Genomic DNA, 144,179 nt, shown 5'->3' with positions numbered 1-144,179 from the left:
ATGCTAGAACTTGGAGGGAAAACTGGCTTGGGAAACCATGTGGAAACATAACTGTAATGGCGGCGCCGGCCACAGAGGACAGGAGACGCCAGACTGACAAATGTATGCTGAGACTCGTGGATGACAACGGAGGCCGCGGCAGGCATGGAACACCACACTGACAACCTGCACCTATAACACAGGAGCGGCGGCGGAGGCCGCGGAGAACGGGAGACGCCATGCAGGATTAAAACATGGCGCAGCTGTGACAGCATCTCAGCGTGACAGGAGGAATGTGCAGTATGTGGACACAGATGAGATCCGGCCTTGGAACGCTGAGCGAGCCTCAGTAGACATCTGAAAGGCAGGTAATGGCGTCCAGATACCCGGATCGTGACAGCACCCCCCCTTTAGGAGTGTCCCCAGGACGCTTCTTAGGCTTTAGAGGAAACTTCGAGTGGAAATTCCGGACCAAGGCAGGAGCATGGACATCAGACGCATTGGTCCAAGAGCGTTCTTCAGGACCATAGCCCTTCCAGTCAATAAGATACTGCAACTGACCGTAACGGAAACGTGAGTCCAGAATCTTGGCCACCTCATACTCGATTCCCCGTTGAGTCTGAACTTTAGGAGTTGGAGGAAGTGCAGAATGAAACCGATTCAGGATCAGCGGTTTCAACAGGGAAACATGGAATGTCCTGGGTATTTTCAAGAAGGGAGGTAACTGGAGTCTGTAAGCAACAGGATTGATGACTTGTTCAATTTTAAAAGGACCGATGTAACGAGGAGCAAATTTCATGCTGGGAACTCTCAACCTCAAATTCTTCGTGGACAACCATACTCGATCACCCACCTTGAGAGCAGGAACCGCTCTACGCTTCCTATCGGCAAACTTCTTGTACCTCAATGAGGCTTTAAGCAGGGCTGCGCGGACATTCTTCCAGTTGTTTGAAAACTGACGCAAGGTGACATCCACTGCTGGAACAGAAGTTGCTGGAAGCGGTTGGAATTACTGGAACCTTAGGGTGAAATCCATAGTTGATGAAGAATGGTGTTGAGGAGGATGAGGAATGGTATTGATTGTTGTGGCTAAACTCGGCCCAAGGAAGGAGTTGAACCCAGTCATCTTGGGAGGAAGACACATAAATGCGGAGGAAGGCCTCCAAGTCCTGATTCACCCTCTCGGTTTGACCATTGGTCTGAGGATGGTAAGCTGTAGAAAACTTTAACTTGACTTGGAGGGCTTGACACAAACTTCGCCAAAATTTGGCTACAAATTGTACTCCACGATCGGAGATGATCTCTTCAGGAAGACCGTGAAGTCGGAAGATCTCTTGGATAAACACTTGAGCCAACTTGGAAGCTGACGGAAGACCGGTGAGGGGTATGAAATGTGCCATCTTGGTGAACCGGTCAACTACCACCCAGATGGTATTAAACTTGTTGCATATAGGCAGATCTGTAACAAAGTCCATCGACAAATGGGTCCACGGTCGACTGGGAACAGATATTGGAACCAGTTGCCCCGCAGGCGACTGGCGGGGGACTTTGTGTTGGGCACACTTTGAGCAAGAGGCAATAAACTCCTTGACGTCCTTCTTCAGAGTTGGCCACCAGTAGGACCTAGAGATAAACTCGAGGGTTTTCTGAATGCCTGTATGTCCGGCAAAACGGGAAACATGGGCCCAATGCATGAGCTTCTTCCTCAACACCGGCTTCACAAAACTTTTCCCTGGTGGGGGCGTAGAGTCCATCCCTACCGTGGAGAATGCCAACGGATTAATAATAGGATGCTTGCCTGAAGACTCTGACTCGTTTTCTTGCTCCCAAGAGCGGGAAAGGGCATCGGCCTTGCTATTCTGAGAGCCCGGACAGAACTGGAGTTTAAAGGCGAACCTGGAAAAGAAAAGTGGCCATCTGGCCTGACGAGGGTTAAGACATTGTGCGCCTTTCAGGTATAAAAGATTCTTGTGGTCGGTAAGTATCGTAATTGAATGAGAAGCTCCCTCCAACAGATATCTCCACTCCTCTAGAGCGAGCTTGATGGCTAGCAACTCCTGGTCGCCAATGGCATAGTTGCGCTCAGCTGGGGAGAACTTACGGGAGAAGAAACTGCAAGGATGTAGATGGCCATCTTTAGCCCTCTGGGATAACACCGCTCCTACTCCAACGGAGGAGGCATCCACCTCTAAGATGAAAGCAGAGTCGGTGTCGGGCTGTTTCAGAACTGGTGCAGAGATGAAACGTTGTTTTAGAAGATGAAAAGCTTGCGTAGCTTCTTCAGACCACTTGGACGGGTTAGCTCCCTTCTTGGTTAATGCAGTGATAGGCGCCACAATGGTGGAAAAGTCTCGTATGAACTTTCTGTAATAATTGGCGAACCCTAAGAACCTCTGGACCCCTTTGAGGGTTAAGGGTATCGGCCAATTCTGGATTGCTTGTAGTTTCTCAGGATCCATCTCTAGTCCGGAACCGGACACGATGTAACCTAGGAACGGAATGGATTTAACTTCAAAGACACATTTCTCTAATTTGCAATAGAGATGATTGACACGGAGACGGGACAGAACCTCCTTTACCCAGAAACGATGTTCCTCCAGATTATTGGCAAAGATGAGGATATCATCTAGATAAACCACGACATGGCGGTATAAAATGTCCCTGAAGATCTCATTCACGAAATGTTGGAAGACAGCTGGAGCGTTGCTCAATCCGAAGGGCATGACGAGGTACTCATAATGTCCATCACGGGTGTTAAAAGCGGTCTTCCACTCGTCGCCCTCACGGATCCGGATGAGATTGTAGGCACCCCTCAAATCCAACTTTGTAAAGATGGTTGCTCCGCTGACTCTATCGAAGAGCTCTGTAATCAAAGGTAAAGGATACCGGTTCTTGACGGTAATGTCGTTCAGACCTCGGTAATCGATGCACGGTCGCAGACCACCGTCCTTCTTCTTAACGAAGAAGAAGCCTGCGCCAGCTGGAGAAGAAGAAGGTCGGATAAAACCTTTCGCCAGGTTCTCTTTGATGTACTCCTCCATGGAGTGCATCTCAGGCAGAGACAACGGGTAAGTTCGGCCAACGAGGTGGAACCTTCCCTGGAATGAGATCAATTGGGCAGTCCCATTCTCTATGAGGAGGAAGGATATCAGCAGAAGCCTTACTGAACACGTCCGTGTAGTCTTGATATGGAGGAGGTGGAACATCAGACGACCTGGGGAAAGAAGAACAAACAGGAAGCACTTTGGATAAACAAGTCTTAGCACAGGAGGGACCCCATGCTAGTATTTGCGTAGTCGTCCAGTCAATCGACGGATTGTGGAGACGGAGCCATGGAAGGCCCAAAACCACTGGATGTGTGGCTCTTGGAATCACTAGGAAGGAAATAAATTCTGCATGAAGAACTCCCACTCTCAGACGAACTGGTAGAGTCCTTAGAGAAATAACTGCGTCGAAAATCTTGCTGCCATCTACTGCAGTTAAGGAGATGGACGAAGGAAGTCTCTCGGTGGGTAGGGACCACCGTTTAACATAAGCATCGGTTATGAAATTCCCAGCTGCTCCGGAATCAAGGAGGGCAATGACGTTCCTGTAACATTGAGCAATTTGGAGCGAGACTGGGAGATTACAATCATGAGGAGATGGAGAGGAGATCATTACTCCTAGCCGGCCCTCTCCTTGGCGAGCTAGGATTTGGAGTTTCCCGGACGTTTGGGACAAGCATTGATAATGTGAGACGGAGCAGCACAATAGAGACAGAGAGACTCAGAGAGACGTCTTCGGCGCTCAGCGGAAGATAGACGGGAACGGCCAATTTGCATGGGCTCATCCTTGGATGGAGACGGTTGACGAAGAGGAGGAGCAGAAGATTTTGGAGCAGACGATCTTCCTCGCTTGGTTGCTCTCTCTCTGAAACGTAGATCAACCTTTGTGCAAAGAGAAATTAGCTCATCCAACTTAGAAGGCAAGTCTCTGGTAGCTAACTCATCCTTGATGCGTTCTGATAAGCCATGCCAGAATGCAGCATACAGGGCCTCGTCGTTCCATGCCAGTTCGGATGCCAGGATTTTGAACTGTATGAGATACTGTCCCACAGTACGTGTTCCCTGGCGTAAACAGAGAATCTCAGATGAAGCAGAGGTTACCCGGCCTGGCTCGTCGAAAATGCGCCTGAATGTTGCCACAAAGTCCGTATAAGAGGACAGCAGGGGATCAGACTTCTCCCATAAAGGTGATGCCCAGTCAAGGGCTGAGCCGCTGAGAAGGGAAATGATATAGGCAATTCTAGTTCGGTCGCTGGGAAAATTGCCAGGCTGAAGCTCAAAGTGGATTTCGCATTGGTTAAGAAATCCCCTGCAGAACCTTGGAGATCCGTCAAACTTTGCTGGCGTTGGGAGATGAAGACGTGGAATGGAAATGGGTAAGGAGGGTGGGGTTACAACTGGTGTCACTGTAGTGGATGCACTGGACGTGCCAGGTCCACGAAGGGTCGTTTGAATCCCATCCAGCCGCGTAGAGAGATCCTGGAGACAGCGGATGATGTGGCCTTGTGCAGCCTCCTGATGTTCGAGTCTGGCTGCCAGTTCTTGCATCGGCCTAGCCGCTTGATCCTGGTCTCCGGCTGGATTCATATGGTCAGTGCTTACTGTCATAACTGAGGGTTTTGGCTGACAGGAGAAAGCCTCAGTTGTAGGGGCTGAGAGGAACTTAAACCGGGGAGGTTTAATCAGACCCCTGGACATGTAAGTGTTAAAAGGAAACCTGAAGGTGTGACCATGACAACCAGGTAAAAGTCAAAATAAAAGTTTATTAACAGACTCCGTGTAAACAAACAGCATTCAAGGTAAATAATGGCAATGATAAATAATATGATTCCTGGAGCACTCTGACCATGAAATGGTTACACAGGACACTGGTAGGTTAAGAACAGTTGTTAAAGTCCTTAGATGGAATAACCTTACCAGGCCTGGCTGTAGTAGTGAAGATATCCAACGAACATGCCAGTAGATGGAACAGATGAAGCTGGTAACTTGAATCAGCTGTTGTAATTGCTGGATGGAACCAGCCAGGTGGTAAGACACGGAGTGGATGCGGAATGGAATCAGCCAGATGATAAAGTCACTGAATGAATGCTGGGTGGAACCAGCCAGGTGATGAAACACGGAGTGAATGTAGTAAGATGCTAGGGAGCGTGGAAACAGAGGAGTTGAAGGATGATTACCGGTGGTAGTGGATACTGCTGGAAGCAGATGAAATAGCTGGAAGCTGGAAACTGGATCAGCCACGGAGGACTGCAGAGTCAGGCTGCACCGCAGGATGGTAGGCAGGTGCGGGTCTCTTTAGTGGATGCTGGAGACAGGAGCTGGAACCTGGAAACACAACCACAGGAGAGAGACTGGAACAAGGTATGACAAACAAAGCACTGACCATTTCCTGGCCCAGGCACAGGATACTTATACCTGCAGCAATGCAGGCATTGGCTGGGCAATTATGCAGATTTCCAGAGGCAGTGGATTGGAGGAACTGAGACATGTGATTAGATCCAACATGGCTGCGCCCATGCTAGAACTTGGAGGGAAAACTGGCTTGGGAAACCATGTGGAAACATAACTGTAATGGCGGCGCCGGCCACAGAGGACAGGAGACGCCAGACTGACGAATGTATGCTGAGACTCGTGGATGACAACGGAGGCCGCGGCAGGCATGGAACACCACACTGACAACCTGCACCTATAACACAGGAGCGGCGGCGGAGGCCGCGGAGAACGGGAGACGCCATGCAGGATTCAAACATGGCGCCGCTGTGACAGCATCTCAGCGTGACAGGAGGAATGTGCAGTATGTGGACACAGATGAGATCCGGCCTTGGAACGCTGAGCGAGCCTCAGGAGACATCTGAAAGGCAGGTAATGGCGTCCAGATACCCGGGTCGTGACAAAAGGTAAAACAGGAAAGGGTACAGGTGCTTGTAACACCACCAGACTAACCCTAACAGGGGACACAGACATTTGCAGGATGACTGTAGATCCATTGTGGTGCCTTCCTCAATGATGGGACAGTTTTACCATCAGGATTGGTGCCACTGTCTTTAACTGTATATGAATGGTAGATGATTCACAGCTGTGATTCACCAGGCTTTCATTGTCATATTCTCCCATGTTGGTGAGGCCTTGTTGGCTGAGCAGCTGTGTCGGACAGATAAGTGGTCTGCAGTCCATGCACTGGCGTATTTTTAATAGGTGCAGTCTGTACAGATCTCACAGGTCCCAGGGGTCCAGGGGGGCCCAAACCGAACACCCTGTACCTATTTCTTTCAATACTTAACTTCCGGAGTACAGCAACAGCGCTGCAGAAATCATCAGAAAAATGGCTTGGCGGTAATTTTTCCTGCATTTTGACCATGTGCAATGAGAAAATTACTGGGAAAATAATTGCTGCGCCATTTTCCCAGAGACATGTGCAGGTGCTCTAGACTCTGGGACAGCGCTAGACACCCCTGGTGACCCTAGAGCCTACAGCGCTGCTGGATAGAGAGGAGGGGGCCCAGGTGGAGTCTGCACATGGGTCTCCTCCTCTCTTGATGCGCTCATGTGTCCATACTTTCACCAAATGTCACAAATTCTACATACATACTGTATGTACATATGTAGGGCTAAGGACGCCATGGGGTCTAGAGTCGTGCAATAGGAAAACAGAGAAAATTGGATTTTTATACTTACATTAAATCCTTTTCTCCGAATCACTATGTCTGAGACATCAATCTGAATATGTTTATTGTATCTAGTATGTAGTGAAATAGCTACATTGTAAATTATACAATAAAATAACAATGAGATGAAAATATCTCTTGTGGATTACTACAATAAAAAGGTGAGAGTGCAATAACTCACTACATTCAAGCAACCCCTCCCCCTTACATCTAGAGATCACTGATAGTGTCTTTTAGGAATTGTGGGCCACAATAGACCTTATTATACAAACTGAATAATGTACTGTACTACTACTGTCTGCTGAATCTTACTGCTTTGTATAAGAACTTATAATAATCTTTACCTAATCTTTGAAGCTGTATCACTATTGCTGGAGAACCCTAGTAATTATTATAGGTGGTTGCCTCCAGCGAGAAGCTTTTGATAAGGAAAATCGATAAAAAAATAAACTTTATCTCCATTTGATAAATAGACTTAACAGCCTGTAATCACAAGCAGGAATTGTGGTGCATCAGAGCAATGAATGGCTATGAACGGATTAGGAAGTGATGAGTGCTGTGCATTATTATTATTCTTGTTAGCATTAATAATTTGAAAGTCAACTAAACAAGAGGTAAAACTAGGTAGGCAATATAAATGCAAACTTGAAAAAAAGGGTATGGAGGAATCAGCTCATCAGAGAGCTAACATGAGCACAGAGGACACGTGGTCACTCGCTTAGGTTAGAGGAGAGGAGTTTCCGCACATTGAGGCAAAAAGGTTTTTTCACAGTAAGGACAATGGCCCTCATTCCGAGTTGTTCGCTCGGTATTTGTCATCGCATCGCAGTGAAAATCCGCTTAATACGCATGCGCAATGTTCGCACTGCGACAGCGCCAAGTAACTTTACTATGAAGAAAGTATTTTTACTCACGGCTTTTTCTTCGCTCCGGCGATCGTAATGTGATTGACAGGAAATGGGTGTTACTGGGCGGAAACACAGCGTTTCAGGGGCGTGTGGCTGAAAACGCTACCGTTTCCGGAAAAAACGCAGGAGTGGCCGGGGAAACGGTGGGAGTGCCTGGGCGAACGCTGGGTGTGTTTGTGACGTCAACCAGGAACGACAAGCACTGAAATGATCGCACAGGCAGAGTAAGTCTGAAGCTACTCTGAAACTGCTAAGTAGTTAGTAATCGCAATATTGCGAATACATCGGTCGCAATTTTAAGAAGCTAAGATTCACTCCCAGTAGGCGGCGGCTTAGCGTGTGTAACTCTGCTAAATTCGCCTTGCGACCGATCAACTCGGAATGAGGGCCAATATGTGTTTGGAATTCCCTGCCTGAGAGAGTAGTAATGGCGGACTCAGTCAACACCTTTAAGAATGGGTTAGATAAATTCCTATTGGATAAAGGTATTCAGGGTCATGGTGTGTAGGCACGCATTATAGTTAATATAACTAGTCCTAACATAAAAATAACTAGTCCCATAATAAGACTGCATAGGAGACCACAAATAGGTTGAACTCGATGGGCAATTGTCTTTTTTCAACCTTAGTTACTAAGTTACTATGTTACTATGTTAACATTGTAATTGAAAGATGGCACAGCTAAGACAAGAGGAGCTTATGTAGCTCAGAGTGATGAATGAGACAGTAATGAGCATGCCTTAGTGTAGACAGTATAGATGGGAGTGGGCTGAGCTTTAATAAAATATACATTTTTCAGAGAGCAAGATTTGAAGCCTATGGGAGAGTCTGGTTGTGAGCGTCAGGGAATTCCTTAAGTGTGTAGCAGCACAGCAGAGGAGAAGTCTTGTAGGCAGGAGTGAGCTGTGGCATAATTAGAACTCTGTGGGCCCCATAGCAAAATCTTCCGTTGTCACTATAATGCCCCTTAGGAGTGCAGAAGAGAGAGGGGTGTGAGAGACAAATAGGGTGTAAGGGGAAGAGAAGGAGAGAGGAGCAAGAAAGAGAGGGTTACATGAAAAAAGAGGGAATGAGAGAATGAAAGAGAGAAACGAGGCGAGGGTGTCAGGGAGAAAGAGAGAGAAAGGGATGAGAGTGGAGTGAGAGAGGGCATCAGAGAGACAGAGAGTGGGTGTTAGAGAGAGAACGCAGGGAGTGCGAGCGGGAGTGAGAGACAGAGTGTCAGGGATGAAGGGAGGGAGAGAGAATGGGGGGAGCAATAGAGAGTGAGTTTCAGGGAGAGAGAGACAGTGTCAGGGAGGGAGGAAGAGAGTGTGTCAGGGCGAGAGAGAGAGACGGTGTCAGAGAGAGAGAGTATCAGGAAGAAAGTCCCCACACATCACTCAGTGTCTACCTAATCATGTATCTTGCCCCCTGTTCACACCTTTATCCTTCCCCCTAGTCTCCTACACCTCCTCCTCTCCCCTCCTCTGCCTCCCCTCCATCCCTCTGTTTCCTTTCCCCTCCTTTCCTGTTACCTTACTTTCACTCACCTCTGCCCCATGGTCCTGCTACCCCACAACTCAGCCCTGCTCCCTCACCTTCCCACACCCCCATCCACATCACAATGAACTCCCTCCCTGCCCACCTCCTGCAGTTTCCACTCCTAGCTCAGGCACCCGCACCATCACTACTCTCTCATCATCCCTGCCCTCAAAGTTAATCTCACCTCATCGCTACAGCAACCCTCATAATCTCATTCACATCTCTCCCACAAACTCATACCCCCTATCCTGTGCCCTCTGGAATGCCAGATCTGTTTGTAACAAACTGGTCCCCACTCATGACCTTTTCATTTCCAACTCCCTGCACCTACTAGCCATTACTAAAACTTGGATTACTCCCTCTGACACTACTTCTCCTGCTGCTCTCTCTGCTGGGGTCCTCGCATTCACACACACACACACACACACACACACACACACACACACACACACACACACACACCCCGACCTGGGGATTGCCGTGGGGGTGGTGTTGGGGTCCTTTTACCTTCTAGTTACTCATACCACCAGAACCATCCCTTACATTCTCTACATTTGAGGTCCATGCCATACGCCTCTTCCAACCAGTCCATCTTAGAGTAGCTGTCATTTAGCGCTCCCCTGGCATTGCTTCCAAATTAACCGACAACTTTGCTTCCTGGCTTCCTCACTTCCTCTCTTCTGACATTCACTCCATTATCCTAGGCGATTTCAACATCCCTATTGATATCCCCAAACAATCCCCTGCCTCTAAACTCCTTAACCTCACCTCTTCACTTGGTCTCTCCCAGTGGACCTCCTCACCCTCCCATGTGAATGGGAGCTCACTGGATCTGGTCTTCACTCACCGTTGTGATATTTCTGATTTTTCCAACTCCCCATTTCCCCTCTCTGAACACCACCTGCTCTCCTTTAACCTATCTCTCTCTGCTTCCCCATCTCTACCTCCTAAGGCTACCATCACTAATAGTAACATTGAGGCTATTGACACCACATTCTTTTCGTCCCTGTTTGACTCACTTCTCTCTCCTATTCTCTCTCTCTCATGCCCTGAACAAGCCACTTCCATATACTGTACAATGTATTCCTTACTTCTGCTCTCGACTCTGTTGCTCCACCAACCACTATTCACCCTCAGAAATTAACACCTCAACCCTGGCACACCAAATGCACCAGATATCTGCAAAAATGCTCACATACTACTGAGCGACACTGGAGGAAATCACGCTCTAAGGCAGACTTCCTCCATTTCAAACTTATGCTCTTATTCTTCAGTGCTGCCCTTTCTCTTGGTAAACAGTCATACTTCAAGAACCTCATCTCCTCCCAGTCCTCCAACCCCCGGCGCCTCTTTGCCACTCTCAACTCACTCCTCTGCTCACCTCCACCTCGTCTCCCTTCCTCACTATCTGTTCTTGACTTTGCAACTTATTTCACATCCAAAATTGACTCCATACATCAGGACATCACATCACACCAGACCATCAGCAAACAAACTTACCATCCCTCCCCATCCCTCTCACCAACTCTGACATCTTTCTCCCATGCATCTGGTTAAGAAGTCATGGCCTTCATTCGTTACTGTCCTCTCACCACCTCCCCACTTGACCCTATCCCCTCCCACCTCCTCCGCTACCTCTCTCCCTCTGCCTGTTCCCATCTTTCCGACCTTCTCAATCTCTCCCTCTCATCAGGCACTGTCCCATCTGCCTTCAAGTATGCACTCATCTCTCCTATTCTTAAAAAACCTACCCTTGATCCAAACACTCTCTCCAACTACTGACCCATCTCTCTCCCCCCTTTTGCCTCCAATCTCCTTGAGCGTATTATCTACAACCGCCTTACTTCCTTTCTTTCCTCACACTCACTTCTTGACCCATTCCAGTCTGGCTTCCGTCCTCTCCACTCCACTGAAACTGCCCTTACAAAAGTATGCAATGACCTCCATGCTGCTAAATCTAAGGGACACTACTCTCTACTTATTCTTCTTGATCTCTCTGCTGCTTTTGACACTGTGGACTACCCTCTCCTACTGCAAATCCTTCACTCCATTGGTCTGTGTGATATTGCCCTCTCTTGGCTGTCTTCCTACCTCTCTGACCGTTCATTCTCTGTTTCCTCTCATGACTCCACCTCCCCCTCACTTCCACTAACTGTAGGTAACATAGTAACATACTGTAGTAACTAAGGTTGAAAAATGACAATTGTCCATCGAGTTCAACCTATTTGTGGTCTCCTATGCAGTCTTATTATAGGACTAGTTATTTTTATGTTAGGGCTAGTTAAATTATCTATAATGCGTGCCTACGCACCATAACCCTGAATATCTTTATCCAATAGGAATTTTTCTAACCCATTCTTAAAGGTGTTGGCTGAGTCCGCAGTTACTACTCTCTCAGGCAGGGAATTCCAAACACGTATTGTCCTTACTGTGAAAAAACCTTTTCGCCTCAATGTGCGGAAACTCCTCTCCTCTAACCTAAGCAAGTGACCACGTGTTCTCTGTGCTTATCTTATAGAAAACAGGTCCATCCCAAGCTCTGTGTATTGACCCCTTATATATTTGTAGATGTTGATCATGTCCCCTCTTAGTTTCCTCTTTTCCAATGTAAACATGCCTAGCCTTGCAAGCCTTTCCTCGTATTCCAGCGTCTCCATGCCCTTGATTAGTTTGGTCGCCCGCCTCTGAACCTTTTGTAGCTCCAGGACATCCTTTTTGTAATATGGTGCCCAAAATTGCACACAGTATTCAAGATGTGGCCTCACTAGTGATTTATATAATGGGAGTATAATACTCTCGTCGCTTGCATCAATTCCCCGTTTTATGTATGCTAATATCTTATTAGCCTTCTTTGCTGCACTCCTACTTTGTGTACTGCTGCATAATTTGTTATCTATGTGAACCCCTAAGTCTTTTTCCAGTACAGAATCCCCTAATATTACCCTATTAAGTATGTAGGTGTACCCCAAGGTTCTGTCCTTGGTCCTCTTCTTTTCTCTCTCTATATGTCCTCACTAGGTAAGCTCATTAGTTCTTTTGGTTTCCAATATCATCTCTATGCCGCTGACACTCAACTCTATCTTTCCTCTCCAGACCTCTCCCCTGCACTCCTCACTCGTATCTCCAACTGTCTCTCTGCTGTCTCTATTTGGATGTCCCAGCGCTTTCTTAAACTTAACATGTCTAAGACCGAGCTGATCATCTTCCCTCCCTCCCGCATAACCTCACCTCCTACAATCTTATTATCTATTGATGGCACTACTATCTCCTCTAGCCCCCAAGTGCACTGTCTTGGAGTAATCCTTGACTCCTCCCTCTCCTTCAAACCACACATTCAGCACCTCTCGCAAACCTGTTGTTTTCATCTAAAAAATATTTCCAGGATCAGACCCTTTTTGACCCAGGATGCTACTAAGACTCTTATCCACTCACTGGTCATCTCCAGACTGGACTAATGTAATCTCCTCCTGACTAGCATTCCTGACAAATACCTCTCTCCACTCCAATCTATCCTCAATGCGGCTGCCTGTCTCTTACAAGACCTTCACTGGCTACCCTTCCCTTTCAGAATCCATTTCAAGCTTCTCACACTCACTTACAAAGCCCTCACCCACTCCTCTCCCTTCTACATCTCTGACCTTATCTCCCTTTACACTCCCACCCATCCTTTTCGCTCTGCTAATGCACGCCGATTCTCCTGCCTACTGATTACTTCCTCCCACCCCTACCTCCAAGATTTTTCACGTGCTGCTCTATTTCTCTGGAATTCCCTACCTCTCCACCTCTCTACAAAACTTCAAATGGGCTCTCAAAGCCCACTTCTTCACCAAGCCCAGCCAAATTTCATCCTAACCCTCTGTTCCACGCTCTCTATGTACCCCGTCTGTGTCCCCCCTGTCTGTCTACCCGTCCCCTTTAGAATGTAAGCTCTCACGAGCAGGGCCCTCTTCCCTCATGTGCTTATCCTTTTTCTTACTTTAATAATCTTCAACTGCACCAAATCCAGCAGTCTTCTGCCACCTGATACTTGTTCCAGTGTCATCTGCTGATATAGCTATGTTTATTTACCGTGTACTTGTCCTATCTTGTCGTCAACTGTAAGTTGCTGTTTTCCTGTTTTGATTATTTGTTTATGTACTCTGTGATTGGGCGCTGCGGAACCCTTGTGGTGCCATATAAATAAAGGATAATAATAAAGTAAGGGAAAGAGAGACAGTCAGGGAGAGAGAGAGAGTGTGTGCCAGGGAGAAAGAGAGGGAGAAAGAGGAAGAGAGACAGTGCCAGAGAGAGTGAGAGACAGTGTCAGCGACAGAGAAAGAGACAGTGGGCCTAATTCAGACCTGATCGCTGCTGTGCGTTTTATGCACAACAGCCGATCAGGTCTGAACTGCGCCGGCACCAGAGTGTGCCAACGCATGCCAGACAGCCGTGGGCAGTCTCAGCCCTGCAATTGCCTCTGCCTGATTAACAGGCAGAGGCGGTCGCGGGTGGGAGGGGGCGGGCCGGCGGCATTTGCCTGCTGTTTAGGGGGTGCAGTCCAGGCAATGCAGGCGTGCCCGGACCATTGGGGGGGGGGGGGCCGCGGCGGCTGCGTGACATCACATGCAGCCGCTGTGACCCTCACAGCGATGAGTAGCTCCTGCCAGTGCGCAGGAGCTGCACTGGCAGGGAGATACTCCTAAAGTACAAAAGCATTGCCGCTGTGCGGTGCTTTTGCACTTGTGCGGGTGCCTGATATGTGGGGCTGACTAGCTCTGTGCTGGGCGTCCCCGCGCATGTCTGTGTGACTGATTGTAGATGTGCTAAGTTTAGCACATCTATCATCAGGTCTGACTTAGGCCTAGTGTTAGGGAGAGAGAGAGACAGGTTGAGACTTGAGAGAGAGACTGTGCCAGGGAGGCAGAGTGTGCCAGAAAGAGAGAGAGCACCATAGGCTGACAAACGGACAGATGAGGGGGCATAGACGGATGGATGAGGGTGCCTAGACAGACGGACGGACAGAGTACCATATGGGGGCATAGATGGATAGACAGATGGGGGGCGTAGACGGACAGACGGATGGACAGAGCACCTTGTGGGACATAGACGCCTCCTATCTACCTCCCTCCCAGGAAGTAAACAGCTGAGCCCTGAACCAGGCACGTGGCAGTACTAATTTAAAATATATATTTTTTTAATTAAAAAGGTGCAGTGTGATTCCTTGCTGGTCCTTGGGGCCCCCCAAGCAGCCGCACCCCATAGCAGTTGTATCCCCTGCACTCTGTGTAATTACGCCACTGAGTGAGAGGTGGTTATCAGAGATGAGGCGAGGTGCAGGTCACACACAGATGTAAGTGGGTGGGAGGCAGAGTATTTTGTGATGAAATCTGGGGTATAGTATATGTTGAATTATGTTGTAGGATAGCATTGTGCATCATTTTTATTGGAGTCTGGAGGACATAGGGAGCTAGTGTAGGGATTTTCAGAAAAATATTTGAACATATGTATTTGGGGGGGCATTCAGTATCTTTAGCAAAATGTCCGCCACAAAATATTATTTGCAATTTACCACAGCTCTCTTGTAGGCACAGTGGCCCTAATAAGCGTTTATAAGAGCTAATGCTGTCACTTTACTGCTGGCTTTACTGCTGGCTTAAATTCTGCAATTATAGGCCTCTGGGGAGGTATGTGAAGATCTATCTTGGGCTAAACATATTTGATACTGTAACCTATATGCCACATTGGCTAACACCATCTAAAGATGGCATTAGTTTCCGGGAGCCAGCTCTGATAAGCTTAGCTGTCCCCATAGAAAGCTACAAGGACCGGTTCTGCAATCAAAAATACATGGTAAATGGCCTCAATACTCAATAATGAATATACTGTAGTTGTTATAATAATAATAATAATAATAATAATAATAATAATAACAATAATAATAATGTGTTACTAGTAGAGATGAGCGGGTTCGGTTCCTCGGAATCCGAACCCGCCCGAACTTCAGCTTTTTTTACACGGATCCGAGCGACTCGGATCTTCCCGCCTTGCTCGGTTAACCCGAGCGCGCCCGAACGTCATCATGACGCTGTCGGATTCTCGCGAGGCTCGGATTCTATCGCGAGACTCGGATTCTATATAAGGAGCCGCGCGTCGCCGCCATTTTCACACGTGCATTGAGATTGATAGGGAGAGGACGTGGCTGGCGTCCTCTCCATTTAGATTAGAAGAGAGAGAGTGAGATTGAGACAGAGACACTTGATTTACTGGAGCTTAGGAGTACTAGAGAGAGAGTGCAGAGTTTACTAGTGACTGACCACTGACCAGTGACCACCAGTGCAGTTTTATTTAATATAATCCGTTCTCTGCCTGAAAAAAACGATACACAGTGACTCAGTCACATACCATATCTGTGCTCAGCCCAGTGTGCTGCATCATCTATGTATAATATCTGACTGTGCTCACACAGCTTAATTGTGGGGGAGACTGGGGAGCAGTTATAGGTTATAGCAGGAGCCAGGAGTACATACATATTATTAAAATTAAACAGTGCACACTTTTGCTGCAGGAGTGCCACTGCCAGTGTGACTGACCAGTGACCTGACCACACTGACCACCAGTATAGTATACTATATTGTGATTGCCTGAAAAAGTTAAACACTCGTCGTGTGACTTGTGTGGTGTTTTTTTATTCTATAAAAAACTCATTCTGCTGACAGACAGTGTCCAGCAGGTCCGTCATTATATAATATATACCTGTCCGGCTGCAGTAGTGATATATATATATATTTTTTATATCATTATTTATCATCCAGTCGCAGCAGACACAGTACGGTAGTTCACGGCTGTAGCTACCTCTGTTTCGGCACTCGGCAGTCCATCCATAATTGTATACCACCTACCCGTGGTTTTTTTTTTCTTTCTTCTTTATACATACTACATCTCATTATCATCCAGTCTATATTAGCAGCAGACACAGTACAGTACGGTAGTCCACGGCTGTAGCTACCTCTGTGTCGGCACTCGGCAGTCCATCCATAATTGTATACCACCTACCCGTGGTTTTTTTTTCTTCTTTACACATACTACATCTCATTATCATCCAGTCTATATTAGCAGCAGACACAGTACAGTACGGTAGTCCACGGCTGTAGCTACCTCTGTGTCGGCACTCGGCAGTCCATCCATAATTGTATACCACCTACCCGTGGTTTTTTTTTCTTTCTTCTTTATACATACTACATCTCATTATCAACCAGTCTATATTAGCAGCAGACACAATACAGTACGGTAGTCCACGGCTGTAGCTACCTCTGTGTCGGCACTCGGCAGTCCGTCCATAATTGTATACCACCTACCCGTCATTTTTTTTTCTTTCTTCTTTATACATACTACATCTCATTATCATCCAGTCTATATTAGCAGCAGACACAGTACAGTACGGTAGTCCACGGCTGTAGCTACCTCTGTGTCGGCACTCGGCAGTCCGTCCATAATTGTATACCACCTACCCGTGGTTTTTTTTTCTTTCTTCTTTATACATACTACATCTCATTATCATCCAGTCTATATTAGCAGCAGACACAGTACAGTACGGTAGTCCACGGCTGTAGCTACCTCTGTGTCGGCACTCGGCAGTCCATCCATAATTGTATACCACCTACCCGTGGTTTTTTTTTCTTTCTTCTTTATACATACTACATCTCATTATCATCCAGTCTATATTAGCAGCAGACACAGTACAGTACGGTAGTCCACGGCTGTAGCTACCTCTGTGTCGGCACTCGGCAGTCCATCCATAATTGTATACCACCTACCCGTGGTTTTTTTTTCTTTCTTCTTTATACATACTACATCTCATTATCAACCAGTCTATATTAGCAGCAGACACAGTACAGTACGGTAGTCCACGGCTGTAGCTACCTCTGTGTCGGCACTCGGCAGTCCGTCCATAATTGTATACCACCTACCCGTGGTTTTTTTTTCTTTCTTCTTTATACATACTACATCTCATTATCATCCAGTCTATATTAGCAGCAGACACAGTACAGTACGGTAGTCCACGGCTGTAGCTACCTCTGTGTCGGCACTCGGCAGTCCATCCATAATTGTATACCACCTACCCGTGGTTTTTTTTTCCTTCTTTATACATACTACATCTCATTATCATCCAGTCTATATTAGCAGCAGACACAGTACAGTACGGTAGTCCACGGCTGTAGCTACCTCTGTGTTGGCACTCGGCAGTCCATCCATAATTGTATACCACCTACCCGTGGTTTTTTTTTCTTTCTTCTTTATACATACTACATCTCATTATCAACCAGTCTATATTAGCAGCAGACACAGTACAGTACGGTAGTCCACGGCTGTAGCTACCTCTGTGTCGGCACTCGGCAGTCCGTCCATAATTGTATACCACCTACCCGTGGTTTTTTTTTCTTTCTTCTTTATACATACTACATCTCATTATCATCCAGTCTATATTAGCAGCAGACACAGTACAGTACGGTAGTCCACGGCTGTAGCTACCTCTGTGTCGGCACTCGGCAGTCCATCCATAATTGTATACCACCTACCCGTGGTTTTTTTCTCTTTCTTCTTTATACATACTACATCTCATTATCAACCAGTCTATATTAGCAGCAGACACAGTACAGTACGGTAGTCCACGGCTGTAGCTACCTCTGTGTCGGCACTCGGCAGTCCATCCATAATTGTATACTAGTATCCATCCATCTCCATTGTTTACCTGAGGTGCCTTTTAGTTGTGCCTATTAAAATATGGAGAACAAAAATGTTGAGGTTCCAAAATTAGGGAAAGATCAAGATCCACTTCCACCTCGTGCTGAAGCTGCTGCCACTAGTCATGGCCGAGACGATGAAATGCCAGCAACGTCGTCTGCCAAGGCCGATGCCCAATGTCATAGTACAGAGCATGTCAAATCCAAAACACCAAATATCAGTAAAAAAAGGACTCCAAAACCTAAAATAAAATTGTCGGAGGAGAAGCGTAAACTTGCCAATATGCCATTTACCACACGGAGTGGCAAGGAACGGCTGAGGCCCTGGCCTATGTTCATGGCTAGTGGTTCAGCTTCACATGAGGATGGAAGCACTCAGCCTCTCGCTAGAAAACTGAAAAGACTCAAGCTGGCAAAAGCACCGCAAAGAACTGTGCGTTCTTCGAAATCCCAAATCCACAAGGAGAGTCCAATTGTGTCGGTTGCGATGCCTGACCTTCCCAACACTGGACGTGAAGAGCATGCGCCTTCCACCATTTGCACGCCCCCTGCAAGTGCTGGAAGGAGCACCCGCAGTCCAGTTCCTGATAGTCAGATTGAAGATGTCAGTGTTGAAGTACACCAGGATGAGGAGGATATGGGTGTTGCTGGCGCTGGGGAGGAAATTGACAAGGAGGATTCTGATGGTGAGGTGGTTTGTTTAAGTCAGGCACCCGGGGAGACACCTGTTGTCCGTGGGAGGAATATGGCCGTTGACATGCCTGGTGAAAATACCAAAAAAATCAGCTCTTCGGTGTGGAAGTATTTCACCAGAAATGCGGACAACATTTGTCAAGCCGTGTGTTCCCTTTGTCAAGCTGTAATAAGTAGGGGTAAGGACGTTAACCACCTCGGAACATCCTCCCTTATACGTCACCTGCAGCGCATTCATAATAAGTCAGTGACAAGTTCAAAAACTTTGGCCGACAGCGGAAGCAGTCCACTGACCAGTAAATCCCTTCCTCTTGTAACCAAGCTCACGCAAACCACCCCACCAACTCCCTCAGTGTCAATTTCCTCCTTCCCCAGGAATGCCAATAGTCCTGCAGGCCATGTCACTGGCAATTCTGACGAGTCCTCTCCTGCCTGGGATTCCTCCGATGCATCCTTGCGTGTAACGCCTACTGCTGCTGGCGCTGCTGTTGTTGCTGCTGGGAGTCGATGGTCATCCCAGAGGGGAAGTCGTAAGCCCACTTGTACTACTTCCAGTAAGCAATTGACTGTCCAACAGTCCTTTGCGAGGAAGATGAAATATCACAGCAGTCATCCTGCTGCAAAGCGGATAACTGAGGCCTTGACAACTATGTTGGTGTTAGACGTGCGTCCGGTATCCGCCGTTAGTTCACAGAGAACTAGACAATTTATTGAGGCAGTGTGCCCCCGTTACCAAATACCATCTAGGTTCCACTTCTCTAGGCAGGCGATACCGAGAATGTACACGGACGTCAGAAAAAGACTCACCAGTGTCCTAAAAAATGCAGTTGTACCCAATGTCCACTTAACCACGGACATGTGGACAAGTGGAGCAGGGCAGGGTCAGGACTATATGACTGTGACAGCCCACTGGGTAGATGTATGGACTCCCGCCGCAAGAACAGCAGCGGCGGCACCAGTAGCAGCATCTCGCAAACGCCAACTCTTTCCTAGGCAGGCTACGCTTTGTATCACCGCTTTCCAGAATACGCACACAGCTGAAAACCTCTTACGGCAACTGAGGAAGATCATCGCGGAATGGCTTACCCCAATTGGACTCTCCTGTGGATTTGTGGCATCGGACAACGCCAGCAATATTGTGTGTGCATTAAATATGGGCAAATTCCAGCACGTCCCATGTTTTGCACATACCTTGAATTTGGTGGTGCAGAATTTTTTAAAAAACGACAGGGGCGTGCAAGAGATGCTGTCGGTGGCCAGAAGAATTGCGGGACACTTTCGGCGTACAGGCACCACGTACAGAAGACTGGAGCACCACCAAAAACTACTGAACCTGCCCTGCCATCATCTGAAGCAAGAAGTGGTAACGAGATGGAATTCAACCCTCTATATGCTTCAGAGGTTGGAGGAGCAGCAAAAGGCCATTCAAGCCTATACAATTGAGCATGATATAGGAGGTGGAATGCACCTGTCTCAAGTGCAGTGGAGAATGATTTCAACGTTGTGCAAGGTTCTGATGCCCTTTGAACTTGCCACACGTGAAGTCAGTTCAGACACTGCCAGCCTGAGTCAGGTCATTCCCCTCATCAGGCTTTTGCAGAAGAAGCTGGAGACATTGAAGGAGGAGCTAACACGGAGCGATTCCGCTAGGCATGTGGGACTTGTGGATGGAGCCCTTAATTCGCTTAACAAGGATTCACGGGTGGTCAATCTGTTGAAATCAGAGCACTACATTTTGGCCACCGTGCTCGATCCTAGATTTAAAACCTACCTTGGATCTCTCTTTCCGGCAGACACAAGTCTGCTGGGGTTGAAAGACCTGCTGGTGAGAAAATTGTCAAGTCAAGCGGAACGCGACCTGTCAACATCTCCTCCTTCACATTCTCCCGCAACTGTGGGTGCGAGGAAAAGGCTCAGAATTCCGAGCCCACCCGCTGGCGGTGATGCAGGGCAGTCTGGAGCGACTGCTGATGCTGACATCTGGTCCGGACTGAAGGACCTGACAACGATTACGGACATGTCGTCTACTGTCACTGCATATGATTCTCTCAACATTGAAAGAATGGTGGAGGATTATATGAGTGACCGCATCCAAGTAGGCACGTCACACAGTCCGTACTTATACTGGCAGGAAAAAGAGGCAATTTGGAGGCCCTTGCACAAACTGGCTTTATTCTACCTAAGTTGCCCTCCCACAAGTGTGTACTCCGAAAGAGTGTTTAGTGCCGCCGCTCACCTTGTCAGCAATCGGCGTACGGGGTTACATCCAGAAAATGTGGAGAAGATGATGTTCATTAAAATGAATTATAATCAATTCCTCCGCGGAGACATTGACCAGCAGCAATTGCCTCCACAAAGTACACAGGGAGCTGAGATGGTGGATTCCAGTGGGGACGAATTGATAATCTGTGAGGAGGGGGATGTACACGGTGATATATCGGAGGATGATGATGAGGTGGACATCTTGCCTCTGTAGAGCCAGTTTGTGCAAGGAGAGATTAATTGCTTCTTTTTTGGGGGGGTCCAAACCAACCCGTCATATCAGTCACAGTCGTGTGGCAGACCCTGTCACTGAAATGATGGGTTGGTTAAAGTGTGCATGTCCTGTTTTGTTTATACAACATAAGGGTGGGTGGGAGGGCCCAAGGACAATTCCATCTTGCACCTCTTTTTTCTTTTATTTTTCTTTGCGTCATGTGCTGTTTGGGGAGGGTTTTTTGGAAGGGACATCCTGCGTGACACTGCAGTGCCACTCCTAGATGGGCCCGGTGTTTGTGTCGGCCACTAGGGTCGCTTATCTTACTCACACAGTCAGCTACCTCATTGCGCCTCTTTTTTTCTTTGCGTCATGTGCTGTTTGGGGAGGGTTTTTTGGAAGGGACATCCTGCGTGACACTGCAGTGCCACTCCTAGATGGGCCCGGTGTTTGTGTCGGCCACTAGGGTCGCTTATCTTACTCACACAGCTACCTCATTGCGCCTCTTTTTTTCTTTGCGTCATGTGCTGTTTGGGGAGGGTTTTTTGGAAGGGACATCCTGCGTGACACTGCAGTGCCACTCCTAGATGGGCCCGGTGTTTGTGTCGGCCACTAGGGTCACTTATCTTACTCACACAGCTACCTCATTGCGCCTCTTTTTTTCTTTGCGTCATGTGCTGTTTGGGGAGGGTTTTTTGGAAGGGACATCCTGCGTGACACTGCAGTGCCACTCCTAGATGTGCCCGGTGTTTGTGTCGGCCACTAGGGTCGCTTATCTTACTCACACATTCAGCTACCTCATTGCGCCTCTTTTTTTCTTTGCGTCATGTGCTGTTTGGGGAGGGTTTTTTGGAAGGGACATCCTGCGTGACACTGCAGTGCCACTCCTAGATGGGCCCGGTGTTTGTGTCGGCCACTAGGGTCGCTTATCTTACTCACACAGCTACCTCATTGCGCCTCTTTTTTTCTTTGCGTCATGTGCTGTTTGGGGAGGGTTTTTTGGAAGGGACATCCTGCGTGACACTGCAGTGCCACTCCTAGATGGGCCCGGTGTTTGTGTCGGCCACTAGGGTCGCTTATCTTACTCACACAGCTACCTCATTGCGCCTCTTTTTTTCTTTGCGTCATGTGCTGTTTGGGGAGGGTTTTTTGGAAGGGACATCCTGCGTGACACTGCAGTGCCACTCCTAGATGGGCCCGGTGTTTGTGTCGGCCACTAGGGTCGCTTATCTTACTCACACAGCGACCTCGGTGCAAATTTTAGGACTAAAAATAATATTGTGAGGTGTGAGGTATTCAGAATAGACTGAAAATGAGTGGAAATTATGGTTTTTGAGGTTAATAATACTTTGGGATCAAAATGACCCCCAAATTCTATGATTTAAGCTGTTTTTTAGGGTTTTTTGAAAAAAACACCCGAATCCAAAACACACCCGAATCCGACAAAAAAAATTCGGTGAGGTTTTGCCAAAACGCGGTCGAACCCAAAACACGGCCGCGGAACCGAACCCAAAACCAAAACACAAAACCCGAAAAATTTCCGGCGCTCATCTCTAGTTACTAGTAGTAACACCTTAGTATTGCTCTTTCGGAAATATAATGTTATACAAGAAATGAACAGAGAGAAACAGAAATTAAATTTGCATTAAGTTGCTTGGCTTTGATTTCAGCAATAGTCAGTCAAACAGATTGCAGTCTGGGAAGCCTCATTGTCGTCAGACACCGTGTCAATAGTCAATTGGGGCTTGATATGGTCACATCTCATTGGTTTCAAGTGGGCTACTATGTATCTTTGTTAGCCAAGTTTTATACACACAATGGGTGGTGGCTTCTGGGTATTAATACAACACAGAGTTACACAGAGTAATATATCAATTCTTTATCAAGTTGCACAAGCACAAACACCAAGGCCATAAGCAGCTTGTTTATGAATAAAAGTAAGTTAGCAGATGCAATGATTCTTACAGTATCATCTTTCCAAGGGGTGGTATTCATGTGACCGCCGGTCAGCTGACCGACAGTCACATGACCTCCTCCGTGAGCCCAACGGCTCACTATCCTGATGGTCGGCATGCCGACCAACAGGGACTATTTCCACTCATGGGTGTCCACGACACCCATAGAGTGGGAATAGAACCCGTGGCGACCGCAGGTCGCCACCGAGCCCGCAGCGTGGCGAGCGCAGCGAGCTCGCAAGGGGCTTGCTGCACTCACCCCTCCCCGCCGGGATCCCGGCGTCGGTATGCTGCCGGGATCCCGGCGTCGGTAAGGTGACCGGCGGTCAGGAGACCGCCGGTCACCAGTACTACACCCCTTTCCAAGGCCTTCCCGGCAACACTGTTATTTGTCAGAGAAATAGGAAAATTAGTCTATTAACCCTATCCATGATATAATACAGCAATCCTCCAAAATGCCTAGTTTTGGAAGATTAACTGCAATTCTTAAGGCCCCCATACACTACAGCAAGGTATCGCATGCAATTCCCCTTCAACTCCCCACCAGCTACCGGCAGCTCCTGGACTCGTGAGTCCAGGGCATCTTTATATTGCATGCGATATAACGTTAAGCACCCTCATCGTAAGCGACAGGGCCAGATCTTACTACTTCTTACGACCCCCGGGAGTGCGCCTCAGATCGTAATCGTAAGTGGATCACACACCATGTGGTCCACTTACTCGCAATACGTCGGCCCAGTGCATTGATATTGTGCCAAAAGGCACAACATCCCTCTAGTGTATCGGGGCCTTTACTTTAATAAATATGCACCTTAGTATTCAAGTTTACACAAATTTTTAGAAAATAAAGACAATCCAGTGGTTTACTTACTATATTGAGATTATCAACACCTTAATTAGCTACAAGTCAGCAGTTATTTGCCGGACGTCAGTAAGCGGTTCCTGGTGTGGAACATGCAGTTAGGAAAAACAATACTTGGACCAACTTTAATAGTAGTACAGCACTATTGTTGGGTGCAAACAATGGCACAATGGTGGTCAATGTGGTGCAAAATTTTGTACTTTGCATCTTTATCACAGATGATCCGCACTGTGTTTGAGAGCACTTTGCTTAATACATTACAGCTTTACAGTACAGAGATAATAAAAAACTAAAACATAATTCAGAAATTACAACTACAGGTTGAGTATCCCATATCCAAATATTCCGAAATACGGAATATTCCGAAATACGGACTTTTTTGAGTGAGAGTGAGATAGTGAAACCTTTGTTTTTTGATGGCTCAATGTACACAAACTTTGTTTAATACACAAAGTTATTAAAAATATTGTATTAAATGACCTTTAGGCTGTGTGTATAAGGTGTATATGAAACATAAATGAATTGTGTGAATGTAGACACACTTTGTTTAATGCACAAAGTTATAAAAAATATTGGCTAAAATGACCTTCAGGCTGTGTGTATAAGGTGTATATGAAACATAAATGCATTCTGTGCTTATATTTAGGTCCCATCACCATGATATCTCACTATGGTATGCAATTATTCCAAAATACGGAAAAATCCCATATCCAAAATACCTCTGGTCCCAAGCATTTTGGATAAGGGATACTCAACCTGTATTTAATTTACTACTTGTTCTCTTACCTGTTACATGGTTATCTGTTTGGAGATAAACAGCTGCACAGTACCAAGACAATATACTAATAATCTCTTTCCATTTCTATGCCTCATTAATTTAACTTTTCTGTCCTTTAGGCTCTGCAACAACTGGATACAATTTTCTTGTTCTTAAAATATGCATAAAATAGGAGCTTTATGTGCCATATCCAAACCATAGAGATAATTAAAATTGCTCAGTGAACCATGGCAGCGACAGTATAGATTTCACATAGCTTACTGTTAATTTAAATCTTTTATATAACCTTATGTGGCATTCTCATTAGCATAAATTAATAGCAAAATGCCTTCTCTTGACTTGTTGACTGTTGGTATCTCTCCTTTTTGGTCTTTTCCGACCTGCAGCTCTCAGTAAGCTGCTTGTTTGTAGCTTTATGGAATCTTAGCTTGACCTTTTTGTTCAAGACTTTTTTCTTTTTTATGTATGCAATAAATTCCTTTTCATCCTCCTAGCAGAAGCGCGGCACAACCATGACTAAAGGGCCCTACAGACTGGGCGATCCGCCGCCGAGCTGCCCGACCGCCGATACGGCAGACGGGCGACCCGGCAGCGGGGGGGAGATGACGGGGGGCGTGAGGTTTCTTCACTCCCCCCGTCACCCGGTGCCATAGCAATGCATGCTAATATGGACAATCTCGTCCATATTGGCCTGCATGCATAAGCGACGGGCACCAACGGTGAAAGAGCACAGGGCCACGCATCGTTGGTGCCTACACACTGCACGATATGAACGAGTTCTCGTGCAGTGTTATCTGCCAGTGTGTAGGGCCCTTAAGACAGGGCAATCTCACCCCTGGCAATGCCTGGACACCAAATCTACAGCTTGGATTGGGACTGAAAGTTCCTACTGATGGCATGTCAAATCAGCAAAAGTAATCAAAATAATGAAAAAATAAACGGGAGGCACACGCAGGAAGTTATTTAATTGGAGACTTGTTAAATGGGAAATGCAGAGAAAATTATATTAGTACTATAATAATGTTACTGGTTTTCCAGTATACATCTTAGGCACTTTTAAAGCAGCTGGTGACTCTTAAATGCACAGTACATGTGGTTCTCCTAGAAGAGCCAAATTCAGTGACATTACAAATATTGCAGATATACTGTACATCATCAACCCAGTGGCATGGGTGGTATTCATGTGACCGGCGGTTGGGAGACCGACGGTCACATGACCTCCACCGACATCCTGCCCCCTCACTATCCCAATGTTCGGCATGCCGACCAACAGGGACTATTTCCACTCGTGGGTGTCCACGACACCCATAGAGTGGTGAGCCCGCAGCGTGGCGAGTGCAGCGGGGATCCTGGCGTCGGTATGCTGCCGGGATCCCGGCATCGGTATGCTGACCGGCAGTCTCCTGACCGCCAGTCAGACATACTACACCCCAGTGGCATATCTATAATGGGTGCAATGTGTACAGTGCACATGGGCCTCTGAGAACAGGGGGTTCCTCACTGCGCATCTTGCACACATGGTCTTCAATATGTAAATTCCTGGTGTTGGCAGCGTCAGTGTTTGCAAATCACGGAATAAGACTGTGCATAAGGTACTGTATGTCCCTTCCACTCTTAAAAGAGCATCTCTCGCAGACCTTCCATTTTCATCTAAAAAATATTTCCAGGATCAGACCCTTTCTGACCCAGGATGCTACTAAAACTCTTACCCACTCACTGGTCATCTCCAGACTGGACTACTGTAATCTCCTGCTGACTGGCATTCCTGATAAATACCTCTCTCCACTCCAATCTATCCTCAATGCTGCTGCCCAGCTCATTTTCCTCACCAAACACACTACGTCCACCTCTCCTCTCTTACAAGACCTTCACTGGCTCCCTTTCCCTTTCAGAATCCATTTGAAGCTTCTCACACTTACTTACAAAGCCCTCACCCACTCCTCTCCCATCTACATCTCTGACCTTATCTCCCTTTACACTCCCACCCGTCCTCTTCGCTCTGCTAATGCACGCCGACTCTCCTGCCTACTGATTACTTCCTCCCACTCCTACCTCCAAGATTGTTCATGTGCTGCTCCATTTCTCTGGAATTCCCTACCTCTCCCCCTCAGACTCTCTACCTCTCTACAAAACTTCAAATGGGCTCTCAAGACCCACTTCTTCACCAAACCCAGCCAAATCTCACCCTGACTCTCTGTTCCACGATCTCTATGTACCCTTTCTGTCTATCTACCCCTCCCCTTTAGAATGTAAACTCTCACGAGTAGGGCCCTCTTCCCTCATGTGCTTACCCTTTTCTTACTTTAAAAATCTTCAACTGCACCAAATCCAACAGTCTTCTGCCACCTGATACTTATTCCAGTGTCATCTGCTGATGTAGCTATGTTTATGTACCCTGTACTTGTCCTATATTGTCGTCAACTGTAAGTTGCTGTTTTCCTGTTTTGATTATTTGTTTATGTACTCTGTAATTAGGCGCCGCGGAACCCTTGTGGCGCCATATAAATAAAGGATAATAATAATAAATAATATGCCCCGGAATCAACTTGTACCTGATATATAGTTAATACTGATGGTGGTTATTTTGAAATAAAAATACAGTACCCCAATAGCAGCTAGCCCACCTCCTGAACTGAAGGGGCTCCCTTTACACCTGCTGTTGGCGCTTGCTGCTGGCAACGCCATGGACGTCAGATAAGACATCATTAAGTTTGCATGCAGCTGCCTGTTGGAACCTGTGCTGGCTGGAGAGAGCATGTGGAGTGGATTAACTGGAGGAGCCACCGAGCTGCAACACGACTCGAGGACAACTCGAGAAGATCTCAGGAAAGTTAATTCCCTGCAGGGTAGGGAACAGAGAAAAGAAAATACTCAGATGGGGAGGGGGAAAAGTGATGGGTATAATGATACAGATGGGGAGAGGGCCACAATAATGATTATACAGATGGGGAGGGGGGCACAATAATGAGTACACAGATGGGAAGTGGGCCAGTAAAGGATATACACAGAAGGGAGCGGACACAATAATGGGTATACAGATGAGGAAGGGGGTTGTAGATTTTTTGTACTATATATATATATATATATATATATACATGCACACATACACATGATGCCCATTTTTCCATCACAGGCTGTTTTTTTTTTCTATAGAATGCCAGAGGCTACTTGCTTGTGTTTCCCCCAAGGCTGAAAGTTGGCAGACAACCCCTGTGTAGATGTATAGATATGTCCCAGCTCATCTATCCTGCCACCTGTTCACAGGAACGTATGCATCCATGCATTTCTATGGATCTTGGGTGTTTGCGCATTGCACGTACACATCCGCGGGCATGTTAACCATGGAAAACATCCCTCTTGTGCAGCGATTAGCGGGTAAGATGAGATAGGACTCATCTGTATGCTGTATGTGGTGGAAGTTGCATTATTGGCACTTGTTATACAGGAAGTGTTTGTTATACAGGAATTGTGTGTTATACAGGAAGTGCCTCTGCAGCCTTTGTTCAGCATTACTGCAGCTAGAAAAGACCCACTTCTTCACCTCTCCATAATCCTGTGGTGATTTGCACAAAGACCACTTTATAACATTGGGGGTCATTCCGAGTTGTTCGCTCGTTGCCGATTTTCGCAACGGAGCGATTAAGGCAAAAATGCGCATGCGCATGGTACGCAGTGCGCATGCGATAAGTATTTTAGCACAAAACTTAGTAGATTTACTCACGTCCGAACGAAGAATTTTCATTGTTGAAGTGATCGGAGTGTGATTGACAGGAAGTGGGTGTTTCTGGGCGGAAACTGGACGTTTTCTGGGAGTGAGCGGAAAAACGCAGGCGTGCCAGGATAAAACGCGGGAGTGTCTGGAGAAACGGGGGAGTGGCTGGCCGAACGCAGGGCGTGTTTGTGACGTCAAACCAGGAACGAAACGGGTTGAGCTGATCGCAGTATAGGAGTAAGTCTCGCAAACAGAAAAAAGGTTTTTAGGCGCTGAACAGGGTCGTGCAAATATAGCACTGGTAATGGCAGCCACTTGGTAAGGAGGTAGCCGGCCTCCTGAAAGTGAAACAACTAAAACAAAATCACCAAGTAGGCGCACGGTACCAGTGATGTTGATAAAAACACAATTTAATAACATAAAACCAATAACAAACTGATTGAAAGACACAACACTACACAGAGCATATAACTGAGGTATTATACCTTATAGTTCACACATAAAGTGTATAAATAAGTGAAAGGGACACTAATATGCAGGAGAACCCGTCTTTGTAAGATAGGGTTAATCTCTCACATTAATTCCATATCAGACAGTTTAAATGAAAAGGAAGTCCTGTAAACTGATGTAATTAGCGTTTGTGACCATAAAGGTGTCCAGATTTAAATAGTGTTTCCATGGAGCAAAATAAACCAGCCGATTAATGTTACTCACTGAGACGTAATGATCTCTTGCTGTACGGGATAAATGGTTAAGAAACCGCTTGTTATCACCCTGTGCATGGGTGAGACATCCGTCAGCGGTATATTCAGATGAAAGCCACTTCTTTCTGTGCAGCACCAGTTGCCTGTATTAGATCACCATACAGATCCTCCAGCTTGCTGAGCGACGCCCGGTCGGGCAGGAGGTAACAATGTTCCAAATGCAAGGAGAGTTAGAGTGGAGTGATTGAATCACAGGCTGGATCATTCACCGGTAACTTGTAACAAACGGCTGAAAGTGATGGATGTCGTGCTCCGTGGGACACTTAATGGTCAAGTGTGGCCCTTACTTCTGTACCCTCGGAGTAAGTCTCGAGCTACTCAGAAACTGCTAAGAATTTTCTATTCGCAATTCTGCTAATCTTTTGTTCGTTATTCTGCTATGCTAAAATACACTCCCAGACGGCGGCGGCCTAGCGTGTGCAATGCTGCTAAAAGCAGCTAGCGAGCGAACAACTACGGAATGAGGGCCATAATTCACACATTCTGCATGGAACACATCCTTACATACACATGCTGCAAGGTCCACCCATCATCTTGAACAAATATTGGGCCTAATTCAGACCTGATCGCAGCAGCAAAATTGTTCTCTAATGGTCAGAAACCATGTGCACTGCAGGTGGGCAGATATAACATGTGCAGAAAGAGTTAGATTTAGGTGGGGTGTGTTCAGACTGAAATATAAATTTCCAGTATTTACCCTGCACAGAAACAATATAACACATCTAAATCTAAATCTCTCTGCGCATGTTATATTTGCTCCACCTGCAGTGCACATGGTTTTGCCCATTAGAGAACAATTTTGCTACTGCGATCAGGTCTGAATTAGGTCCATTGTTTATCCCATAGTGAATGCAATTGTGTAGGAGGACACACAGCCAAAATAGATGTCTAAAGTCACAAGTTGAAACCAACATACTTTTCTCAAGTATTTTTCTGCATTTATTATCTAAACTGGCCACACATCTAAAGATTATCCTACCAAACAGCCAACTAGTTGGATAGCAGAATGCCTATCCATCTAGTTGTCCTGAAAGTGCTGAAGTTCTACTAGGTTAGTGAAAAGGGATCTATTGCATACATTCAGAGGCGGATTGGCCATAGGGCTCACAGGGAAAATTCCCGGTGGGCCGACGCACTCGTGGGGCCTGTTTTGCTTGAGGACATGTGGTCCTTTTTATAGACATAATGAATAAGAAGCAAAATAATTTGCATATATGAAAATGACTGCCACTTAGCCTGTGATTGCAGATGATCTAGTGTATGCTCTGTCTGCCTGCTTGGCTGACATATAAGATTGAGTGAATAGTGATTGGGATACGGTTGGTGTAATAAGCAAGAAAATACTGTATATCTTTCTAAAGAATGATATCGTTTCCTAAATTCTGAAGGTGTATCATATAATGTGCTCATAATATTTAGTTTTATTTCTTTTTAACTTCCCCCTTGATGCTAGACATGCCCACTATCTGGAAAGTCTTGGGGGGAGGGTGCTGCTGCCATGGCCCATGGCTAGACCTTACACCTCTGGTGCTGCCCATGTGGGGCCACTAGTACTAATTTTTCCAGGACCGCTTTTTGTTCCCAATCCGCCCTGCATACATTGATTAAGAAAATAGTCTTGAATAAAAAAGGTCAAGATTCAATGAAGCAGTACAACATGCAAACAGACATTATACTGAGAGCTGCAGGTTGGAAAATCCCCCCCCCCCCCAAAAAAAAACAACAACAAAAAAAAACACAAAAGACAAAAAAAAGAGATCCCAACAGTCAACTCGTTGACCACTTCTTGTAGATTATGCTTGTACTCTGTAGCATCTTAATTGTAGTTATTATTTTATTAACATTTATTTATACAGTGCCAGCATATTTTAAACATTAGGGAGCAAATACAGTAATAAAACAATACTGGGCATTAACAGATAGACAATGAGGTAAGAGAGACGTCTACGCAGGCTTACAATCTCCACACTATTTACAAAAGTCTTGATGGCCATCTCATCACAACACTCAAGATAGGTGCAATTATGGGACGTCTACAATAGCAGCGTATTGAAGATCTAAAGTGTCATGTCCACTACATATGGCTGTCAGCATAGGTAAAGTAAGAAACATATTGCTTCGGTATGGCACCCTGGCTGTCGGGATGCTGGTGTCGGTCATGTGACAGCCAGCATCCTGACAGCCAGGGTGTCATTGCTAAGCCATAAGGTGTTATATCTGTAGCAAACCTTACCTATTGCTATTCCAGTCTCATTTTTCAAAGAGTTACAGGACTTAGTGGGTCGTTTTGTTTGGGGATCATGCCGACCTCGAATATCACAGGCTACTTTGATTCAAAATCGCACTAGAGGTGGCCTTCAGCTTCCCCATTTTCTCACATACTATCACATCCATCTTGCTAGAATTGTTGAGATGTCTAGTTTGCCAGTCTTGGCCACTAATTGTGAGTCACGCAGCTCCTGTACCATCCAATGTTCCCCTATGAGTTACCAAATGTTCTCTTTTAACACACCCCACTCTGGGGCCAACACTTTGGTGTTGGAGAAACTATAAGAACCTCCCCTCCTTTAGCTTTGGGGTCTCACTACCCACACCCCTAATGAACAATCCAGATTTTCCTCCAGATATGTCAACGCTAGGCTTAATCTGTTGGTTATCTGTAGTTGTATCGCGTATATATAATTTAGTTACAGAATGTGGTTTGCGTTCATTCACGGATCTCCAGCAGGAACATCATCTTCTGCCTCAATCATTTTGGTTCGTTCTTTAAGCTAGACATTATATTATCTCCTTCAAAATGGACAGCCTTAGGTGGACCCCAACTACAGTAAGTTTGAATCTTTTTGTATGGCAGATAACCCTCCCTGGCATTTAATTTCTCACTTACCGCTTATATCTTGTCAGTTCGACTACTAAATTGCATTCCTATGTGTCAGCTTGGCAGGAAGAGATTTGACCAAAGTTCAATGGCCCAGCATATTTTCTTATCATTTTGCTAGTTCTTCTTCACTTCAGGTATTTGCAACTTAGTATAACATCCTGGTTCGATGATATAGGTGTCTGCTACAAATAACTGTATATTCCCAAACCTTCCTGCCATGTGTTGGTGTTGTGAGCAGGCGATAGTAACTCCCCCTCACATCTGGTGGGCCTGCCTGGTTTTGGTTAACTTTTGGTGGACAGTGCAGAAAGTGTCTAGCATGATCACTGGTCTTACGCTGCCAGATACACCTAAGTTTTGGCTATTTAATCTAATGGACATACCTGTTTCGATATATAAAAAATCCCTACTTCAGCATCTGATGAATGCCACAAAAGCACTATACCATGTTACTGGAGAGCTCTGACTTCTTCTCCTATCTCTCAGTGGTTCCAGAGGATAGATCATTATATGCTCATGGCCGACCTAACCTCTTTTATGAAGTTACCTTCTTCTGATTTTACAGCTACCTGGCATAACTGGTTAACCTTTAAAGAAACCCCTTAATACGGTGAACACATTTTCTTTTCCTCCTCTATAGCAACATGACTAGCACAGATTACTCTCTTCTCCCTTTCTACTTCTCCCCTTTTCTTCCCCCTTTTCCCATCACCTTTCTTTTGTAATTTCTTCCTTTTCATTTCCTTTTCTTTTCCTTATTTTCCTATTTACTATTGTTACCCTAGTAGTGCACTGTAATACTATGTGGCATACTTATAATTATTTGGTTGCGCTATTTTGGAATATTAACTCTTTATTTTGTATTTTTTTGGTCCTTATTGTTACTCACTTACTTATTGTTACTCACTCTATTTTCTAAGCCTTGGATGGAGATAAAGTCGCTGGAGATAAAGTACCAGCCAATCGGCTCCTAACTGCTATGCCACAGGCTGTGTTTGAAAAATGATAGGAGCCAATTGGCTGGTACTTTATCTCCAGCGACTTTATCTCTATCCAAGGCTTAGTAAATAGACCCCTAAATATACTGTACATCTACTAATAAATTGCATTATTATCTTAGCATTTTCTACATCTTGCCATTATATCGGGTTCGGTATGATATACCGCTGGATGGGATGCCGGTGGTCAGATGACCGACATTGAAGATCCTGGAGGGGTTAAATATATTTACCCCCTCCCCTTACCCTCCGGGGTGGAGGCTATGGCTAATCCCCTCAGGGGTGGCGGCTAGGACTAACCCTCAGTGGGTGGTGTCTAACGCTTATCCCCCCTCCTCTGGGCTCTAACCTGTACCCAATGCTCACCTTAGGGATATATATATATATATATAAAATTTATTTTCTCACTATAATAGTTAAAAATCTAGCAATCAATTTCAACAATTCAAATAATATATATACATATGTTAAGACAGGCTTTAACAAAGAGGCCACCTGTATCTTTTTATAAATGAAACAATAGTATCCAATAATACCTTTAAATTGTAGATCTAATTGTTTGTTACATAGAAGTAAAACAAATAAAATATTGTTTATAATTAGAATGAATGAAGCGCTAGAAGCTTACAGCTACAATAAGCGTGATGCTCTCCCACTGGCAAAGGGTGTCCTCTGTGGCTTACATGTCTCTGATCAGGACGCTCGACAACAGAGGCACTACCGCTCACAGCCACAGACAGTGTGATGCTCTCCAGACAATGTGATGCTCTACCACCAGCTGAATGAACTACTTAGCAAATGTAGTATAGCCCAGCGCTTCATGTTAAAATCTTCACTTGGTCCCAGCAGGTGCAATTGGATGATATGCAGGTCCTCTCTAATGCATTTCGCTCCACATGGGGCTTTTTCAAAGACTACCTTGTTGCAGGATGAGTGTCCTTAAATACCTGTCATCACCATTTCTCCATTTTTGTCATTGGTCTAGGTTAACCATATACGGGTGTGTTTAATCTTAATTAACACATAGTGCATGTCTATAAGCAATATTCACTAAATAAATTAGGGCACCCACAAAACAAATGAATTCCCCCTAAGTATCCATTAATCAATTCACCCTTACAGCACCCATTAACACTTTCATCCACATTGTCAGCACCCCTTAATCTCCCCCCACCCAGCACCTATTAATGAATTCACTTTAAGGACTCCTTAACTCCCTCACAGCACAAATTATCCCCCATTCCCACCCATCACCTATTAATTAATTCACTCTCAGCATCCAAAAGCCTCCTGCCACCTAGCACCTATTACTCCATTAACCTCCCTCTCTGTACCCATTAACCTCCCCACACCCAGCACCTATTAATCCATTCACCCCCTGCACCCGTTACCTCCCCCCACCTCCCTTCATAGATCCCCATTAACCTCAATCACATACCGATTAGCCATTGGGGGGCGTGGCTTGACTGGTGAGTAAGGTGGCTACATGTCTTTAGAGCTCCTGCACTTATGCCCTGACACTTACCCTCTCTCAGTGCCCCAGCGAGGTCTGTGGTCCCCTCTCAGCAGCCTTATCATCCCCTGCCTGTCCAGGACACGTGAGGGCAACCTACGGAGCCGGGAGCCGGCATGTGCTGCCTCCGCAGATTGAGGCCTTCCCACCCACGTGACACAGAGACCTTGAGCTACAGGAAGTGTCGGGCTGCATCGGCGGTGTCGGAGGAGGAGCGCTGTCTCACGGCACTTAGCCAGTGCTCGATACTCTCTGCGACTGGCTCCCGCACACTCTAGGCTCTCTGATTGCCTGGCCATATCAGCCGCTGTCAGCAACCCCAGAGCTCTGGAATACCATCAACTTGGGCCCTCCATTCTGGGTTCCCTACCCGGCGGCCATCTTACTTGTGGGCACGGCAGACATGGACAGCATATAGCCCTGTATTACAGGGTGAAGGTAACAGGGAGAGTAGTAAGCTCACTTCTCCACATTATACATATGCAAACACACAACTGCTCACTCTCAGTATAATCTCTGCAGCTGCTCAGAGGTGGAATATTATATTTTATTGTCTATGCTACACCACATTGTGAAATCCATTACCGGAGAGCTGTTTGTTTTAACACCTTTCTCACTGCAGCACTTTGCTAGTTACTACCTATACACCAGAAGCAGGAGCTAATATTTTTGTTTCATGCTATAAAGACTCCTGCGACCAGAGGCTCAGCCAGCTATTTGCCACTTGATATTCCACACTATTCAACCCCCACCCTATCCCATTAGTGAGAGGACGGCCGTGTTCTCCACAGGTGGGCTTACTTATAGGAGCTGGTAATGATTTTGATGGTGCTGCTGGACAAATAATCAAAGGTAACCCATAGTGCTACAATATATTTGGAAGTGCTGACCCTGCTCGTTACCTGTTATCATACCCCTACGTTCCTAACCCTCCCATCTGATGGTGATATTGATTCACTCTGTTCACCTTTATCCAACGTCTTTTGCAACAGCTTCTAAAAGTGACTCTTATTTCTTCAACTTAATACGATGTGGCTGATGTGAAGTATGCTAAATAGAGACTGTGATACCTGAATCTGGTGACTTCGACGCTGGATGGCTATTGATTTAACTATCCGTTCCTTTTTGTGCCCAACAAAAGTGTTATGGACAAATTCCTCAACGTACTAAAAGCAGGGGAAAACTTCCTGATTTGCTTGTTCCTCAATCGCCTTCATCATTGTTGGCAGGCATGTCTGCCTTTGAACCTGAGTCTGCTAACACAATGCCTCCAAAAGCTCCTCCTGCACCCCCCTCTTACAAGGAAATTGTTAAAGCTATCAAGGAGACTGTTGAACCGATATTGCAGGCTCAAGCGGATAAACTCATGTCGGTAGTAACAGATATGAAGTCGGAGCTCGGTTCCATGTCCCGTCATATTTCAACTAATGAAAACCGAATTGGTTCTAACTTCCAAGAAATAGAAGATCTGAAACAGCAAGTAGCCTCGTTGTCCTCTTCTCGTCAACACGTTATCTAAACTGGATGACCTTGAGAATAGGTCGACACAAAACAATCTGAAGATTGTGGGCCTCAAGGAATCTATAGAAGGCACGCATCTTCTTCAGTTTCTCCTGTCCGACTTGCCTGGCTTGCTTGGAATACCAGAAAAACTGTCTTCAATGGAAATTGAAAGAGCGCATAGATTGTGACCCCCGCGAGACTCCAAGCAATCTCTCCCAAGACCGGTTATATTCAAGTGTTTAAACTTTCGTCATAAAGAAATGATATGGTCAGCAGCTAAAGCAAAAGGCACTCTTCAATGGGATGGTCAAACACTCTTTGTATTTCAAGACTATTCTGTGGAAGTTTCCAGGGCTAGACGCGAGATGTCTACTGTTTGTTCCCAACTGGTAAAATATGGGATCAAATTCGCTCTCCTCTACGCTGCATGACTATGCATCTTTTCAGCACAAGCTCCTAAAGACTTTACTAATATAGATGATGCCAGAGCTTTCCTTAAAGAAGGGACAGAATCTCCTTCTTCTGACTCCATGGATCGGAACGACTAAATAAGCAAGTTATACCTACGGGCTATTGAATGTCCATGTTGTCTTACGTTCTCTTATTCCTTATTCATAGCTAGCTTAGTTTCCTCATTGAGACAAGAAGTCCTTTTACAGATTTGAATTGACTGTCTCATACCGGTATAGTATATTGTTGATGTGGGTATGTATAGCTATGTATATTTATATGTATATAACTATATATATATATATATATATATATATATATTATTTTCTTTTTACCACAAATGGGACACTAGTCTCTGTTGTCCGGCGTTGGGAGATCTTCAACTCCTCTTGCCCTCATAAGTTGATTTACTCCACAGTTGCTATACATTGTTGTAATGTGGTTGATATCACTTTCAATTTATTTTTTCTGTTTTTGTTTTGTTTACTTATGCCTCTCTTTATATTCCTTGTTTCTTCTTTCTCTTTCCTTTGCTACGTTCCCCCTGAGGGACTGAGAGAAAAGTCTATTTCTCAAACTGTTTCTGTCAAGTCTGCTGTCCTTTCGACAAATGTTGATTTGTCTTCTTGTTCTTTATCGGATGGTGAATGTCAGGGGCATATGCACTCCAAATTTCTACTTTATCTATGGCTTCCCAACTTAAACTATACTCTTGGAATGTCAGAGGTATAAATTCCCCAATTAAACGTCGGCGTATCCTTACTTATTTGAATAAAAAGAAAGCGGATGTTACTCTGCTACAAGAAACACATTTGACGCCTGACGAGCACGCTAATGTTATTATGCTTCGTCACCGACTCATAGCTTCCTCCTCTTTCACCTCAAAAGCAAGAGGAGTGGCCATTCTTATTCGAAAAGGCCTTTCCTGTGACATTCCCCATCAAATTATTGATGACGCAGTTAGATATATTATTTTGGATGTAACTCTTGATGGTTTTAGATATACTTTGTGTAATGTCTATGCTACTACGATATACGACAAATCGTTCTGTTTAAAGATTACAAATCTTCTTCTGAGACCATATTTGAATACGCCGATTATCATGGGAAGGGATATGAACCTAGTCTCGTCTATAGTGTTAGACAGGAAAAGTGCTTCCACTTAGAAATACCTCCTCCCAAAGGTAAATTTAAGTCATGTGACGACTGAATTTGGCCTTATAGATATATGGAGAATACGCAATCCCATTGAGATGGACTACACTTGTTACTCACTATGTTTAATTCCTTCTCACGCTTAGACTATTTATTCATATCTGATAACCTGTCCAACACGGTCATTGACTCAGACATTGAGCCTATTTTAATATCGGACCACACGTCTATCTCGTTGACTTTACAAACCAAGTTTATGCTCGGCTCCTGCTCTCACTGACGATTTCTGACCAAATTAGCAGCATCTCAAAACTTTCAATCCATGTTGACAGCTTCAATTTAATAACTCAGATCATGTGTCTGATCCTAGTTTATTTTGGCAGACTGCTAAGGCAGTACTGCAGGGAGACATTATTGCCTTCACTGCTAAATCTAGAAAAGAACATAACACAACATACCGTGAAGCTCAATCTACGCTCACCTCTTCTTTTCAAACATTTAAAATAACTCCCACTTCTGACAATAGAAATAAATATAGTGAGGCCAAACAACACTTTGACCAGGTCCTATCACACATTGATAACAGATTTTTAACTGCGGGCAAACACAATTTCTTTCAATTTGGTAACAAATCTAGCCATCTATTATCCAACCTTCTTAGAGTGGATGATGGTCCCCATCACATTGCTGCACTACGGGATGAGAAGGAAGATACCCATTTTGATGGAAAGGTGATTTCTGACATTTTCCATACATATTATAATAACCTATATTCCCAAGACCCTATTAACACTGAAGCAAAGCAATCATTTTGGCAGAAGGTTTTTTTGCCACAACTCTCTCCAGAGCACACAGATTTTCTTATAGCTCCTCTTACTACCCAAGAAGTATCAGATGCCATTAAGAATCTTAAAAATGTAAAGACTCTGGGCCCAGATGGCCTCTCAGGTGAATTCTTTAAGATCCTTTCCATAAAATTGTTGAACCTTTGACAGCTTTTTATAATTCTATCATCACTTCCCATTCTATTCCCCATTACTTTAATTCGCCAATGATCCGGGTTTTACCCAAATCAGGAAAAGATCCTGTATTGCCTTCCTCATACAGGCCCATTGCCTTGCTTAATGTGGTCTATAAATTGTTCACCAAAATTCTGGCAGACAGAATGAAAATGCTACTGCCTAACATTATCCACAAAGATCAATCCAGTTTTATATTGGGAAGACATTCTGTGACCAATATAAGAAAAATCCCGGCCATACTTCAGTCTCTGGAGTTGTCTCGAGTGGATGATCCTGCATTTTTACTATCCTTGGATGCTGAAAAAGAATTTGATTTGGTAACGTGGGATCATCTGTTCGAGACACTTTGAAGATTTGGTTTTCTTCCTGAATTCGTAAACACTTTACAACTAATATATCACAGTCCTTCCACCCAGATATTTGTAAACAAATTCCTTTCCACTTCTTTCTTCACCCACAGAGGAACTAGACAGGGTTGTCCTTTATCTCCACTACTTTTTGCCTTGGAGCCACTTGCCATCGCCCTTAGGCAACTATTGACATTTACAGGCATATCGGTGAATGGTATTGAATCTAAAATATGTTTATTCGCAGACGATATGCTTCTCTTTATACAAAATCCTCTTACATCTATTCCGGCTATTTTTGAGGTGATTCACGAGTTTGGCTCATTTGCTGGATATTGAGTTAATATCCATAAATCGGAGTTATTACCTCTGAATTGTCCGATTGACTCCCCTTTACTTACTAGTCTTTCCTCCCAATTTACTTTGACTTTAACAAAATTGAAAACATCTGGGAATATTCATCCCCTCTCATTTAGCACTCTTATATTCAATCATTTAAACTCCGATTATACAAAAGTTGAAAACTCAATTGGAGAACTGGATGGGTCTTAAACTTTCTTTAATGGGTAGGATTGCAGTGGTGAAGTCAGTGATTTTCCCTAAGTTAGCGTACCTACTCCAGATGCTTCCTATCACAATTTCGAAGAATGACGCTCTTATGGGCTCTAGAATGTTTTCTAGGTTTATCTGGAATGGCGGGATGCCCCGTATGCCCAAGGCCCACACCTACCTTAAAAAACAGAAGGCAGGCCTGAGTTTACCTAACATTGTAATATTTGCTAGAACAGCTTTATTTCGTTTTGCCTCCGACTGGCTTTTACGCCAAGGCACTTTTACCAACGTATCTCTAGAAGATGCCTTATTTAACCTGTACTCCCTGGAAGCGCTCTTACATACCCCCTTAATAGATATCCCAAAGGAAATCAGGACCAATGTCTTATTTAATGATACATATAAAGCGTGGCTGGCTACACACAAGAATCTTAGGAGTGATCCATTTTCAACACCATATATACCTATTTGGGGTAACCCAAAATTTCTCCCATCCCTAGACAACAAAAATGTTTTACACCTGGCATTGCCAGGGGATACACGCTATTAAAAACATCTTTGACCCTGGTGGACAGCTCCTAATCTTTGCTCAATTACAAGAAAAATTCTCTATTCCTCATACTCAGTTTTTCATGTACCTTCAGGTCACGCATTACATCAACCACCTGATAGATCCTTTTGCCAAAATATTATCTCCTCCTATAATAAATAACACCCTTACTTTCCTCCATATTCATCCGTTTAGTATCAGATACCTTTACAATGATTTAATAGAAGCTAGTGTGCCACCCTGGTTGCCACTTTCTCTTAAATGGAAAAAAGTAATCCCCAACTTTCCAGATATCACAGAAATTCTGGTAAATAATGCCTTGACACTTAAATACTTGAAATCAGCTAGACTCCAAGAAATACATATTAGAGTATTGAATAGAAAGTACATTTCCCCTGTGCAAAGGCGATCCTTTCGGAGCTAGGGATATGTCCCAAATGTTCAGTTCTTGACGCCAATTTTGCACATAACTTTTGGTTGTGTGGGAAAATAAGGAAGTTTTGGTGCAAATTTCTTGGGTATTTAAATAAAGTGTTTAATCTTAAATTATCCATATCAATTAGACCAATGTTATTAGCAGATTTTTCTACTTGGCTCTCGAAATTTGAAATTTCCCATTTCATCCCGATATTAACGGTGATGGTTACTGTTGCTAAACAAATGATTCTATCTCACTGGATTTATCCGACAGCCCCGACTATAATGGAATGGGAACGTGGACTTTTAGAAGTACTTTTTCGTGAGCGCCGTATGGCCACCTTCAGTATTGAAAAGGAGGTACAGCTTTTTCATAAGAAGTGGGGTGCTTTTATAGTTAGTTTGCCAATGCTGACCCAAGACCGAATTTGGAAGGTTTTTGATAATACCTCCTGGTATATGCTATACCGTCTTTCCAAAGATTGAAAAGGAGACTCACATCCTGTAGTACATTGAGATCTTTTAAAGACTATAGGCCGATATGTTGTTACCTAATGTGTTGACAGGGAATTGACCTCTTTTACGCGGATATTCTCCCAGTCCCTTTCCTTTCTTTCCTTCCTCTTCTTCACCTCTTTACCTTTTTCTCCCCTCTTTCTCCTCTTCTTTTCTACTGCTCTCTCCTCTTTTCTCTTTTTCTCCTTCTCTTCTCTTCCTTTACTATTTTACATATTGTTACAGTTGTATTAATGTTGACAAGCATTATTTCATTATTTTCTTTTATTATTTGAAAATATAAAAGTTACAGTCATTACTGTATCACCTTTTCAATACTACAAATAAGATACATTCTTTTACTATTTTCCATGTATATTTCCTGTGTTTTGAGTATCATATGTATCTTGAACGCTGATATTGATTGACTGTTTACTAAAAAGACTTTATTTAAAAAAAAGTTCCCTTGCCTTCCTGGCTCCTGCCACATTCAGCTTCTCGTTTATTTTCTTGCACTGCCTGGGTGGCGAGTGTACATAATTGGCTGTGTCAGAGGGAAAAGAGGATGAGGGCCCATACTGCATGGAAGACAGGCCCCTCACGTTGGGGTAGGATGTGGTTGGGAGTTGGTCCGTACCCTTCCTGTCTGTTGTCCTGAAAGGGGATTGTAGGTGGCAGTCGTCATCCCCCCTACCCTTTCGAATTGGTGTGGAGGTTGGGCTGGAGCTTGGGCCCATCCTCTTAGATACAGTGTAGTTTTAATAATAGTAAAATTATTTATTTCACACACAGTCACTATTTAAATAGCCCCCCCCTCCCCTTCTTGCCATCATACTCCCTAATTTTGTATAAACAAAGCTGACCTATTTGATAATCACCAATTTGGTGGTCTGGGTCCTTTATTTTCGTCTCGTGATGCACTATGTACACCATGTGCATGGATGAAAGCAGACCCTAGGACGATAGAGATTTTCATAATTTACAGAATACCACTTGCTCCATTTTCTGCATTTACCCCATGTAAACTAATTAGTATACTATAGTGAGCACCAAAATGCAAATAAACATAATACATTTTAATAAATGTTTGAGTTTATATTAGAGATGAGCGGGTTCGGTTCGTCGAGATCCGAACCCCCCCCCCCCCCCCCCGAACTTCACCTATTTTACACGGTTCCGAGGCGGCCTCGGATCTTCCCGCCTTGCTCGGTTAACCCGAACGTGGCCGAGCGTCATCATCCCGCTGTCAGATTCTCGCGAGATTTGTATTCTATATAAAGAGCTGCGCGTCGCCGCCATTTTCACTCGTGCATTGGAGATTGAACAGAGAGGACGTGGATGCGTTCTCTCCCTGAAAAGCTCCGTATCTGTGCTCAGTGTGCTGCAAATATCTGTGCTCAGTGTGCTGCAAATATCTACGTTCTCTGCCTGAAAACGCTCCATATCTGTGCTTCAGTGTGCTGCAAATATCTGTGCTCAGTGTGCTGCATTGTAATAATTATAGTAGTACAGTACAGTAGGCCATTGCTGTATCTTGCAGCTCTGTGTCAAGAATACTATCCATATCTGTGCTGCATTATTGTGAGCAATATATAATAGAACAGGTCAGCATTTTGGTGACCAGCAGTATACATATAGGGGGTAATTCTGAGTTGATCGCAGCAGGATTTTTGTTAGCAGTTGGGCAAAACCATGTGCACTGCAGGGGAGGCAGATATAACATGTGCAGAGAGAGTTAGATTTGGGTGGGTTATTTTATTTCTGTGCAGGGTAAATACTGGCTACTTTATTTTACACTGCAATTTAGATTGCAGATTGAACACACCACACCCAAATCTAACTCTCTCTGCACATGTTATATCTGCCCCCCCCCTGCAGTGCACATGGTTTTGCCCAACTGCTAACAAAGATCCTGCTGTGATCAACTCAGAATTACCCCCATAGTACAGTACAGTAGGCCATTGCTGTATCTTGCAGCTCTGTGTCAAGTATACTATCCATATCTGTGCTGCATTATTGTGAGCAGTATATAGTAGGACAGTGCAGAATTTTGGTGACCAGCAGTATACATATAGTACAGTACAGTAGGCCTTTGCTGTATCTTGCAGCTCTGTGTCAAGTATACTATCCATATCTGTGCTGCATTATTGTGAGCAGTATATAGTAGGACAGTGCAGCATTTTGGTGACCAGCAGTATACATATAGTACAGTACAGTATGCCATTGCTGTATCTTGCAGCTCTGTGTCAAGTATACTATCCATATCTGTGCTGCATTATTGTGAGCAGTATATAGTAGGACGGTGCAGCATTTTGGTGACCAGCAGTATACATATAGTACAGTACAGTAGGCCATTGCTGTATCTTGTAGCTCTGTGTCAAGTATACTATCCATATCTGTGCTGCATTATTGTGAGCAGTATATAGTAGGACAGTACAGCATTTTGGTGACCAGCAGTATACATATAGTACAGTACAGTAGGCCATTGCTGCATCTTGCAGCTCTGTGTCAAGTATACTATCCATATCTGTGCTGCATTATTGTGAGCAGTATATAGTAGGACAGTGCAGCATTTTGGTGACCAGCAGTATACATATAGTACAGTACAGTAGGCCATTGCTGTATCTTGCAGCTCTGTGTCAAGTATACTATCCATATGTGTGCTGCATTGTTGTTGTGAGCAGTATATAGTAAGACAGTGCAGCATTGTGGTGACCACCAGTATACATATACAGTAGTATAGTAGGCCATTGCTGTATCTTGCAGCTTCGTATCACTTTAAGTATCCATATCTGTGCTGCATTGTTGTGGGCAGTATATAGTAGGACAGTGCAGCATTTTGGTGACCAGCAGTAGTAGTACAGACAGTACAGTAGGACTTTGCTATTGATATATTACTGGCATATAATTCCACACATTAAAAAATGGAGAACAAAAATATGGAGGGTAAAATAGGGAAAGATCAAGATCCACTTCCACCTTGTGCTGAAGCTGCTGCCACTAGTCATGGCCGAGATGATGAAATGCCATCAACGTCGTCTGCCAAGGCCGATGCCCAATGTCATAGTAGAGAGCATGTAAAATCCAAAAAACAAAAGTTCAGTAAGATGACCCAAAAATCAAAATTGAAAGCGTCTGAGGAGAAGCGTAAACTTGCCAATATGTAATTTACGACACGGAGTGGCAAGGAACGGCTGAGGCCCTGGCCTATGTTCATGGCTAGTGGTTCAGCTTCACATGAGGATGAAAGCACTCATCCTCCCGCTAGAAAAATTAAAAGACTTAAGCTGGCAAAAGCACAGTAAAGAACTGTGCGTTCTTCTAAATCACAAATCCTCAAGGAGAGTCCAATTGTGTCGGTTGCGATGGCTGACCTTCCCAACACTGGACGGGAGGAGGTGGCGCCTTCCACCATTTGCACGCCCCCTGCAAGTGCTGAAAGGAGCACCCACAGTCCGGTTCCTGATAGTCAAACTGAATATGTCACTGTTGAAGTACACCAGGATGAGGATATGGGTGTTGCTGGCGCTGAGGAGGAAATTGACAAGGAGGATTCTGATGGTGAGGTTGTTTGTTTAAGTCAGGCACCCGGGGAGACACCTGTTGTCCGTGGGATGAATATGGCCATTGACATGCCTGGTCAAATTACAAAAAAAGTCACCTCTTCGGTGTGGAATTATTTTAACAGAAATGCGGACAACAGGTGTCAAGCCGTGTGTTGCCTTTGTCAAGCTGTAATAAGTAGGGGTAAGGACGTTAACCACCTAGGAACATCCTCCCTTATACGTCACCTGGAGCGCATTCATCAGAAATCATTGACAAGTTCAAAAACTTTGGGTGACAGCGGAAGCAGTCCACTGACAACTAAATCCCTTCCTCTTGTACCCAAGCTCCTGCAAACCACACCACCAACTCCCTCAGTGTCAATTTCCTCCTTAGACAGGAACGCCAATAGTCCTGCAGGCCATGTCACTGGCAAGTCTGACGAGTCCTCTCCTAACTGGGATTCCTCCGATTGAGTGTAACGCCCACTGCTGCTGGCGCTGCTGTTGTTGCTGCTGGGAGTCGATCGTCATCCCAGAGGGGAAGACGGAAGACCACTTGTACTAATTCCAGTAAGCAATTGACTGTCCAACAGTCCTTTGCGAGGAAGATGAAATATAACAGCAGTCATCCTGTTGCAAAGCGGATAACTCAGGCCTTGGTAGCTGTGTTGGTGTTAGACGTGCGTCCGGTATCCGCCGTTAGTTCACAGGCAATTAGAGAATTTCTTGAGGTAGTGTGTCCCCGGTACCAAATACCATCTAGGTTCCACTTCTCTAGGCAGGCGATACTGAGAATGTACACAGACGTCAGAAAAAGACTCACCAGTGTCCTAAAAAATGCAGCTGTACCCAATGTCCACTTAACCACGGACATGTGGACAAGTGGAGCAGGGCAGACTCAGGACTATATGACTGTGACAGCCCACTGGGTAGAGGTATTGCCTCCAAGAACTGCAAGAACAGCAGCGGTGGCACCAGTAGCAGCATCTCGCAAACGCCAACTCGTTCCTGGCAGGCTACGCTTTGTATCACCGCTTTCCATAAGAGGCAAGCAGCTGACAACCTCTTACGGAAACTGAGGAACATCATCGCAGAATGGCTTACCCCAATTGGACTCTCCTGGGGATTTTTGACATCGGACAATGCCACCAATATTGTGCGTGCATTACATGTGAGCAAATTCCAGCACGTCCCATGTTTTGCACATACATTGAATTTGGTGGTGCAGAATTATTTAAAAAATGACAGGGGCATGCAAGAGATGCTGTCGGTGGCCCGAAGAATTGCGGGCCACTTTCAGAATTCAGCCACCACGTGCCGAAGACTGGAGCACCAGCAAACACTTATGAACCTGCCCCGCCATGAGCTGAAGCAAGAGGTGGTAACGAGGTGGAATTCAACCCTCTATATGCTTCAGAGGATGGAGGAGCAGCAAAAGGCCATTCAAGCCTATACATCTGCCTACGATATAGGCAAAGGAGAGGGAATGCACCTGACTCAAGCGCAGTGGAGAATGATTTCAACGTTGTGCAAGGTTCTGCAACCCTTTGAACTTGCCACAAGTCAGTTCAGACACTGCCAGCCTGAGTCAGGTCATTCCCCTCATCAGGCTTTTGCAGAAGCAGCTGGAGAGATTGGAAAAGCTAAAACGGAGCGATTCCGCTAGGCATGTGGGACTTGTGGATGGAGCCCTTCATTCGCTTAACCAGGAATCACGGGTGGTCAATCTGTTGAAATAAGAGCACTACATTTTGGCCACCGTGCTCGATTCTAGTTTTAAAGCCTACGTTGTATCTCTCTTTCCGGCAGACACAAGTCTGCAGAGGTTCAAAGACCTGCTGGTGAGACACTTGTCAAGTCAAGCGGAACGTGACCCGTCAACAGCTCTTCCTTCACATTCTCCCGCAACTGGGGCTGCGAGGAAAAGGCTAAGAATTCCAAGCCCACCCGCTGGCGGTGATGCAGGGCAGTCTGGAGCGAGTGCTGACATCTGGTCCGGACTGAAGGACTTGCCAACGATTACTGACATGTTGTCTACTGTCACTGCATATGATTCTGTCATCATTGAAAGAATGGTGGAGGATTATATGAGTGACAGCATCCAAGTAGGCACATCAGACAGTCCGTACGTATACTGGCAGGAAAAAGAGGCAATTTGGAGGCCCTTGCAGAAACTGGCTTTATTTTACCTAAGTTGCCCCCACTCCAGTGTGTACTCCGAAAGAGTGTTTAGTGCAGCCGGTCACATTGTCAGCGATCGGCGTACGAGGTTACTTCCACAAAATGTGGAGAAGATGATGTTCATCAAAATGAATTATAATCAATTCCTCCGTGGAGACATTCACCAGCAATTGCCTCCAGAAAGTACACAGGGACCTGAGATGGTGGATTCCAGTAGGGACAAATGAATACTCTGTGAGGAGGGGGATGTACACAGTGAAAGGGGTGAGGAATTGGACGATGAGGAGGAGGTGGACATCTTGCCTCTGTAGAGCCAGTTTGTGCAAGGAGAGATTGATTGCTTCTTTTTTGGTGGGGGCCCAAACCAACCAGTAATTTCAGCCACAGTCATGTGGCAGACCCTGTCACTGAAATGATGGGTTTGTTAAAGTTTGCATGTCCTGTTTATACAACATAAGGGTGGGTGGGAGGGCCCAAGGACAATTCCATCTTGCACCTCTTTTTTTTATTTTTATTTATCTTTGCATCATGTGATGTTTGGGGCTAATTTTTTTAAGTGCCATCCTGTCTGACACTGCAGTGCCACTCCTAGATGGGCCAGGTGTTTGTGCCGCCCACTTGGGTCGCTTAGCTTAGTCAAAAGACTAAAAATAATATTGTGAGGTGTGAGGTGTTCATAATAGACTGGAAATGAGTAGAAATTATGGTTATTGAGGTTAATAATACTATGGGATCAAAATTACCCCCAAATTCTACGATTTAAGCTGTTTTTGGTTTTGTTTTTTTTTAAAACACCCAAATCCAAAACACACCTGAATCCGACAAAAAAATTTCAGGGAGGTTTTGCCAAAACGCGTCCCAATCCAAAACACGGCCGCAGAACCGAATCCAAAACCAAAACACAAAACCCGAAAAATTTCCGGTGCACATCTCTAGTTTATATATATATATATATATATATATATACAGAGCCGGCCCTAACTAGTATGATGTCCTAGACTAGATTTTGGCTGGTGCCCCCTAGCACAGACACTATTTATTATTTATTTATTTATTTATTAGCAGTTTCTTATATAGCGCAGCATATTCCGTTGCGCTTTACAATTAGAACAACAGTTATAGAACAAAACAGGGCAAAGACAGACATAGCGGTAGGAAGGCCCTGCTCGCAAGCTTACAATCTAGAGGGAAATAGGTATTGATACACAAGGATAGATGCAACCTGTTACATAATGTTTCCCCAGATTGCTAGCTTCTTAGTGGGTTGTATGATAGGATCACCCAGCAATGTTGGAAGACAAAATGTGAGGTTATGGGGACTGTGCAAAGGCAATGTAACTGGATAGGGAAGCATTGAAGGTTATGTGTGTGGGTCAGGAATTTGGTAGGCTTGTCTGAAGAGATGAGTTTTCAGGGAACGTTTAAAGGTTTGGAGACTAGTGGAGAGTCTTATTGTGCGTGGGAGGGCATTCCACAGAGTGGGTGAAGCCCGGGTAAAGTCCTGTAATTTTGAGTGGGAGCAGGTAATACATCTGGATGAGAGACGCAGATCTTGTGCAGAGCGGAGGGGTCTGGTAGGGAGATATTTTGAGATGAGTGAGGAGATGTATGATGGTGCAGTTTGGGTAATAGCCTTGTATGTAAGTAAAAGTATTTTATATTTGAGACGGTAGAATACCGGTAACCAATGGAGGGACTGACAGAGTGTCACAACTGAGGGCCTGAGCTGACGGGAGGCAGCCTCAGTTGTAGGGGCTGAGATGTACCGGAACCTGGGAGGTTGTATCAGACCCCTGGACATGTAAGTAACATAAATAATAACTGCCCGAAGGCGTGACCACGACAACTTGGATAAAAGTCAATGATGTTTATTATGACAACTCCGCAACACAGCAGCAGTAAAAGAAAACGTAAAAGTCAGCAAATAATAAATACAGTTCCTGGGTACTACAGGATGGCAGGAGCCACAGGGCACTGGTAGTGTGAGATAGTTCTTATGATCTTCTAGATGGAAAGTCCTTACCAGGCCCGACTGTAGCAATGGAGATAACCCAGGATTGTGCCAGCTGGTGTTCCAGGAAAAGCTGGGTTGCTGAAGATAAAACAGCTGCTGTGGATACTGGCTGGAACCAGACTGTTGTTAGCACGGAGTGGATACTGGCTGGAACCAGTTAAATAATAAATGAACTTGGGAGCGATGAAATATGAACTGAAATGTAGAACTTGAGAGCGGAGAAATAATAATACCGGTGGAGAGTGGTAAAGTGTAGAAAGGACACCGGCCCTTTAAGGGAAGCTGTACTCTGCTGGAAGCTGAGCTGGAAGCAGGTAATGTTGTAGCTGGAAACAGATGAATCCACAATGGATTGGAGAGTCAGGCTACACCGCAGGTGGAATGCTGGTGCGGGTCTCTATGGTGGAAGTCTTGAGACAGGAGCTGGAACCTGGAAGACAATCACAGGAGAGAGACAAACAGGAACTAGGTTTGACAACCAAAGCACTGACGCCTTCCTTGCTCAGGCACAGTGTATTTATACCTGCAGCAAGGAAGGGATTGGCTAGGCAATTATGCAGATTATCAATACTGAGAACAGATTGGTGGAAATGATCAGCTGACAGAATCCAAGATGGCTGCGCCCATGCAGACACTTGGAGGGAAGTTTGGTTTGTAATCCATGTGGTAATGAAAACAGTAATGGTGGCGCCGGCCACCGGAGACAGGAGGCGCCAGGCTGACAGATGCACATCCAACCACGCGGACACAGCGGAGGCCGCGGCTGACGTAATCGCCACTCAGACACTCTGCCTGCAGAAGTTCAGGGACGGCGGCGGATGCTGCGGGAGACGCCACGCCATATGGCGTTTACTGTGACAGCGTCCCAGAGTGACAGGAGAGGATACAGGAATGTACACATCAGGATAACAGATGGGATCCGGTCCTGGAGCGCTGAGCCCGCCTTAGGAGGCATCTGATGGGTAAGAAATGGCGTCCAGATACCCGGATCGTGACAGCACCCCCCCCTTTAGGAGTGGCCCCAGGACACTTCTTTGGCTTTTGAGGAAACTTGGAATGGAATCTCCGGACCAAGGCAGGAGCATGGACATCAGAAGCATTGGTCCATGAACGCTCCTCAGGACCATAACCCTTCCAGTCAATAAGATATTGTAGTTGACCGTAACGGTGACGTGAGTCCAGGATCTTGGCCACTTCATACTCAACGCCTCGTTGAGTTTGGACTTTCGGAGTTGGAGGAAGTGAGGAATGAAACCGATTCAAGATTAGCGGTTTCAACAGGGAAACATGGAATGTCCTGGGTATTTTTAAGAAGGGAGGCAACTGGAGTCTGTAAGCAACAGGATTGATGACTTGTTCAATCTTGAAAGGACCGATATAGCGAGGTGCAAACTTCATACTGGGAACTCTTAACCTCAAATTCTTCGTAGATAACCATACCCGATCACCCACCTTGAGAGCAGGAACTGCTCGACGCTTCTTATCCGCAAACTTCTTGTACCTGAACGATGCCTTGAGCAGAGCTGATCGTACGCTCTTCCAGATATTGGCAAACTGATGCAAGGTGATATCCACTGCGGGAACAGAAGTTGCTGGAAGCGGTTGGAACTCAGGGACTTTAGGGTGGAATCCAAAGTTAGTGAAGAATGGTGTTGAAGCAGATGAAGAATGATACTGGTTGTTATGACAGAACTCGGCCCAGGGAAGTAATTGAACCCAGTCATCTTGAGAGGAGGACACATAGATGCGGAGGAAGGCCTCCAAGTCCTGATTCACCCTCTCGGTTTGACCATTGGTCTGAGGATGGTAAGCCGTGGAAAACTTTAGCTTGACTTGGAGGACTTGACATAAACTTCGCCAGAATTTGGCTGTGAATTGAACTCCTCGATCGGAGATAATTTCTTCAGGAAGACTGTGGAGTCGGAAGATCTCTTGTATGAATACTTGAGCCAACTTGGAAGCTGACGGAAGACCGGTGAGAGGAATGAAGTGTACCATCTTGGTGAACCGGTCAACTACCACCCAGATGGTATTGAACTTGTTGCACATGGGTAAGTCTGTAATGAAATCCATCGACAAGTGGGTCCATGGTCGACGGGGAACGGATAGTGGAACCAGTTGCCCCGCAGGCGACTGGCGGGATACTTTATGTTGGGCACACTTTGGGCAAGATGCAATAAACTCCAAGACGTCCTTTTTCAGAGTTGGCCACCAATAGGACCTAGAGATAAACTCCAGGGTTTTTTGGATACCTGTATGTCCGGCAAAACGGGAAGCATGGGCCCAATGCATGAGCTTCTTCCTTAGCATCGGTTTCACAAAACTTTTCCCTGATGGGGGCGTAGAGTCCATCCCTACCGTGGAGAATGCCAACGGACTTATAATAGGATGCTTGTCTGAAGACTCTGACTCATTTTCTTGCTCCCATGAGCGGGAAAGGGCATCGGCCTTGCGATTCTGAGAGCCCGGACAGAACTGGAGTTTAAAGTCGAACCTGGAAAAGAAAAGTGCCCATCTGGCCTGACGAGGGTTGAGACATTGTGCGCCTTTCAAATATAGAAGGTTCTTGTGGTCTGTAAGGATGGTGATTGAATGAGAAGCTCCCTCCAACAGATATCTCCACTCCTCTAGAGCGAGCTTGATGGCTAGCAACTCCTGGTCGCCAATGGCATAGTTGCGCTCCGCTGGGGAGAACTTCCGTGAGAAGAAACTGCAAGGATGTAAATGGCCATCTTTAGCCCTCTGAGATAACACCGCTCCTACTCCAACGGAGGAGGCATCCACCTCTAGGATGAAAGGAGAGTCGATGTCAGGCTGTTTCAGGACAGGCGCAGAGATGAACCTCTGTTTTAAAAGATGAAAAGCTTGCATGGCTTCTTCAGACCACTTGGACGGGTTAGCACCCTTCTTGGTGAAAGCAGTAATAGGCGCCACAATGGTGGAAAAGTCTCGTATAAACTTTCGGTAATAATTGGCGAACCCTAAGAACCTCTGGACCCCTTTGAGGGTTAAGGGTACCGGCCAATTCTGAATTGCTTGTAGTTTCTCAGGATCCATCTCTAGTCCGGAACCGGACACAATGTACCCTAGAAACGGAATGGACTTGACTTCAAAGACGCATTTCTCTAATTTGCAATAGAGATGATTGACATGGAGACGGGACAGAACCTCCTTTACCCAAAAACGATGTTCCTCTAAATTGTTGGCAAAAATGAGGATATCATCTAGATAGACCACGACATGACGGTATAGAATGTCTCTGAAGATCTCATTGACGAAATGCTGGAAGACAGCTGGAGCATTGCTCAATCCGAAGGGCATGACGAGGTACTCATAATGTCCGTCATGGGTGTTAAATGCGGTCTTCCACTCGTCACCCTCACGGATCCGGATGAGATTGTATGCACCTCGCAAGTCCAGCTTTGTAAAGATGGTAGCTCCGCTAACTCTGTCAAAGAGCTCAGTAATCAGGGGTAAAGGATAACGGTTCTTGATGGTAATGTCGTTCAAACCTCTGTAGTCGATGCACGGCCGCAGACCACCATCTTTCTTTTTTACAAAAAAGAAGCCTGCGCCGGCTGGAGAAGAAGAAGGTCGAATGAACCCCTTTGCTAGGTTCTCTTTAATATATTCCTCCATAGAATGCGTCTCAGGCAGAGACAACGGATAAGTTCGGCCTCGAGGTGGAACCTTCCCTGGAACGAGATCAATCGGACAGTCCCATTCTCTATGAGGAGGAAGGATATCAGCAGAAGCTTTACTGAACACATCCGTGAAATCTTGATATGGAGGAGGTGGAACATCAGACGACCTGGGGGAGGAAGAACAGACAGGCAATACTTTAAACAAACATGTCTCAGCACAGGAGGAACCCCATGCCAGGATTTGCGTAGTCGTCCAATCAATTGTAGGATTGTGAAGACGGAGCCATGGAAGGCCCAGGACCACAGGATGTGTGGCTCTTGGAATCACTAAAAAAGAAATAAGTTCGGAATGAAGAACTCCCACTCTCAGACGAACTGGTAGAGTCCTTAAAGAAATAACTGCATCAAAAATTTTGCTGCCATCCACGGCAGTTAAAGAAATGGACGAAGGAAGTCTCTCGGTGGGTAGGGACCACCGTTTAACATAGGCTTCGGTAATAAAGTTCCCAGCTGCTCCGGAATCAAGGAGGGCAATGACGTTCCGATAACGTTGAGCAACTTGAAGCGAGACTGGGAGATTACAATCTTGAGAAGATGGAGAGGAGATCATTACTCCTAGCCGGCCCTCTCCTTGGCGAGCTAGGATTTGGAGTTTCCCGGACGTTTGGGACAGGCATTAATGGTGTGAGACGGAGCTGCACAATAGAGACAGAGAAACTCGGAGAGACGTCTTCGGCGCTCAGCAGGAGTTAAACGGGAACGGCCAAGTTGCATGGGCTCATCTTTAGATGGTGACAGTTGACGAGGAGGAGGAGCAGAAGATTTTGGAGCAGATGATCTTCCACGCTCAGTTGCTCTCTCTCTGAAACGTAAATCAACTTTCGTGCAGAGTGAGATTAGCTCATCTAACTTAGAAGGTAAGTCTCTGGTAGCTAACTCATCTTTAATACGCTCAGATAAGCCATGCCAGAATGCAGCATACAGGGCCTCGTCGTTCCATGCCAGTTCGGACGCCAGGATCTGGAACTGTATCAGATATTGTCCTACAGTACGTGACCCCTGGCGTAAACGGAGAATCTCGGATGAAGCTGAGGTTACCCGGCCTGGCTCGTCGAAGATGCGCCTGAATGTTGACACGAAGGCAGTGTAGGAAGATAGCAGGGTGTCGGACCTCTCCCATAACGGTGATGCCCAATCAAGGGCTGAGCCACTGAGAAGAGAAATAATGTAGGCAATTTTTGTACGGTCACTGGGAAAATTGCCAGGTTGTAGCTCAAACTGAATCTCACACTGGTTGAGAAATCCCCTGCAGAATCTTGGAGATCCGTCAAATTTTGCTGGCGTTGGAAGATGAAGACGTGGAGCAGAAATGGGTAAGGTGGGTGGGGTTATAGCTGGAGTCACTGTGGTTGACGCACCAGACGCGCCTGATCCACGGAGAGTTGTCTGAATCCCATCCAGCCGAGTAGAGAGATCCTGGAGACAGCGGATGATGTGGCCCTGTGCAGCCTCCTGATGTTCTAGTCGGGCTGCCAGTTCTTGCATCGGCCTGGCCGCTTGATCCTGGTCTCCGGCTGGATTCATTAGGTCAGTGCTTACTGTCACAACTGAGGGCCTGAGCTGACGGGAGGCAGCCTCAGTTGTAGGGGCTGAGATGTACCGGAACCTGGGAGGTTGTATCAGACCCCTGGACATGTAAGTAACATAAATAATAACTGCCCGAAGGCGTGACCACGACAACTTGGATAAAAGTCAATGATGTTTATTATGACAACTCCGCAACACAGCAGCAGTAAAAGAAAACGTAAAAGTCAGCAAATAATAAATACAGTTCCTGGGTACTACAGGATGGCAGGAGCCACAGGGCACTGGTAGTGTGAGATAGTTCTTATGATCTTCTAGATGGAAAGTCCTTACCAGGCCCGACTGTAGCAATGGAGATAACCCAGGATTGTGCCAGCTGGTGTTCCAGGAAGAGCTGGGTTGCTGAAGATAAAACAGCTGCTGTGGATACTGGCTGGAACCAGACTGTTGTTAGCACGGAGTGGATACTGGCTGGAACCAGTTAAATAATAAATGAACTTGGGAGCGATGAAATATGAACTGAAATGTAGAACTTGAGAGCGGAGAAATAATAATACCGGTGGAGAGTGGTAAAGTGTAGAAAGGACACCGGCCCTTTAAGGGAAGCTGTACTCTGCTGGAAGCTGAGCTGGAAGCAGGTAATGTTGTAGCTGGAAACAGATGAATCCACAATGGATTGGAGAGTCAGGCTACACCGCAGGTGGAATGCTGGTGCGGGTCTCTATGGTGGAAGTCTTGAGACAGGAGCTGGAACCTGGAAGACAATCACAGGAGAGAGACAAACAGGAACTAGGTTTGACAACCAAAGCACTGACGCCTTCCTTGCTCAGGCACAGTGTATTTATACCTGCAGCAAGGAAGGGATTGGCTAGGCAATTATGCAGATTATCAATACTGAGAACAGATTGGTGGAAATGATCAGCTGACAGAATCCAAGATGGCTGCGCCCATGCAGACACTTGGAGGGAAGTTTGGTTTGTAATCCATGTGGTAATGAAAACAGTAATGGTGGCGCCGGCCACCGGAGACAGGAGGCGCCAGGCTGACAGATGCACATCCAACCACGCGGACACAGCGGAGGCCGCGGCTGACGTAATCGCCACTCAGACACTCTGCATGCAGAAGTTCAGGGACGGCGGCGGATGCCGCGGGAGACGCCATGCCAGGTGTAATATGGCGTTTACTGTGACAGCGTCCCAGAGTGACAGGAGAGGATACAGGAATGTACACATCAGGATAACAGATGGGATCCGGTCCTGGAGCGCTGAGCCCGCCTTAGGAGGCATCTGATGGGTAAGAAATGGCGTCCAGATACCCGGATCGTGACACAGAGCGGATCAGCAGACGAAGAACGTCTGGCGAAGAAGATTAGCCTCGCAGCTGCATTTAAAATGGATTGAAGTGGTGAGAGCCTATGTTTGGGAAGACCAGTAAGGAGACTATTACAATAATCAATGCGGGAGATGATGAGTGCATGGATCAGAGTTTTTGCAGTGTCTTGTGTAAGATAAGGGCGTATTTTGGATATGTTTTTAAGGTGCATGTAACATGATTTAGAGACAGATTGAATGTGTGGAACAAACGACAGTTCAGAGTCAAGGATGACACCTAGGCAGCGAGCTTATGGGGTAGGGTGGATAGTTGCATTGTCAACAGTTATGGCAATATCAGGTTGGTAACTACCCTTAGCTGGTGGGAAAATAATAATCCTGTTTTGGAAATGTTGAGTTTGAGATGGCGAGATGACATCCAAGATGAAATGGCAGACAGGCATCCAGTGACACGAACAAATACAGATGGTGATAAATCTGGGGAGGATAGGTAGATTTGAGTATCATCAGCGTACAAATGATACTGAAATCCGAAGGAGCTGATTAGTTTACCAAGAGAGGAGGTATAGATTGAGAAAAGCAGAGGACCTAAGACTGAGCCTTGCGGTACTCCAACTGATAGAGGTAGAGAAGAGGAGGTAGAATCAGAGAAGCGAACACTGAAAGATCGATTAGATAGGTAGGATGAGAACCAAGTAAGGGCTGTGTCCTGAAGACCTAGGGACTCTAGTGTTTGTATGAGAAGAGAGTGGTCAACAGTGTCAAAAGCAGCAGAGAGATCTAGAAGAATAAGTAGTGTGTAATGGCCTTTTGATCTAGCAGTGACCAGATCATTCACTACTTTGGTCAGTGCCATCTCCGTGGAGTGTTGGGCACGAAAGCCTGACTGAAGTGGGTCCAGTAAGTTGTGGGAGTTAAGAAAGTGTGTAAGGCGAGTGTAGGCAAGTCTCTCAAGTAGCTTGGAGGGACTGGGTAGCTGAGAAATGGGACGGTAGTTAGAGAGTGTGTTTGGGTCAGAGTTGTGTTTTTTCAGAATGGGAGTAATCACTGCATGTTTAAACAGAGATGGAAAGATGCCAGTAGAGAGAGAGAGATAACAGATTTTAGTTAAGGTTGGGATAAGCACAGGAGACAAACTTTTGCTGACCTGTGAGGGTATAGGATCAAGAGGAGAGGTAGTGGAGTAGGAGGATGAAAAGAGTGTTGATACTTCATCTTCACTTGTGGGATCAAATGAAGAGAGAGTGCCAGAGGGTTCAGAAAGGGATTTGAGCAGGTCACTGGATGAGTTAGAGCATACCATTTCATCTCGGATTTTATCAATCTTATCCTTGAAGTAGGAAGCAAGTTCTTGTGCACTGATAGTAGCTAGTGGGGGAGGTGAGGGAGGGTAAAGAAGTGATTTAAATGTATTAAAAAGTAGTTTGGGGTTGGTGCAGGGCCGGTGCAAGGTCTCTATGCACCCTAGGCAAAGCTTCAACCTGGTGCCCCCTAACCTGCAACCCCCCTGCAGGAGGTGCATCAGGGCTATGAGGAGCAGCCGTGAAAGTGCCCCTCTGGAGCCATAGTTACATCCGCACATCCGCATCTTATGTGCCGTCACATGACTTGATGTTACTCATGGCACAGAGGAAGCACTGAGACACTATGGGGTATATGCAATTCACGGCGAATCGCGGCAAATTATCGCCGTTTTTAAATTCGACACAATTCGACAGGTGAATTCCGGCAGGTGGCTGCCGGAATTCACCATATTCAATGCAAAACGGATTCGACAGTCCCGCGGGCGAAAATCGGCCGATTTGGCGGATTTTGCTGCGATTTTAAAAAACGGGAAAAAAACGGGAAAAAAAATGGCGTGGGGTCCCCCCTCCAAAGCATAATCAGCCTCGGGCTCTTCGAGCTGGTCCTGGTTCTAAAAATGCGGGGAAAAATTGGGCAGGGATCCCCCGTATTTTTAAAACCAGCACCGGGCTCTGTGCCTGGTGCTGGTGCCAAAAATACGGGGGACAAAAAGAGTAGGGGTCCCCCGTATTTTTAACACCAGCATCGGGCTCCACTAGCTGGACAGATAATGCCACAGCCGGGGGTCACTTTTATGCCGTGCCCTGCGGCCGTGGCATTAACTACCCAACTAGTCACCCCTGGCCGGGGTACCCTGGGGGAGTGGGGACCCCTTCAATCAAGGGGTCCCCCCCCAGCCACCCAAGGGCCAGGGGTGAAGCCCGAGGCTGTCCCCCCCATCCAATGGGCTGCGGATGGGGGGGCTGATAGCCTTTTGTGATAATAAAAAGATATTGTTTTTTCCAGTAGTACTACAAGTCCCAGCAAGCCTCCCCCGCAAGCTGGTACTTGGAGAACCACAAGTACCAGCATGCGGGAGAAAAACGGGCCCGCTGGTACCTGTAGTACTACTGGAAAAAAAATACCCAAATAAAAACAGTACACAGACACCTTGATAGTAAAACTTTATTACACACTACCGACACACACATACTTACCTATGTTGACACGCCGACTGCCACGGTCTCCGACGATCCGAGGGTACCTGTGAAAAAATTATACTCACCTTCCAGCGTCCAGAGGTACATCCAAGTCCAGATATAAATCCACGTACTTGTTAAAAAAACAAACCGAACACCCGCTCCATGCCGTACTGAAAGGGGTCCCATGCTTTCACATCAGACCCCTTTCTCCCGAATGCTGGGACATCACGTGACTCCTGTCACTGAAGTCCCTTCAGCCAATCAGGAAGCGCTACTTCCGTGGCGCTCACCTGATTGGCTGTGCGCTGTCTGTGCTGTGACAGCGCATCGCAAAGCCGCTCCATTAGTTTCAATGGTGGGAACTTTGCCGTCAGTGGTGGGGTTACCCGCGGTCAGCCGCTGACCGGCGGGTGACCTCACCGCTAGCCGCTAAGTTCCCACCATTGAATATAATGGACGGGGCTGTGCGATGCGCTGTCAGACAGCGCACAGCCAATCAGGTGAGCGCAACGAAGTTGCGCTTCCTGATTGGCTTTAGAGACCTTTCTGTGACAACTGTCACTGACAGGTCTCATTCGTGGAAAGGGGTCTCATGTGTCAGCATGGGACCCCTTTCAGTCCGGTGGCCCGTGTGTTCGTTTTCTTTTTTTGCCAAGTACGTGGATGTATCTCTGGACCATGGCTGAGGTGAGTATATTGATCTTTTATTTTCAGGTATCCGTGGATTCTACATGGAGAAGAGGACCGATGTCGGCGTGTGAACTTAGGTAAGTATGTGTGTGTCGACGTATGAAATAAAGTTTTACTGTCACGGTGTGTGTGTCCTGTTTTTTTGGGGTATTTTTTTTCCAGTAGTACTACAGGTACCAGCGGGCCCGTTTTTCTCCCGCATGCTGGTACTTGTGGTTCTCCAAGTACCAGCTTGCGGGGGAGGCTTGCTGGGACTTGTAGTACTGCTGGAAAAAACAATATTCTTTTCATTATCACAAAAGGCTATCAGCCCCCCCATCCGCAGCCCATTGGTCTCCCCCTGGGTACCCCGGCCAGGGGTGACTAGTTGGATATTTAATGCCACGGCCGCAGGGCACGGCATAAAAGTGACCCCCGGCTGTGGTATTATCTGTCCAGCTAGTGGAGCCCGATGCTGGTGTGAAAAATACGGGGGACCCCTGCTCGTTTTGTCCCCCGTATTTTTTGCACCAGCACCAGGCGCAGAGCCCGGTGCTGGTTTTAAAAATACGGGGGATCCCCTGTCAATTTTTCCCCCGCATTTTTAGAACCAGGACCAGCTCGAAGAGCCCGAGGCTGGTTATGCTTTGGAGGGGGGACCCCACGCCATTTTTTTTAAGGATTTTACCGTTCCAGCAATAAAAAAATTTTTTACAAAAATAATATTTTAAAAAATATATAAATAATATTTGTGCCTCCAAAAAAAAAAAAAAAAAAGTACCTAATCCCTTCTAATATAAATAGATATGCTATTCCTGAAAAAAAAAAAAAAAAAAAAAAACATGTTTAAATTTTTTTTTATTGTTTTCACCCTCCAAAGTGTGGCGGATTGAAAATGACGAATTTGCTGTCTAAAAGCACTGCTGTCGAATTTCCAAACTTGAATTGAATATGCTTTTGTCGAATTGCAGCACTTGTATCATTGCAGAAAAGTCGAATTTGCAAAAATTCGAATTTCAAAAAGTCGAATTTTGAAAGTCCGTTTTTTGGTCGGAAAGCACTGAATTGCATTGGCGAATTTTTTTTGGGGGCGAAAATGACCCGAAATTCGACAATTTCGGGAATTCGACCGCAATTGCATATACCCCTATGTGGTACAGCCTGATAGTGGTAGCTGCACTTGATTAGACCCGCAGCAGCAGCCAGCGCAGTGTAAAAGGAGGAGGCCGCATAAAGAGATATCCTTCAGTTTTTTGCTAGATGAATTTCAGTGGCGCCCCCCAAGAGCTGGCGCCCCTAGGCAACTGCCTAAAGCTGCCTAATGGTAGAGCCGGCCCTGGGTTGGTGGCATGATAAGAGATAAGAGATTGGAAATATGTTTGTTTGGCAGTGTCCAGGGCCTGACGATAGGAGTGGTAGGTAGTCTTATATGTGAGAAAGTCACTTGGATTCTGAGATTTCCGCCACTGACGTTCTACCTTACGTGACAGTTTTTGTAGGTGTCTTCTTGATTTAGAGTGCCATTGTTGGCATCTAAGCCTACGTGGAGTGTGATGGGTAGCTGGAGCAACTTCATCAAGGGCACTCTCTAGTGTCTGGTGCAGGTGGGATACAGCAGTGTCAGGTGTGGTGAATGTAGAGATTGGTGAGAGACGTTGTTGCAGAGAGACACTAGTTCCGCCTCTGACCCTGCACCCCTTTCCCAGCACTATCACCCCTCACCCATAGCAGTCCTCATTTTGGTGCTCCTACCCCCTATATATTAAATAGGAACAGTGTGCACATTCAGTGCACAGTCTAAATCGGGCATGTTCTTGCTGGGAAGGGATTAAATGGAGAGGAGGAAGGTTGCACAAATCATCTGTTCTTTTGGATTGACCCCCTTAAATATTTTCTGTTTTATTTGTGTAAGTAATCTTTACTGGGGGGTGCTACCACAGGCAAGGTAGGATAATATGTGTACAAAAAGAGAAAGAGATTGCCTATATAGTGGTGCACATTACTACTAATAATAAAATTTAACTTTTAATTCATATTGTAAAAAAGAGAACATTGCGAAATATAAAATAAAATATAGAGGTGAAGAGATAGAATAAGTGTTTTTAATATATGACTTCCCACACACAGGGCGTCCGTGAACTGTAAACTCTATATGCCTTTATAATGTGTATATCTCCTTATATTAGGATATAAGAAGATATACACATTATAAAGTGTCGAAGTCGAAAAATATTGCAGTACACACATCACGTACAAACTACACACAGATGGCCTCCGTGCGGGTACTTGTTCTGCCATGCGTGCGCATATTCGCATTAGCGCATGGTATGAGTATTTACGGTAGAGTTTGTGAACGCCTGGAAAAGCCATCAAAACACATTACATATTTAATCCAAATAGTGCACAATGTACACATAGGGGTAAATTTACTAACATTCGTAATTTTCGGAAAAAGGTCAAAGTTCAATCACGAATGACATCGAAAGTGTAAAACTGCAACTTTTTGAATTGATTACGACTAATTTACTAAGCTGTCGTATTCGGGTTTTTCTTTTGTTCCGATGGCGATGTCATTCGTGTTTTTTTTTCTATTTTTACGGCAGTGATTAGCAAAACACTGCCGACTTTTTAAAAATGAATCTCGGCCGGATCTGTGTGATCCGTGCTGGGGTTCATTTTTTTTTTTTTTTTAAATTAAAAAAAAAATTGCGTGGGGTCCCCCCTCCTAAGCATAACCAGCCTCGGGCTCTTTGAGCCGATCCTTGTTGCAGAAATATGGGGGGGAAAATGACAGGGGTTCCCCCATATTTAAGCAACCAGCATCGGGCTCTGCGCCTGGTCCTGGTTCCAAAAATACGGGGGACAAAAAGAGTAGGGGTCCCCCGTATTTTTAAAACCAGCACCGGGCTCCACTAGCTGGACAGATAATGCCACAGCCGGGGGTCACTTTTATATAGTGCCCTGCGGCCGTGGCATCAAAAATCCAACTAGTCACCCCTGGCCGGGGTACCCTGGGGGAGTGGGGACCCCTTCAATCAAGGGGTCCCCCCCCCCAGCCACCCAAGGGCCAGGGGTGAAGCCCGAGGCTGCCCCCCCCCCCCATCCAATGGGCTGCGGATGGGGGGGCTGATAGCCTTTGTTGTAAATGAAAAGATATTGTTTTTAGTAGCAGTACTACAAGTCCTAGCAAGCCTCCCCCGCATGCTGGTACTTGGAGAACCACAAGTACAAGCATGCGGCGGAAAAACGGGCCCGCTGGTACCTGTAGTACTATTACTAAAAAAATACCCAAATAAACACAAGACACACACACCTTGAAAGTAAAGATTTATTACATACATGCACACAAACATACATACATACTTACCTTATGTTCACACGCAGGTCGGTCCTCTTGTCCAGTAGAATCCATGGGGTACCTGTAGAAAAAATTATACTCACAAAATCCAGTGTAGATCGGTCCTCTTCAAATCCATTTGTAATCCACGTACTTGTGAAAATAAAAAAACGGAGTCCCGACCACGAACTGAAAGGGGCCCCATGTTTTCACATGGGACTCCTTTCCCCGAATGCCAGAAACCCACTCTGACTTCTGTCTAAGTGGGTTTCTTCAGCCAATCAGGGAGCGCCACGTTGTAGCACTCTCCTGATCGGCTGTGTGCTCCTGTCCTGAATGACAGGCGGCACACGGCAGTGTTACAATGTAGCGCCTATGCGCTCCATTGTAACCAATGCTGGGAACTTTCTGCTCAGCGGTGACGTCACTTTAGGTCAACCGCAGGGCAGAAAGTTCCCACCATTGGTTACAATGGAGCGCATAGGCGCTACATTGTAACACTGCCGTGTGCCGCCTGTCACTCAGTACAGGAGCACACAGCCGATCAGGAGAGTGCTACAACGTGGCGCTCCCTGATTGGCTGAGGAAACCCACTTAGACAGAAGTCAGAGTGGGTTTCTGGCATTCGGGGAAAGGAGTCCCATGTGAAAACATGGGGCCCCTTTCAGTTCGTGGCTCGTGTGTCCGTTTTTTTATTTTAATCAAGTACGTGGATTACAAATGGATTTGAAGAGGACCGATCTACACTGGATTTTGTGAGTATAATTTTTTCTACAGGTACCCCATGGATTCTACTGGACAAGAGGACCGACCTGCGTGTGAACATAAGGTAAGTATGTATGTATGTTTGTGTGCATGTATGTAATAAATCTTTACTTTCAAGGTGTGTGTGTCTTGTGTTTATTTGGGTATTTTTTTAGTAATAGTACTACAGGTACCAGCGGGCCCGTTTTTCCGCCGCATGCTGGTACTTGTGGTTCTCCAAGTACCAGCATGCGGGGGAGGCTTGCTGGGACTTGTAGTACTGCTACTAAAAACAATATCTTTTCATTTACAACAAAGGCTATCAGCCCCCCCATCCGCAGCCCATTGGATGGGGGGGACAGCCTCGGGCTTCACCCCTGGCCCTTGGGTGGCTGGGGGGGGGGGACCCCTTGATTGGAGGGGTCCCCACTCCCCCAGGGTACCCCTGCCAGGGGTGACTAGTTGGATTTTTGATGCCACGGCCACAGGGCACTATATAAAAGTGACCCCCAGCTGTGGCATTATCTGTCCAGCTAGTGGAGCCCGGTGCTGGTTTTAAAAATACGGGAGACCCCTACTCTTTTTGTCCCCCGTATTTTTGGAACCAGGACCAGGCGCAGAGCCCGATGCTGGTTGCTTAAATATGGGGGAACCCCTGTCATTTTCCCCCCCATATTTTTGCAACCAGGATCGGCTCAAAGAGCCCGAGGCTGGTTATGCTTAGGAGGGGGGACCCCACGCATTTTTTTGTGTGAAAATAACCACTTTCCCACCCCTTCCCACTGATAGACATGCACGGATCTCATGGATCCCTGCATGCCTATGCAATCACGGCTCAAAAAAGCAGGTCTGCTTTTTTTTAGCACTTTTTTGCGATTTGTAATTTTTCACGGCAATGTTTTCCTCTTTGGAGATTTGCACTTTTTAGTAAATGACCGAGTTCTACTAATACCCCTTTTACACCTACGAGCACGGGTCGCAGCCGGGAGCCTGACACGGGAGCTGCCCCCTGCTGCGACCCGTGCTCAGTCCCTTTCCCATTAGCAGTCACAACCCGGCATATGCCGGGTTGGTGACGCTTCTAGCTACACGGCAGGGGCGGCGCAGGGAGATCACATGATCTCCCAGCGCCGCCCATCCATACAGTGTAAACGGGAGCCGTGTCGCATCGACACGGCTCCCGTTTACACTACACCCTACCCGGATCATTCCCGTGTCCTACCCAGGTAAATAGCCGGGTAGGATTCACGGGTCACTTGATCCGGGTTTACCCTTTTCCACTTGCCAAAAACACGGGTAAATGCGCGCCCCCGTGCATTTACCCGTGTTTTTTGAGCTAGTGGAAAAGGGGTATAATTTGCTGGTGTATTTTGACCGATGGTGTATTCATTCGTATTTTTTTACAACTACTTCCAAAAAAATACGAATGCCCTCATCTCTGCCGTGATTTGAGTTTAGTAAATTACCGAGATGACACTTTGAAGAAAAAACGGCATCTCGGTCAAAATCGGGACCTTAGTAAATTTACCCCATAGTCTCCCTGCACCACACCAGCAAGTTACAACAGTTTAAATGATATCAGATTAAATGGATTCACCTTTACAGGATAGGAGGGGACAGAACAAGGTTATAAGGTGTTGTTTGGTATCCAGCTGTAGGGTATTTTAAGGGTAATATTCCAGTGTTGGTTTGGAGAAGATCGCACGTTCCTGCGAATAGTTAAGTGCAGGAGCAGAATATAGATATAAACTGTATTTACTGTACATTAGGTATGCGGCAGGAACCCAGAGGAGACCACCCACAAGTGCATCTGGAACAGACATCGCCCACCTATTCAAACCGACCTTTGACCTCTCCTGTACTGTAAATGACCATCCCTGTGTCCAATGGACAAAGAGATTACAGTATCCATTGTGTTCAGTTTTGGAAGATTGTATAAAAGGAGCCAGCTGCAGGCCTGTTCACACAAGACTCTAAAAGTTATCTATCTAGATGACCGAGGACCAGACTGGGTAGCGCGGCGAAAACCAAACACGTATGTACCATTGACTGTAGCCATTATTCTTTTGTATTGTATTGCTTTGTTATTGTAACCCCCTTTCAGTAATAATATGTAGTGGTGTCGGAACCCGGCATTTTAAATACAATCTGGTGTCGTGTTTTCCTTTCCCTGCTAAGGTTTAAAGTATATTACTATCGCATGCATAGCTGTTAAGGGTTCACTGTCTATCTTTGGGTGTGTACGCGCTGAGTGTACTTTGTACAGCCAGTGCGGCGTTTGTACGCAAAGTACGTACACGGTACGGGGCTCTGTACGCTAATGGTGTAATAAGTATGTAGGTTGAGGATTAAGTATGAAATGTCTTTTTAAAGTGTTGCTTTTAGTCCTGGATGTAAATCCGCATTTACAAAAGGCATATAGAGTTTACAGTTCACGGACGCCCTGTGTGTGGGAAGTCATATATTTTAAACACTTATTCTATCTCTTCACATCTATATTTTATTTTATATTTCGCAATGTTCTCTTTTTTACAATATGAATTAAAAGTTAAATTTTATTATTAGTAGTAATGTGCACCACTATATAGGCAATCTCTTTCTCTTGCTGGGAAGGGGCATGGCCACACAATAATATCCCCAGTTGAAATTACGCTTTACACAGTACTGCAACTTTATTCACATTATATCATGTAATAGTGTCTCCTATTCATGTTACATCACACAGTAGTACCACGTTACTCTTCACAGTAGTGCCCCTTATTCACCTTACACTGTAAATGCTGATTTACTTACAGGACTAAAAGCAATACCTTATTACACTTAAATTCAAGCCGCTGCGGCCGCTGTATGTAATCCTAAACCTACGTACCTTTTACTCAGTTAGCGTACAAAGGCCCGTACCGTGTACGCACTTTGCGTACACACGCCGCGATGGACGTACAAAGTACACGCAGTGCATACACTCACACACCGACACACTGAGAGCACAATGCAGCTGCACGTGTGGCTGAAATACACTTTAAACCTTAGCAGGAAGGAGACACGACACCAATTGTATTTAAGATGTTGGGATCCGACCCACAACATATAATTGCTGAAAGGGGGGTTACAACAGATATACAATCACAATAACAGAAAAGAGGCTACAATCAATGGTACATACGTTTGGTTTCGCCAGTGCCACGCGGTCCGGTGCTCAGTCAGTCAAGCAAGATGACCTTCAGAGAGAGATGAATGACCGGCTAGGCAGCTTGGCTTTTATACAGTTGGTCAAAACACAATACAATAGAAACTGTAACCTCTTCCTCTATAGGACAAAGGGCTGGTCATATACAGTACAGGAGGGGTCATAGGTTGGTTTGAATAGGTGGGCGATGTCTGGTCCAGGTGTGCTTGCATTTGGTCTCCACTGGGTTCCCGCCGAATATCAGAGTACAGTAAACACAGTATAATATTAATATCCTGTTCCTACGCATAATTATGCGCAGGAGAGTGCTATCTTCTGCAAACTGCTACCGGAATGTTGCCCTTAAAATACCTTACAGTTCAGGGCCGGTGCAAGGTCTCTATGCACCCTAGGCAAAGCTTCAACCTGGTGCCCCCTAACCTGCAACCCCCCTGCAGGAGGTGCATCAGGGCTATGAGGAGCAGCCGTGAAAGTGCCCCTCTGGAGCCATAGTTACATCCGCACATCCGCATCTTATGTGCCGTCACATGACTTGATGTTACTCATGGCACAGAGGAAGCACTGAGACACTATGGGGTATATGCAATTCACGGCGAATCGCGGCAAATTATCGCCGTTTTTAAATTCGACACAATTCGACAGGTAAATTCCGGCAGGTGGCTGCCGGAATTCACCATATTCAATGCAAAACGGATTCGACAGTCCCGCGGGCGAAAATCGGCCGATTTGGCGGATTTTGCCGCGATTTTAAAAAACGGGAAAAAAACGGAAAAAAAATGGCGTGGGGTCCCCCCTCCAAAGCATAACCAGCCTCGGGCTCTTCGAGCTGGTCCTGGTTCTAAAAATGCGGGGGGAAATTGGGCAGGGATCCCCCGTATTTTTAAAACCAGCACCGGGCTCTGCGCCTGGTGCTGGTGCCAAAAATACGGGGGACAAAAAGAGTAGGGGTCCCCCGTATTTTTAACACCAGCATCGGGCTCCACTAGCTGGACAGATAATGCCACAGCCGGGGGTCACTTTTATGCCGTGCCCTGCGGCCGTGGCATTAACTACCCAACTAGTCACCCCTGGCCGGGGTACCCTGGGGGAGTGGGGACCCCTTCAATCAAGGGGTCCCCCCCCCAGCCACCCAAGGGCCAGGGGTGAAGCCCGAGGCTGTCCCCCCCCATCCAATGGGCTGCGGATGGGGGGGCTGATAGCCTTTTGTGATAATAAAAAGATATTGTTTTTTCCAGTAGTACTACAAGTCCCAGCAAGCCTCCCCCGCAAGCTGGTACTTGGAGAACCACAAGTACCAGCATGCGGGAGAAAAACGGGCCCGCTGGTACCTGTAGTACTACTGGAAAAAAAATACCCAAATAAAAACAGTACACAGACACCTTGATAGTAAAACTTTATTACACACTACCAACACACACATACTTACCTATGTTGACACGCCGACTGCCACGGTCTCCGACGATCCGAGGGTACCTGTGAAAAAATTATACTCACCTTCCAGCGTCCAGAGGTACATCCAAGTCCAGATATAAATCCACGTACTTGTTAAAAAAAACAAACCGAACACCCGCTCCATGCCGTACTGAAAGGGGTCCCATGCTTTCACATCAGACCCCTTTCTCCCGAATGCCGGGACATCACGTGACTCCTGTCACTGAAGTCCCTTCAGCCAATCAGGAAGCGCTACTTCCGTGGCGCTCACCTGATTGGCTGTGCGCTGTCTGTGCTGTGACAGCGCATCGCAAAGCCGCTCCATTAGTTTCAATGGTGGGAACTTTGCCGTCAGCGGTGGGGTTACCCGCGGTCAGCCGCTGACCGGCGGGTGACCTCACCGCTAGCCGCTAAGTTCCCACCATTGAATATAATGGACGGGGCTGTGCGATGCGCTGTCTGAGTTCAGACAGCGCACAGCCAATCAGGTGAGCGCAACGAAGTTGCGCTTCCTGATTGGCTTTAGAGACCTTTCTGTGACAACTGTCACTGACAGGTCTCATTCGTGGAAAGGAGTCTCATGTGTCAGCATGGGACCCCTTTCAGTCCGGTGGCCCGTGTGTTCGTTTTCTTTTTTTGCCAAGTACGTGGATGTATCTCTGGACCATGGCTGAGGTGAGTATATTGATCTTTTATTTTCAGGTATCCGTGGATTCTACATGGAGAAGAGGACCGATGTCGGCGTGTGAACTTAGGTAAGTATGTGTGTGTCGACGTATGAAATAAAGTTTTACTGTCACGGTGTGTGTGTCCTGTTTTTATTTGGGTATTTTTTTTCCAGTAGTACTACAGGTACCAGCGGGCCCGTTTTTCTCCCGCATGCTGGTACTTGTGGTTCTCCAAGTACCAGCTTGCGGGGGAGGCTTGCTGGGACTTGTAGTACTGCTGGAAAAAACAATATTCTTTTCATTATCACAAAAGGCTATCAGCCCCCCCATCCGCAGCCCATTGGATGGGGGGGGGACAGCCTCGGGCTTCACCCCTGGCCCTTGGGTGGCTGGGGGGGGGGACCCCTTGATTGAAGGGGTCCCCACTCCCCCTGGGTACCCCGGCCAGGGGTGACTAGTTGGATATTTAATGCCACGGCCGCAGGGCACGGCATAAAAGTGACCCCCGGCTGTGGTATTATCTGTCCAGCTAGTGGAGCCCGATGCTGGTGTGAAAAATACGGGGGACCCCTGCTCGTTTTGTCCCCCGTATTTTTTGCACCAGCACCAGGCGCAGAGCCCGGTGCTGGTTTTAAAAATACGGGGGATCCCCTGTCAATTTTTTCCCCGCATTTTTAGAACCAGGACCAGCTCGAAGAGCCCGAGGCTGGTTATGCTTTGGAGGGGGGACCCCACGCCATTTTTTTTAAGGATTTTACCGTTCCAGCAATAAAAATTTTTTTTACAAAAATAATATTTTAAAAAATATATAAATAATATTTGTGCCTCCAAAAAAAAAAAAAAAAAAAAGTACCTAATCCCTTCTAATATAAATAGATATGCTATTCCTAAAAAAAAAAAACACCAAAAAAACATGTTTAAATTTTTTTTTATTGTTTTCACCCTCCAAAGTGTGGCGGATTGAAAATGACGAATTTGCTGTCTAAAAGCACTGCTGTCGAATTTCCAAACTTGAATTGAATATGCTTTTGTCGAATTGCAGCACTTGTATCATTGCAGAAAAGTCGAATTTGCAAAAATTCGAATTTCAAAAAGTCGAATTTTGAAAGTCCGTTTTTTGGTCGGAAAGCACTGAATTGCATTGGCGAATTTTTTTTTTGGGCGAAAATGACCCGAAATTCGACAATTTCGGGAATTCGACCGCAATTGCATATACCCCTATGTGGTACAGCCTGATAGTGGTAGCTGCACTTGATTAGACCCGCAGCAGCAGCCAGCGCAGTGTAAAAGGAGGAGGCCGCATAAAGAGACATCCTTCAGTTTTTTGCTAGATGAATTTCAGTGGCGCCCCCCAAGAGCTGGCGCCCCTAGGCAACTGCCTAAAGCTGCCTAATGGTAGAGCCGGCCCTGCTACAGTTGGATACCAAACACCACCTCATAACCTAATGCTGTCCCCTCATATCCTGCAAAGGTGAATCCCTTTGTTGTTGTACCTTTTAAACAAGTATAACTTGCTGGTGTGGTGCGTGTGGGCTATGTGTATATTGTGCACTCGGGATTAAATATAAGATATGTCTTTGAGGCTTTTCCATGTGAATACAAATGCTACCGTAATTACTCATACCACGCGCAAATACGCAGGACCGCATGAGCGGTCATACGCAACTTGCGAATATGCGCACGCACGGTAGAACAAGTACGCGCATGGTGACCATCTGTGTGGAGTTTGTACGTGATGTGTGTACTGTAATATTTTCCGACTTCAACAACACCACACCATATTGCTCTTTTTTCACATTAGACCACACAGTAGTGCCCTTTCTATACGTTACGCCACAAAGTAGTACACCTTATACACATAATGCCACACATTAGTAATGCCTTTATACACTTAATACACATAACAGCACACAGTAATGCCCCTTACACATATGACACGCATTATTAATGCCCTTATACATATAATGTCCCTTACACATATGCCGCACATTAGTAATGCATTTCGTATGCAAATAGAGCCGCAGTTACACACAGAATATAGGCATGCTGCATATCATTTTAATCAACAGAAGCTGCTTGTGCCCCTAGGAATTCCAAATGCCCTAGACATTTGCCTAGTTTTCCTATGCTTAGGGTCGGCTATATTATATATATATAAATTTATATATATATATATATATATATATATATATATATACACTGCTCAAAAAAATAAAGGGAACACTAAAATAACACATCCTAGATTTGAATGAATGAAATATTCTTATTAAATACTTTGTTCTTTACATAGTTGAATGTGCTGACAACAAAATCACACAAAAATTATCAATGGAAATCAAATTTATTAACCCATGGATGTCTGGATTTGGAGTCACACTCAAAATTAAAGTGGAAAAACACACTACAGGCTGATATTACTTGAATTCTCAGGTTCCAAAATCCATTTATTCATACAAGGATCTTTTGTATGCATAAGCTACATTTCTTGAGTTGACCTTTGAGGTATGTTATTACACACCCTTTATTTATATAGAGGGATTTTGGAATAGTCTATTGAATCGATTTAAATATAACCATAAATTAATGTACAGATAAAGGATGGGGCATTTAGCACATAAATCTTTCTGATTTGTAAGATATGAGTTACAACGTTTTTTTTGAAAAATAGCTATTATTTGAAATTCTTAGTTTCTCCTGTTCAAGCCTTACACACATTAATACTAATCAATGGTAATTAATTGATCCATTAGGTTCTTTTGGGTTGGAATTAGCCAACTTCATTATCCTTTTGAACCTCCTTTATTGATGGTTAGAATTTGGGTAGTCGACTCTAGAGGTATGGGGTGTAATACCCAAATATGTGAATCTGGTAATAGCCTTTCTTACACATTTGATTACAACCTCAATTATGTTCCAATTAGGTTGGAGTGATATTACCACAATGGTGGTTATTGGATTTTCCTTAGGAATATCCTTGATTGATTGTCTGGGTTCATCAAAATAGTTCTCTTTTGTCATTATTTATCAAAGATCAGAGGTATGTCCTGTTTTGTAATTATGACGCTCGGATGTCCCCTTTCTTTGTTTCATGTTTCTTCCCTGTTCCCTTCATTCTCTCTGTGAATACGTTTGATTATAATACTGCTCTGTTATACCATGTCTTGCTTAATTGTTTTTATACTGTTCACTTTTTATTATTCTTAATTAACCATATTTTTCTGTATACTGTAATTTGCAACAGTTATATAAATGCTAAGTATTGATTAGTTGTCCTATGATTCTAGACACACCCCTGATGAAGTCTTGATATTAGACGAAACGCGTTGGGCTATTACTCTGTTTTCTGATGCTATCTCCGAATACTCAATAAGGAAGATTAAGGATACAGGCAGAAGTTTATCTGCACCCTTCCACAAATCACAGGAGATTTGCATCTTGTTAACTATGTAATATGATGGACACCATGCATGCTTCTGTATTTTTTTAATAAATTATTAAATGAAAAGTATATTTTTATATTTTAATGCCAGACCTAATCATACCGTGTAATTTTCTGAGGTTCTTTAAATTTTGGGTTGACATAATCCTTGGGTGCCCTATTCCTCTATTTCTTACTCTATTTCTATGTTTAGTTCCCTCTAAAAGGGAACTTAGTGGAATTAGGCAGCCAGTTGTATTAGTATCGTCTGGATACTTTTTCTCACATCCCTTATATAATAATAGAATAGCGCAGGAGGGGAGTATTTTCTTTTTATATATATATATATATATATGTTTTTATATATATATATATATATATATATATACACAATATATTATATATATATATATATATATATATATATATATATATATAAATGGAAGAAGTGCATTGAGATGTTCTTCCTGTTGGATTGTTCCAGTAGACACTGCTGTAACTCCTCATTCCCAGATAAGCTCTACTTTTTAAGCCTTAATATATGTTTTTGATGTTTTTGTTAGGCACTGAATACATTTGTTTTAAATCTTACCTCACTTTACACCAGTTTTTTATTTTGTATGTTCCTGAGACTGAATTCCAGGAGCCACAATATGGATTTTTTCCTGAAAACACATTTGGAGAATGTTAAAAAGCTATATTGGGCACTATATTTATTTTCTTTTGCCTATTCACACAGTACGTGTGCACTTACAATTTTCACCTGATTCACATTAGAAGTCTGTGTTTATTGCACTAGAACAGAGGTTCTCAAACTCGGTCCTCGGGGGGCACACACAGTGCATGTTTTGCAGGTAACCCAGCAGGTGCACAGTTGTATTAATTACTCACTGACACATTTTAAAAGGTCCACAGGTGGAGCTAATTATTTCACTTGCGATTCTGTGAGGAGACCTGCAAAACATGCACTGTGTGTGCCCTAGAGGACCGAGTTTGAGAACCTCTGCACTAGAAGGTGCTTTTTTGTCATTACTGTTCCTAGGGTTAAAACTGCCACCTGCAAAACAGGTAGTGCTATTTTCCAAAAAGGAGAGTTAGATTTGGGTGGGTTATATTGTTTCTGTGCAGGTTAAATACTGGCTTTATTTTTACACTGCAATTTAGATTCAGTTTGAATACACCCCACCCAAATCTAACTCTATCTGCACATGTTATGTCTGCCCCCTCTGCAGTGCACATGGTTTTGCCCATCTGCTAGCAAATTTGCTGCTACTATCAGGTCTGAATTAAGCCCTTTAGCTCTTTGTGATTATACTTGAAATTATATATATATATATCTTATCCCTGATGACGGGCTGTGACCCGAAACATGTGTCTCCTGAGTGCCGCCTGCAATTTCTTATCTATCTATCTATCTATCTATCTATCTATCTATCTATCTATCTATCTATCTATCTATCTATCTATCTATCTATCTATCCTGTATATATATATATATATATATATATATACACATATATCATAAAACAAAGAAATGACCTGTCTTGTGCTGAGCAAGCTAAGGTGCACCTCTAGAAGAACCCTCTGTGAGCGCAGGTTCAGTTGATAATATAGAACAAAAAGGATTTGAGAGCACTATGCTAATCCCTAACAAGCGTAAAGATTTTCCACCCTAAACATCATGCATTAATCAATAATGAATAAAATACTTTTTTAATCATGAAAAATGGTTTGATCAATTCTAAGTCATTTAAAAAATACAAACAACTGCATAGAAATACAGAATAGACATAAAACATACTATGATTCCAATATAATCATATATTCTCAGAAGATATCCAGATATTCTCTTTGCTGTTGGCTCTAGGTCTCCAAATTTTTCGAATCCCATCTGTATCTACATATGTCGGAGGCCTAGAGCCAATAGCAAAGAGAATATCTGGATAGCTTGAGGAAGGTGCTGTCACCGAAACGGCCGTTGGGCAGGGGGGCTGAGGCTCTGTGTCATGTTATCTGGAGGGACATGTAACGTATTATGCTATGCTCATGCTAATCCTTGCCGGAAATTAAAAAAAAACATTTTGATACATGCTGCTATTGTCACTTTTGAATACAAGCACTTTATGAATGTTTAAGTGGTGGTGTGCTGATTTATTTTTGGCTAAAGAGGAGTTGCTTTTATATATATTTCTGCAGCTGGGTACACTGGGGTTCCACAGGTATAGAGTAGGATCTTGATCCGAGGCACCAACAGGCTAAAAGCTTTGACTGTTCCCAGGATGCACAACGCTGTCTCCTCTATAACCCCGCCTCCGTACACAGGAGCTCAGTTTGTAAGTTGGTGCCCTGCAGGCAGGTCACTAACAGTGGGGCTGCTTCAGCAGCCCTGAAAAGAGCTTTTATAAGGAGAAATAGAAGACTTCAAGGGTTGCAGCATAGGCACTCACAGTGCTAGATGTCATTCTGACATCTCATGCTGCAGCTCCATCACCGCCCTTCCCCGGCGGCGCAGTATACTCCCGCGCCCTGGTTGCTGGGTACTTACAGCGGAGGGCTCCGACGCTGCCTAGCTGACACACACCTGACGCTGCTCTCCGGGATTGCGTGGCCGCACCAAGGGTGGAGGTAAGAGGGTCCCCCAGGCGGGACCCGCTGCAAATCGCGATCCGGCGTGGCCTTTGGGAGATGGGCCACGCGCGCTGGCGTGGACACTGTGGTAGTATAGGGACCCCACTAGACCACCAGGGCAAGGGCACAGTTCGGATTACATTATTAATCCGTTTTACAAGGCCCGCAGTACCCGGTGGTGAAGTCCAGCAAGGGGATATGCTCTGGCCTGTAGCCCCTCCCTCAGCCCCAGGCGCATTCACTGAAATGTTCCCGCCCTGGAGATGCATATTTCTCTCTCTCCCTCACTCCCTGTCAGCGTTTGGTGCCATCACTACATGCTGAGCTGATTCTGGGACTGCATGGGCAAAGTCTCCTCTGTAAAGCCGCCTACATCATCAGCGCTGTGCATTTCACAGGACACTTAAGTATTCTACATGTCTTTAGACAGTGTTAGTTAAACAGTGCATTACTGCTGGGTTATTTAGTGCAAGTACCCTGTGATATACATCCAGTCTTTACTGTGCATTGATATATCTATAAGGCTATATAGCTTTACTTGGTGTTACTTAGTATTGCTAGTCCAGTGCAGTTGTATTGTTTATCATAATTTCTGCATTGTACATGTGACTGCGTGTGCATATAGCTGCTGTGTGATATCTACTCCTTGTATCTCACTCATACTGCTATATCAGAGGCGTAACTAGCACGGGGCGAGCAGGGAACGTGCCCTGGGTGCCGTGGCAGCCCCAGCAGAGAGGGGCACCACCGGCACCTGCACGGCCCACTCGCCCGTGCGACAGGGATTCGTCTCTCCCTGTCTCCCCCGGCTGCTGCTGGAGGGCGGCCACCACTGTCCCCCCGCACCAGTTTGTTTTATTTTATATTTTTGCGGGTTATGGAGGGCAGGGGGGATTGAGGGTATGCGCCGGTAATTACAACAGCCACCCCCCTTCACCATCAGCAGCCGCCCACCCCTTCACCAGCAGCAGCCGCCCACCCCCTCACCAGCAGCAGCCGCCCGCCCCCCCCCCCCACCAGCAGCAGTGGTGGCCCGCCCGCAGCAACGCCAACCACACCTATATGGAGCCAGCGGCAGCAACAGGAGCAGTTTCTGTTTCTGCCTCCCTGCCAGCAGAAACAGTGCTAACCAGGTTGGGACCGTGAGCCGGGAGATGGTGACAGTGGAACAGTAAATCCTCCACGGTTCCAGCGGTAAGATGCAGCCTCCCCTTTGGTGTGAATGTGATGGTGGGGCCCTCCAGAGTAGTGGCTGCCTGGAGTCACAACCCGGGTAAATGGTAGTGACCAAAGTCTGCCCTGGATGGGGGAGGAGGGAGGTTGGATGTATGGATATATATATATATATATATATATATATATATATATTTATATGTATATATATATGCAGTGTATGGCTGTATGTATGGAAGCAGTGTATGCATGGCGGCAGTGTATGGAGACTATATAACTAGCACAGAGTGAGCAGGGCATGTGCCCGGGGCGCCGTGGCAACCCCAGCAGAAGGGGGCGCCACCGGCACCTGCACGGCCCGCTCGCCCCATTCTGCAACTAGTGCCAAGTCCGGCGCTACTCCTCCAGACGTGGGAGGGCCCAGGGAGGACCTGCCGCCTACCTCCCGCCTGCCGCTGTGAGCGCCAGTGTGCGCAGAGGAGGAGGGCCCCAGCTACGGACCTGCCCGCCGCCGTGAGCACAGAGGAGCAGGGCCCCTGCCATGGACCTGCCGCCTGCCTCCCGCCTGCCACCGTGAGCGCCAGAGGAGGAGGGCCCCTGCCACGGACCTGCTGCCTGCCTCCCGCCGCTGTGAGCGCCAGTGTGCACAGAGGGCCCCGGACCTACTACCCGCCGAATGCCTGTGGGTGATGAAGGAGGGGTAAGCGCTGCACAAATGGAGGGGTGAGCAGGAATGGGGGGGGTTGTATGTTGTTTGAGGGGTAAGCAGGGATATGTGTATGTGTGTGTGTGTGTGTGTGTGTGTCTGTGTGTGTGTGTGTGTGTGTGTGTGTGTATGTGTCCAGCAATGGAGGGGTAAGCAGGGTGTGTGAGTGTGTGTGTGTGTGTGTGTGTGTGTGTGTGTGTGTGTGTGTGTGTGTGTGTGTGTGTATATGTATGTTGTTGGAGGGGTAAGCAGGTGTGTGTGTGTCCAGCAAAGGAGGGGTGAGCAGGGAGTGTGTGTGTGTGTGTGTGTGTGTGTGTGTGTGTGTGTGTGTGTGTGTATATGTATGTTGTTGGAGGGGTAAGCAGACCCCTGCTCCGGACCACGCCCCCTTTTCCTTTTCAAAAATTCCACTTCAACCACTGCACCTACATCTATACATACACACCCTGACATCTTTATATACAGTGACACCAGTATGTGTGCGCACATACTTTCCTTTTTTTTTTTTTATTGTGTGTGTGTGGGGGGGGGGGGGGGGGGGGGGAGTGGGGGCGCATCATTATTGATCTTGCCCTGGCCTCCAAAAACCCTAGTTACGCCTCTGCACTATATTGTGTACTCTGAGGGGGGCTAAGTGCATCAGGGTTTTTGTTTGATATAGGTAGTTCACAGGATATACTTATTTTGTATTTTTCTCTGTGATTTTGAATCCTCTGTTTGTGCTGTCTCACTGCACAGGGGATTCTTGGTCAGGTATTTTATCTGCTTATATTGTGCTGTGTCGTCCGTGGTTTACGCTTTCATATTATGTCAGCTGCAAGTGGCGATAGTTCCGTGGCTGATCCCGCAATATGCGGTGATGATGCTGCGGACTTATTGGAGGATAACATAGCAGCTGAGGGTTCAGTTTCTGGGGGTTCTTTATCCCCCATTCAGGTTGCGGCAACGGGGGCACATCAAGACCCGCCTTGGGCTGCTTTCTCTACTTTACTGACTACGCTGGTAACTAGACTCGCGCCCCCTATGGCACCTGCCATGCCTTTACAGCCACATATCGTCCCTGCGGTTAATCCACCATGGGCAGATCTCCTGTCCACTCAGTTACAATCACTCATTGGCTAAACAGAAACCTAACCCTCGCCCGCCTAAGACCAAGGGGTCCTTTAAGCGGGCCATTACTTCCTCATAATCCACTCATGGTTTGGATACTTCTTCCGATGAAGATGGTGTATATACTGACCCCTCAGACACTGATGCAGATGCTTCTGATAGGGAATCTATTTCACAGGTGGATGTTCCTGACCTCCTGGAGGCTATCAGGCTGATTCTTCAAATTGATGATGAAACAGAACCTGCAGATACCTCTAGGAAACCTGATAGGTTCAAACGTCAGAAGGTGACTAAATTAGTTTTGCCTCATTCTGACCACTTGGTTGACATACATCAGGAATCCTGGGAGAATCCAGGAAAGAAATTCACATCTCATAAGAAGATGCTGGCTCACTATCCCCTCACTGCGAAGTTAAGTAAAAATTGGGAAACGCCAGTCGCTTGGCTTGTGGTGTAATCTGCTCTGTCTGTCACTACCGTCACCTCTCTGAAGGAACTGACGTGTGGAGGGTTGCTTAAAGTCTATTTACACACTTGCAGGAGCTGTGCATAGGCCCACTATTGCGGCTTCTTGGACTGCAGAAGCTATTGCAGCCTGGGTTCAGGAGGTAGAAGAGGAGCTGCCATCTAATTTTCCTGATAATGCAAGACAATGTCTTTCATATATTGTTACAGCCTCTTATTACATTCAGGAGGCGGTTTCTGATGCTGGTGTTCTGGCGGCCAAAGCGTCTACTACGTCCATTCTGGCTCGCCGGATTCTCTGGTTGCAGTCCTGGTCTGTAGATCTGGACTCTAAGAAAACCTTGGCGATGCTCTCTTTTAAGGGGAACATCCTTTTTGGAGAGGATCTCAACAAGACTGTTGCTGACTTAGCTTCCGCTAAGACTACATGTCTACCTAGTACTGCTTCTTCGGCTCCAAAGGTTAAGAGTACCTCCTTTCGTTCCTTTCGACCTCCAGGTAAAGCAAAGAGTCAGGCATACCCAAAACAGTCTTGCACTTCCAAAACCAATAAGCCCAAACCTAAGCGTGCCTGGGCTGCCCGTCAGCCTGCTTCCAAAACAGACAAGCCTGCTGCATGACGGGGTGGGCCTCCCCCTGGGGGATCCCAGGGTGGGAGGCCAACTTCTACGGTTTACCCAGGTATGGTTGAGGACCACTTCGGATGCCTGGGTAAGGGAAGTCGTCACTCACGGATACGCCATATCCTTCAAGAAACGTCCCCCTCGTCAATTTTGCCTGACAAACATCCATTTGGATCAGGTAAAGGCAAAAACTCTCCGTCTGGTGGTACAATCCCTCCTGGACACAGGAGTGGTAGTGCCGGTGCCTCTGGCTCAGAGAGGCAGGGGGTACTATTCAACGCTGTTACTAGTCCCGAAACTGAATTGTTCCTCCCAGCCCATTCTCAAGGCGTTGAACAAGTTTGTGAGGGTATCCAAGTTTCGTATGAAAACTCTTCGCTCTATTGTTATGGCTTTGGAGCCAGGGGACTATATGGTATCCCTGGGCATACAGGATGCTTACCTACATATTCCTATTGCCATGTCACATCAGCAATACCTGCGGTTTGCTATTGGCAACCTCCATTATCAATTCTGGGCCTTACCTTTTTGACTGACCACGGCTCCGCGAATATTCACCAAGGTCATGGCGGTGATGACGGCCCTGCTCCACCGTCAGGGTATCAGGATCCTGCCGTATCTGGATGACTTGCTGATCCTGGCGAATTCCCCAGAAGTTCTTCTCCGTCATCTGGATCTGATGGTCCAGTTTCTGCAAGCCCACGGGTGGCTCATCAACTGGAAGAAATCATCTCTGGTCCCTTCCCAAAGCTTGGTGCACCTGGGGGCGTTGTTGGACACACACAACCAGCGGTTGTTCTTGTCACAGTAGAAAGTCCTGAACCTTCAGGACAAGATACGATACTTTCTCTCTCGCCTGCGAGTGTCGATACACTTGGCAATGCAAGTACTAGGCCTCATGGTGTCGGCTTTCGACATGGTATAGTACACTCAAATTCATTCCCGTCCTCTGCAGAATCTGATTCTTGCCAAGTGGGACGGCCTGCCTCACCAGATCAGGTCTCACATGATCTCCTTGTCTCCAGAGGTTCGTCTGTCACTGAGCTGGTCAGGGCAGCCATCAGTGGGGGACTGCGGGTACTGGAGTCTTGGGCCCTTATAGAGAGGTGGCCCTCCCCTAGCTTCTACCGCCATTACCTGGAGAGCTGCACAGGCTGCACAACAACAACGGTCTGATGCACATGGAGGACTAAAAACAAGCCGCCTCTACGCATCAGCTATCTGTGAATCGTTTGTGCAAGTTCGCAATGCTCCACCCATATGTAACATCCTGATGTGTAACACCACATAGGGGTGGAGTGGCATGGCAGAATCTTTATTTTTATTTTTTTGGGTGGGGGGGGGCATGTAAATTTTGTCAGTCCCGGGCCCCACAATTTCTGATGGCAGTCCTGTAGCTGGTGAATACAGGACCAATGATTGAGCAGGGGTCGTCCCTTCTGGATCTCCAACTGGGTCCTCCTAACAGCGGATGCCAGTTTGAGAGGTTGGGGCGCGGTGTTGGGGCAACACTCTCTTCAGGGTCGGTGGACCAGGGAGGAGTCTCTCCTCCCGATAAACATTCTGGAATTGCAGGCAGTGTTCAATGCACTGATACTGGCCTAGCATCTGATACAGAACAGGCCTGTTCAAGTACAGTCGGACAACGCCACCACGGTGGCATACATAAATCATCACGGCACTCGAAGCAGCATTGCAATGATGAAAGTGTCAAGGATTCTTTAATGGGCGGAATGCCATCTGCCAGCCATATCGGCAGTGTTTATTCCGGGGGTCCTCAACTGGGAAGTGGACTTCCTCAGTCATCAGGATGTACACGCCAGAGAGTGGAGCCTTAATCCAGAAGTATTTTAACTCCTAGTGGACAAGTGGGGCCTACCAGATGTAGACCTGATGGCGTCTCGACACAAACACAAGGTTCCGGTCTTCGGAGCAAGGACAAGGGATCCTCAAGCAGCGTTCGTGGATGCACTGGCAATTCCATGGAACTTTCGGCTGCCGTACGTGTTCCCTACGGTGTCACTCCTGCCCAGGGTAATAAGGAAGTTCAAGCGAGAAGCAGGAATCCTACTTCTGATCGCTCCAGTGTGGCCCAGACGGCATTGGTTCTCAGACCTACAGGGTGTCCCGTTAGAGCGTCCTCTTCTGCTTCCGCAACGCCCAGACCTCCTCGTTCAGGGCCCTTGTGTCTACCAGGATTTGGCCTGACTGGCTTTGACGGCGTGGCTCTTGAAACTTCAATTCTGAGGGCCAAAGGGTTTTCTGAGGCAGTCATTCAAACTATGTTGAAGGCCCGTAAACCAGCTTCTGCTCGGATTTATCATAGGGTCTGGAATTCTTACTTTGCTTGGTGCACGTCTAACAATCATGACGTATACAAGTTTAGTACGACCAAACTTTTGGCTTTCCTGCAACAGGACTTGGGCCTTCGTCTGGCCTCCCTCAAGGTTCATATTTCTGCCTTGTCAGTATGGTTTAAGAGAAAACTTGCATCTCTGCCTGATGCTCATACATTCACTCAGGGTGTTTTACGGATTCAACCTCCTTATGTCCCGCCTGTGGCTCCTTGGGATTTGTTGGTTGTTCTGGTGGCCTTACAATAGTCTCCATTTTGAACCTCTGAACCTCTTGAATCTGTGGACCTTAAGTGGCTTACTCTTAAGGACTTGTTTCTGCTGGCTATTGCCTCTGCTAGACAGGTTTCAGACTTAAGTGCCTTGTCCTGTCGGTCACCCTTTCTGATTTTTCACCGTGACTGGGCAGTTCTCCGAACTCGTCCTGTTTATTTGCCTAAGGTGGTGTCGGCTTTCCATGTTAACCAAGAGATTGTGGTTCCTGCCTTTACCTCTCCAGGTTTATCCTCCAAAGAGCGGTCTTTGGATGTGGTACAGGCTCTCCATATTTATGTGTAGAGAACGGCTTCGCTTAGGAGATCTGATTCTCTCTTTGTTCTTTTTGGTTTTCACAAACGTGGCTGGCCTGCTAACAAGCAGACCTTGGCTAGATGGATTAGAATAGTGATTGCACATGCTTATGTACAGGCTGGCTTTCCAGCTCCTGATACCATCAAAGCCCATTCTACTCGGTCTGTTGGACCTTCTTGGGCGGCCCGCCGTGGTGCGACCCTTGAACAATTGTGCATGGCGGCTACGTGGTCCTCAGTGAACACGTTCATAAGGTTCTATGCCTTCAATACTTCCGCCTCCCAGGATGCCTCCTTTGGACGCCAGGTACTTGTGCCCGCTACAGTGCGTCCCCTCTCATGACGAACTGCTTTAGGACATTCCTGATGTTATCCCTGTGGAACCCCAGTATACCCCGCTGCAGAAAAGGATATTTATGGTAAGAACTTACCTTTGTTAAAATAAGATTTTACTTACCGGTAAATCTATTTCTTGTAGTCCTTAGTGGATGCTGGGGACTCCGTAAGGACCATGGGGAATAGACGGGCTCCGCAGGAGACATAGGCACTTTAAGAAAGAATTTAGATTCTGGTGTGCTCTTGCTCCTCCCTCTATGTCCCTACTCCAGACCTCAGTTAGAGAAACTGTGCCCGGACGTGCTGACAGTACAAGGAAAGGATTTTGGAAATCCAGGGCAAGACTCATACCAGCCACACCAATCACACCGTATAACTTGTGATAAACTTACCCAGTCAACAGTATGAACAACAACAGAGCATCAGTTCAACCCTGATGCAACAATAACATAGCCCTTATTGCAGCAATAACTATATACAAGTATTGCAGAAGAAGTCCGCACTTGGGACGGGCGCCCAGCATCCACTACGGACTACGAGAAATAGATTTACCGGTAAGTAAAATCTTATTTTCTCTAACGTCCTAGTGGATGCTGGGGACTCCGTAAGGACCATGGGGATTATACCAAAGCTCCCAAACGGGCGGGAGAGTGCGGATGACTCTGCAGCACCGAATGAGCAAACACAAGGTCCTTCTCAGCCAGGGTATCAAACTTGTAGAACTTTGCAAAAGTGTTTGAACCCGACCAAGTAGCCGCTCGGCACAGCTGTAATGCCGAAACCCCTCGAGCAGCAGCCCAAGAAGAGCCCACCTTCCTAGTGGAATGGGCCTTAACTGATTTTGGCAGCGGCAATCCAGCCGCAGAATGAGCCTGCTGAATCGTATTACAGATCCAGCGAGCAATAGTTTGCTTTGAATCAGGAGCACCAAGCTTGTTGGAAGCATACAGGATAAACAAAGATTCTGTTTTCCTGACCCTAGCCGTTCTAGCTACATAAACCTTCAAAGCCCTGACCACATCAAGTAACTCGGAATCCTCCAAGTCAGTAGTAGCCACAGGCACCACAATAGGTTGGTTTATATGAAAGGATGAAACCACTTTTGGCAGAAATTGTGGACGGGTCCGCAATTCTGCTCTATCCGCATGGAAAACCAGATAGGGGCTTTAATGTGACAAAGCCGCTAATTCTGACACATGCCTAGCCGAAACCAATGCTAGTAGCATGACCACCTTCCACGTGACATATTTCAATTCCACCGTTTTGAGTGGTTCAAACTAGTGGGATTTCAGGAAATTCAACACCATGTTAAGATCCCAAGGTGCCACCGGGGGCACAAAAGGAGGCTTAATACGCAGCACTCCCTTCACAAACGTCTGAACTTCAGGTAGAGAAGCCAGCTCTTTTTGAAAGAAAATGGATAGGGCCGAAATCTGGACCTTAATGGAACCCAATTTCAGGCCCAAAGTCACTCCTGACTGTAGGAAGTGAAGGAAACGGCCCAGCTGAAATTCCTCCGTAGGGGCATTCCTGGCCTCACACCAAGCAACATATTTTCGCCATATACGGTAATAATGTTGAGCTGTCACATCCTTCCTAGCCTTTATCAGCGTAGAAATGACATCATCTGGAATGCCTTTTTCCGCTAGGATCCGGCGTTCAACCGCCATGCCGTCAAACGCAGCCGCGGTAAGTCTTGGAACAGACAGGGCCCTTGTTGCAACAAGTCCTGTCTTAGAGGAAGAGGCCACGGGTCCTCTGTGAGCATTTCTTGCAGATCTGGATACCAAGTCCTTCTTGGCCAAGTCGGAACAATGAGTATTGTTCTCACTCCTCTTTTTCTTATGATTCTCAACACCTTGGGTATGAGAGGAAGAGGAGGAAATACATAGACCGATTGGAACACCCACGGTGTCACCAGGGCGTCTACAGCTATCGCCTGAGGGTCTCTTGACCTGGTGCAATACCTCTGTAGTTTCTTGTTGAGGCGGGATGCCATCATGTCCACCTGTGGCAGTTCCCACCGACTTGCAAGCTGTGTGAAGACTTCTTGATGAAGTCCCCACTCCCCCGGGTGGAGGTCGAGCCTGATGAGGAAGTCTGCTTCCCAGTTGTCTACCCCCGGGATGAACATTGCTGACAGTGCGCTTACATGATTCTCCGCCCAGCAAAGAATTTTGGTGGCTTCCGCCATCGCCACCCTGCTCCTTGTGCCGCCCTGTCGGTTTACATGAGCCACAGCGGTGATATTGTCTGACTGAATCAGAACTGGTTGACCGCGAAGCAGGGCCTCTGCTTGACGTAGGGCGTTGCAAATGGCCCTTAGTTCCAGGATGTTGATGTGAAGGCAAGTCTCCTGACTTGACCACAGACCTTGGAAATTTCTTTCCTGTGTGCCAGTGATGCACTGACACCTGTTTTTGTTTTAATAGGTCCCTGACCAGTGTCATGAGTTCCTGAACCTTCTCTATCGGGAGATAAACCCTTTTCTGGCCTGTGTCCAGAATCATGCCCAGGAAGGGCAGACGAGTCTTAGGAACCAACTGCGACTTTGGAATATTCAGAATCCAGCCGTGTTGCCATAACACTTCCAGAGAACGTGCTACGTTGATCAGCAACTGCTCTCTTGACCTCGCTTTTATGAGGAGATCGTCCAAGTATGGGATAATTGTGACCCCCTTGCTTCCGCAGGAGTACCATCATTTCCGCCATTACCTTGGTAAATATTCTCGGAGCCGTGGAGAGACCAAACGGCAAAGTCTGAAATTGGTAATGACAATCCTGTACCACAAACCTGAGGTACGCCTGATGAGGTGGATAAATGGGGACATGAAGGTATGCATCCTTTATGTCCAGAGACACCATAAAATCCCCCCCTTCCAGGCTTGCAATGACCACTCTCAGCGATTCCATCTTGAACCAGAACCTTTTTAGGTACACGTTCAGGGATTTTAAATTCAATATGGGTCTGACTGAACCGTCCGGTTTCGGTACCACAAACATGGTCGAATAATAATAACCCCTTTCCTTGTTGAAGGAGGGGAACCTGGACCACCACCTGTTGAAGATACAATTTGTGAATTTCAGCTAACACTATTTCCCTCTCTAAGGGGGAAGCTGGCAGGGCCGACTTGAGGTATTGGTGAGGGGGCATCTCTTCGAATTCCAGCTTGTATCCCTGAGACACAACATCTATTGCCCAGGGATCCAACTGTGAGTGAACCCACTTGTGGCTGAAATTTCGGAGACGCGCCCCCACCGGGCCTAGCTCCGCCTGTGGAACCCCAGCGTCATGCGGTGGATTTAGTGGAAGCCGGGGAGGACTTCTGTTCCTGGGAACTAGCTGTGTTGTGCAGCTTCTTTCCTCTGCCCCTGCCTCTGGCAAGAAAGGACGCACCTCTGACTTTCTTGTTTTTCTGTGATCGAAAGGACTGCATTTTGTAATACGGTGCTTTCTTAGGTTGTGAGGAAACATATGGCAAAAAATTTGACTTCCCAGCCGTAGCTGTGGAGACCAGGTCCGAGAAACCCTCTCCAAACAATTCCTCACCTTTGTAAGGTAAAACCTCCATGTGCCTTTTTGAGTCAGCATCACCTGTCCATTGCCGAGTCCACAGGACCCTTCTGTCAGAAATTGACATAGCATTTATTCTAGAACCTAGTAGGCTAATGTCTCTCTGAGCATCTCTCATATAAAGGATAGCGTCTTTAATATGCCCCAGGGTCATTAATATAGTATCCTTGTCTAAGGTATCAAGTTCCTCAGATAAGGTATCCGTCCAAGCTGCTACAGCACTACACACCCAAGCCGACGTGATTGCCGGCCTCAGTAAGGTACCTGAATGTGTATAAATGGACTTCAGGGTAACCTCCTGTTTGCGATCCGCAGCATCTTTGAGGGTAGCCGTATCCTGTGACGGCAGGGCTACCGTCTTGGATAAGCATGTCAAAGCTTTGTCCACCCTAGGGGAGGATTCCCAGCGTAACCTGTCCGCTGGCGGGAAAGGATACGCCATAAGAATCTTTTTGGAAATCTGCAGTTTTTTATCTGGAGATTCCCAAGCCTTTTCACATAACTCATTGAGCTCGTGTGAGGGGGGAAAAGTTACCTGCGGCTTCTATTCCCCATACATATGAACCCTCCTGTCAGGGACTGGGGTTTCCTCTGTGATGTGCAACACATCCTTAATAGCTATAATCATCATATAACGGATGGATTTAGACAATTTTGGCTGTAACTTTGCATCATCGTAATCGACACTGGAGTCAGAATCCATGTCGGTATCCGTGTCAATAATTTGGGATAGTGGGCGCTTCTGAGACCCTGTCGGCCTCTGCGACATAGGATCAGGCATGGGTTGGGACCCTGACTGTCCTGAGGTTTCAGCTTTGTCTATCCTTTTATGCAAGGAATTAACATTATCATTTAAAACCTTCCACATATCCATCCAAACAGGTGTCGGCGCTGTCGGCGGAGACACCACATTCATTTGCTCCCGCTCTGCTTCCACATAGCCTTCCTCATCAGACATGTCGACACACACACACAGGGTATCCCCTTTTTGAAGACAGTTCCCCCACAAGGCCCTTTGGTGAGACAGAGAGAGAGTATGCCAGCACACACCCCAGCACTATATAACCCAGGAATAACACAGTAACTTAATGTTAACCCAGTAGCTGCTGTATTTGTGTTTTTAGCGCCTAATTATGTGCCCCCCCTCTCTTTTTACCCTTTTTCTACCGTGATCTGCAGGGGAGAGCCTGGGGAGCTTCTTCTCAGCGGAGCTGTGGAGAAAAAATGGCGCTGGTGAGTGCTGAGGGAGAAGCCCCGCCCCCTCGACGGCGGGCTTCTGTCCCGCTAAAATACATATCTTTTTGGCGGGGGCTCATACATATATACAGTGCCCAACTGTATATATGCTTGCTTTTGCCAACAGAGGTCCATATGCGCCCAGGGCACCCCCCCCCCCCCCCCTGCACCCTGCACCCTTACAGTGACTGGAGTATGTGAGGTGTGTATGGAGCAATGGCGCACAGCAGCAGTGCTGTGCGTTACCTCATGTGAAGAACTGAGTCTTCTGCCGCCGATTTCGAAGTCTTCTTTGCTTCTCATACTCACCCGGCTTCTGTCTTCCGGCTCTGCGAGGGGGACGGCGGCGCGGCTCTGGGATCGGACGACGAGGGTGAGATCCTGTGTACGATCCCTCTGGAGCTAATGGTGTCCAGTAGCCTAAGAAGCAGGACCTATCTTCAGAGAGTAGGGCTGTTTCTCTCCCCTCTGTCCCACGATGCAGGGAGTCTGTTGCCAGCAGAGCTCCCTGAAAATAAAAAACCTTACAAAATACTTTCTTACAGCAAGCTCAGGAGAGCTCACTGAACAGCACCCAGCTCGTCCAGGCACAGATTCAAACTGAGGTCTGGAGGAGGGACATAGAGGGAGGAGCCAGATCACACCAGAATCTAAATTCTTTCTTAAAGTGCCCATGTCTCCTGCGGAGCCCGTCTATTCCCCATGGTCCTTACGGAGTCCCCAGCATCCACTAGGACGTTAGAGAAATTTCTTTCTGCGAGGTACACTGGGTTCCACTGGGCGCCCAGCCTGATGCACTTAGCTTCTTTGGGTTTGTGTGGCATTAGCCGCTGACACCTTCTCCTGTCGTGAGAATGTGGCGTATGTGGCTACTAACGGTTGTCGTCTCTTTTACCTGCTACTGCATTGGACTGGTTAACAAAACTGAGCTTCTGTGCACGGAAGCGGGGTTATAGAGGAGGCGGCGCTGTGCATCCTGGGAACAGTCAAAGCGTTTACCCTGTTGGTGCCTCGGATCAAGATCCTACTCTACACCCCAATGTTATCCCTGTGGAACCCAGTGTACCTCACAGAATGAGATTTAACAAAGGTAAGTTCTTACCATAAATCTCCTTTTAATCCATAGTTCTTTACGTTGCCAGAGGTGCACCCGTAGCAGATACAGTAAAAAAAGTGACAGGACCATTTTTGTAGTTTATTAAATTCTACAGACTGGAAGTACAATCCAAATTTTGATCCGATTGTCCATTTGGGCATTATCGTTCGTGCAACGCAAGCCCTGCATCGGTAATTACATGATTATGTCAACCCCCTTTTCATCTTAGGGGAAGTTTTTTAAAATTCTAATGATGTAGTTTTCTTATTTCCCACCTGCAGAATACTAGTGTTAAATAGCGATGAGCGCCGGAAATTTTTCGGGTTTTGTGTTTTGGTTTTGGGTTCGGTTCCGCGGCCGTGTTTTGGGTTCGAACGCGTTTTGGCAAAACCTCACCGAATTTTTTTTGTCGGATTCGGGTGTGTTTTGGATTCGGGTGTTTTTTTCAAAAAACCCTCAAAAACAGCTTAAATCAATTTGCACCGAGGTCGCTGGATGGCTAAGCTAAGCGACCCAAGTGGCCGACACAAACACCTGGCCCATCTAGGAGTGGCACTGCAGTGTCACGCAGGCTGGCCCTTCAAAAAACTACTCCCCAAACAGCACATGACGCAAAGAAAAAAAGAGGCGCAATGAGGTAGCTGTGTGAGTAAGCTAAGCGACCCTAGTGGCCGACACAAACACCTGGCCCATCTAGGAGTGGCACTGCAGTGTCACGCAGGATGGCCCTTCAAAAAACTACTCCCCAAACAGCACATGACGCAAAGAAAAAAAGAGGCGCAATGAGGTAGCTGTGTGAGTAAGCTAAGCGACCCTAGTGGCCGACACAAACACCTGGCCCTTCTAGGAGTGGCACTGCAGTGTCACGCAGGCTGGCCCTTCAAAAAACTACTCCCCAAACAGCACATGACGCAAAGAAAAAAAGAGGCGCAATGAGGTAGCTGTGTGAGTAAGCTAAGCGACCCTAGTGGCCGACACAAACACCTGGCCCATCTAGGAGTGGCACTGCAGTGTCACGTAGGCTGGCCCATCAAAAAAAAACTCCCCAAACAGCACATGACGCAAAGAAAAAAAGAGGCGCAATGAGGTAGCTGTGTGAGTAAGCTAAGCGACCCAAGTGGCCGACACAAACACCTGGCCCATCTAGGAGTGGCACTGCAGTGTCACGCAGGCTGGCCCTTCAAAAAACTACTCCCCAAACAGCACATGACGCAAAGAAAAAAAGAGGCGCAATGAGGTAGCTGTGTGAGTAAGCTAAGCGACCCTAGTGGGCGACACAAACACCTGGCCCATCTAGGAGTGGCACTGCAGTGTCACGCAGGCTGGCCCTTCAAAAAACTACTCCCCAAACAGCACATGACGCAAAGAAAAAAAGAGGCGCAATGAGGTAGCTGTGTGAGTAAGCTAAGCGACCCAAGTGGCCGACACAAACACCTGGCCCATCTAGGAGTGGCACTGCAGTGTCACGCAGGCTGGCCCTTCAAAAAACTACTCCCCAAACAGCACATGACGCAAAGAAAAAAAGAGGCGCAATGAGGTAGCTGTGTGAGTAAGTTAAGCGACCCAAGTGGCCGACACAAACACCTGGCCCATCTAGGAGTGGCACTGCAGTGTCACGCAGGCTGGCCCTTCAAAAAACTACTCCCCAAACAGCACATGACGCAAAGAAAAAAAGAGGCGCAATGAGGTAGCTGTGTGAGTAAGCTAAGCGACCCAAGTGGCCGACACAAACACCTGGCCCATCTAGGAGTGGCACTGCAGTGTCACGCAGGCTGGCCCTTCAAAAAACTACTCCCCAAACAGCACATGACGCAAAGAAAAAAAGAGGCGCAATGAGGTAGCTGTGTGAGTAAGCTAAGCGACCCAAGTGGCCGACACAAACACCTGGCCCATCTAGGAGTGGCACTGCAGTGTCACGCAGGCTGGCCCTTCAAAAAACTACTCCCCAAACAGCACATGACGCAAAGAAAAATTAAAGAAAAAAGAGGTGCAAGATGGAATTGTCCTTGGGCCCTCCTCCCACCCACCCTTATGTTGTATAAACAGGACATGCACACTTAATCCAACCCATCGTTTCAGTGACAGGGTCTGCCACACGACTGTGACTGAAATGACGGGTTGGTTTGGACCCCCACCAAAAAAGAAGCAATTAATCTCTCCTTGCACAAACTGGCTCTACAGAGGCAAGATGTCCACCTCATCATCATCCTCCGATATATCACCGTGTACATCCCCCTCCTCACAGATTATCAATTCGTCCCCACTGGAATCCACCATCTCAGCTCCCTGTGTACTTTGTGGAGGCAATTGCTGCTGGTCAATGTCTCCACGGAGGAATTGATTATAATTCATTTTAATGAACATCATCTTCTCCACATTTTCTGGATGTAACCTCGTACGCTGATTGCTGACAAGGTGAGCGGCGGCACTAAACACTCTTTCGGAGTACACACTTGTGGGAGGGCAACTTAGGTAGAATAAAGCCAGTGCAAGGGCCTCCAATTTGCCTCTTTTTCCTGCCAGTATAAGTACGGACTGTCTGACGTGTCTACTTGGATGCGGTCACTCATATAATCCTCCACCATTCTTTCAATGGGGAGAGAATCATATGCAGTGACAGTAGACGACATGTCCGTAATCGTTGTCAGGTCCTTCAGTCCGGACCAGATGTCAGCATCAGCAGTCGCTCCAGACTGCCCTGCATCAGCAGTCGCTCCAGACTGCCCTGCATCACCGCCAGCGGGTGGGCTCGGAATTCTGAGCCTCTTCCTCGCACCCCCAGTTGCGGGAGAATGTGAAGGAGGAGATGTTGACAGGTCGCGTTCCGCTTGACTTGACAATTTTGTCACCAGCAGTTCTTTGAACCCCAGCAGACTTGTGTCTGCCGGAAAGAGAGATCCAAGGTAGGTTTTAAATCTAGGATCGAGCACGGTGGCCAAAATGAAGTGCTCTGATTTCAACAGATTGACCACCCGTGAATCCTTGTTAAGCGAATTAAGGGCTCCATCCACAAGTCCCACATGCCTAGCGGAATCGCTCTGTGTTAGCTCCTCCTTCAATGTCTCCAGCTTCTTCTGCAAAAGCCTGATGAGGGGAATGACCTGACTCAGGCTGGCAGTGTCTGAACTGACTTCACGTGTGGCAAGTTCAAAAGGTTGCAGAACCTTGCACAACGTTGAAATCATTCTCCACTGCGCTTGAGACAGGTGCATTCCACCTCCTATATCGTGGTCAGTTGTATAGGCTTGAATGGCCTTTTGCTGCTCCTCCAACCTCTGAAGCATATAGAGCAGGCATTCCCAACCACGGTCCTCAAGGCACACCAACAGTGCAGGTTTTAGTGATATCCAGGCTGCAGCACAGATGGTTAAATCAAAATAACTGAGCTACTAATTAAGTCACCTGTGCTGAAGCCTGGATATCACTAAAACCTGCACTGTTAGTGTGCCTTGAGGACCGTGGTTGGGAATGCCTGATATAGAGGGTTGAATTCCACCTCGTTACCACTTCTTGCTTCAGATGATGGCAGGGCAGGTTCAGGCGTTTTTGGTGGTGCTCCAGTCTTCTGTACGTGGTGCCTGTACGCCGAAAGTGTCCCGCAATTCTTCTGGCCACCGACAGCATCTCTTGCACGCCCCTCTCGTTTTTTAAATAATTCTGCACCACCAAATTCAAGGTATGTGCAAAACATGGGACGTGCTGGAATTTGCCCATATTTAATGCACACACAATATTGCTGGCGTTGTCCGATGCCACAAATCCACAGGAGAGTCCAATTGGGGTAAGCCATTCTGCGATGATCTTCCTCAGTTGCCGTAAGAGGTTTTTAGCTGTGTGCGTATTCTGGAAAGCGGTGATACAAAGCGTAGCCTGCCTAGAAAAGAGTTGGCGTTTGCGAGATGCTGATACTGGTGCCGCCGCTGCTGTTCTTGCGGCGGGAGTCCATACATCTACCCAGTGGGCTGTCACAGTCATATAGTCCTGAGCCTGCCCTGCTCCACTTGTCCACATGTCCGTGGTTAAGTGGACATTGGGTACAACTGCATTTTTTAGGACACTGGTGAGTCTTTTTCTGAGGTCTGTGTACATTTTCGGTATCGCCTGCCTAGAGAAATGGAACCTAGATGGTATTTGGTACCGGGGACACAGTACCTCCAACAAGTCTCTAGTTGCCTCTGCAGTAATGATGGATACCGGAACCACGTTTCTCACCGCCCAGGATGCCAAGGCCTCAGTTATCCGCTTTGCAGCAGGATGACTGCTGTGATATTTCATCTTCCTCGCAAAGGACTGTTGGACAGTCAATTGCTTGGTGGAAGTAGTAAAAGTGGCCTTACGAGTACGACTTCCCCTCTGGGATGACCATCGACTCCCAGCAGCAACAACAGCAGCGCCAGCAGCAGTAGGCGTTACACGCAAGGATGCATCGGAGGAATCCCAGGCAGGAGAGGACTCGTCAGAATTGCCAGTGACATGGCCTGCAGGACTATTGGCATTCCTGGGGAAGGAGGAAATTGACACTGAGGGAGTTGGTGGGGTGGTTTGCGTGAGCTTGGTTACAAGAGGAAGGGATTTACTGGTCAGTGGACTGCTTCCGCTGTCGCCCAAAGTTTTTGAACTTGTCACTGACATGATGAATGCGCTGCAGGTGACGTATAAGGGAGGATGTTCCGAGGTGGTTAACGTCCTTACCCCTACTTATTACAGCTTGACAAAGGCAACACACGGCTTGACAAATGTTGTCCGCATTTCTGTTGAAATACTTCCACACCGAAGAGCTGATTTTTTTGGTATTTTCACCAGGCATGTCAATGGCCATATTCCTCCCACGGACAACAGGTGTCTCCCCGGGTGCCTGACTTAAACAAACCACCTCACCATCAGAATCCTCCTTGTCAATTTCCTCCCCAGCGCCAGCAACACCCATATCCTCCTCATCCTGGTGTACTTCAACACTGACATCTTCAATCTGACTATCTGGAACTGGACTGCGGGTGCTCCTTCCAGCACTTGCAGGGGGCGTGCAAATGGTGGAAGGCGCATGCTCTTCACGTCCAGTGTTGGGAAGGTCAGGCATCGCAACCGACACAATTGGACTCTCCTTGTGGATTTGGGATTTCGAAGAACGCACAGTTCTTTGCTGTGCTTTTGCCAGCTTGAGTCTTTTCATTTTTCTAGCGAGAGGCTGAGTGCTTCCATCCTCATGTGAAGCTGAACCACTAGCCATGAACATAGGCCAGGGCCTCAGCCGTTCCTTGCCACTCCGTGTGGTAAATGGCATATTGGCAAGTTTACACTTCTCCTCCGACAATTTTATTTTAGATTTTTGAGTCCTTTTTTTACTGATATTTGGTGTTTTGGATTTTACATGCTCTGTACTATGACATTGGGCATCGGCCTTGGCAGACGACGTTGATGGCATTTCATCGTCTCGGCCATGACTAGTGGCAGCAGCTTCAGCACGAGGTGGAAGTGGATCTTGATCTTTCCCTATTTTTGGAACCTCAACATTTTTGTTCTCCATATTTTAATAGGCACAACTAAAAGGCACCTCAGGTAAACAATGGAGATGGATGGATACTAGTATACTTATGGATGACGAGCGACTGCCGACACAGAGGTAGCTACAGCCGTGGACTACCGTACTGCGTCTGCTGCTAATATAGACTGGATGATAATGAGATAAAAAATATATATATATCACTACTGCAGCCGGACAGGTATATATTATATAATGACGGACCTGCTGGACACTGTCAGCTCAGCACTGCAGACTCCTAAAGTAAGCTACTAGTATCAAGAAGATAGAAAGAAAAAAAACACCACGGGTAGGTGGTATACAATTATGGATGGACGAGCAACTGCCGACACAGAGGTAGCTACAGCCGTGGACTACCGTACTGCGTCTGCTGCTAATATAGACTGGATGATAATGAGATATAAAATATATATATATCACTACTGCAGCCGGACAGGTATATATTATATAATGACGGACCTGCTGGACACTGTCAGCTCAGCACTGCAGACTCCTAAAGTAAGCTACTAGTATCAAGAAGATAGAAAAAAAAAACCCCACGGGTAGGTGGTATACAATTATGGATGGACGAGCGACTGCCGACACAGAGGTAGCTACAGCCGTGGACTACCGTACTGCGTCTGCTGCTAATATAGACTGGATGATAATGAGATATAAAATATATATATATCACTACTGCAGCCGGACAGGTATATATTATATAATGACGGACCTGCTGGACACTGTCAGCTCAGCACTGCAGACTCCTAAAGTGTCACAACTGAGGGCCTGAGCTGACGGGAGGCAGCCTCAGTTGTAGGGGCTGAGATGTACCGGAACCTGGGAGGTTGTATCAGACCCCTGGACATGTAAGTAACATGAATAATAACTGCCCGAAGGCGTGACCACGACAACTTAGATAAAAGTCAATGATGTTTATTATGACAACTCCGCATCACAGCAGCAATAAAGAAAACGTAAAAGTCAGCAAAGAATAAATACAGTTCCTGAGTACTACAGCATGGCAGGAGCCACGGGGCACTGGTAGTGTGAGATAGTTCTTATGATCTTCTAGATGGAAAGTCCTTACCAGGCCCGGCTGTAGCAATGGAGATAACCCAGGATTGTACCAGCTGGTGTTCCAGGAAGAGCTGGGTTGCTGAAGGTAAAACAGCTGCTGTGGATACTGGCTGGAACCAGACTGTTGTTAGCACGGAGTGGATACTGGCTGGAACCAGTTAAATAATAAATGAACTTTGGGAGCGATGAAATGTGAACTGAAATGTAGAACTTGAGAGCGGAGAAATAATAATTCCGGTGGAGAGTGGTAAAGTGTAGAAAGGACACCGGCCCTTTAAGGGAAGCTGTATTCTGCTGGAAGCTGAGGCTGGAAGCAGGTAGTGTTGTAGCTGGAAACAGATGAATCCACAATGGATTGGAGAGTCAGGCTACACCGCAGGTGGAATGCTGGTGCGGGTCTCTATGGTGGAAGTCTTGAGACAGGAGCTGGAACCTGGAAGACAATCATAGAAGAGAGACAAACAGGAACTAGGTTTGACAACCAAAGCACTGACGTCTTCCTTGCTCAGGCACAGCTTACTTATACCTGCAGCAAGGAAGGGGTTGGCTAGGCAATTATGCAAATCAACAATACAAACAGCAGATTGGTGGAAATGATCAGATGACAGAATCCAAGATGGCTGCGCCCATGCAGACACTTGGAGGGAAGTTTGGTTTGTAATCCATGTGGTCTGGGAAACAGTAATGGCGGCGCCGGCCAGCGGAGACAGGAAACGCCAGGCTGATAGATGCACATTTAACCACGCGGGCACAGCGGAGGCCGCGGCTGATGAAAACACCACTCTGACACTCTGCATGTGGAAACTCAGGAACAGCGGAATCTGGTCCTGGAACGCTGAGCCCGCCTTAGGAGGCATCTGAAGGGTAAGTAATGGCGTCCAGATACCCGGATCGTGACAGCACCCCCCCCTTTAGGAGTGGCCCCAGGACACTTCTTAGGCTTTAAAGGAAACTTTGCGTGGAAATTCCGGACCAAGGCAGGAGCATGGACGTCAGAGGCATTGGTCCAAGAGCGTTCTTCAGGACCATAGCCCTTCCAGTCAATGAGATACTGAAGTTGACCGTAACGGTGACGTGAGTCCAGGATCTTGGCCACTTCATACTCAACGCCTCGTTGAGTTTGGACTTTCGGAGTTGGTGGAAGTGAGGAATGAAACCGATTCAAGATTAGCGGTTTCAACAGGGAAACATGGAATGTCCTGGGTATTTTTAAGAAGGGAGGTAACTGGAGTCTGTAAGCAACAGGATTGATGACTTGATCAATTTTAAAAGGACCGATGTAGCGAGGTGCAAACTTCATACTGGGAACTCTTAACCTCAAATTCTTCGTGGATAACCATACCCGATCACCCACCTTGAGAGCAGGAACTGCTCGACGCTTCTTATCCGCAAACTTCTTGTACCTGAACGATGCCTTGAGCAGAGCTGATCGTACGCTCTTCCAGATATTGGCAAACTGATGCAAGGTGATATCCACTGCGGGAACAGAAGTTGCTGGAAGCGGTTGGAACTCAGGGACTTTAGGGTGGAATCCAAAGTTGGTGAAGAATGGTGTTGAAGAAGATGAAGAATGATACTGGTTGTTATGACAGAACTCGGCCCAGGGAAGTAATTGAACCCAGTCATCTTGAGAGGAGGACACATAGATGCGGAGGAAGGCCTCCAAGTCCTGATTCACCCTCTCAGTTTGACCATTGGTCTGAGGATGGTAAGCCGTGGAAAACTTTAACTTGACTTGGAGGACTTGACATAAACTTCGCCAGAATTTGGCTGTGAATTGAACTCCTCGATCTGAGATAATTTCTTCTGGAAGACCGTGGAGTCGGAAGATCTCTTGTATGAATACTTGAGCCAACTTGGAAGCTGACGGAAGACCGGTGAGAGGAATGAAGTGTGCCATCTTGGTGAACCGGTCAACTACCACCCAGATGGTATTGAACTTGTTGCACATGGGCAAATCTGTAATAAAATCCATCGACAAATGGGTCCATGGTCGACGGGGAACAGATAGTGGAACCAGTTGCCCCGCAGGCGACTGGCGGGATACTTTATGTTGAGCACACTTTGGGCAAGATGCAATAAACTCCAAAACGTCCTTTTTCAGAGTTGGCCACCAATAGGACCTAGAGATAAACTCCAGGGTTTTTTGGATACCTGTATGTCCGGCAAAACGGGAAGCATGGGCCCAATGCATGAGCTTCTTCCTTAGTGTCGGTTTCACAAAACTTTTCCCTGATGGGGGCGTAGAGTCCATCCCTACCGTGGAGAATGCCAACGGATTTATAATAGGATGCTTGTCTGAAGACTCTGACTCATTTTCTTGCTCCCATGAGCGGGAAAGGGCATCGGCCTTGCGATTCTGAGAGCCCGGACAGAACTGGAGTTTAAAGTCGAACCTGGAAAAGAAAAGTGCCCATCTGGCCTGACGAGGGTTGAGACATTGTGCGCCTTTTAGATATAGAAGGTTCTTGTGGTCTGTAAGGATGGTGATTGAATGAGAAGCTCCCTCCAACAGATATCTCCACTCCTCTAGAGCGAGCTTGATGGCTAGCAACTCCTGGTCGCCAATGGCATAGTTGCGCTCCGCTGGGGAGAACTTCCGTGAGAAGAAACTGCAAGGATGTAAATGACCATCTTTAGCCCTCTGAGATAACACCGCTCCTACTCCAACGGAGGAGGCATCCACCTCTAAGATGAAAGGAGAGTCGACGTCAGGCTGTTTCAGGACAGGTGCAGAGATGAACCTCTGTTTTAAAAGATGAAAAGCTTGCATGGCTTCTTCAGACCACTTGGACGGGTTAGCACCCTTCTTGGTGAAAGCAGTAATAGGCGCCACAATGGTGGAAAAGTCTCGTATAAACTTTCGGTAATAATTGGCGAACCCTAAGAACCTCTGGACCCCTTTGAGGGTTAAGGGTACTGGCCAATTCTGGATTGCTTGTAGTTTCTCAGGATCCATCTCTAGTCCGGAACCGGACACAATGTACCCTAGAAACGGAATGGACTTGACTTCAAAGGCGCATTTCTCTAATTTGCAGTAGAGATGATTGACACGGAGACGGGACAGAACCTCCTTTACCCAGAAACGATGTTCCTCTAAATTGTTGGCAAAAATGAGGATATCATCTAGATAGACCACGACATGACGGTATAGAATGTCTCTGAAGATCTCATTGACGAAATGCTGGAAGACAGCTGGAGCATTGCTCAATCCGAAGGGCATGACGAGGTACTCATAATGTCCGTCACGGGTGTTAAATGCGGTCTTCCACTCGTCACCCTCACGGATCCGGATGAGATTGTATGCACCTCTCAGGTCCAGCTTTGTAAAGATGGTAGCTCCGCTAACTCTGTCAAAGAGCTCAGTAATCAGGGGTAAAGGATAGCGGTTCTTGATGGTAATGTCGTTCAAACCTCTGTAGTCGATGCACGGCCGCAGACCACCATCTTTCTTCTTTACAAAAAAGAAGCCTGCGCCGGCTGGAGAAGAAGAAGGTCGAATGAACCCCTTTGCTAGGTTCTCTTTTATGTATTCCTCCATAGAATGCGTCTCGGGGAGAGACAACGGATAAGTTCGGCCTCGAGGTGGAACCTTCCCTGGAACGAGATCAATCGGGCAGTCCCATTCTCTATGAGGGGGAAGGATATCAGCAGAAGCTTTACTGAACACATCCGTGAAATCTTGATATGGAGGAGGTGGAACATCAGACGACCTGGGGGAGGAGGAACAGACAGGCAACACTTTAAACAAACATGTCTTAGTACAGGAGGAACCCCATGCCAGGATTTGCGTAGTCGTCCAATCAATTGTAGGATTGTGAAGACGGAGCCATGGAAGGCCCAGGACCACAGGATGTGTGGCTCTTGGAATCACTAAAAGTGAAATAAGTTCGGAATGAAGAACTCCCACTCTCAGACGAACTGGTAGAGTCCTTAGAGAAATAACTGTATCAAAAATTTTACTGCCATCCACAGCAGTTAAGGAAAAGGACGAAGGAAGTCTCTTGGTGGGTAGGGACCACCGTTTAACATAGGCTTCGGTAATAAAGTTCCCAGCTGCTCCGGAATCCAGGAGGGCAATGACGTTCTGATAACGTTGAGCAACTTGAAGCGAGACTGGGAGGTTACAATCTTGAGGAGATGGAGAGGAGATCATTACTCCTAGCCGGCCCTCTCCTTGGCGAGCTAGGATTTGGAGTTTCCCGGACGTTTGGGACAGGCATTAATGGTGTGAGACGGAGCTGCACAGTACAAACAGAGAAACTCGGAGAGACGTCTTCGGCGCTCAGCAGGAGTTAAACGGGAACGGCCAATTTGCATGGGTTCATCTTTAGTTGGTGACAGTTGGCGAGGAGGAGGAGCAGAAGATTTTGGAGCAGATGATCTTCCACGCTCAGTTGCTCTCTCTCTGAAACGTAAGTCAACTTTCGTACAAAGTGAGATTAACTCATCTAACTTGGAGGGTAAGTCTCTGGTAGCTAACTCATCTTTAATACGCTCGGATAAACCATGCCAGAATGCAGCATACAGGGCCTCGTCGTTCCATGCCAGTTCGGATGCCAGGATCTGGAACTGTATAAGATATTGTCCTACAGTACGTGATCCCTGGCGTAAACGGAGAATCTCAGACGAAGCTGAAGTTACCCGGCCTGGCTCGTCGAAGATGCGCCTGAATGTTGACACGAATGCAGTGTAAGAAGATAGCAGGGTGTCGGACCTCTCCCATAACGGTGATGCCCAATCGAGGGCTGAGCCACTGAGAAGAGAAATAATGTAGGCAATTTTTGTACGGTCACTGGGGAAATTGCCAGGTTGTAGCTCAAACTGAATCTCACACTGGTTGAGAAATCCCCTGCAGAATCTTGGAGATCCGTCAAATTTTGCTGGCGTTGGAAGATGAAGACGTGGAGCAGGAATGGGTAAGGTGGGTGGGGTTATAGCTGGAGTCACTGTGGTTGACGCACCAGACGCGCCTGATCCACGGAGAGTGGTCTGAATCCCATCCAGCCGAGTAGAGAGATCCTGGAGACAGCGGATGATGTGGCCCTGTGCAGCCTCCTGATGTTCTAGTCGGGCTGCCAGTTCTTGCATCGGCCTGGCCGCTTGATCCTGGTCTCCGGCTGGATTCATTAGGTCAGTGCTTACTGTCACAACTGAGGGCCTGAGCTGACGGGAGGCAGCCTCAGTTGTAGGGGCTGAGATGTACCGGAACCTGGGAGGTTGTATCAGACCCCTGGACATGTAAGTAACATGAATAATAACTGCCCGAAGGCGTGACCACGACAACTTAGATAAAAGTCAATGATGTTTATTATGACAACTCCGCATCACAGCAGCAATAAAGAAAACGTAAAAGTCAGCAAAGAATAAATACAGTTCCTGAGTACTACAGCATGGCAGGAGCCACGGGGCACTGGTAGTGTGAGATAGTTCTTATGATCTTCTAGATGGAAAGTCCTTACCAGGCCCGGCTGTAGCAATGGAGATAACCCAGGATTGTACCAGCTGGTGTTCCAGGAAGAGCTGGGTTGCTGAAGGTAAAACAGCTGCTGTGGATACTGGCTGGAACCAGACTGTTGTTAGCACGGAGTGGATACTGGCTGGAACCAGTTAAATAATAAATGAACTTTGGGAGCGATGAAATGTGAACTGAAATGTAGAACTTGAGAGCGGAGAAATAATAATTCCGGTGGAGAGTGGTAAAGTGTAGAAAGGACACCGGCCCTTTAAGGGAAGCTGTATTCTGCTGGAAGCTGAGGCTGGAAGCAGGTAGTGTTGTAGCTGGAAACAGATGAATCCACAATGGATTGGAGAGTCAGGCTACACCGCAGGTGGAATGCTGGTGCGGGTCTCTATGGTGGAAGTCTTGAGACAGGAGCTGGAACCTGGAAGACAATCATAGAAGAGAGACAAACAGGAACTAGGTTTGACAACCAAAGCACTGACGTCTTCCTTGCTCAGGCACAGCTTACTTATACCTGCAGCAAGGAAGGGGTTGGCTAGGCAATTATGCAAATCAACAATACAAACAGCAGATTGGTGGAAATGATCAGATGACAGAATCCAAGATGGCTGCGCCCATGCAGACACTTGGAGGGAAGTTTGGTTTGTAATCCATGTGGTCTGGGAAACAGTAATGGCGGCGCCGGCCAGCGGAGACAGGAAACGCCAGGCTGATAGATGCACATTTAACCACGCGGGCACAGCGGAGGCCGCGGCTGATGAAAACACCACTCTGACACTCTGCATGTGGAAACTCAGGAACAGCGGAATCTGGTCCTGGAACGCTGAGCCCGCCTTAGGAGGCATCTGAAGGGTAAGTAATGGCGTCCAGATACCCGGATCGTGACATAAAGTAAGCTACTAGTATCAAGAAGATAGAAAAAAAAAAACACCACGGGTAGGTGGTATACAATTATGGATGGACGAGCGACTGCCGACACAGAGGTAGCTACAGCCGTGGACTACCGTACTGCGTCTGCTGCTAATATAGACTGGATGATAATGAGATATAAAATATATATATATCACTACTGCAGCCGGACAGGTATATATTATATAATGACGGACCTGCTGGACACTGTCAGCTCAGCACTGCAGACTCCTAAAGTAAGCTACTAGTATCAAGAAGATAGAAAAAAAAAACACCACGGGTAGGTGGTATACAATTATGGATGGACGAGCGACTGCCGACACAGAGGTAGCTACAGCCGTGGACTACCGTACTGCGTCTGCTGCTAATATAGACTGGATGATAATGAGATATAAAATATATATATATCACTACTGCAGCCGGACAGGTATATATTATATAATGACGGACCTGCTGGACACTGTCAGCTCAGCACTGCAGACTCCTAAAGTAAGCTACTAGTATCAAGAAGATAGAGAGAAAAAAACACCACGGGTAGGTGGTATACAATTATGGATGGACGAGCGACTGCCGACACAGAGGTAGCTACAGCCGTGGACTACCGTACTGCGTCTGCTGCTAATATAGACTGGATGATAATGAGATATAAAATATATATAAATCACTACTGCAGCCGGACAGGTATATATTATATAATGACGGACCTGCTGGACACTGTCAGCAGAATGCATTTATAAAAACACCACACGACGAGTGTTTAACTTTTTCAGGCAGACAATCACAATATACTGTAGTCAGCAGACAATCACAATATACTGGTGGTCAGTGGTCACTGGTCAGTCACACTGGCAGTGGCACTCTGGCAGCAAAAGTGTGCACTGTACTTAAAATATGTACTCCTGCTAGAACTGCTCCCCAGTCTCCCCCACAATTAAGCTGTGTGAGCAGTGAGCACTCAGCACAGTCAGATATACAGTATTACATATGATGCAGCACACTGAGGCTGAGCACAGATATGGTATGTGACTGTGTCACACTGTGTATCGTTTTTTTTCAGGCAGAGAACGGATTAATTAAACTGGTGGTCACTGGTCACACTATCAGCAAGTAGTACTCCTAATATGCTCCCCAAAATTAGTAAATCAAGTGTCTCTAGTACTCTAGTCTAAACGGAGAGGACGCCAGCCACGTCCTCTCCCTATCAATCTCAATGCACGTGTGAAAATGGCGGCGACGCGCGGCTCCTTATATAGAATCCGAGTCTCGCGATAGAATCCGAGCCTCGCGAGAATCCGACAGCGGGATGATGACGTTCGGGCGCGCTCGGGTTAACCGAGCAAGGCGGGAAGATCCGAGTCTGCCTCGGACCCGTGTAAAAAGGCTGAAGTTCGGGGGGGTTCGGTTTCCGAGAAACCGAACCCGCTCATCACTAGTGTTAAATTTCTGCTTCCTGTCATATATGTATTATACAGTATATAAAACAACACACACGTAATATGCCAGCAGGTAGGAGAAATCTAAACCGCAAGCTGTTAACATACGGTAATATACCCTCTATTCATGGTGTAATGCACATCTATACCATTAAATATACACATTTTCGGTTCTAGAAATATATAATCTATTACAAGAGCCTACAGGGGCAAAGACATAAAATGATTTTCACAAGGTTAAAAGATTCTTTATTTGAAATCAGGGCTTCCTGCTCTTAGGGCACAAATCTTCATGTACACTGTATGCCAAGTGACTATGCTGAAATAATAAGAAGATATTAATGTCATCTAGGTGCCAGACATTCACATCATTATGTCCTATTCTGTATGTGGATCTAAGCAGATATGTCTGTAGGAGTTAGCAAAAAAAAAAGGCAAAATTTAAAGATTCATTCTTTATACAGAGCATAGCCTATACAGCTTGACAAGTAAAGACACTACACTACCTAAAATGAGGGAGAAAACTATCACATACTGTATCCACTAAAAATATTGGTACCATATGCTAAAGAAAATCCAGCAATATAGTGCACATTTGCACTTGTCTTTTCTATGTCCCAATGCAAATGCACTTAGTATGCAGGCAAATACTGGCTGATTTTCTATACTAGCATTAAACTTGAGTGTGCACTTATGGGGGGTCTCCTGTTTCCCTGAAAAAAAAAACCCTCCCAGCCTACAAACTGAAATTATTTTTCAGCCTTCAAAGATTCAGTATTCACATTTGAGGAGTGCCAAGGCTGATTTTCTCTATTTTCTGTCTCTCCCACCTCCAATGCCTGCTACTCTTCTTAAAGCAATCAATTTATGATATCCTGCCTTCACACTCTCCTGCCAGCACTTTATGGAGGATTCACAATGGCCAAGAGCTCCCATGTGCTTTACTCGTGGGCTTTTCTTACACACTGACCAGTATTAGTGTCTCTCCTCAGCTGTCTGTGTACGGGATCGGTATGAAATACCTCCAATCAAAATCCCGAAGTTCAAAATCCCGACACCAATTGACTGATGGTCAAAATCCCGACAGGGTCAAAATACCGACATGGACAAAATACCGACATTTAAAATACCGCCAAGGTCAAAATACCGACATGTAAAATGCCGACAGGTCAAAATACCGACATGCTGTTTTTGTTGTTTTTTTGTGTTGTCGACATAAGTCAACATGGACACCATATAAAGTATATCGCGTCCCCTCGCATGGCTGGCTGCGCTCGCCATGCTTCGGGCACGGTGCCTCGCTGCGCTCGGCACACTATTATATTCCCCCTCCAGGTCCACTGCAGGGGGAACCTGGAGGAACAAAGTATGAACAAGTCGGTTTCAATGAAAAAAATCATGAAAAACTCATGTCTGTATTTTGACCTGTCTGCATTTTACATGTCGGTATTTTGACCTTGTCCTAGTTTGAACCTTGTAAATTAGCTCCAGTGTATTTAATTTGCTATGGAAATGCACGGGTAAGCACTGCGCACTGGGTATACTATAGTCATTGTTATGTTAGTGCATTAGAATGCTTAATATTTGTAGACACTCACTTACTAATATGTATAAGCCTGAATCTTCAGTGATGGTCCTTAGGACCAGAGGGATGCTGGGAAGTGGGTGGTCCAGTGTGCAGTGTGTCTGGAGTTGGTGAGGGAATAAAACAGTACAGCAGTGAACTCACATGTCTATGTGTCCTTATAACTGGATTTACAAACATATGAACAAAACATGGTGTCAGAATAAGTTTAACTTGGACTGCTAGTGCTCTCAGAGTGTGAAAGAATCCTGCAGAAGTCTGTAAGGCTGTGATACTCAGTGTCTGCAAAGCCTGCCGTGTGCTCCTCTCTTCAAACAGTGAGTAACCATGGATAAACTAGCTCCTCCAACCGGCATGCTGATGTCTGGTAACTTGTCTGAAAACTGGAAAAGATTTAAGCAAAGGTTTAATATATATCTTGTTGCATGTGGAGCTGATACAGAGGTTGACAAAACTAAGGCATCCATTTTCCTCTATGTGATAGGAGAGGATGTAACATAGTAACATAGTATTTGAGGTGGAATAGAGGCAAATTGCCCATCGTGTTCAACCTGTTTTAAGTTGTGATGATTCTACATACTTGCTGAATAATGTTTTATGACTAGTTAGCTACTATAACTCATGTTACTCCCGGATTAACCACGTTGATATTTTAAGTATTATAACCTTGGATAGATTTTTCATTCAGAAATGTATCCATTCCTTTTTTAAATCCAATTACAGAGTCCGCCATTACCACCTTCCCTGGCAGGGAATTCCACATCCTGATTGCCCAAACAGTGAAGAATCCTTTCCTCTGTTGCGTTTGGAACTTTCTCTCCTCAAGTCGCAGCGAGTGCCCACGTGTCCTAAGCTGTGTTCTTTTAATAAATAATTCCTCTGATAACTCTTTGTGATGTCCCTTTACATATTTGAAGATATTAATAATATCTCCTCTTAGGCGCCTCTTTTCTAGTGTATACATATTCAGCCTAGTAAGTCTTTCCTTATAGTCCAGTCCTTCTAGGCCTTTAATCAATTTAGTAGCTCGCCTTTGAACACTTTCGAGTTCACTGATGTCTGTTTTATACAATGGTGCCTAAAACTGAACACAATATTCCATGTGCGGACGTACCAATGCCTTATACAGCAGCATGATTACATCCAAGTCCCTTGTCTCAATTCCCATTTTTATGCACGCTAGCACCTTACTTGCCTTCTTTACTGCATTTTCACATTGTGTATGGTTATTAAGCCTATTATCAATGAATACACCCAAATCTTTTTCCCACTCTGTTTCCCCTAGGCGTTCCCCATTTAATATGTAGGATGCAAGTTTGTTTTTAGTCCCAAAATGCATAACCTCATTTTCCATTCAGACGCCCAGAGTTCAAGTTTAGATATGTCATTCTGCAAGGACTCCACATCCAATTCTGAATTAATTACCTTACACAGTTTAGTATCATCTGCAAAGATTGACACTGTGCTTTCCATACCTATTTCTAGGTCATTGATAAATATGTTGAACAGTAGTGGTCCGAGTACGGACCCTTGTGGTATTTGCTGACTACTGGAGACCAGGTTGAGGACTTCCTGTTGACCACTACTCGCTGTACCCTGCTATCCAACCAGCTGCTTATCCATGTGCAAATAATTTTTCCTAGGCCAAGCTCCTTTAATTTGATCATCAGCCTCCTGTGAGGAACTGTATCGAAGGCTTTTGCAAAATCTAGGAAGACCACATCCACTGCTTTTCCTTGATCAAGATTATTGCTCACTTCCTCGTAGAAGTTAATTAAGTTAGTCTGACATGACCTGTCCCTCACAAACCCATGCTGGTTCTTGCTAATAATCCTAGCGGACTGTAGATACTCCTGTATGCCGTCCCTTAGAATTCCTTCCAATATTTTCCCCACTATAGATGTTAAACTAACTAGTCTGTAGTTTCCCGGAAGATTTTTGGATCCCTTTTTTAAATAATGGCACTACTTCAGCTATACGCCAATCCTTCGGTACCATGCCTGATCTAATTGAACTATTGAAAATCAAGTATAGGGGTCGTGCTAGTTGTGAACTAAGCTCCATAAGAACCCTAGGGTGAAGTCCATCAGTACCAGGTGATTTATTTATCTTAATTTTGCTTAGTCCCTCATGGACTACTTCTTCGCTTAAACAAGTATCTAGCCATGAATCATTACTGTCACAATTGTTATGCTCTACTCCCACCATCAGTTCTTCACTGGTGATTACTGAGGAAAAGAATTTGTTCAGTATTTCCGCTTTTATTTCGTCATCATTTATCAATTCTCCTAATTCATCTTTTAATGGACCTATATTCTCCTTTTTTAGCCTTTTACCGTTTATGTATTTAAAAAACTTTTTAGGATTGGTTTTACTCTCTATAGCGATTTGTTTTTCATTTTCCATTTTAGCTGCTCTTGTTGCTTTTTTGCATTTCTTATTACACTCCTTGTAATACTTGAAAGACTCCTCCTTTCCATTAGATTTAAATGCTTTGAAAGCCTGCTTTTTTTTTATCCATTTCTGCCTTAACCTTCTTGTTAAGCCACATCGATTTGAGTTTAATACTCCTGCGTTTACTGCCCATGGGAATAAAGGTATGAATATTGCTATTCAGCAACCCTTTTAAAACATCCCACATTTCCGAATTGTTCTTGTTATTAAACAGAACCTCCCACTCTATGTCGTTAAGTGCACATTTAAGCATACTGAAATTAGCCTTCCTAAAGTTAAAAGTTTTGGTGGAACCCCTGTAGCTATGTTTCCTGAAACTGATGTCGAATGTGATCATATAGTAATCACTGTTACCCAAAGTCTCCCCAACTTTAGTGTTTGATATAATGTCCACATTATTAGTAATTACTAGATCCAAGGTAGTTTTACACCTAGTTGGGTCCTCGACTAATTGAAACAATCCCTAAACATATTTAAGAACCTGCTGTCCCTCGCTTTAGCACATGAATCGTTACTCCAGCTTATATCCATGTAATTAAAATCCACAATCACAAGGGAATCCTGCAGCCGTTTTGATTTGCTGCAATAGTTGTTCTTCCTCATGTATGCTAATATCCGGCTGTTTTACGTGACTAGTTTTTTTGCATCAATTCCCCCACTTGAGATTTCAACCCATAGTGACTCCACATTATCACCAGTCTCCTCATAGATAACCTCCTTTAGGTATGGTTTAAGTGATGGTTTAACATAAAGACATACACCCCCTCCTCTTTTGTTAGCCCTGTCCCTCCTGTAAAAGAGAATACCCCTCCAAGTTAGCAACCCAGTCGTGAGAGTTGTCCCACCATGTTTCCGTAATACCTATAATGTCATACTCAGCCTTTGATGCTAACAATTCTAATTCCCCCATTTTACCTGCTAGACTACTTGCGTTTGCAAGCATACATTTTATTTTAGCGGTTCCTTTATTTGTTTGTTTTCCTAAAGATTTCCCATCCTGGTTAACAAGTGCATCCGTAGAGTTACTGATACAGACTGTCCTTCTCGCTCCCTCTCCAACCCCACCGTACTTAGTATTGCCCACCGTACTTTTCTCTTTGGTCAACCCAATGTTCCCGTCTAATTTCACCGCCCTGACATAAGTATTTTCCCTTCAGTCCCGTACAACATTTTCTATAGGCTGTAATGATGACACATAATTGTTATTATTTAATGCTTTAGCAATACCTTTCTTAACACCCTTATTAGAACCCATGCACTTTCCCTCCCCCCTTCTCCACCCCCTTTTATCTCACTACCACCATCCCTACTATACTCGCTGCATGACCCATAGTTTCTAGCTAAACCCTCCCCCCAGGCTCCTAGTTTAAAAGCTCCTCCAACCTACTAACCATCCTACCCCCCAGCACCGCAGCCCCTTCCTCATTCAGGTGCAATCCGTCACGAGAAAAAAGATGGCGCCTGACTAAGAAGTCCGCCCAGTGTTCCAAGAACACAAACCCCTCTTTCCTACACCAGTCTCTGAGCCACACATTTACCTCCCTAATCTCCTTCTGTCTCCCTGGGCTAGCGCGTGGCACTGGTAATATTTCGGAGAAAATTACCATAGATGTCCTTTTTTTTAGTTTCTGGCCTAAGTCCCTATAATCTTTCTTAAGGACATCCCACCTACCACTAACTTTGTCGTTGGTGCCAACGTGCACCAAGACCGCCGGGTCTCTCCCAGCCCCTCCCAACAATCTATCTACCTGGTCCGTGATGTGCCGTACCCGAGCTCCCGGGAGACAACAGACGGCAATCACGGTCCCGGTAGCAGATTGCCCTATCTGCCTTCCTAATGATAGAGTCCCCTAGCACCACCATCTGCCTGGGCGCCTTTCTAGCTTTCATCACATCTGAGCTAGAGGGACCACTCCTCCGGTTGCTAGAGGGAGCAGTCTCCTCCAGCTCCATCATTTTGTCGCTATCATCCACCGAATCTTCGTCCAATTGGGCAAAATTGTTCGGGTTTGATAGATCTGAGATGTCGTGCCTCCCCCTCTTTTTCTTCCTTCTAACAGTGACCCAACTGCCTACCTGATTTTCCTCATCTACCAGTGACCCCTGCTGCAACTCCTCCACCATTCTATCTAAGCTTTGCTCGAGATTGTGAATATCCCTCAGTCGCATAACGGTCTGCTCTAGATCATTTACCTGGGCTTCCAGAGCAACTGTTCGCTCACATCTCGTGCATATGTATTCGCCCTGGGTCGGCTACTCCAGGTGCGCATACATCTTGCACGACACGCACTGAGTGAGACTCTCAATCACAGCCCCTCCTATTGTTTGAGAACTCAACTCCCTATTACCTTTCGAAAGTATAATAAAGAGAATAAAAACCAACTAGCCAATACAATCAATACACAATAAGTAAGTAATCAATACTTATCTGAGTGGGACCTCTCCTGTGGCACCGATACTCCACCTAGCAGTTGTAGTTGTTCCAGCTCACTGCACCTCCTTTTCACTCGACTTCCGGCTCCTGCTTCAAACATTTTTTTACAAAAATCTGCCCCTCACACACGCAACAATCACAGCCCCTCTGCTACTCCAAGTAAGAGACCCTCTCATTCACTCACTCACAAGGTCAGTCCCTTGCAGCCTCACCAGAAGTTTAATGGTATTGCAAATATGTGTGTTCCTGATTGCGTATTATAAAACTCACCTTTTTCTGTATTCTAACTCACCTGCTGCTGATTCCAACTCACATACACTTAAAAATCCAAGCTTCACTTTAAAATGCAAGCTTCCTTACAATGTGCTGGACATTTATAATAGTTTTCAGTTTGATGAGGCGCAGAATGTGGTGCTATCTTCTATAATGCAAAAGTTTGAGGATTACTTTATGCCAAGAAAAAATGTGACATATGAAAGATATAAGTTTTTCACATGTAATCAGAAGTCTGGAGATGGATTTGATCAGTATGTTACAGAGCTACAATCACTCAGTAAAACCTGTGAGTTTGGTGACTTAAAGGATTCACTGATTAGAGATCTTATTGTCTGTGGAATACCTGATAATGGACTCAGAGAGAGACTGCTGAGAGAACAAGACCTAAAGGGCCATATACACGGGAGAGATGTGTGCTGAGCGAACCGCTCAGCACACATCTCTCCCGCCACTCAGCACAGCGCGATGTGTGCTGAGTGATGCGGGGGAGGATAGAGGGCCGCTCATTTCCCCCAGCGGGTGAAATGAGCGACGTGCTAGATTGAGCCTGCATGCAGGCCAATCTAGCACCGGTGATAGCGATGATCTGTTCTTAAAATCTAGTCAGATTGCTTAGATTTTAAGCATGGACCTCTCCGTGAGTACCCCCCTTAACACTAGAAAAGGCAATGACTATGTGCAGATCTGCAGAAATAACTAGATTTCAAGCCAAAAAGTTACACAAGGAAGCTGATGGTGCTGTACATGTAGTGCAGAAAACAGAGCCAAGCAAACCTCCATTCTCAAGAATGAAGCAGTCTAAGCCACAGTCTAATAAGGAAATTTGTAGTAGATGTGGAAATGCTCACAATCCTAAAATGTGCCCTGCTTATGGTAAAACCGGCATGAAATGTGGTGACATCACAAGTAGAAGATGACTGCAAATCGATGTTTACAGAATACAGAGACTTGTTTGAAGGTCTAGGTTGTTTGCCTGGAGAGCATAAAATAAATATAGACACACAAGTTTCTTCAGTGATACACCCCTGTAGAAAAGTGCCATTTGCGCTGAGAGAAAAACTGAAACAAGAGTTAAATCGCATGGAAGCCTTGGGTGTGATACAGAAAGTTGATGAGCCTACTGAATGGGTAAGCTCCTTAGTAATTGTTGAAAAGAAAAATGTACAACTCAGAATATGTCTAGACCCCAGAGATTTAAACAAAGCTATTAAACGAGAACATTTCAAACTTCCAACCAGAGATGAAATCATGTCGCAATTTGTGGGAGCAAAATGGTTCAGTAAATTGGACATATCTTCAGGATTCTGGCAAATGAAGCTAGATGAGGCCAGCTCAAAGCTTTGTACATTTAATACACCAGAAGGTCGATACAGATTTCTTCGACTACCATATGGAATATTGTCTGCTCCAGAAGTATATCACAAAAAGATACACATGATTTTTGAACATATTCCAGGTGTTGAAACAATGATGGATGACATTATTGTCTGGGGATCTACAAAGGAAGAACATGATTCTAGATTGAGACAAGTAATGAAACTTGTCAAGAAAGTGAATCTAAAGCTAAACAAGGAAAAATGTAAATTTGGCATGAATACACTTACCTTTATGGATGACGTGGTCTTGGATCAAGGTGTAAAACCAGACCCAAGGAAAATATCAGCCATAGTGAAAATGGAACATCCTAACAACAAAGACGATGTCAGAAGATTCAAAGGAATGATTACTTACTTAGGAAAGTTTATTTCTCAACTCTCTGAAAGAACAGCCTCTCTTAGATGGTTGTTGGACAAAGATAACCAGTGGATGTGGTCACATAAACAAGAAGAAAGTTGGCAAAACCAGAGCAACCAGTCTAAAATTCTTTGATCCTGGGAAAAGAATAAGAATTTCAGCAGATGCTTCGCAATTTGGCCTAGGCTCAGTGTTGTTACAAGAACATGAGGATACATGGTAACCAGTAATCTATGCATCAAGAACACTGACTAGTGCTGAAACAAGGTATGCTCAGATAGAAAAAGAACTTCTAGCGATCACATATGCATGTGAGCGATTTCATCAATGTATGTATGGTCAAACATTTACAGTGGAAACTGACCACAAGCCATTGGTAGCTACAAGGGCGGATCCAGAAGAAAATGATAGGGGGGGCACCATGGAAGGGGCAAGTACATTTGCGTGCGGCTTCGGTGCATGTGAGGTGGCGCTTCTTATACAATGCCCACAGTTGTAGCGCTCATTATGCAATGTCCACTGTACTGGTAGTGCGCCTTATATAGACCCCATAGTAGTGGTGCCCTTTATGCAATGCTCGTATTGCCCCCAGTAGTAATCTTGCCTATAGTAATGACCCCAGTCATTTAGTGCCCTAGTAGTTATGCCCCCAGTGGTAATGCCCCTGCAGTTATGACCCCAGTAGTTTACCCCCCCCTTTAGTTTAGCCTCCCAGTGGTAATGCCCCCAGTAGTTTGCCTGCTTGTAGTTTAGCCACCAGTAGTAACGCCCCCCTGTAGATTGCTCCATTGTAGTTTAGCCCCTGTAGTTATGCCCCCCTTGTAGTTTAGCCCCCAGTAGTAATGCCCCCAGTAGTTTGGCCCCTGTAGTTATCCCCCAGTAGTTTGGCCCCTGTATTATGCCCCCCTGTAGTTTAGCCCCCAAGTAGTAATGCCCCTGTAGTTACGCCGCCAGTAGTAATGCCCCTGTAGTTACGCCGCCAGTAGTAATGCCCTCCTGTAGTTTGCCCCCAGTAGTTTTCCCTTTTGTAGTTGGCCCCCAGTAATAATGTCCCCCAGTAGTGTGCCCCCAGTAGATGCCCCCCAGTAATAATGTCCCCCAGTAGTTTGCCCCCTAGGAGTTTGCCCCTATAGATGACCCCCCCAGTAGTAATGCCCCCAGTAGATGCCCCCCCAGTAATAATGCCCCCAGTTGTAATACACCTAGTAGATGCCACCAGTAATAATGTCCCCCAGTAGTTTGCCCCCAGTAGATTCCCCCCAATAAAAATGTCCCCCAGTAGCTGCCACCAGTAGTAATGCCCCCAATAGATGACCCCCCCCCGTAGTAATGCCCCCAGTAGATGCCCCCCAGTAATAATGCCCCCAGTAGTTTGCCCCCAGTAGTAATGCCCCCACAGTAGTAATGTCCCCAGTAGATGCCCCCCAGTAATAATGCCCCAGTAGTAATGCCCCCCCAGTAGTAATGCCCCTTGTTTATGCCCCCCAGTAGTAATGCCCCCAATAGTAATGCCCCCAGTAGATGCTCCCCCAGTAATAATGCCCCCAGTAGTAATGCCCCCCCACCCAGTGGTAATTTCCCTTGTTGATGCCCCTCAGTAATGTTCCCCCCCTGTAGTTTGCCCCTAGTAGATGCCCCCGCTGCACTGAGGAAGAGAAAATAGAACAAACTTACCAAGCCCCGTTCCCGCTGCAGTCCTCCTCCTCCCTGGGCGTCCGCTCCTCAGTCAGCACTATGAGAGAGACGTCATGACTGACGTCTCTCCCATAGCGCACGCCGCACAGTGACAGCGCCGGAAGCCGGAGCTCAGTACTGAGCTCCTGCCTCCGGCTGCCGCTGTGCAGGGAGATGAGCGCCCGCTGGTAACACAATCTCAGCGGGCGCCCGTCATCTCCCTGTGCGGCGCCGACGCTGGGGGGGACGGAGGCCACAAATGACAGGGGGGGCACGGGCCCGAGTGCCCCCATCCTGGATCCGCCACTGGGTAGCTATCATGACTATCATTACATGACTGTCCCATGAGAATTCAACGAATGCTTATCAGACTACAGGAATATGATGTACACTTGCTGTACTGTCCCAGTAAATACATGTACATTGCTGATACACTTTCTCGTGCTGTGGACAAAAGTGAAGGTTCCAAAAGTCTGATGGATGAAGAGATAGAAGCCTATGTTAATTTGATCGTAGCTTCTCTACCAGTGTCTCTTGCAAGACAAGAACAGATTAGGAAAGAAACTGAGACAGATGACACAATGAAAGTGTTGAAAGATATCATTCTGAAAGGTTGGCCAGCAGAAAAAAATGCGTGCCCGCTGTCTATTCATGATTATCGGATGTACCGCAGTGACCTTACAGTTGTCGATGGTATTATGAACAAAGGCAATAGGTTTGTCAAACCTGCACAACTCAGAAAAACTATGCTGTGCAAGATACATGAAGGCCACTTAGGAGAAGAAAAATGTAAGCGGAGAGTGCGTGAAGTTATGTATTGGCCAAGAATGAACCAAGACATAGCACAGACTACAGCTACATGTGAATTATATCTTACATATAGACCGAAACAAGTCGAGCCACTGAGTCCTCATGCAGTGCCAGAGAGACTGTACCAGAAAGTTGACGCAGATTTGTTTGATTGTAATGGGAAAACGTACATTGTCATGACTTGATTATTACTCTAACTACCCTGAGGTGAAGACACTACATACAACTATTAGTAAAGCCGTAATCAATTGCATGAAGTCAATTTTTGCAAGGCATGGTGTTCCTATGGAAGTGTTCACTGACAATGGTCCTCAGTTTTCCAGTGTTGAATTTAGACAATTTGCTGATGAGTGGGAATTTGTCCATACTACGTCAAGTCCCAACTATCCACGCTCAAATAGGTTGGTGGAAAGGTCAGTAAAAACTGTAGAGTCTCATGAAAAAAGCTCAAGAAGGTAAAGAAGATTTATACAAAAGTCTTTTAATCTACCGCAGTACACCTTTACAGAATGGACTTTCTCCCGCACAGATGCTGATGGGAAGGAGGATTAGAGCAAATCTCCCGATACATGATGAACTGCTTAATACACATAACTCAGTGTTGGTCAGACTGAGTAAGGAACGTCAACAGGCGAAACATAAACTGTTCCATGACAGACAAACAAAAAGCTTATCTAATCTAAAATCGGGTGACCAAGTCCGTCTCAGAGATCACGAGAAAGGTATTTGGGTACAGAAAGGTATTGTGCAAGCACAAGTAGCACCAAGATCTTATACTATACGTACAGAGCGTGGAACAGAAGTAAGAAGAAATTGGGTGGATTTAAGATCTCAACCTAACCATAATGAAGACATCATGACTGAAGAATACCCTTCATCTGACATGTATGATGATCCTGATAATGGTGAACAAACCACGATTCTAGAAAGGTCCAACATGGTCGATGAAACACAGACTGTGTATGAAAGACCCAAAAGGGAAATACGCAGACCTGAGAGACTCATTGAAACATGTTAGATGATGTTCTTAATATGATGTTGTTAATTGACGCATACAGGGCTTATCTTTACAGAAAAGAGGATGTTATGTTAGTGCATTAGAATGCTTAATATTTGTAGACACTCCCTTACTAATATGTATAAGCCTGAATCTTCAGTGATGGTTCCTAGGACCAGAGGGATGCTGGGAAGTGGGTGGCCCAGTGTGCAGTGTGTCTGGAGTTGGTGAGGGAATAAAACAGCACAGCAGTGAACTCACATGTCTCTGTCCTTATGACTGGATTTACAAACATATGAACAAGACAGTCATTACTGGGTATACTTTAGTCATAGCACCATATGCAATATACTAATTCAATTAACAATAAAGTGCTATATTTTAGCACTCGTTGGTTATAAATTTTTAAAAAACTGAACTTGCTCTTGCCCAGTGGCATAACTAGAGGCTTAGAGACCCCTGGCAAACTGTCAAGGTGGGCTACCTATTTGATTTCTATAAACCCTTAAGTCTACAGCTGCAGCTGTGTAGGTACCAATGGAGCCTAACTGGAAACTGACAGACAAGGAGGGAACTGTGTAGGATGCTGGTCAGAGCCACTCCCAGGGGACAGACACACCAACAGGCAGCCATGGAGATACCCGTGGGGACACCAACCTCCACAGGTAAAAACCAATGACAGAGTAGAATCCTCTTCTAAGCTGAAGAAGACTGATGGGGTCAGACGGGCCAATCAGTCAGCAGCGTCGGTGTGGTCATGGCAATCAATGATCTGGGAGTCCGGAAATCCAGGCCGCAGCTTCGGGACTATCCAGATGCCAGGGTTGGACACTGGAGCATGGTGGCTCCTTCACCTTGTGGGCCCCTGGGCATTTGCCAGTATAGCCATCCTGTGGTTACCCCATACAGTACATTGTTATTGGTAAAATCTGGATCCCAGTAAGCACTGTATGTACAGATAATATTTTGGGAGAGATATATTTCACAACTTTTTCTCCGTATTTCTGTAGCTATATACAGTAAATATCTGCTTCAGTGGGTTAGCATATGCGATTCATTAAAATACAGAGTGGGGGCTGTTTGAGAATAATTAAGCGAGAGGAATAGATACAGTCAGTTAATACTGTATGTGACAGGACAGTGTTTACAGAATCCAGCACAAGTTCTGCAGGAAACAATACACTCAGGCTCGGAAAGGGTGGCTATGTGTGAAAATCTAAAGTCAAAATAAGGTTATTAAAATATACATTGCATGCGTGTGGCACATCAAAGACACAACCTGAAGACATTGTTCTACGCTCTTAGATTAAGCTGCGCCACATGGGAGCTGCAGTGTGGGAAATTAATTTATTCACGAGCCCTTGGGTAGACACGATAAATCTGGTCCTCCTCATTTATGCTCTTTTGCAGTGCAGCAACTAAGTGGAGCAACTCAGTGGAAGGTGAACAGTTTGTTAGCCTTGTATCATTATTATTTATGTGTTGTGGATTTATTTCACTGCCCCTCCCCTAACAAATGAGCACACAGACTTCTTTAAAGTGTAGAAATTCATATTCCAGCCAACAACTTGTCAGATAGAATTGTTTTTATACTGGATGATATAAAAAATTGCAGGAACAACAGCACATGCTGTATATCCATATGGGGGGTCATTCTGACCCGTTCGCATGCAGTGGTTCTTCGCTGCGGTGCGAACGGGTTGGAACTGCGCATGTGTGTCGTTGCCCGGCAACGGAGCGCCTAGCGGAAAAAAAAGACGCAGCGCTGGACGGAAGAAGATTGACAGCGGAGAGGCGTTCCGGGGAGGATACTCACCGTTGGAGGCCGTTTTTGGGGAGTGGTAAGAAGAACGCAGGCGTGTCCAGGTGAACAGAGGGCGGATGTCTGACGTCAGGACCAGGACCTTCATCGCTGGATCCGTTGCACAGGGTAAGTATGTCCAGGGCTGGTCTTGTTTTGTAGGAAACTTTTTAAGCATAGCAGGGCTGCACAAGCGATCGCAGCCCTGCTATGCTAAAATACACTCCCCCATAGGCGGGGATTAGTTGATCGCAGCAGCGGCAAAAAGTTGCTGGCTGCGATCAACTCGGAATGACCCCCATGGTACACAACAAAAGATGGTTATTTCCTATTTAGAAGTCAAAAGATACATTTTGTCGGACAGGTAAAAACATAATTTTGTATATACATATATATATATATATATATATATATATATACAGTGGTGCAAAAAAATATTTGGACAGCCACCGATTGTGCAAGTTGACCCACATAGGTACACTTCAACTGTGAGAGTCAGAATCTGGAAAGAAAAAAAAAACAGGAAATCACACTGTATGATTTTTAAACAATTTACTTGTATATTCTTGTGGAAAATATATATTTGGACACCTACCAAACAGCAAGATTTCTGCCTCTCACAGACCTGTTACTTCTTCTTTAAGAAGCTCTTCTATCCTCCACTTACCTTACCTGTATTAATGGCACCTGTTTGAACTGGTTATTTGTATAAAAGAAACCTTATATATCAGGGATGTGCAGTGAGTTAAATGGTGCAGGAGGCACTGGCTAGGACCAGAGCCAGATTTAAACACAATATATGAGCCAAAGGGTACATCTAGACATTATACAGAGGTGCAGCAGTGTACACTGCTGGAAATTTGGTGAGTTTTGATCAGAGATGTGCGGAAAAGATAAGCAGGTGAGGCATAGACTTTTTACTCAGAGTTTTGGCTAGAAAAATGATTAGAATAATGCATAGGAGATATTTGTAACATACTTTTTTTGTATTTTTCACATACTTTACACAGTCAAAACTATGGCACAAATTTTAGTATGACAGGAAAGGCACTGGTTCACCTGCCTCACCCCACCGCACGTATATATCCATTTTTGAAATCCCATGTATCGGGATTGAAAAATTGTAAATTTTTGGCTTCTCCCTATGTGTCCACCCTTCTCACCGTGCCCCTCCCGCCCCGCACACATAACTCATCATATGACGGGGGAGTGAGGTGGGAGGCATCTTTCGTGCTCGGCGGCAGTCGTGGCGGGTGATGGAGGGCGCTCAATGCTGCCTGGCTTTAAATAAACAAAAGGCCACGTGGTCCCTCAACCCCCGGATGATTTTTGGCCTAAATCCTGGGAACCTGCCGATTCCGGTCCCGAGACTGGCCACCCTATTCAGGACTATCACTAGACTAAAATTAGACTAAATTGAAAACTGAGATCCGCTGACTAAAACTTAACTAAAATAAAGCAAATAAAAGCGACTAAAACTAAAACTATATTTGAGATTCTTGACAACATTAACACTGGAAGTAGGGTTTTTTAAAGAACAATTATGTGTTCTAGAAAATAAATATAACCTGCTGCGAAGAAAATTGGATTGTGTATTGCACTTGTTTGTTCTAACAAATTTAAGGTATTAATTTGTATATTATATATAATACGATAAGTCAGACTCAGTATGTAACACATTCTCAGCCTACTGAGCCAAGATTAATAATGATATGTGGGAGTACTATGGTAAGTCAGACTCAGTATGTAACACATTATCAGCCAACTGAGCCTAGATTACCAATGATACAGTATATGGGAGCCATACGGTAAATCAGACTCAGCACGTAACAAATTCTTAGATTACTAAAAACATACAGTAGTTAAAGGTGTGCAAACTTCTCAAATGAATTTTAGAGAAATGTTCTTCAGCAAAATCCATTGCAATATCATTAAACTGTTTGCAAAAGTTATGACTAAAACATTGATTAAAATGAAAACTGAAATTCACTAACTAAATCTTGACTAAAACGAAGCAAAAGAAAAAGACTAAAATTTGACTTTAAACCAACTACAAAGAGACTTAGGGGTATATTTAATTAGGGTCGAAAGCTGCCTTCTGTCGAAAAGATGGCAGTTTTTGACTTTTTAAGGTGGAATCGCGATTCGACCTATTCAATCCCAGCTAATTTTATTCGACAAGTCGGGGAATTCGACTTGTCGAATAGTACGTGAATCGGCGGTATAGCTACCGATTCACGTACTTTTGAGGGAAACGGGGCCAAATTCGACAGGATTTGGCCCCGTTACTGACTGTCTCAGTCCGACATAAAAAAATGTCAGACTGAGATGAGGGACCTTAGTGGAGGAGAGGGGGTGAGTCGCGGGGAGATGGGGGGGGGCCGCAAGTAGCCAGACGAGGAGAGCCGCGGGCAGCCAGACGGAGGGAGAGCAGTGCTGGAGGATGTCACAGCCGCCGCTCACAGCAGCATCCACCCGGCTCCAGCAAGCGAGACCTCGCTTGCTGTAGCCGGGTGGACGCTGCCGTGAGCGGCAGCTGTGATGCGGGGACGGGGAGCGGAGGGACGTGGAGACATGAGACGGGGGAGCGGGGCGGCGGGCAGCACAGCACTACCTCTGATGGGCGCCCCCCGGCCAGGCTCCTGGCAGCGCACCCCAGCCACCGCTGTCTGGTCCACCGTCACCCCTGACATGTCCCCCACTGCCGCTGACAGGTCCCCAGCCGCGGCTGACCGATTCCTCGCTGCCGCTGACAGGTCCTCCGCCGCCACTGATGTGTGTCCCGCCGCTGCTGACAGCATCCCCCGCCGCCTGACAGTGTCCCCCACCGCCTGACAGGTACCCCCGGCAGCTGCAGTTACCTCTCCCTGGCAGCCGCTGACAGGGAGAGACAGAGAGACGGGTGGGGAGGGGGGGATGGGGGAGAGCCGCGGGCAGACGGGGGAGAGCAGCGCTACATATAGCCGCTGCTGTAGCGCTGCTCTCCCCTGCGGCTCTAAGCTTCTTCATCTCAATTCAACTTTTTTTAAAGTCGAATTGATAATGCACTGAATAGCCCAGGTCGGATCCATTCCGACAAATGAATGTCGGAATGGATCCGACTTCAATTGAATATACCCCTTAGAGGTAAATTTACTAAAGCATCTAAAACTGGTGATGCTGCCTATAGCATCCAATCAGATGCTGTCTATAATTTTATGAAAGGCAATAGAGAAATGATAGACAGCATCTGATTGGTTGCTATGGGCAACATCACCAATTCTCTGTTTTAGAAGCAAAGTAAATTTACCCCACAGGCTAAAACTAGACTGAAAACCCTTGTCAGAATTGGAGGGAGGTACACACGTAGCGATGTGTACAGAGATATGTGCTGAACGATCTAGCACAGAACGCTCAACATACAACTCTCCCCCGCATAGCACACAGCGAGATGTGTGCTAAGTGGGGGGGGGGGAGTGAGCTATCTAAATAGATTTGGCCGCGCATCGCTATCACTATGGGCATACACACGGAGAGATGTGTGCGTAATTTCTAATCAATCTAGTCGGATTGCTTAGAATTTAATTTATGTGTGTATGCCCCTTAACACTGCTGGGATGACATAAGCATTGGCAGGGGCATAGGGAGGGTTCAGCAAGTGGAGCTCAAGCTCCAGGGGGCGCTTGGGACAGACTGCGCTGGCTCCCTGTAACACAGCTGACAGCCGGGATCTCGGGGTAGGAGGAGATGACTAGAAGAGAGGGAAGGTGTGGACACCACACTGCCTGCATGTTCCATGTCACTGATTGCAGTGTAGACAAGGCTGTCTTTTCGAATGGGCTCAATGGGCACTTTCCCAAGGGCCCCAGGAGTATAAGGGTCCTAGGCTGATAGCTGAGGGTCCCTTCTTTCCATGGGTACCAGATTTTTGAAAATCGGCCCTGGGGAACCAGAGAGATCAGACTTCAAAGCAGTGGTCCCTATCCAAGCCTGTTAATTGCTCTTCCCCGCCAGATATCTTGGGTTCTGTCTGTCTTACAGTTTTTCTGAGGGTATACTCCAAAAGCTAGGACTCTCCCCTTTCGGTGTACTCTGGCAGCTTGTCTCTAGTGTGTAAAGAACCAGAGATATCAGCCTTCAAGCAGCTGGTCCCTGCTCCAGCTTCACACGCCTAATATGCAGTTTTATATTTTCATTGTTGGAGTGCTCAGGCTCCTGAACTCTGATCCCCAGTCCCCAGTACCTCCTGAAAGGTGGGACTCTCTAGTTTTTTTATCCCATTAAAAGCTAAGAAATCTATTGTCAGGAACTTGAGATATCTGCAGTCAAGCAAGCTGACCTCTTACCAGAAAATGATCAATATTAAGCCTACTCCACTATCGACCCCGCCACTATGTATTAAACACCCCCTACCACCCTGGAAGTCATGTTCCAGGGCCCCTTCATTCAACCCAATGCCCCTTCTACAGTTTACTGTTCTCCCTCCCGCTCCATCTGTGCATTAAAGGAATAATTAGCAGAAATTATTCCTCCAGGTCCTACATGCTGAGTGGAAGATAAAACACACCTTACCGCCTAAAGGATATCAAAGCAGCCGCTGATAGCAACCCCACCCCTACCGCTGGAGGATGGGTGGGGCCTAAGTGCATTGCTGTGTCCAGGGGCCTACACTGCTGTTAAGACGGCCCTGAGTGCAGAGAGTCCAGTGCAGTGTAGTGTGGTGTGTTGTTAGGGAAGTGGGGAGGTTTGGAGGCTTGTCAGAAGATGCTTCCTCGCTGCAGGCAGTGTGGTGGCCACCCCTTCCATTACCTCAGTCCTTTCTTTCTACCCACGGAGGCCCAGTCTGTCATTCACATAGAAGCTCCGCACCTCCAGGCTAGAACGAGGAGCTGCTCTGCCCGCTTGGTGAGAATTAATGTGTGTATACTGTCTGTATATGTGTATGTATGTGTTTATGTCTGTGTATACTGTGTGTTTATGTGTATACAGTATGTCTGGGCTTCAGATCAGGGGGGTGCGCCGCATGCTGTGACAAGGCCACAGATTAAGTGCCACACTGGGGGGACAGGGAGAGCTCGCTTGCCCCAGTGGCCGGCAGTGTACAGGCAGGCTGGAGGACGGGGGAAGCCAGCTCCCCATACCTCCAGCACAGAGAGAGAGAGCCCTAGCAGCCAGGCTGCAGGGCTAAGGGAGCCCAGTGCTGAGCACTGGGCACCGTGAAAAACAAAACAATGTTTTTTAAATGTAATATATATTGTATGATGAGGCACTGCAGTGCCTGGGTATATGGAGCCTGCAGTGCCATAACTAGGCATTTTAGCACTGTGTGCAAGAAACGGCATTGGCACCCCCGCTTATGTAAAATAGGGACAGTTGCGGGGTAGGCGTGCCCAAAAAATATAGGGGCGTGGCTTCATGGGGAAGGGGTGTGACCACAAAAATAATACCAATTCATACTACGGTGCACAGTAGTCTCCATTATTGTTACGCACACCAGTGCTAACAGGAGTATACTGGTGTATGAACAGAGAGGGATGCGAAACAAACAAACTCACAGACAGTATAACACAACATACACAGGAGGTGATGGAATAACTAATAAACACAAAGTGAACGGAGAAGCCCAAAGGCTCAGGAATTGGGTGTCTCCCTAGTGTCAGGAATGCTCAGATGGAATAGAGCGGACAATGAAGCGAGATGTAGTGATTTAACATGTGGATCACCCGAAATGATGTTGCTAAGAGCAACAGAAAAAACCCCAAAGGGTTACCAACGGGTGTGGGAATAAACTCCTTGGTCAGAGATAGAAATATAGACACAAGGAGAGTATCCACAATCCTAACCCCCACTTGCAGGGCACAGGTTCAGCTTACTGCCACTAAACTGACACCTGGACGCCCTGCACAGTGAGGGAGGATTAAGCAAGCAGGTCTGAGAGTACAGCCGCAAACCTGCTGGGTTCACAGAATAGCAAAAGAACCCCAGCAGGTTAAACAACTGACTCCAGTCTTACTGCTAGGTCCGGATTGGCAGAATGAAGTACCGAATCCCAAGGCCTATTCGCAGTAAGCAACAAGTGAATACAAAGTCACACAGTACTAGCTAACTCTCTGGAACTGACTAACAAACAAAGATTCAGCAGCATTTGCCTAGCCTGAGAGGATGGTTTATATAGCAGGTGCTGTCCACGCCCCACTCAGACCTCACAGACTGTGAGCACAAAACCAGCGCCGGATTCCCTGCCGTGCACAGAGCCTGTAACCACTACACAGTAAAAACCCGGACCGGAGTATCAGCTGCGCTCAGGTTACTTCGCTAAAACTTGCCTCCCGGTTGCCATGGCGACGTGGCAGCACAGAACAGGAGATCCTAACAATTATTCAAATTACGCCACACAGTAGCGCCACTACACCAGGTAGAGCCCCTTATACACATTACGGCAGACAGTCCTCCTTTTTACACATTACGGCAGCCAGTCCCCCTTTTTACATATTACAGCAGACAGTGTCCCCTTTTTACACATTACGGCATACAGTGTCCCCTTTTTACACATTACTGCAGACAACGTCCCCCTTTTTACACAGTACGACAGACAGCGTCCCCTTTTTACACATTACGGCAGACAGCATCCCCATTTTTACACATTACGGCACACAGCATCCCCTTTTTACACATTATGGCAGACAGGGTCCCCTTTTAACACATTACGGCAGACAGCGTCCCCTTTTTACACATTGTGGCAGACAGCATCCCCCTTTTTACACATTACAGCAGACAGCATCCCCTTTTTACACATTACAGCAGACAGCATCCCCCTTTTTACACATTAGAGCAGACAGCATTTCTTTTTACACATTACGGCAGAGTCCCCCTTTTTACACATTACGGCAGACAGCGTCCCCATTCTTACACATTACAGCAGATAGCGTCCCCTTTTTACACATTACGGCAGACGGTGTCCCCTTTTTATACATTACGGCAGACAGCGTCCCCGTTTTTCACATAACGGCAGACAGCGTCCCCTTTTTACACATTACGGCAGACGGCGTCCCCCTTTTTATACACTACGGCAGACAGCGTCCCCGTTTTTCACATTACGGCCGACAGTGTCCCCTTTTTACACATTACGGCAGACAGCGTCCCCTTTTTACACATTACGGCAGACAGCATCCCCATTTTTACACATTACGGAACACAGCATCCCCTTTTTACACATTATGGCAGACAGTGTCCCCTTTTAACACATTACGGCAGACAGCGTCCCCTTTTTACACATTGTGGCAGACAGCATCCCCCTTTTTACACATTACAGCAGACAGCATCCCCTTTTTACACATTACGGCAGACAGCATCCCCCTTTTTACACATTAGAGCAGACAGCATTTCTTTTTACACATTACGGCAGACAGAGTCCCCCTTTTTACACATTACGGCAGACAGCGTCCCCATTCTTACACATTACGGCAGACAGCGTCCCCTTTTTATACATTACGGCAAACGGCGTCCCCTTTTTATACATTACGGCAGACAGCGTCCCCGTTTTTCACATAACGGCAGACAGCGTCCCCTTTTTACACATTACGGCAGACGGCGTCCCCCTTTTTATACACTACGGCAGACAGCGTCCCCGTTTTTCACATTACGGCCGACAGTGTCCCCTTTTTACACATTACGGCAGACAGCGTCCCCCTTTTTACACAGTACGGCAGACAGCGTCCCCTTTTTACACATTACGGCAGACAGCGTCCTCTTTTTACACATTATGGCAGACAGCGTCTCCTTTTTACACATTACGGCAGACAGCATCCCCCTTTTTACACATTACGGCAGACAGCATCCCCTTTTTTACACATCACGGCAGACAGCGTCCCCCTTTTTACACAGTACGGCAGACAGCGTCCCTTTTTACACATTACGGCAGACAGCGTCCCCTTTTTACACATTACGTTAGACAGCGTCCCCTTTTTACACATTACTGCAGACAGCGTCCCCCTTTTTACACATTACGGCAGACAGCATCCCCCTTTTTACACATTATGGCAGACAGCGTCCCCCTTGTTACACATTACGGCAGACAGCATCCCCCGTTTCACATTACGGCAGACAGCGTCCCCTTTTTACACATTACGGCAGACAGCGTCCCCTTTTTACACAGTATGGCAGACAGCGTCCCCTTTTTACACATTACGGCAGACAGAATAGATAGAGAGATAGATAGATAGACAGATATATAGATAGATAGACAGACAGACAGACAGACAGACAGACAGACAGATAGATAGATAGATAGATAGATAGATAGATAGATACCATCTCTCCCCGCTTGCTCAGGCAGTCAGTCAGGCAGATCTCGGGCAGGGGAGAAGGAGGAGGGAGGGGGACTTGAGAGTCAATTTGACTCATTACAAGCCGCTGACATAGAATGCTGACCATTGCGCCCTCAGGGCGACTGCACTGTGTGCCAGGCACAACTGGCACACACGTAGTTAAGGTTCTGAGAGCCTGTGCAGGGCACAGGCTCAGACTATATATTAAAAGAGAAATGTACAGTGTATTTAAATGTATTTTAAGGTAAAATGCACTTACTTGGTTGTGTGTCCCAGGAGGGGGGAATCCATGGCTGTGCAGGCTGATGGATTCACCCAGACCTTTTGCCCCAAAACGGAATGCCTTCTCCTCCAGCCTAAAACTTAAAAATAGCATGGGGAGAGAGAAGAGAAGCTCAGATTTTCTGAAGCTCCATAGGGATCACCTTTGGTGAGCAGGAAACCCAGACCGGGGATCTAGGCTGCCCAGCTCTGGAGCCCGAATTCAGGCTACACATAGTGAGCTAGGTCCCGGGCAGATTTCTGGAAATAAGTTTAGGCGGAAAAACTTCCCCCAGACTAGACTGAACGTCACTGGGGCGGATCCAGATCCTCCAGGATGGGACGTCAAAGGAGAGTGACCACTCCCCACTGTCCATAGAGGACAATGATAGCTTTGCATTTGACCAAGGCATGCACAGCCCATGGGTAAACATTGATTGGTTGTAAACCACAGGGCGGACTTACCCCCTGTGGTATTGTGTATTGGTGTAGGATAAAAGGAGGGCAGCTGCCCCATGAAAAGTGTATTATACCAATTGCTTTCTGCTCTAACATCTTGTTGTATTGCTGTTGCCCCTAGTAATAGGGAAGAGTCTTTTTGAAGGCTATTTGGGCAAATAAATATCTTCTGCCTCAAGATGACCGCTTCATCTTGTGACCTGCAGGGCTAGGCGAAACCTAGCTCAGTTTTCCGGCTGTCCGGGGTGTACCCAGCGTCTCCAAGCTCTGCCTCCAGCCAGCTACCGGGTAGATGCCTAGTCAAGTGACTAGGGGATTTGTCAACACCACACAAGTGTGGTAAGGTAGCGTATCGACGCATACAGAGCAGAACCGTGGTTCCAGACCCCATGGCAGGTTAGGAGTTTGTTGGTGGCAGCGTAAATCCGCCCACTGCACAGTGGGTGGAGTCAGTAACAGGTGGTTACTGACGGTAAGTGGGAATCCCGTGTGGCCAGGTCCCGTGTGACCTAAACATCCATTCTGTGTACTGGGGACGGGACAAGAAAGCGGTGAGGGCTTTCGTACGGGACCGTCCATCACAATGACGCCAGGCATGCACGCCAAAGAGTTCAATCTCTGTCTCATCAGACCAGAGAATTTTGTTTCTCATGGTCTGAGAGTCCTTCAGGTGCATTTTGGCAAACTCCAGGCGGGCTGCCATGTGCTTTTTACTAAGGAGTGGCTTCCTTCTGGCTACTCTACCAAACAGGCCTGATTGGTGGATTGCTGCAGAGATGATTGTCTCCTGGAAGGTTCTCCTCTTTACACAGAGGAATGCTGTAGCTCTGACAGAGTGATCATTGGGTTCTTGGTCACCTCCCTGACTAGGGCCCTTCTTCCCCGATTGCTTAGTTTAGACAGCTGGCCAGCTCTAGGAAGAGTCCTGGTGGTTCCAAACTTCTTCCATTTACGGATGATGGAGGTAACTGTGCTCATTGGGACCTTCAAATCAGCAGATATTTTTCTGTACCCTTCCCCAGATTTGTGCCTCAAGATAATCCTGTCTCGGAGGTCTACAGACAATTCCTTTGACTTCATGCTTGGTTTGTGCTCAGACATGCACTGTCAAGTGTGGGACCTTAACATTATATAGAAGTGTGTGTCTTTCAAATCATGTTCAATCAACTGAATTTTAGTGATGAGCGGGTTCGGTTTCTCGGAAACCGAACCCCCCCGAACTTCACGCTTTTTACACAGGTCCGAGGCAGACTCGGATCTTCCTGCCTTGCTCGGTTAACCCGAGCGCGCCCGAACGTCATCATCCCGCTGTCGGATTCTCGCGAGGCTCGGATTCTATCGCGAGACTCGGATTCTATATAAGGAGCCGCGCGTCGCCGCCATTTTCACACGTGCATTGAGATTGATAGGGAGAGGACGTGGCTGGCGTCCTCTCCGTTTAGAATAGAAATAGATAGTGAGAGTGAGACACTTGATTTACTGGAGCTTAGGAGTACTCAGAGAGTGCAGAGTTTACTAGTGACTGACCAGTGACCACCAGTGCAGTTTTATTATTATTTAATATAATCCGTTCTCTGCCTGAAAAAAAACGATACACAGTGACACAGTATACCATATCTGTGCTCAGCCTCAGTGTGCTGCATCATCTATGTATATCTGACTGTGCTGAGTGCTCACTGCTCACACAGCTTAATTGTGGGGGAGACTGGGGAGCAGTTATAGCAGGAGTACATATATTTAACAGTGCACACTTTTGCTGCCAGAGTGCCACTGCCAGTGTGACTGACCAGTGACCAGTGACCACCAGTATATTGTGATTGTCTGCCTGAAAAAGTTAAACACTCGTCGTGTGGTGTTTTTATTCTATAAACGCATTCTGCTGACAGTGTCCAGCAGGTCCGTCATTATATAATATATACCTGTCCTGCAGTAGTGATATATATATATTTTTTATATCATTATCATCCAGTCTATACTAGCAGCAGACGCAGTACGGTAGTCCACGGCTGTAGCTACCTCTGTGTCGGCAGTCGCTCGTCCATAATTGTATACCTACCTGTGGTGGGTTTTTTTTTTTCTATCTTCTTCATACTAGTAGTTAACTTTAGGAGTCTGCAGTGCTGACAGTGTCCAGCAGGTCCGTCATTATATAATATATACCTGTCCGGCTGCAGTAGTGATATATATATAATTTTTATATCATTATCATCCAGTCTATATTAGCAGCAGACGCAGTACGGTAGTCCACGGCTGTAGCTACCTCTGTGTCGGCAGTCGCTCGTCCATCCATAATTGTATACCACCTACCTGTTGTGGTTTTTTTTTCTATCTTCTTGATACTAGTAGCTTACTTTAGGAGTCTGCAGTGCTGACAGTGTCCAGCAGGTCCGTCATTATATAATATATACCTGTCCGGCTGCAGTAGTGATATATATATATTTTTTATATCATTATCATCCAGTCTATATTAGCAGCAGACGCAGTACGGTAGTCCACGGCTGTAGCTACCTCTGTGTCGGCAGTCGCTCGTCCATCTATAATTGTATACCACCTGCCTGTGGTGTTTTTTTTTTTCTATCTTCTTGATACTAGTAGCTTACTTTAGGAGTCTGCAGTGCTGACAGTGTCCAGCAGGTCCGTCATTATATAATATATACCTGTCCGGCTGCAGTAGTGATATATATATATTTTTTATATCATTATCATCCAGTCTATATTAGCAGCAGACGCAGTACGGTAGACCACGGCTGTAGCTACCTCTGTGTCGGCAGTCGCTCGTCCATCCATAATTGTATACCACCTACCTGTTGTGTTTTTTTTTTCTATCTTCTTGATACTAGTAGCTTACTTTAGGAGTCTGCAGTGCTGACAGTGTCCAGCAGGTCCGTCATTATATAATATATACCTGTCCGGCTGCAGTAGTGATATATATATATTTTTTATATCATTATCATCCAGTCTATATTAGCAGCAGACGCAGTACGGTAGTCCACGGCTGTAGCTACCTCTGTGTCGGCAGTCGCTCGTCCATCCATAATTGTATACCACCTACCTGTTGTGTTTTTTTTTTCTATCTTCTTGATACTAGTAGCTTACTTTAGGAGTCTGCAGTGCTGACAGTGTCCAGCAGGTCCGTCATTATATAATATATACCTGTCCGGCTGCAGTAGTGATATATATATATTTTTTATATCATTATCATCCAGTCTATATTAGCAGCAGACGCAGTACGGTAGTCCACGGCTGTAGCTACCTCTGTGTCGGCAGTCGCTCGTCCATCCATAATTGTATACCACCTACCTGTTGTGTTTTTTTTTTCTATCTTCTTGATACTAGTAGCTTACTTTAGGAGTCTGCAGTGCTGACAGTGTCCAGCAGGTCCGTCATTATATAATATATACCTGTCCGGCTGCAGTAGTGATATATATATATTTTTTATATCATTATCATCCAGTCTATATTAGCAGCAGACGCAGTACGGTTGTCCACGGCTGTAGCTACCTCTGTGTCGGCAGTCGCTCGTCCATCCATAATTGTATACCACCTACCTGTGGTGTTTTTTTTTTCTTTCTATCTTCTTGATACTAGTAGCTTACTTTAGGAGTCTGCAGTGCTGACAGTGTCCAGCAGGTCCGTCATTATATAATATATACCTGTCCGGCTGCAGTAGTGATATATATATATTTTTAATATCATTATCATCCAGTCTATATTAGCAGCAGACGCAGTACGGTAGTCCACGGCTGTAGCTACCTCTGTGTCGGCAGTCGCTCGTCCATCCATAAGTATACTAGTATCCATCCATCTCCATTGTTTACCTGAGGTGCCTTTTAGTTGTGCCTATTAAAATATGGAGAACAAAAATGTTGAGGTTTCAAAAATAGGGAAAGATCAAGATCGACTTCCACCTCGTGCTGAAGCTGCTGCCACTAGTCATGGCCGAGACGATGAAATGCCAGCAACGTCGTCTGCCAAGGCCGATGCCCAATGTCATAGTACAGAGCATGTAAAATCCAAAACACCAAATATCAGTAAAAAAAAGGACTCAAAAATCTAAAATAAAATTGTCGGAGGAGAAGCGTAAACTTGCCAATATGCCATTTACCACACGGAGTGGCAAGGAACGGCTGAGGCCCTGGCCTATGTTCATGGCTAGTGGTTCAGCTACACATGAGGATGGAAGCACTCAGCCTCTCGCTAGAAAAATGAAAAGACTCAAGCTGGCAAAAGCACAGCAAAGAACTGTGCGTTCTTCGAAATCACAAATCCACAAGGAGAGTCCAATTGTGTCGTTTGCGATGCCTGACCTTCCCAACACTGGACGTGAAGAGCATGCGCCTTCCACCATTTGCACGCCCCCTGCAAGTGCTGGAAGGAGCACCCGCAGTCCAGTTCCTGATAGTCAGATTGAAGATGTCAGTGCTGAAGTACACCAGGATGAGGAGGATATGGGTGTTGCTGGCGCTGGGGAGGAAATTGACCAGGAGGATTCTGATGGTGAGGTGGTTTGTTTAAGTCAGGCACCCGGGGAGACACCTGTTGTCCGTGGGAGGAATAGGGCCATTGACATGCCTGGTGAAAATACCAAAAAAATCAGCTCTTCGGTGTGGAAGTATTTCAACAGAAATGCGGACAACATTTGTCAAGCCATGTGTTGCCTTTGTCAAGCTGTAATAAGTAGGGGTAAGGACGTTAACCACCTCGGAACATCCTCCCTTATACGTCACCTGCAGCGCATTCATCATAAGTCAGTGACAAGTTCAAAAACTTTGGGCGACAGCGGAAGCAGTCCACTGACCAGTAAATCCCTTCCTCTTGTAACCAAGCTCACGCAAACCACCCCACCAACTCCCTCAGTGTCAATTTCCTCCTTCCCCAGGAATGCCAATAGTCCTACAGGCCATGTCACTGGCAATTCTGACGAGTCCTCTCCTGCCTGGGATTCCTCCGATGCATCCTTGCGTGTAACGCCTACTGCTGCTGGCGCTGCTGTTGTTGCTGCTGGGAGTCGATGGTCATCCCAGAGGGGAAGTCGTACTCGTAAGACCACTTTTACTACTTCCACCAAGCAATTGACTGTCCAACAGTCCTTTGCGAGGAAGATGAAATATCACAGCAGTCATCCTGCTGCAAAGCGGATAACTGAGGCCTTGGCATCCTGGGCGGTGAGAAACGTGGTTCCGGTATCCATCATTACTGCAGAGCCAACTAGAGACTTGTTGGAGGTACTGTGTCCCCGGTACCAAATACCATCTAGGTTCCATTTCTCTAGGCAGGCGATACCGAAAATGTACAAAGACCTCAGAAAAAGACTCACCAGTGTCCTAAAAAATGCAGTTGTACCCAATGTCCACTTAACCACGGACATGTGGACAAGTGGAGCAGGGCAGGCTCAGGACTATATGACTGTGACAGCCCACTGGGTAGATGTATGGACTCCCGCCGCAAGAACAGCAGTGGCGGCACCAGTAGCAGCATCTCGCAAACGCCAACTCTTTCCTAGGCAGGCTACGCTTTGTATCACCGCTTTCCAGAATACGCACACAGCTAAAAACCTCTTACGGCAACTGAGGAAGATCATCGCAGAATGGCTTACCCCAATTGGACTCTCCTGTGGATTTGTGGCATCGGACAACGCCAGCAATATTGTGTGTGCATTAAATCTGGGCAAATTCCAGCACGTCCCATGTTTTGCACATACCTTGAATTTGGTGGTGCAGAATTATTTAAAAAACGAGAGGGGCGTGCAAGAGATGCTGTCGGTGGCCAGAAGAATTGCGGGACATTTTCGGCGTACAGGCACCACGTACAGAAGACTGGAGCACCACCAAAAACGCCTGAACCTGCCCTGCCATCATCTGAAGCAAGAAGTGGTAACGAGGTGGAATTCAACCCTCTATATGCTTCAGAGGTTGGAGGAGCAGCAAAAGGCCATTCAAGCCTATACAACTGAGCACGATATAGGAGGTGGAATGCACCTGTCTCAAGCGCAGTGGAGAATGATTTCAACGTTGTGCAAGGTTCTGCAACCTTTTGAACTTGCCACACGTGAAGTCAGTTCAGACACTGCCAGCCTGAGTCAGGTCATTCCCCTCATCAGGCTTTTGCAGAAGAAGCTGGAGACATTGAAGGAGGAGCTAAAACAGAGCGATTCCGCTAGGCATGTGGGACTTGTGGATGGAGCCCTTAATTCGCTTAACAAGGATTCACGGGTGGTCAATCTGTTGAAATCAGAGCACTACATTTTGGCCACCGTGCTCGATCCTAGATTTAAAACCTACCTTGGATCTCTCTTTCCGGCAGACACAAGTCTGCTGGGGTTCAAAGACCTGCTGGTGAGAAAATTGTCAAGTCAAGCGGAACGCGACCTGTCAACATCTCCTCCTTCACATTCTCCCGCAACTGGGGGTGCGAGGAAAAGGCTCAGAATTCCGAGCCCACCCGCTGGCGGTGATGCAGGGCAGTCTGGAGCGACTGCTGATGCTGACATCTGGTCCGGACTGAAGGACCTGACAACGATTACGGACATGTCGTCTACTGTCACTGCATATGATTCTCTCCCCATTGAAAGAATGGTGGAGGATTATATGAGTGACCGCATCCAAGTAGGCACGTCAGACAGTCCGTACTTATACTGGCAGGAAAAAGAGGCAATTTGGAGGCCCTTGCACAAACTGGCTTTATTCTACCTAAGTTGCCCTCCCACAAGTGTGTACTCCGAAAGAGTGTTTAGTGCCGCCGCTCACCTTGTCAGCAATCGGCGTACGAGGTTACATCCAGAAAATGTGGAGAAGATGATGTTCATTAAAATTAATTATAATCAATTCCTCCGTGGAGACATTGACCAGCAGCAATTGCCTCCACAAAGTACACAGGGAGCTGAGATGGTGGATTCCAGTGGGGACGAATTGATAATCTGTGAGGAGGGGGATGTACACGGTGATATATCGGAGGATGATGATGAGGTGGACATCTTGCCTCTGTAGAGCCAGTTTGTGCAAGGAGAGATTAATTGCTTCTTTTTTGGTGAGGGTCCAAACCAACCCGTCATTTCAGTCACAGTCGTGTGGCAGACCCTGTCACTGAAATGATGGGTTGGTTAAAGTGTGCATGTCCTGTTTATACAACATAAGGGTGGGTGGGAGGGCCCAAGGACAATTCCATCTTGCACCTCTTTTTTCTTTCATTTTTCTTTGCGTCATGTGCTGTTTGGGGAGTAGTTTTTGGAAGGGCCATCCTGCGTGACACTGCAGTGCCACTCCTAGATGGGCCAGGTGTTTGTGTCGGCCACTTGGGTCGCTTATCTTAGTCACACAGCTACCTCATTGCGCCTCTTTTTTTTCTTCTTTGCGTCATGTGCTGTTTGGGGGGTGTTTTTTGGAAGGGCCATCCTGCGTGACACTGCAGTGCCACTCCTAGATGGGCCAGGTGTTTGTGTCGGCCACTTGGGTCGCTTATCTTAGTCACACAGCTACCTCATTGCGCCTCTTTTTTTCTTTGCGTCATGTGCTGTTTGGGGGGTGTTTTTTGGAAGGGCCATCCTGCATGACACTGCAGTGCCACTCCTAGATGGGCCAGGTGTTTGTGTCGGCCACTTGGGTCGCTTATCTTAGTCACACAGCTACCTCATTGCGCCTCTTTTTTTCTTTGCGTCATGTGCTGTTTGGGGGGTGTTTTTTGGAAGGGCCATCCTGCGTGACACTGCAGTGCCACTCCTAGATGGGCCAGGTGTTTGTGTCGGCCACTTGGGTCGCTTATCTTAGTCACACAGCTACCTCATTGCGCCTCTTTTTTTCTTTGCGTCATGTGCTGTTTGGGGGGGGGGTTTTGGAAGGGCCATCCTGCGTGACACTGCAGTGCCACTCCTAGATGGGCCAGGTGTTTGTGTCGGCCACTTGGGTCGCTTATCTTAGTCACACAGCTACCTCATTGCGCCTCTTTTTTTCTTTGCGTCATGTGCTGTTTGGGGGGTGTTTTTTGGAAGGTCCATCCTGCGTGACACTGCAGTGCCACTCCTAGATGGGCCAGGTGTTTGTGTCGGCCACTTGGGTTGCTTATCTTAGTCACACAGCTACCTCATTGCGCCTCTTTTTTTCTTTGCGTCATGTGCTGTTTGGGGGGTGTTTTTTGGAAGGGCCATCCTGCGTGACACTGCAGTGCCACTCCTAGATGGGCCAGGTGTTTGTGTCGGCCACTTGGGTCGCTTATCTTAGTCACACAGCTACCTCATTGCGCCTCTTTCTTTCTTTGCGTCATGTGCTGTTTGGGGGGTGTTTTTTGGAAGGGCCATCCTGCGTGACACTGCAGTGCCACTCCTAGATGGGCCAGGTGTTTGTGTCGGCCACTAGTGTCGCTTATCTTAGTCACACAGCTACCTCATTGCGCCTCTTTTTTTTCTTCTTTGCGTCATGTGCTGTTTGGGGAGTAGTTTTTTGAAGGGCCATCCTGCGTGACACTGCAGTGCCACTCCTAGATGGGCCAGGTGTTTGTGTCGGCCACTTGGGTCGCTGAGCTTAGTCATCCAGCGACCTCGGTGCAAATTTTAGGACTAAAAATAATATTGTGAGGTGTGAGGTGTTCAGAATTGACTGAAAATGAGTGGAAATTATGCTTATTGAGGTTAATAATACTTTGGGATCAAAATGACCCCCAAATTCTATGATTTAAGCTGTTTTTTAGGGTTTTTTGACAAAAACACCCGAATCCAAAACACACCCGAATCCAACAAAAAAAAATTTGGTGAGGTTTTGCCAAAACGCGTTCGAACCCAAAACACGGACGCGGAACCGAACCCAAAACCAAAACACAAAACCCGAAAAATTTCCGGTGCTCATCACTACTGAATTTACCACAGGTGGACTCCAATTAAGCTGTAGGCAGGGCAGTCAAGAGCCAGACTGGGCCCAGGTACTTTTCAAGGGGTGTGGCCTAATCACTGGAGGCGTGGTCATGTTCCCTTACAAAAAAATACTTAAAAAAGGTATTTTAAGCACCTCCATGGCCACACTGCAGTCCAGCACAGAGCAGCGTGTGCTGGGCTGAGGAGAGGAGCTGCAGCTGCTGCTGCCAGGTAAGGGGGATGGGGGCCTGGGCCCCTACTGGACCCTCTCTGGGCCCCTCCATCAGACCTGGGCCCGGGTAATTTGTACTTTCCCCCCACTCTCTTGGCACCACTGGCTGTAGGAACATCTCAAGGATTATCAGTGGAAACAGGATGCACCTGAGATCAATTTTGAGCTTCATGGTAAAGGCTGTGCAAAGATCTCAAAAAAACTTTTTTCATGTTGTCATTATGGGGTATTGTGTGTACAATTTTGAGGGGAAAAATGAATTTATTCCATTTTGGAATAAGGCTGCAACATAACAAAATGTGGAAAAAGTGAAACGCTGTGAATACTCTCCGGATGCACTGTATGTATGTATATATGTATTTATATATCTGTCTGTCTGTCTGTCTGTCTAACCACAGCAAACATTGTATACCTCATGTAAATTAACATTTAGAAATACAGTTCTATATGTTTGTAAATGTATATTCCTGTTATGCCACACCTTTTTAGGGAATGAGGATGTGTATATCATTGTGTGGCAATACTGCACTGACTGCATTCCCAGCAAATTACTTAGTTCAATACAAGTAACCCATTGACATATAACTAACGACTGTGCTTTTATAAAATAGGTGCTATAAAGCTTTATTTATAGGGCACCACAATATACTTACCTACTCTCCTGGAACCAACGGGAGACTCCCAATTTGTCGGTTAATCCCCTGGGTTCACAAAAGAGTGGTTACTTCTCCCCAGGGGTTAAAGTGGGCCGGAACGGGGCGGAACTTGGTTCCGTCAGTTGTATTAGGAGGCGGAACCAGTTCCGCCACCTTCAGCCCACTTTGCCCAGCCATGGGATTCTGTACATGAAGTTCTGCTGCCTGAATCTAATTAGACTGTCCCCGCCTGCTGCCACTGTACGTCACGCCTCCAACATTAATAGATTGGGTTTGGGTGGTCATGGGCAATGATAGACAATGTCTCCCTTAGCCCACCTCTAAAAGTCCTCTTCTGATGTTACGGGCTGCTGCGGTGCAAACGAGACGATACAGTGCCATCACTGCGCGTCCATCTCTCTTACCGCGTAAAGAGGAGGCACTGCCAGCAGCCAGCCAGGGCCCAGAAACAGGAGGACCCACAATGACGCTGTTAGTGGCAGGGGAGCGGTGAGAATACTGGAGTACCGGAGAAAGAGGTAGGAAGGAGCTGCACAGGGGGGATGATGTTCGCTGTGTCAGTGATTATACTGTATGTGCTCGGGTAAAGGAGCTGTGTGTGGGATTATATGTGCTAGGGGAGGGAACTGTCATGGATAAAATGTGCTGGTGAGAGCTGTGTATGGAATTAAATGTTCTGGAGGGGGGAGATCTGTGTATGTAATGAAATGTTCTGGGGGGGAGAGCTGTGTATGGAATGAAATGTTCTGGGGGGGGAGAGCTGTGTATGGAATGAAATGCTCTGGGGGGGGAGTGTATGGAATGAAATGTTCTGGGGGGAGAGCTGTGTATGGAATAAAATGTTCTCGGGGGGGGGGGGGGGAGCTGTGTATGGAATGAAATGCTCTGGGGGGGAGTGTATGGAATGAAATGTTCTTGGGGGAGAGCTGTGTATGGAATGAAATGTTCTTGGGAGGGGGGAGAGCTGTGTATGGAATTAAATGCTCTGGGGGGAGAGCTGTGTATGGAATGAAATGCTCTGGGGGGAAAGCTGTTTATGGAATGAAATGCTCAGGGGGAGGGTAGAGAGAGCTGTGTATGAAATGAAATGTTCTTGGGGGGGAAGGAGAGCTGTGTATGGAATGAAATGCTATGGGGGGGGAGCTGTGTATGGAATGAAATGCTATGGGGGGGGGAGAGCTGTGTATGGAATGAAATGCTCTGGGGGGAGAGCTGTGTATGGAATTAAATATTCTTGGGGGGGAGAGCTGTTTATGTAATTAAATGTTCTGTGGGGGGCTGTGTCGGGGATAAAATGTGTCGGGGATGCTTTGTGAAGGATAAGGTGTTTCAGAGAGCTGTGTGAGGGGGGAGAGCTGTTGCGGGGATAAAATCTGCTAGTGGGGGAGGACTGTGGCAGGGATAAAATGTGCTGGGGGGAGAGCAGTATTGGGGATAACATTTGTTGGAGCTTTGTGAAGGATAATATACAGTATGTCAGGGAGAGAACTGTGTGAGGGGGAAAACTGGCAGGGATAAAATGTGTGTGGGGGAGGATACTGTGTCTGGGATAAAATGTGCTGGGGGGAGAGCAGTGTTGGGGATAAAATGTGTCGGGGGAACTTTGCGAAGGTAATGATGTGTCAGGGAGAGAGCTGCGTGATGGATAAACTGTCTGGGGGAAGATTTGCATAAGGGATGGTAGCGTCTAATTTACCTTCGTATAGAGGACTTTCCCATAATCCCCTGGGTCCATGTCACAATCTATTTGGAATAGTAAAGTGTGACGAGCAAAGCCAGACACCGAGCCCGAAGCGTGGCGAGCGAAGCGAGCCCGCGAGAGTCCAATGCTGCATAGAAAAAAAATTACCCCAAACAAACGGAGAACGAAGAAAACATTTAGGTGCTGTAAGGGCGGAAGTTCTCTTCTGCCCTCTCGTTTTGTCACTTCCAGGTCCTGAAGGTAACATAGACACAACCATAAGGGATAAACTATGCTAGGAGGGAGAGTTGCATGAGATAGAAACAGCTGGGTCTTTTTTAGAGCATGCGCTTCAATTTTGGGGTTGAGATTTTTTTCAATCCCAGGATTAGAAAACAGGGGTGGGACTGGCTTCCCTAGTACAGCCCCTATAGTTTTAGTAGTCCCTAAAGGCAGTGGTTAAAGTGGGCCGGAATGGGGCGGAACTGCATTCCGTCACTTCAAATTGAAGGCGGAACTCCGTCCGTACACTAGCATCTGATCCCAGCTTCACTGCACTTTAAAGCTTGCAGCAGCCGCCAGCCAATCCTGGCTCACGGGCGGACCAGCTGCCAATTAAAAGAAGGCAAGGCTTTTTTTTTTTTCTTAATTGGGTGAGTCCGTGAGCCAATCACGGCTCGCACACCGCCAGCCAATGAGAAGCTGGCAGCTTCTCATTGGCTGGCAGTCCGCCAGCCGTGATTGGTGCACAATATCACAGATCAAAGAGCAGCCTCTTCTTTTTGATCAGCAGCCAGTCCGCAGGAATGGCTGACAGCCGCTGACAACGTCAAACTGCACTACAGCTGGGACCCAGCCAACGCTCCCTGCTCCTCCTCTGTCCCACTCCCAGCGGAGACAGAGGTGTGCTCCCTCCTCTCTCCCGTGTCTAGCAGTGTCCCTGGGATAGCCGCCTCCTCGCCGCCTGCACCCAGTGCAGTGCCTCTGTCTGTCCCCATCCCTCTGATGCCGGTGGAGGATGAGGGTGCTGCTACAGGAGCTAGGAGTCTCTGCCCTGCTGTTCGGGGTCTTTGTGTGAGTACCGTGGCTGAGACCCCTCACTGTGTATATAGTGATACTTCTCTGTATGTATCACTCCTATATCTATGTATCTAGCTGGGGTCCCCTATCCCCCATGTTGACTGTGCATTGGGTCACATGTCTTCCAGGTTGCAGGAGTATAGTAGTTTTCGGCTGGATCAGTTCTTTCATTAACTTCACAGTAACAGTGATGTAATTAGGTACGGTGGAGCTGATTTTCAATTGGGGGTACTATTGTGTGGCCACGCCCCTTCTTAGTGAGGCCACTCCCCTTTTGTGGCGAGCACCTGTGGCGTGCGGGTGATGTAGGAGATGAGTTCCCCCACCTCTCCAGGACCACTTTAAGCCCTGCTTCTCCCATTTCTTACCCACTTCCTATTAACGTGAGAGCATGGGGAGAATCACAGTCTGTGAAGAGAGGTGCCGGGCTTCGCGACACAATTCTATGCTTATTGCATCATTTGGTTACACCCAGGGATGTATTTAGGGGTAAGAGCACCCCTAGTCACAACAGTAACGGTTGCTCCCCCCCTTCCGCCTCATTTTTTTGCTTTGGTAGGTTATAAGCTCTCATTTAATGATACCCAATTTAATAGAATAAAAAAGTCACTTTGACATTTTTTTATTTTTAATTACTGTATGTATGCATATTTACTAAGTAGGACAGCTTGCAGGGGCAGTATGTGCGTATCCTACCCGTTTACACTCCATTCAAGATGACATATGGTACAGAACAGTATTACTGGTACCTTTTGGGCTGACAGTCCCAACACAAGCATCCAAGTGTCGCTCCCAAACATGTGCCGCCCCTAGGCACATGCATCGCATGCCTAATGGGAAATCCCCTATTCATATACATGTGATTTGCTACTATTTGTTACAAGGTAAAAGTAGGCAAGTATGCACCACAAACGATCAATAGTGATTTATAGAGTACACATACAGAGTAACAGCAACCATAACAGGAGATGCATATACAGTCATGATAACAACAAAGTCTGTACTGGCTGAAACTTCTACCCTAACAGGGGTGCCAAGAGTGTGTTGGGGGGGTGAGTGGGGGGGATGGTGCTACTCATAGTTGCCGAGGCATTGCTTGATATAGGGGGCAGTGTTGGGTGTGATGCAGCTAAGGAAGCTGTGTGGGGGCATGGCTGTATGATTACTGACTTTGTAAAGCAGGGGGTGTGGCTACAGTTACTCCATTCAGCACAAATTGTGTCATCGCCCACTGAGTCCGCCCCCTTCATTTAGCAAGTGGGCTGCTGGACAGCGGGTGCAGGCCAATTCCGGGAGACCTGCACCTGATTTTCAGGAGCCTCCCAGCCATTCTGGGAGACTAGTCAAGTATGGTACTACTAACCTGGGTCCGGGTCTGCGAGAGGGGCCCGGGTCAGCAGCACATCAGGCATGTAGAAAGAGGAGACTGCTGCTGCTAAGGGGCAGTAATCCCTCTCCCCTCACCCTTTCTTAATTATTATTATTATTATTATTATTATTATTATGTGAACTTCATTTGTAATGCACACTGGGAGCTAACACTGCTCAAACACAGGGCCCAATGTGTACAGATGAGCAGAGCTCTTGTAACATTTACCATGGCCACACCAAGAATCCCTTGTGCCCAGAGCCGGATTAAGGGGGAAGGGGGCACAGGGACACTATGACCCTTTTTCTCAATGGGTCCCCCAGCTGAAGCACACTGCTGCACTGTGCAGTGTTAGCAGAGCTGGAGTACAAATGGGATGCCGAAATCTCGAAGCCAGGGCACCACCAGAATCCTGACCATCGAAATCCCGATCACCACACAGCGGGCTGGGTAAGTACTACACCGGGAATGGAGGGATTAGGCTTAGATGATCTCCATGGGATTTAGGGTTAGGGTGCGGGGGGGGGGGGGGGAATTAGATTTAGAGTGCGGGAAGGAGGCGATAGGGTTAGACACCACCAGGGGGGTTAGGGTGTTAGGCTGCGAGGGGGAAACAGTTACGTTTAGAATGCGGGGAGGGAGGGTTAGGTTTAGGTGCCATGCGGAGGGGGTTAAGGTTAGGCTACAGTGGAGGGGGATGGGGGGGGTTAAGGTTAGGCACCTAAAAGGGAGGGTTATGGTAGGGTATGGGGAGGGTTAGACTACTTACCGCCCCTTGTCGGGATTTAAACTATCGCAATGCCGCTGTCTGCCTCCTGACCGCCAGCATCCCGATGACCGGCATTTCATACCCAAACCATACAGACATCTGCCCTCAATATGCATCAAGCATGTCATGTTTCGTGCATAATGAAGCAGTCAGGGAGTAGTTCATATGCAGAGAGCAGCAAGGCCCTGGAACCTCCCTGCAGGACTCACTGCTCTGTCAGCAATCTCATAATATACAGCAAAGGGTCAGAAGAGCATGTGCTGAGCTCTGATAGCTCTGATTGGACGAGTATCTTCTGTCTTTACATTCCAGCCTCGCCGCTCAGCTCCCCTGTCTGCATTCCAACCCCATCTGCATGTGTGTTTCATCTATTGCTCCCCTTTCTGTCAGCCCTTTCTATCCATGTCTCAAATTATGCCTGTGTATCTCTGTGACCCCCTTTATCTGTCTCCTCTTCTCATCTGTCTATCGCTGTCCTAAGAGTGACAACAATTTCTGCATTGTGTGTCTGTCCTTTATTTCTCCCCTTTATGTGTCTGTCTCTTTCTCTTTACTTGTCTTATCCATATTTCCGCCAGCCTTCATTGTGCAATTTGCCCCCAACATCCACTTTTTCCTTGTGCTCCTGACAAACCACTTTGCCTCTTGCCCTGCAACTTTTTCCTCATTCTTATTCCTCTTCTAATCTCTTCACCCTTTACTTTCTTCCTTTTTTTTTCTGCGCATGCGTGGCATACTACCACATCTTCCTCTCCTCTCTGTCTGGCATATACGGACATGCCACACAGTAGTCCCACAAGAGCCCCATGAGGCCCCAATATCCATCACTGCTTACTAAATGTATGTATACAGGGGCATAGCCAGAACTTTGTGGGCCCCATAGCAACCTTTTGAAGGGGCCCCCGTCCCTGTTATGATCTGAGGAATATATCTGGACAGAGTTTTGCAGAGAACTTTGTACTAGGAGGAGATGAACAGATAACTTGATATGAAGAATGGTGGCAAGCTTGATAGGTAGTCAATCTTCTGACGATAACCATAGACGTCTGGGTGTAAGACTCGTAGAGTCAGTGGAAAGACACCGGAGTATTACTAGTAACCTTTGCCTAGTAGAGAGTGCCGGACTCTTTTATATATATTTATACAGTATGTGGTTTCAAGCAGCACTCCCAATACATACATCATTAACTCCGGTGCCCTCCTAGGTACCTACTGCGATAATATATATATATATATATATATATATATAAAACCCACTGCACCTAAACTTCTTATAGCTGATCACAGTATACTAGACTGGTGCATTGCAACACCAATCAGGTGTATGGGCCCCCCTCTCTTAAGTGCCCTGGGCCCTGCAAAGGCTTAATCCGGCCCTGGTTGTGCATGACTGAGGGCCTGAGCAGCCTACAAAATGTTATCTGAAGGTGATGGTCAGTGGCATAACCTAGTAACAGGTTAAATAGCTAACTTCTATTCCTGTGTAGAGCTGTCAAAGAAGACGCCCAGTCTGGACAGATGTGAGAAGACTTGCTTGTAATAATAAGAAAGGAAAGCTACTATTAGATCTACTATAATTACAAACCTGTAGGCAAGCTGAGCCTTTTTTAGCTAATTGAATCCTTGTGGTTGCAGATGTGCTTAGGCCAGGCTGTCCACTGTGACTTTGCTAGCACATGCCATTTTATTATTTTATGGCAGAGTACACCTCTTACAGAAGCAGCTGAGAGTAAAGGATGACAAAACACCGATGAATCCAGTGCTACCTCTGCGATTTCACTCTACTGAAATAAAAAAAAGATTCTTGCATCTTAATGTGGCAGGGGGACCCTCTGCTGAAACACTCTGCGGTCCTCTTAGGCCTCGTTACCTGGTCTATTGCACGTTCAATCATCCCACATAGGTCTTACAGATGACTACACAGATTTGTTAAACAGTATTCGGCTTACAATATTACAATCACAGCTGTGGCCTGTGTAAAGCTGTTTTAATGTGTCGTTTGTTACAATTAACATAAAACTATGTATTTCAACTGCTTTCTTTGCTGTGGACGAATGTCTCTTGCAGAGCACTGGTTAACAGAGTTAAAACAAGTGAAAAATACGGTATTATCACTAGTGATGAGCGGGTTCGGTTCCTCGGAATCCGAACCCCCCCGAACTTCACGCTTTTTACACGGGTCCGAGGCAGACTCGGACCTTCCCGCCTTGCTCGGTTAACCCGAGCGCGCCCGAACGTCATCATCCCGCTGTCGGATTCTCGCGAGGCTCGGATTCTATCGCGAGACTCGGATTCTATATAAGGAGCCGCGCGTCGCCGCCATTTTCACACGTGCATTGAGATTCATAGGGAGAGGACATGGCTGGCGTCCTCTCCATTTAGATTAGAAGAGAGAGAGTGAGAGTGAGACACTTGATTTACTGGAGCTTAGGAGTACTCAGAGAGTGCAGAGTTTACTAGTGACTGACCAGTGACCACCAGTGCAGTTTTATTATATTATTATTTAATATAATCCGTTCTCTGCCTGAAAAAAAACGATACACAGTGACACAGTAACAGTATACCATATCTGTGCTCAGCCTCAGTGTGCTGCATCATCTATGTATATCTGACTGTGCTGAGTGCTCAGTGCTCACACAGCTTAATTGTGGGGGAGACTGGGGAGCAGTAGCAGGAGTACATATTATTTAACAGTGCACACTTTTGCTGCCAGAGTGCCACTGCCAGTGTGACTGACCAGTGACCACTGTCTGACCACCAGTATATTGTGATTGTCTGCCTGAAAAAGTTAAACACTCGTCGTGTGGTGTTTTTATTCTATAAACGCATTCTGCTTACAGTGTCCAGCAGGTCCGTCATTAATTATATAATATATACCTGTCCGGCTGCAGTAGTGATATATATATATATTTTTTATATCATTATCATCCAGTCTATATTAGCAGCAGACGCAGTACGGTAGTCCACGGCTGTAGCTACCTCTGTGTCGGCAGTCGCTCGTCCATCCATAATTGTATACCACCTACCTGTGGTGTTTTGTTTTTTTTCTATCTTCTTGATACTAGTACCTTACTTTAGGAGTCTGCAGTGCTGACAGTGTCCAGCAGGTCCGTCATTATAATATATACCTGTCCGGCTGCAGTAGTGATATATATATATTTTTTATATCATTATCATCCAGTCTATATTAGCAGCAGACGCAGTACGGTAGTCCACGGCTGTAGCTACCTCTGTGTCGGCAGTCGCTCGTCCATCCATAATTGTATACCACCTACCTGTGGTGTGTTTTTTTTCTATCTTCTTGATACTACTAGTAGCTTACTTTAGGAGTCTGCAGTGCTGCTGACAGTGTCCAGCAGGTCCGTCATTACATAATATATACCTGTCCGGCTGCAGTAGTGATATATATATATTTTTTATATCATTATCATCCAGTCTATATTAGCAGCAGATGCAGTACGGTAGTCCACGGCTGTAGCTACCTCTGTGTCGGCAGTCGCTCGTCCATCCATAATTGTATACCACCTACCTGTGGTGTTTTTTTTTTTTCTATCTTCTTGATACTACTAGTAGCTTACTTTAGGAGTCTGCAGTGCTGCTGACAGTGTCCAGCAGGTCCGTCATTATATAATATATACCTGTCCGGCTGCAGTAGTGATATATATATATTTTTTATATCATTATCATCCAGTCTATATTAGCAGCAGACGCAGTACGGTAGTCCACGGCTGTAGCTACCTCTGTGTCGGCAGTCGCTCGTCCATCCATAATTGTATACCACCTACCTGTGGTGTTTTTTTATTTTTTCTATCTTCTTGATACTACTAGTAGCTTACTTTAGGAGTCTGCAGTGTTGCTGACAGTGTCCAGCAGGTCCGTCATTATATAATATATACCTGTCCGGCTGCAGTAGTGATATATATATATTTTTTATATCATTATCATCCAGTCTATATTAGCAGCAGACGCAGTACGGTAGTCCACGGCTGTAGCTACCTCTGTGTCGGCAGTCGCTCGTCCATCCATAATTGTATACCACCTACCTGTTGTGTTTTTTTTTTCTATCTTCTTGATACTAGTAGCTTACTTTAGGAGTCTGCAGTGCTGACAGTGTCCAGCAGGTCCGTCATTATATAATATATACCTGTCCGGCTGCAGTAGTGATATATATATATTTTTTATATCATTATCATCCAGTCTATATTAGCAGCAGACGCAGTACGGTAGTCCACGGCTGTAGCTACCTCTGTGTCGGCAGTCGCTCGTCCATCCATAATTGTATACCACCTACCTGTTGTGTTTTTTTTTTTTCTATCTTCTTGATACTAGTAGCTTACTTTAGGAGTCTGCAGTGCTGCTGACAGTGTCCAGCAGGTCCGTCATTATATAATATATACCTGTCCGGCTGCAGTAGTGATATATATATATTTTTTATATCATTATCATCCAGTCTATATTAGCAGCAGACGCAGTACGGTAGTCCACGGCTGTAGCTACCTCTGTGTCGGCAGTCGCTCGTCCATCCATAATTGTATACCACCTACCTGTTGTTGTTTTTTTTCTTTCTATCTTCTTGATACTAGTAGCTTACTTTAGGAGTCTGCAGTGCTGACAGTGTCCAGCAGGTCTGTCATTATATAATATATACCTGTCCGGCTGCATTAGTGATATATATATATATTTTATATCATTATCATCCAGTCTATATTAGCAGCAGACGCAGTACGGTAGTCCACGGCTGTAGCTACCTCTGTGTCGGCAGTCGCTCGTCCATCCATAAGTATACTAGTATCCATCCATCTCCATTGTTTACCTGAGGTACCTTTTAGTTGTGCCTATTAAAATATGGAGAACAAAAATGTTGAGGTTCCAAAAATAGGGAAAGATCAAGATCGACTTCCACCTCGTGCTGAAGCTGCTGCCACTAGTCATGGCCGAGACGATGAAATGCCAGCAACGTCGTCTGCCAAGGCCGATGCCCAATGTCATAGTACAGAGCATGTAAAATCCAAAACACCAAATATCAGTAAAAAAAGGACTCAAAAATCTAAAATAAAATTGTCAGAGGAGAAGCGTAAACTTGCCAATATGCCATTTACCACACGGAGTGGCAAGGAACGGCTGAGGCCCTGGCCTATGTTCATGGCTAGTGGTTCAGCTTCACATGAGGATGGAAGCACTCAGCCTCTCGCTAGAAAAATGAAAAGACTCAAGCTGGCAAAAGCACAGCAAAGAACTGTGCGTTCTTCGAAATCACAAATCCATAAGGAGAGTCCAATTGTGTCGT

The sequence above is a fragment of the Pseudophryne corroboree genome, chromosome 6 (genome assembly GCF_028390025.1).
Source record: "Pseudophryne corroboree isolate aPseCor3 chromosome 6, aPseCor3.hap2, whole genome shotgun sequence".
NCBI classification, from domain to species: domain Eukaryota; kingdom Metazoa; phylum Chordata; class Amphibia; order Anura; family Myobatrachidae; genus Pseudophryne; species Pseudophryne corroboree.
Note: the sequence above shows the minus strand (reverse complement) of the source record.